Here is a 144,179-nt window from a genome sequence, read left to right on the forward strand (position 1 = left end):
GCATTTGGTCATACAGCCTTTAAAGCAAACTCACTCTCTCGTACAAGCCCAATGCTCTGGTCCAGTGGTTTGGTTTGAAATGAAATTTTCCCTTTTTTTTCTTCTTTTTTTCGTCTTTTCTGCAGCTGTTTTCATTTGTTATGGCACAAAGCTCAAAAGTTCACTTCTCACATTCACTCCTCACCAGCTGAAAAAAATCTTTGCCAGAGGCACAAAACTTCTGTTAAACAGAATGAAAGTTAAATGATTTTTCCAATACACCTTTTGAAGTTTGTACAATACCTCGAGGGCAAAATAGAGTGAGGCATACTAGTAATACAGTCAGTAATAATCCTGTGCAGGCAAACAGTTGGAAAGAAAAGGGAAAATGGACAAAATGTAATAAGTGAATACAGCTAAAGATCGTGAATAAGTGACCTTGTCAGGATTTTTTTTCCCTGCTTTGCTCTGCTTGGAATTCAAGAGAATAATTCTTTGTGTTACTGTGAAAGCACACATTTATTCAAAAACTAATACAACATTAAGGACAAATAATATAAAAGAAAGACACATTTTTGAAAAAAGGTTGGCAGTTTGTTCTTAATGTTCAAATGAAGGACCTTTTTACAAAATTTAATAAATATTCATTCTTAGAGTTTTATAGACATTTTTCAGAAGTAAATAACCAACAACTGATGGCTGATGGATATGTCATTAAATAATATCAATCAATCAAGAAAGGACTGCATTCTGGCTGTTGCGGCTCCACCAGCCATCTTTCAGTGTGAGTAATTCTTTAGATTAGTTAGGAACCTTTAACATATCCAGATAATAACAGGGCATGTAGTTTTTGTATTACTATGCATTCCTATATTACATATGTTTGCTAATATGGGCACACATTTTTAGTAAACAATTATGTCTTGTGTTTCTCTCATTTACTAGTAAATGGTTGTGTGCTTAGTATAAACTGAATTTAATATAAACTGAATATATGTAGTAGATAAGTTGTTCTTACTTATTAAAAAGTATTTGTTGTGTAATATGATTTTTTTTTTCAGGTGTCATCATTATTGTTTATGCAGGAATTACCCCTTTTTTGTTAGTGGTGACCTTAAAACAATTAACGGAAAACTTTGGAAACACATCACACCTCAGAGGAATGAAAGGATGCCACATTGTTTGATGGAAAATAATATGATCAACCTACAGAGGGCTGAATTCAAAGACATCCTGAAAATTAAAGTGAAAAAATGATGCCTCAGGCTAGTCTAGTTTGCTGAAATTTCATTGCATTAGCTCAAAAAGACACTCAGTGGTTTGAATGCCTCCCAGATCTGGGCTAGGGAATCACCGAGCTCCCGGACAGTCTGAGGTGCAACCTGATGATGTTGGATGGACCAACACATAATGTCCCAGAGATATTCTATTGGATTTCGGTCAGGCGAGCGTGGGGGCCAGTTCCAGGAACTGCCCTCGTATTTTCGCTGCATAAGGCCAAGCACTGGCGTGCACCAGGAGGAACGCAGGACCCACTGCACCAGTGTAAGTTTGACAGTAGATCCAAGGATTTAATCCTGATACCTAATGGCAGTCAGGGCGTTGTTGCCTAGGCTAGAGATCTGTGCGTCCCTCCATGGATATGCATCCACAGACCATCACTCACCCTGATCTATGTTATAGACCTGTGAGAAGCACAGGGTGCCAGTGGTGGCCCTGCTAATCCTGGTATTCTATGGTAAATCCCAATCAGTCTCCACAGTGTTGTGCAATGACTACAGGGCAGACTAGAGGATGCTGGGTCCTCAAGCCACCCTCATGAAGTCTATTTCTATTGTTTGGTCAGAGACATTCACACCTGTGTGGCCTGCTTGAGGTCATTTTGTACCTCTGGCAGTGCTCATCCTGTTCTTCCTTGCACAAAGAAGCAGCTCCTGCTAAGGGGTTACAGACCTTCTTATCCAGCTCTCCACAAGTAACTGCAGGAATATGCTTTTGCACTTTAGACTGTGCTGGGAGACAGCACAGTCTAAAGTCTAAACCTTCTGACAACACACATTGATTTGCCATCCTGAAGGAGAACTACTGTACTTGTGCAATGCCTGTAGGACCAGGTATCACCACATGCTATCACTAATGGCACTGACCCTAGCCAAATGCAACACTAGTGAAAAAACAGTCAGAAAAGATGAGGGGAAAGTGTCAGTGGCCCCCACCTATAAAACCATTCCTGTTTTGAGGATTGCCTCATTGTTGTTCCTCTGTTGTTAATTTTATTAAAACCAAAGCAGGTCAGACTGATTAGCACCCTCTTCTACTCAGATGTTTGACTGACACTATGCTACACTCTCAGTGTTTTTTTTTCCCTTTTTGTGGAACTGGAGTGTATACATGATATACATGATTTAGAGGAACAGCAGTGTTGCATGAACATAAATCTAAGTAGGGATGCTTGTTATTTAAAAAGTTCTGAATATACAGGGGGCACAGGTTGCTCATCCCAAGAGGTTTAGGTCAGCGTGTGCAGTTTCCTCTAAATCCACTTTAAAGATTCATGACAAATCATGCCTTTATGTGCATGCTATAAACTCCCATACAGTAGTGAGCTAGCTGGAGGCAAAGTGAGCTTCTGTGTACATCTGTACGCTTTGCAGCCTGCGTGGATGAGTGTGCCTGTGCATTTCCTGTACACATGTAGGATTCCCACCTACACTTTTGACTGAAATCCCAGGACTCCCTGAAACCCTAAAACAGACGAAGCGAGGCATAAATTTAGGAAAATAAACAGCAGAGCAAAAGAAATGAAGGGAGGTTGCACATTTGTGTGCAATCCGTCATTCCTTTCAGACCCTGGAACAGCAGATGAAGCCATCTAGATCAAACTGAGACAGATTAACACCTGATAAAGTCCCCTTTCATCACTGCACATGAAGCCAGAAATAAATTGTACTTCAGTCCAAATAAGAATCGAACCTTCGCTTTCCACAAAGCGCTATGATTGTGCAAATCAGCTCTTGTCAGCTGCATCCATTACCTCTCCACCCCTTTGTGGAACATTATTGCAAATCTAGACAAGGAGAGAGATGCTGTTTACCCTGGCAGCTAGCCTGCTATTCATCATATATTGTAGCAGATTGGTTAATAACTGCAAAAAGCATTTACTTATAGAAATAAACTGAAGTCATCTGACATGCTGATATACAGTATATTCCACACTGGCTGTAATAACTCTGTAAATCAAGCTTGTGATAATGTTACCATGTACTGTAATTATGCACATGGCCTACTATATTAACATGCAAAGTCATGCACACATTTGATTAAAGGTTTGTTTACTGATATGACTAAGCCCCAGTTTCACGGGATAGTAATTGGCCGACTTAAATGAGATTGTGAGTTATTATTTAAGATGCCGACTTTGAGTATTTGTGTAAACAGTATGTTTGAGCTGCTCTTTTTCACACTAAGGATCTCACATGGCTATTGACAGAGCACTCTGGGTAAAAAACAGCTTTGCTTATAAGCCAGGGGAAAGTCAATAGCAAGAAATTAAGACAGTCAACAAAAACAACAAACACTGGACCGCCGGGATGGATGAACCTGAGAACACGAGGCAGGGATGGATTTCAGGACTGTGCCACTAACCTTATACAACAAGTGGACAATGTAATAACATCAATATTTATAGCCGGGTGTGATGACATTGTTTGTGATGTGCACCCGGCCCCCGGGATGATTCCCAGTCCTTTATTGCTTTGCAACAGATTGTGCTGACAATGAGAGGGCAGACACGTGACAGCAGGCCAGGTGATGACCCTGCACTGATGGATGTGGCAGCCATGACGATGGGAACCAGCTTGCCGTGACATCCAGCATCATAGCAGACAATGTCAGAGCTATCCCAAGACTTGTCAAGAGAACAGCATTTTATTAGCTGTCAACACGGGAATGAAACGTTTACTTTGGTCTGAAACATGATCTACTGAGGGTGACATAATACAGGCATCACACACAATAGTAGCTACACCAGTACATCAGGCCAGGGGTACATTTTGGAGGAAACTCCATCTTAGCCCTGTTTATTAAATACTAAGGTTTACAGTGAAAATTAGACATTTATTAACAATTAAAGCATTACTTCAGTCACTTCTTTAAAAGGTCAAAACAGCAATTTTGAAAGTATTCCCAAGGTGGTCTTCAAATAAGTGAGCAAATTCAAAAGATTTAATTTTGCAAGACACTATTGTCAGATTCTCCACGTTGAATGATTAATTCTTCCTGCTCATTCATAACAGAGAACATTTGTCTCCTCTTTCTGTAATAAATTTCTGTCTGCATTCAGAAATTGTTTTCAGGCAGTCAGATGTGGAAAATATTAAATTGGTTCATACATAGAATTCGTGTAAATTGTCTTTCTTTCATTATGTGAAAAACGGATGAAAAGAAACTTTCTTTATTTTTCTTTCAATGTCTTAGAAAGTCCATCTGTAAACCAGTCTCGCCGTCTTCGCCCATCTCAGCATTGCCTTTGGAACTGATTTGAATGAATAGGAAGCGGGCTGTATTTTTAATTAAAAACCTTAATGTTTTAAATCAGCACTCAGTTCTGAAAAAGATCATTTAAAAAAGGTTGGTGAGCCACAGTTTAATCCAAACATCCCTCTACACCAGACAATTACAGTGGTTATCTAACGGAATTTTACTTGACATGCACCCTTTGCATAGCAAGTTTAATTTTATTCCTTTTGAACAAAGGTTTATAGTCTCAAAATGCAGAAGAAGGTAGAAAAATAGTTCAGGCAGCTTTTCTGTCCCACAAGCAGGTTTTACAGGAGCTGCTTCTCAGCCTCTAGCCAGTATAAAGCTAATATAAAAGGCAATTTGGCAGCTGAAATTAACAGTATCACCAGAAGGACATTATCAAATGAAGAATTAAAAGTGACAGCGGACACCACCTTCCACCACTGCCCACCACTCTGGCATAGTCCTTTACTGTGTGCTTTACCACAGTACATTGTGTTATACGATACTAAACCAGTTTAGACGCAACTATTTTCATACAACCATTAAATAACACAAATTCAAGTTAGTTAAATCTGTTTTTAAACACATTTAAAATCTCGAAATAGCCAAATAACCTAAGCAACTCATCCTGTGCAGATCCACTGACTGATTTGAAATAAAAAAAATACATTACAGGCTTTGAATTTCCATTTTATCAAATGCTCCATCTCTGAGAGTGACGTTATCACACATTAAACCACTTTTTCCCCCTTGAAAATACAACCATTGTACCTTTAGCTGGCAGACTGCAATCCAGACTCCACGAAAACAGCTGTGTGTTTGGTGATGTTTGTTGAGCTGTTTGAAATGCTGCATTTTAAATTATCCTCCTTTAAAAAAAACAGAAAGGATTTCTATTTATGTTTGCTTCACTTCAGTAGAAAAGCTGATGAAAAGAACCACGACAACAGCTTTATTGATATGCGCATGCACGAATGACAGGAATGATGGTACGTGTGCGGGCTGACGGAAGAGAGATGGCATTATTTTCTTGAAATGTTGATCAAATATTTCCACTGCATCAGATGGAAGCAATGCCAAGCTATAGAAACAAACAGAAATATCGACTCACTTGATATTTTTATGTATTAAACTGTCGTCAGATTTGAATACTCATCAACTGAAGGTGCCAAAGCACGTTTCCAGGTTGTAGCTGCCAACTTTAACCCCCTGGATACAACTAATGTAGTCTGAGTCTGAAAAGGAAACTACATAGCAACTATGTCCAGTGTTGGGAAGGTTACTTTTAAACTTTTAAAATGTATTCCACTACAGATTACAGAATACATGCCCCAAAATGTATTTTGTAACGTATTCCATTATGTTACTTAATGAGAGTAACGTATTCTGAATACTTGGGATTACTTAATATGTTATCATGGTTTTTACAACTACATGAATGTACTATTGCTGTGTGATTTATTACTATTACTTAAGGTTACTCGCCATACCAATTATTCCGCACGTATATAAAACAGGTCCGCGGCTCCAAACCATAGTAAACCGACCTCTGGCTAATGCGTCGGGCTCCGTGTCGGGCTCGTAGCCGAAAACTAACTTTACTTTGTTGTCTGGGTCAACTTTGCTAGTGAGAGACAGAGAGAGGCGTTGAAAGGCTTTGAAGAAAAACAAGAACACAGTGTACAGTCGAGTCTTAATAGCTTATTTACAACTGGGCTCATCAGGCACTCTTTTTGGCTGCAGTGGTTATTATTATATTTACGTGCTTCCATCTCAGGTTTCTGGTCGGTTACAGCTTGTACTTTTCGACTCTCCATTTTCTCCCTCCTTCACGCTCACAGACACATAACGTTATGACAGTCCATTCTCCCTGCAGCACGGACTACACTGCCCATGAGGCTACATTCTGTAGGGCTAAGCCTATAACACTGCCAATTGCATTCATATTAAATCATTTTTTGAAAATTTCTTCACGTCATTATGCGGGCCACAAGTAGAGGTGACATGGGGAGCGAGATTGAGACACAGGCATTAGAGCCTCTTAATGTGTGTTTTGTTTGGGTTTCCACCGGCGTGGAATTACCAAAAATAGAGAGGGCATAGCCTAACATATGAAATAGGAAAAGACCGCTGTGTAATCCATTTATGTCAACATAGTAACTGTATTCTGAATACCACCTTTTTAAACGGTAACTATAACAGAATACAGTTACTCATATTTTGTATTTTAAATACGTAACGCCGGTACATGTATTCTGTTACTCCCCAACACTGAACATGTCTGACTCAGTGAACTAAAACAATTAAACAAACGCTAACAGATTTGCACTGTGTAAACAGAAAACAAAAAAAAAAAGTTCTGTACTTACTTATTTCTTTACTATACAAGTACATCTGTCTACTGCCACAAGGTTGAGACTGTTGTGAACCTCAGTTTGTGTAAAGCAACAAGAAAATTGTCTCATATGTTAGGCTGGTTAGGCTTTTGATTGGCTCCTTGAAGACAAAGTCGGGGCAAACAACATCATCATGCTTTAGTGGAATATTCTGTAGGTTTTTATTCAGGATTTCATCAGTGCCAAGTATTTATCGTTACACCCTAAAAAATCCTGGGTTATTTTCACATCTCAACTTCTGGGTAAAAGCCGTAGGTTCGTAAGCTGGGTTAGTATGACCAAATATTGGTTCAAAAGTCATGACTCAGGAGTTGGATTGGTAATGTGCAAGGTTCTTTAATTCACTCCACAGCTTGACTAATTCTGTTGGGTCATAAGTTGGGCGTAGGTTGATAAAATATTGAGTCAAAATTTTACCCAATTCTTAGGGCTAAAGATAAGCCTCAGAAGAAGCCACATCAGTCTTCACAAACTGCCATGTGCTGACCCCCTTTTTTCCCTCGTTCACTACACCGCGCAAAGGGCACGCACATGTCTGCGCTTAGCTCGCTTGCTACTGATGAAAACGTGATGGCAACAGCAACATACGTGAGTGTTTATACTGCCACCACCAATATTTAGCCACCATCTTTGATCCTCACTCTGAGATCTCGGTAGCTTAAAGGTCCGCCACTCCGAAGTTTACGTGTGATCAAAGTAATATAAAAAACACTAATTTACGTCCTTCTAAATATTGTTTGTATTAAGCCTTTTGGTTCTTAGTCAACACACAAGGCTAAGCTGTTAAAGGGTTAACCTGGCGGGGCTGAGAATGTTGGCTGCACTCGGACCCTGCTCAGTATACAGCTAATCTCCTCTTCACTTAGATGGAGGCACTGCTAGCTACTCTACAACACTGAGTGAAAGCAGTCTGTCATTGCTTCACAGACAAAAGTCACCAACTTAATTGTCCGAATGATCGGTCCAGGGTACTGTGCAATCAAACTTGCTTATATATATTTTTTTAACTTATATCTATGTACATTCACTTTAATAAAAAATTAAAAATGAGAAATGTTATGCTTGCTAACTTTTGAGTATTGTGATGGACCGAGCAGTAAAGGAGCATCAGACACAGGTTAAAGTGCAAAAAGTATTTTTTTTATTTGACCCTAAAACATACTTGGTTAAATTATACAGAAAATTCAAAATCTTGGGCCTATAAAAGAGGTCAAAGTCACAGAACTCTTCTCAAAAGCTGGCAACTAACAATACTACTAACTCGAACCGAACTACCTAAACGAGACAAAGGGGAAACTTTAACAGTGACTGAACAGCCAACAAAAACACAGAAAGGCGCCTAACACACAAAACCCAACTAAAACTAACATAACAAATTCCATTTCCCCCCATGATCCAGAATTGTGGTATAACCCAATTTGCAGGCTTGCTTCTCCCCTTTTCCAATGGACTGGGAGCAGCTGCCACTGAGGTAACTCAGAAAACAAAGAAGAATTAAATCATACATACATAACAGTGTAAACTAAAATGTGCGCACTTATTTTAGAGTACAGTATTATGTGATTGTATAAGTAAATTAATTCTAAACCCAAACCAATTCTTTATTACCCTGTAAATTAAATCCTATATTTAAAGAAAGAAAAATGTAAGTGTAGTGTTGTGTGTAAGCCTCTATTGTAACACTGATGTTTGGTAGATATTACCACTGTGTGGCTGTAACTTCAGCTGTCGCAAGTATATTCAATTATTCTAAAATTGACATTAAAAATGTTGAAACTTTAATTATTTAACTTCAGAACATCCGTGAGGTTCACCTGAGGGGGATATCTCTGGTTGCCAGTCTTGAAGAACACCAGCCCATATATATACATGAAATATGGAGGGTCCAGATACTTATTTTACACTTAATGGAGCGCTATAGAGAAAAGTGAGTATTTCTTGTACATAAACTAAATCACTTGTAAGGTGGGGTTTTTTTGTTGGTGTGTGTGTGTGTGTGTCATTTTCTCTGTGGCTACATTTGGGCTTCTTGGTCAGCACATCAGTGACACTGCCCAAGTAAAATGACTCCAGTGGCGACTCCTGGGTGATGTAAACAAAGAGGATCAGTCAAAAATGTTTGATTTCTTTTTTTTTCAAAGCTTCTGCTCTTTGTATTTGTTTATTTTACAAGAAATCTACAGAAAGGTAAAGTTTTTGTTTATGAAATTTTATTAAATGCAACTGTTTTTGCTTGCAGCCCAACTTCAGGAATAAAGTCAATTTTGGCATCATCAATAGTAGATCAGTTTCCATGTTTAAAGGACTGCCGTGGCACAGGATATGTAAGTGTCTACACTTCAATGGATACACACAACAACAATTAAAAAACCTGAATACTGATCAGTTTTTCAATCAGTATAGTATAATCAGTTTCAATGTGATTATAAAAATAAATATACAATTTGTATGTACTCAATTTCCATATCTTTAAAAGATGTGTGCACATTATATGTCACTCATCCAAGTGACATCTTTAGTCATATGCACATTATAGATGCATAAATAATAACATTTGTTGTAAATCTATTACAAAGTTGGCAAAAGGGTTTGTAAAAACCTTGTGACAGTATAGAGTGTGTGAAACACAATACTTGATCTTGGCTTAGTCCATCCCCTAACAATTAATTTCAAGCACTGACAACCACAGACTGGTCTGCTTCATTGTTGTTTTGTCCTCTCTGAGCAAATGTCAAGCATAGTGTTGGAGCTCACCGCTCCAGGATTACAGACAACTTGACATTAACCAAACAACTGCAAATAATCTTTTAAATCTTACTTTATTGACCCTTTTCTTTTGTTTAAAAATTTCAGGATGTGTGGTTCAGCCCTTGCAGAACTCATAGGCCAGCAACTGGATTTCTGAAGGAGTTTCTACGCAATGTCAGGAAAAGGCTTCGTTCTATCAGGAAGAAGAATTCAGAACCAAAGAAACCCCGAGAAAATGTTCACCTTGCCTGGTACTAGAAGATAGATTTGTTTCTGCTTTTTGCAGCAATCTAAGGTCTGTTGATGGCTGCTTCAAAGCATTTTTTGTTTTTGATGCAGGTTACCCAAAGTCATGCGTCCAGGTTTGGGAATTCCTTCACACTGCCATCTATCCCAGGAATAGATGAATCCCAGGACATGAATCAAATATATAGTCAAATGAATGAGGGCTCATTTAGCTATGATGGAAGTGTAAAATGTTGCTCATAAAGCTGCATGAAGTGGTCTGACAGGGAGATTCCCTCTTGTCACTTTTCCAAAGTGTTGATGTATGTTAAGTACTGAAAAAATCATGAATTCATCAGTTTTTTTAAAGTTAAAAGTTTTTACATATAATTTGCTCTAAAACAGAGATGGCTTTACATAGCATGTCTTCATGTGTATTAACATGGACATGTGCTGTAACCAAAGACTGATTTGAAGTAATGTATATACAGGGAGTGCAGAATTATTAGGCAAATGAGTATTTTGTCCACATCATCCTCTTCATGCATGTTGTCTTACTCCAAGCTGTATAGGCTCGAAAGCCTACTACCAATTAAGCATATTAGGTGATGTGCATCTCTGTAATGAGAAGGGGTGTGGTCTAATGACATCAACACCCTATATCAGGTGTGCATAATTATTAGGCAACTTCCTTTCCTTTGGCAAAATGGGTCAAAAGAAGGACTTGACAGGCTCAGAAAAGTCAAAAATAGTGAGATATCTTGCAGAGGGATGCAGCAGTCTTAAAATTGCAAAGCTTCTGAAGCGTGATCATCGAACAATCAAGCGTTTCATTCAAAATAGTCAACAGGGTCGCAAGAAGCGTGTGGAAAACCAAGGCGCAAAATAACTGCCCATGAACTGAGAAAAGTCAAGCGTGCAGCTGCCAAGATGCCACTTGCCACCAGTTTGGCCATATTTCAGAGCTGCAACATCACTGGAGTGCCCAAAAGCACAAGGTGTGCAATACTCAGAGACATGGCCAAGGTAAGAAAGGCTGAAAGACGACCACCACTGAACAAGACACACAAGCTGAAACGTCAAGACTGGGCCAAGAAATATCTCAAGACTGATTTTTCTAAGGTTTTATGGACTGATGAAATGAGAGTGAGTCTTGATGGGCCAGATGGATGGGCCCGTGGCTGGATTGGTAAAGGGCAGAGAGCTCCAGTCCGACTCAGACGCCAGCAAGGTGGAGGTGGAGTACTGGTTTGGGCTGGTATCATCAAAGATGAGCTTGTGGGGCCTTTTCGGGTTGAGGATGGAGTCAAGCTCAACTCCCAGTCCTACTGCCAGTTTCTGGAAGACACCTTCTTCAAGCAGTGGTACAGGAAGAAGTCTGCATCTTTCAAGAAAAACATGATTTTCATGCAGGACAATGCTCCATCACACGCGTCCAAGTACTCCACAGCGTGGCTGGCAAGAAAGGGTATAAAGAAGAAAAACTAATGACATGGCCTCCTTGTTCACCTGATCTGAACCCCATTGAGAACCTGTGGTCCATCATCAAATGTGAGATTTACAAGGAGGAAAACAGTACACCTCTCTGAACAGTGTCTGGGAGGCTGTGGTTGCTGCTGCACGCAATGTTGATGGTGAACAGATCAAAACACTGACAGAATCCATGGATGGCAGGCTTTTGAGTGTCCTTGCAAAGAAAGGTGGCTATATTGGTCGCTGATTTGTTTTTGTTTTGTTTTTGAATGTCAGAAATGTATATTTGTGAATGTGGAGATGTTATATTGGTTTCACTGGTAAAAATAAATAATTGAAATGGGTATATATTTGTTTTTTGTTAAGTTGCCTAATAATTATGCACAGTAATAGTCACCTGCACACACAGATATCCCCTAAAATAGCTAAAACTAAAACAAACTAAAACTACTTCCAAAAACATTCAGCTTTGATATTAATGAGTTTTTTGGGTTCATTGAGAACATGGTTGTTGTTCAGTAATAAAATTATTCCTCAAAAATACAACTTGCCTAATAATTCTGCACTCCCTGTAATACAATGAATTATATACTTTTTTTATACTTGCATTTTACTTTCATTGATATATTTTGTATGAATTTTGCTGTCTATGTTCTATGTATCATATGGCAATAAAAAGATTTTTTGAGAAAATCTGTTTTGAATTTAGTTTTTACATGCTGAATTTTATAGTAAGTAGAAATCTTAACCCAAGCGTTAATGGTAATATAACCCTTGTGATGGGTTCTGAGTTTCAACCCAATTTTTGGCAACCTCAACTTTAAACATTGGTCAATTTAACCTAATTTTTATTAACCTCAACTTTAGGTGTTGGTCAGTTTAACCCAATTTTTGGTAACCTCAACTTTAAACGCTGGTCAATTTAACCCAATTTTTGGTAACCTCAACTTTAAATGTTGGTCAATTTAACCCAATTTTTGGATAGTTCTCCTAACCCAGTGTGCTGGGTCAAACCAGTAACCAAACACTGTTAAGTTGAAACAACCCAGCATTGGGTTACAAATTGGGTCATTTTTAACCCAGCACTTTTTAGGGTGTATAATGTCACTTATTCTAGAATCTGACTTTGTTTATATTAATTTTATCTTTTCTTTTAAATAACGCCAATATATTTTTATGTTGGTGTATGTAAACAGTGTGATAATAATAACTTCAGCAAGTAAAAATTGATTTAACTTTTTAACCCACTAGGAAAAAACAATTTATGTCATGCATGTTTAAATTGCCGTACTGCTGATAAAAATGAATAATGGATTTTTGAAAAAGTTTATATTTTTTCCATTTATGGTTATAATTTGTTTTCTTTCCTATATTTGAAAAACAAAGTAACATCAGCACCCCCATGTTCCAATTTTCCTTGTTTCCTAAGTTAATAAATAATAATATGTATTTGAAAAAAGACTACACACTGATTTGTACCATGCTATTAGAGTGTGAACTGATTCGCAACAGGAAATAAAGTGGAGGAAATGTCATTTGCATTTGTATCTTAACAAAACATGACTTATTAACTATATGGAGAGAGGTATAGGGCTGTAGCAGGTTATCAACAGTAGTTGTTTCTCTGTGTGAGAAGAAACAGGAGAAGCACTGCCAGAGTCTGACAAAATGACCCCAAGAGGGCGGGTTTCTGACCAAACTGTGAGAAACATACTGCATAAGAGTGGCATGAGGGCCCAAAAGCCTTTAGTGCAACCTGTGCCCACAGCCCAAGATTGTGCGGTTTGTCTGACATTTGTCAGAGACCACCAGAACTGACAGATATAAAAGTGTATGAAGAAGCTGTGGTGAACACGCAGATCTGGGGAGGCATATCCTTTATACATACCCATTACACAGACTTCCACATCTTAGCTCAGTGGTTCCCAAACTTTTTTTGCCAGGCCCCCCTTTTTTACAAGAAAAATGTTTCCCCCCCCCCCCCCCCCCCCCGCAAACTCCATTGCGGTTTATTTCACACCTCAAACATTTAGTAAACAATTAAGCAAATACAAGTAAATGGCAATAAATTACAGGTAGTAATAAAATACTAACTCTTTTACGCTACGTCCACACCTACACGGGTATTTTTGAAAACTCAGCTGTTTCTATGCGTTTGGGCTTTTCGTCAACACGTAAACGGCGTTGCGATTCACCGAAAACGGAGATTATTTAAAACTCCTTTTTTGCGTTTACGTGTGGACGAGGATTACAGAGTTCGTCACAACGTCAAAGGTATGTGCCTCTTTTCACGTCACGCTGTGCGCCACGTTATTGTTTACATGAGATGAATTGCAGAATGGCAGATAGAGACAAAATACTGTATCTGCAGTTTTTACACGCTTACATATACACACGCAGTTACTGTCCCTCCATTTAGAAAGGCAGAGGCGTCACGGTGTAATTATTTTACGTGTAGTTGTTTTTTTTTTCCTGTGTAATAATATTCAACATTGCTATCAATACATTTTTCAAAAAATGCCTCTCTGTGCAAAATGGGTTTAAACACATAAACAGCTGTGGGATACTGTTTGTCCGTGATTTGAACAGGGGGAACAAATTACGGCAGGATCAGCCTGATATTATTTGTATCCCGCAGTAACTTTACTGCATAAAGAGCTAACATGTCCAAAATGTCAGGAGTAGTTAGTTATTACAATAAGTGTTTGTGAACTAAAAATCAAGAATGTGGGATACTGTTTGTCCGTGATTTGGAGAGCCCAGCGTGTGCTCCCGACGCAGGGAAACTAATTTTGCAGGGGAGACCTACCTCGGCACTTGTGCAGGTGGAGCCAAAGGGAAGATATGCTTCACCATATTTTCCAGTCTTTGGCTTGGAAGGAAGTTGGTTTGGAAACATATTTAGCGATGCTTCATCTCCTGCTTTGCGTTTGTGTGGGAGCCCCGTCAAAAACCTGTCCACAGTGTCCAAGCGCTCTTTTTTTTTTTTTTCATACCGCCCCCCCCTGCAATGGCTCTGCGCCCCCCCTAGGGGCGGGCCCCACACTTTGGCAACCTTAGCTAAAGATACCCTGACTAATGTTATTTATGGGGATAAAATCCTCAGAATCCCAGTACAAACATATGCTGGTGCAGTGTCTTGGTGCAGGACAATTCCTGAACTCATGTGAACACAGTATTTAGGCAGTTTCTGGATGTCAAAGGCATTGACTGGCCCTCGGGCTTAGCCAGCCTGAATCCCACTGCGAATCTCAGGGGAGTATATCACTTTATCGACATCATCAAATAACGCTGAGGACTGTCAAGGACCCAAATGTGGGATTAGATCCTCCAGGACACATCCGCTGTCTCATCAGGAGCATGCCCAGATGTTATCTCATGCTTTTTGCATGTCCAGATGTTATCTCGTGCTTTTTTGCTGAAGTTCTTGTCACGAGAACTCCAGTGAAAAGCAAAACTAGAAAAAAAATCATTCAGGAGGGATAGGAAGAGAGCAATGGTCTGTGGACACCACCTGCAAAACCATTCCCTTTTTGGAGGTTGAGTTATAGTTGCCTATCCAGTGCACCTGTTGTCACTGATTTATGCTTCCTAAGTAGACAGACTGAGATCCCGGAAGTTTACTAAGTAGCTTGGTTAAATAATTAGAAAAGCCAAATTACTGTAAGTACACATTTAAGGAATGAAAGAAACACTGAAAGAACACTCATGCTTAATTGTTGAGTTGAATGAAAATGACTGCGGTATTGTGAGGACACTGTGAACACGGTGTGTGTGTGTGTGTGTGTGTGTGTGTGTGTGTGTGTGTGTGTGTGTGTGTGCCCCTGCTACCAACTGCCATGCTTTTGCTTTAATGAGGAACAGAACTACAAAGGTAGCCAACTAAGCCCTTCTTTACATGTAATGTGTACTCTTTTTTTCCAACAAAGACTGTGCATATCAGAGCGAAAATGTGTGTAACCTCTCTATGCAGCAGTGAGAGTTTGGGTTTTTAAATTTTATTTAATGCATCAGAACAATACAGGACAAATAAAAGAGTAGCAAATGGCAAATAAGTCAAGGTATTGCAGGCAAGCAAACACATAACAGATAACCTAGTGTGGAGGTTGCAGTATGTTTTAGCTCAGGTTTCTGCCCTTTGATAACTTTCATATGACACTGAAACCTATGAAACTGATATTCATCTTCCAAATTAACAGCCGTCATAAATTAATGAATTAAACATCCTTCAAAATGCAGAACCCAGTTTGTAGTATTAATCAGTGAAAAGGTTGCAGCAATACTGCATAGGGATGGCTGAACCATCTGCTCTCATTAAGTCTGCTCCTTCTCTCTCTCTCTGTCTCAGTCTCAGTATTTCCTTAGCAATGATATGTTTGTGACAAATGCTGAAAAATGAAGATAGCTTATCAAACAATACTTTTTTACTCCAATGAAGCCCGCAAGGACACGCACTCACACGCTGAAGTTAATTTAATCCCCAGATCACTATCTCTCCATACTTTCAAATAAAGAAAGTGATATCTGCTGCCTTACCTACACGTGGATTTTTTTTTAATAACTGACTCTGAAACAGTGTCAATCACACATGCTAAACGACGTGAGCAGCATAACCATCCTTACCCATTATATCTCCACTTTAGTTAATGTATGCCGTTCTGAGAGGAATGGGTTCCTTCACATTTGAAATCCCATGATAACTGAAAAACCGCAAATCGATGTCGTTGTCTGTCTGTGGATGAGACAGCATAGTGTGAAACGTTTTTCTCCCTGTGATGAAAGATCTCAAAGGCAAATATAGCCTAAACAATCTAATTCTAGACACTCATATTTTCATGATATTTTATATATTCTTCTTTTATATTTTTCTTTCTTTCTTTCTGTTTTATACCTAATGGATCATTATGGGGTAAAAAAAACAACCTGAGGTCGCTTCGGATACAATTGAACTACATTTCCCATACACATTAGAGTCTTTTCTATTTCCCACAATTCTTTGCGCCGCTCTACGGCTCACCGCTGAAACAAGAAGGTCGCACTCTTTAACGGTGTATTGAATCAGAGGAGAGACTTCCACAATGCTCGGACAAGCTGTGAGGCGATTCGCAACGTCTGCTGTTCGTTCTTCACACTATGCTGAAGGACCAGGAAAGGTGAGACCACCTCCTGACAGCAGCAGTTTTACCATAATGGTGGTATTTTGTGATGAGGCCTTGTGTGTACGTACAGCCTTGATGTTAGCTAGCGGTACTTGGAGGTCATGCCTGTCAGTTGACGAGAGTGTGATTGTATATCGAGCCAAAATAGCCAGACTTTGGTTATTTTATATTCTACATCTACGTTATCTCCAGTTTCTGGTAACAGATTATGTAAACTTGTGGCAGCAAGGACAGAATTGATGACAGGGACTACGAACTGTTGGCTAGTATTAGCCATGCTAGTCGGTTTGTGGCGACACCGGTGAAGGCTTTTAGCTTGCTATGTAACCACTTTGGAAAATTTGAATAACTTTGAAACCATTCTAAAATGTATATTGAAAGGCTTAAGTCTCGTAAACACTAAATTGCGGATCTATTTGCATAGCAGAAATCTTAATTCCTGTGCAAGCTGCGCTTCCGCCTCCTGCTAAGGTCAGAGCTGTAAGGGAGGAAGAGAGGTGCGCTTAACTAAGAGTTCACCTTCTATACTAGTAAGCATTTATCAAAATTTCTGGTGATTTTTAAAAAGGGCAAATGACCAAAAAATTCCAGTTTTCCAAGTGTACGTATACGTATTTATTGTAAGGAATATATATTGTAATGCATGGTAGTCTTGGCTACTAAAGAAAACATTGCTCTGGGAGCTTTATTGCATTTTTTTTTTTTTTTTTTTAAATTTACACACAGACTTATTACAGATCAGGGTCAACTGTAGCTTCTTTCTAATATTAAGGTGCACTATGGCGCTCTATTTGTCTTGTCTATAATTCTGATCATTCATAGGTGTAGTAATTGTGTTCTACTTTTCTAAGCAGTTGCCTACATTGTAATGGTCTCGTCTTTTTACAGAACCTGCCATTTTCTGTGGACAACAAGTGGCGTCTGCTGGGCATGATGGTGCTTTTCTTCGGCAGTGGCTTTGCATTCCCCTTTATTGTCGTCAGACATCAGATCCTGAAGAAGTAAAATGGCCCAGTGTTGTAACTCAGCCTTCAAGGTAATTACACCTGCCGTTTTTATCAAGCCCCATCTGCTTTTCGTTAAAATGTCAGCATGATGGGTGGCATTTTCCTCGACATCGGTTTGTATAGTGACCTCAGATGATCGCAGTCCTTCACTGCGCCTCTTTAGCCTTTTTCCACTGTGGCATATCTTAAATAAATTACCTGTATGTCTGAGAGTGACAGTAACAAATGTCATGTGGGTTCATATTGCTGCTATGTTGTGCAGATAAGCTCGCACTTCAGCGAGTTAATGTGACAGTTTATTGCAGACATCGATGTGTATCAGGTGGGAGCGGGTCAGAATTGTTGTTGTCACATTTTCTCGTCACTGGTGTTTACTCAGAAATTGCTTTTCTGACAACCTGGCGTATGCAAGTCATCTTATTGCTTTCTTCCCCCATTTTCTTGTTCTTTCCCGCAGGTTGGCAGCTGGAACATATTTATCCATCAGAGTTCTATCGATGCTGAAGAATGGGAATCACCTAATTTTCTTTGTAAATAAAGTCTCCTAAAATGAGATTATCCTTGTCCATGTTTCTTACACAGCTTCCATTCATATATGCACATTGTTTAAAGTATCAACAGGGATTCCAGTTGGCTAATAAATTATAAATCTTGAAACAGGTTATTTCCTGGCAATAATGGGCTTCCACTGAAAAACCAAGCACCTTTTTTAATAATGGGGAAAATATTTGGTGTTTAACCTCCAGCATTAATTGTGATTTTTGGTTGTGTACTGTTGTTCACAGCCAGATTAAAATGCTCCAGAATAATTGGTTTTAATGCAGCCTTGTGTAAGCATAGTTTGTTTAGACTCACCTCATGTTGAGTCTACAGACAATGCATGAAAGTAGGTGGTAAATTTAAATCCTTTGTCATAAGCTCCTCAAAGGAATGAATAAAGTGGGAAATTAAAAATCGGTGTGAGGGGGTTTGCAGAAAAGAATCCAGTCCTCCTGGTCTTACAACTCTGATACGTTATTGTTCCAGCCCCCGTCCACCACTCTGTAGCTCGGCTCTTCAGTTAAACTCAACTGAATAACCTTTTCAGTTCAATTAACCCTGTGCTGCTGGCCATAATTATCCAAGGACAAAGTATTAAAAAGGGTGGTGTGGCTGCTCAGTTGGTATGGAGGGGTAATGTAAAAGTTAAGAGGCTTTCTGTGTATATCCATTCAGATCTCCCTTGTGCCGGCAGTCATCTTTAGAAATTGGCTATGGTTCCTTTTTCATTTGCTCGTGCTGTGCAGCAAAGAGGTACCTAAGTCGGCCTAAAAACATAAGGAAAGAGACGCCGGGACAAGCTGTAAGCACAAGAAACAATCTGTCCTATATCTTTTGCCCCCTCCCTCCCCACATATCCTTTTGTGCTCGCGCAACTCGAAGGAACTTGTAAACCTGTCATGCTGTTATGTATTCCCTTGCATTGGTAATGTTATGCTGCTGTTATACCTTTCCGCTGGAGCAGCATTCAGGTCATGCGGCTCTTGCGAGGTAGCGATAAACTTATTGGACATTTAATGGGGTCAACAAGTGGAGGGTTATATTTCATAGGTGTGTTGTATTTTTTGGCACATACAGGTTGACCTTTCTTAGTAGCTCAAGGCTTTTCTGGTCAAAAGCACTTCTCAACATATAAATAAGAAACACAGCATTATCACAATGCCACACTGTGCATGCAGGCACACAATTTATGAATCTCCAAATGCTTGTTAGTACACATTTAACACCCACATTCGCACAAGCACAGCATACTAATGTAGAAGTCTGATCACCGCATGTCCCGATTAAATGCAGCAAAGACGGGAGGTCTTGAGCTGCATTGTCATTCTGCTCAATGATGTCTCAATAGGTTCTCTGTTTACCAATTAAAATGCTCCATCCATCTCAGCCATAAACAATCATCCTTGCTCAGAATGGTCCTTATCAGTACATAATGAACCATCACGGTTAAGTGTGCGAGCCAGCAAATTGATGTCCTTAAGCTTCTGACATGAGGCATACTTCACGTTGGCTCTTTTAAAGTGCATCTCAAAGATCACTCTCTTCTGCACAGAGAAAAAGAATGAGCTTTCAAGTGTCATTAGGGGAGGGGCGCTCATTGAAGTGATCCTCCATACAAAGTCTGCTTTTGAGTATCAAACACATGTCCCCAGCTTAAAACAGTGACTGTTAAAAAGTCAGCTTCCTCATTCGTCCGCATTCCTCCACAACCAGCAAGTTATATAATAAAAAGAATGCAGCAAATTATGCGCATTTATTCTTTGGACTTAAAAAGCAGAGCATTTTGTCTAGTGAGTTACTTTAATTCCATTTTGATACAGCAAAATGTAAAAGCTTCACTTTTGGACTGTGAACTCTTGACAGTATGCCACTAATTGAATAGAACTGCTCGCAGCTACTTTAAATTTTGCAAATGGTTCACTTCAGTGCCACAGCACTCAGAGTGCTAATTTGGGAATGTCCCCAACATTTGGACCCTCTTTCAGAAAAAAAAAAAAAAAACCAGGGGGACGAGGACTATAAAGACATGAATTTGCTCCCACCGAGGGTGCAAAATTTAGATTGGCGCCGACACTTACCAACAGCTACCAGCCTGAGAGGAGTGTCATGATATCTGGGCATCCGAGGGTGAAAAACAAGCACTAAGAAGGGAGTTCTTTCTCTTTCTAGTCATAAATGATCTATTCTCTGCCATTATGCACTCTAACTGGAGCTTTTAAGAATTCTAGTTGATGCCAGGCTCCAACAGCGAGGACCAATTAGATACAATGCTGTTATTTGGACAAGGACCAAGCTGCAGTGCAGTACCAGCGACTTATGAAAAGTACATGAGGGTGTGCTGGCACAGGTCATATTATAGGAGGGGTACTACAGTGCCCACAGAAGTCTGCATCACCCATTTATTATTATGATTGTATTTTTTTTTAAGATGGGCATGCTATCCACACCAGTAACACCATTATAAAATTTGCTGATGACACCACTGTCATAGGACTGATCGACAACAACAATGATTCAGCCTACAGAGAGGAGGTTCAGCATCTGAAGCAATGGTGTGACGACAACAACCTGCATCTGAACACAGCCAAGACCAAGGAGATGGTAATCGACTTCAGAAGAACAAAGCGATCTGAGCACTCTACCCTCTACATTGATGGGGAGGAGGTAGAAAGGGTAGAAAGCTTCAAGTTTCTCGGAGTCCACATCTCGGCCGACCTTACCTGGTCCACAAACATCTCCCACCAGGTAGGGAAAGCACAACAAAGGCTGTACTTCCTCAGGAAACTACGTCAGGCTCAATTATCCCAAAAACTGCTAGTAAACTTCTACCGCTCCACCATTGAGAGCCTTCTGACTTACTGCTGCACACTCTGGTTCAACTGCTGCACTGCAGAGGACAAGAGGAAACTGCAGCGGGTGGTGAGGGCAGCAGAGCGGGCAATCGGCACTTCACTAACTCCCCTCAGAGACATCTATACTGGCAGACTTCAGCAGAAAGCCAGCATCATCATTAAAGACCCCTCGCACCCTGGACACTCACTTTTTTCCCCCCTTCCCTCTGGTAAACGCTACAGGTCCATCAGGTCGAAGACAAACAGACTCAACAGAAGTTTTTACCCACAGGCTGTCAAACATGCCCTACCTCCACCCTGATTGGAGGATAACTGCACTGCCAACACTCATGGACATTACACCTTATTTATAAATCGTATTTCTGTTTATACTTCAATGCAAACAACACCCCTACCTCTTTAAACTGTATTTATTATAACATTATTTAGTATAGTTCCAACAGCACCGCCCACCCCCACCCTCACTCAATGTGCAATATCACTGATCACACTGCACCTCTCAATGCACCTGCTAGTTAGATGGCATGTATGTGTATGTATATAGATGTAAGCGTGTATGTGGAAATATGTGTGTGTATGCATGTACGGATGCAAATATGTATATATACATATATGTATGTATGTGCGTGTATGTTTGCAGGTGTATGTATAACTTGTACATATCTTTCTTGTGAAAATGTAAATTTGTCATTGTGTAAATACTTACGCTATTGTGTACTTCACACACATGGAGAGATGCCAAACTGCCTTTCACTGTTCTTGTAACAGTGACAATAAAAAGCTATTCTATTCTATTCTATTCTGTATCTCCTCTGCATGGCACTTTGAGTGTTTGCAGGAAGGAAGCAGAAAAAGAATGAATTACACTATGATTGTGCACCCAGCATGCCAAGTCTCCTGCAAGAGTTTGTCATGCTGCATTTAGTATGTAAGTGTGAGGGTGGGGGAAAGAGAAAGGCAGGGACTGCTACTGTGTGAGTTTGCACCTTCACCGTAGCGATATCTGCTAAATTCATTACTCTAGTTGCCTTTAAATGCTTTAAATCCCCCCGTGTACACACACTAATTAAAGCAAAGCGCAGTCATTAAAGTCCATACCAGCTCACCATTAAGTGATTGTTTAAAGTCATGCAGATGACTGTGGATAAAACAAAAAGGCTACCTGCAACCGCCGGAACTGCAGCTGCAAAGGCTGACAGCCTTCACTGTATACACTGCATCCTCCCTCCTTTAACTTATTTGTTCTTGCAGTTATGTAAATTATCTTATTTGCAGTATTTGTGGCTATTCATTGCAGTCTCTGTAGTGCTCTGCATCTCACGTGTGGAATCTAATTATAGACTCATTTGCACTTCAGAGGAGAAGATAGTGGGCTCAGCCTGGTGTAGAGCATGCACAGAAGTCTAATAAAAAAACAGACTCTACGTTTTATTGAATCCCCCCAGTAAGAGTCACATTTCACATCCAGCCACAGCATTATAGTCAATTATGTTTGTAACTGTTAGCTGGTGAAAGCTGACTCAACAGTGATTGACAGTTTTATAAACATTTACTTACTCTGAATGAGAGAGTGGGTGCCTGACAAATTCTCTCCAGACTAAATTACCCCTCTGGGGGGGGATTGTTGGGTAACTTGGATGAGCTCTAATCAGCACTCCTGCACAGCCTCGTTCCACTGTGCCACCAATCGCTGTATTACATTGCAATACCGGGGAGTTCTCTGGATTCGGCCTGTACCCATCATATCAGCACGACGACAATGCGAGGTGAAAGCTGCTGTCTCCAGTCGCTGAGCAACACCTCAACTCTGCACTGTCAGTCAATAAAGTTACAAGGACACGATGAACTCCCAAGTTTTCTGCCAAGCTCGTCCTCCCCCCCCCCCACACACACCCTCTACCTTCTCTGTTTACTACACTTTAGCTCAAAGATGCTGACGTGTGGAGAAGCACGGAACTGTCAGTGCAGGAAGATGAAGTGAACATGCGCCTCCCACTTTGTCGGGAGTGGGGCTCCACTGCCTCAGCCGGGAACTCTACACAATTAGTTCAGAGCCTCGAGGGGGATGGCTGCTCATAGGAGATGAATGCTCGCAAGATACGGAGTCAGTTGTCTATGTGAGCCTCTTTGGATGTCACAGGAAAAAAGTAGCAATAATATATTTTTTAAAAATTGCAAGTAATACTTTAATTTTTTATGGAAATTAAAAGTCTGATTAGGGTAAGGCAGAAGAGTCTTGGTAATCCTAGCAAGACTGAACATGTCTAAAAGCATTTTGTCAGACGCACACGCTTACATCTCTGTACAGACTTCATTCCACTCTGCAGCCCTTATGTTCATTAATGTTGCAATACCAATGCATGCACTCAGCTATCTTAAAGAGACCTGCCCCCCTCCCCCTTTCATCCCTCCCTACTTCCTTTCTTTAACAGTGGCAAATCATAAAGAGGCTGTAAAGCCAAAGGAGAAAAATATGTCATGTGTCACATCAGGCTTTTCTCACATTCAGTTTGATATGAGCAAGCAGAGACTTGGCGGGGATCCCGTCCGAGATTCTGAACCCAGCATAATCTCCAAATCCTCTCCAGCCCACTTCAGATCCCAGACCAGCCTTGAGTTCAATAATGTAACGCTACACACTGCCGCAGTTAATAGTAGCAAGTTTCAGGGTGAAAAAGTTTCCATTTTAAATAATCATGCCCACTTCAGTCCACGCTCTCCCACTCCGAGCCTTATGTTAATGCCTCGGATGACTCCAGTGTGAATGGATGTGCAATTTTCCCTCTTCCTTCATACAATATACAGTGAATTTTGAACTTAGCTCTGTGCCCTCTGAATGAAAATCATTTCTTTTTATCTTTCATCTTACCAACCGCGTGTTATCAAATCCTTCCTGACGTGTAAAAAAAATGATATCTTGTGAATAAATAAAACGAGCAAGTGGATTTCATTTTTTGTCCCTCAATTTTCTTTTCTCCTGAAAGTTATTATGTCGTGTTTTAGTTTATTTAGCAGGAACAAGAACCTACTAATTTAAGCCTATTTGACGTTACCAAACACCTTATTTCTTTCACTGATACTTCACAGAACATAATCTATGCTGTTTACCTTGTCAGACCTCCAAAGAATGTTATTATGGCTGTAAAGCAGTATGTGGCATCTGCATGAATATATATAATAGTCTGTTTGCTTATTGACTTTAACAAACCCCTCTCATATATGCCAGGGCTGGGTTGGTTGGGGTCCATGTGATCTACACAGAGAGGAAAAACTAACAGCGAAAGATATCTTTTGCTCGAATGAAGCCTCTCTGGAGATTTCTGCTGCGATGGAACTGCGTAAATGTAGTGCGGGAATAAGGCCTGACAATGTGAGACTAGTGGAAACAGAGAGCGAGATGGATGGCGGGGAAAAAAGGCGGGTTCTGTTGATCACTTGTTGTTGTTTTCGCTGCTATGACTCTCTTTTCTCCCGCTGACAGAGAGAAAATATTTGAACCTTTCTTCTTTTTCTTTTTTTTTTCTTCCTCAGCCAGAAACTGCGTCTGTTGCTCTCCAGTGGTCTCCTTCCCTTTTTTACTCTCACTGGAAACATTCAACCCAAGGCATTTTCACACAGCGAGAGGCATCTGCCACCACCAACCTACATATTCGCACGCACATTTGCTCACATACAAACCTCTGAAACAGATGAACAAACATAGTTCGAGTGCATCCACAAAAAACGCAGCCAAAAATATGTAAACATTATTTGCATAATCACACACAAGCCTCCGTGAATCCAAACACACTTTGGGACTGAAGTCTGGGATATTCGTACTTAGCGTGCAATTAAACTCAATTTTTTCAAGACTCTTTTTTTATGCTCCATATATTTATGCTACTTACAGCTGCATTAAATAACTAGACTAAATGGAGCTGCTATACATCCAGCAGGTCTCTACCTGAAATGGTGCCACATATGCAGACTATAGCAATGCCTGTATTATTGCTCCAAAGCAGCAATAGATAAAATAGCTGAAAGTACAGACAGATTGACCAAAGAAGGCAGAGAAATTCTAATGAACGTAGAGAGCAGAACTGAGCAAAGAATCAGCACAAGTATAGGAAGCATACAGTATATTTAGGATTGTTTCCCACAGGGAACAAATACCAGCCTGAAGTCTGAGAGTCAGCACTTTTTTTTCCCAGTTTTTTTTGCAGCTCTGTTTACCATATTTGCAAGATTTCTCAGGTAGCTCTGCAGTGGTCTCCCAGGATAGAGATACAGAGGTGTGGAGTTAAGAGAAGAAGTACAGCTGCGCACTACTGTAGTGCTCCTGGGTAGCCTTACAGCTCCCCCACATGGAGAAAAACAAACTACTGAGCTGTGACACATAATAAATAACGGGAGATGTAAAATACTTGTCAGTGCCAAGGTTAGGGTATGCTGCATGGTGAGGAACTTGCTTGACTGTCATCGACATATAATCTAAACAACTTCTGTGCCTCTGTCCAACAATTGCTACTCGTTCATAATAACGCCGATTGACTCTAGGCAAGTTAAACTTTGAGGTAACTCGTTACGTGAAGCACTGAGCTGCACAGTCCATACAAACACAATTCGATCACACCACATAGTTCTTGCGAGTGCATTCGTTCAGAGGGCAGGATGCAACTATAATTGTTGCCTTTGAACGCAGGAACAGAGCACAAACAGAGACACAATACAACTGACTAAGCCAAGACTGTGCTGTGCAGGGGGAAATCTGAATGAAAGGGGTTTGTGTCTCCCAGAGGCACGGAGCGAGGACTGGGGCAGAGGAAGGCACGGGGCGCACAGAATGGTTTATTTTTCTGCAGACCAGTCTCCTCCAGGATGTTCTTTGGACACCACCACAGATGTTTTGGATGTAACGAAAAGGCACAATTGGGGCTGGCCTGAGTTCAGTTTTGGTCTGTGAATGGCGCCTTTCAAAGGTTCTGCTGAACCACATGGTGCCCAGGACCTCGGCCACAAAGCCTCATTAGAGTTACTCGATATTGCAACCATAAAGAGGCTCAAATAAGTCCGTTATTTATTTATTAAGTTTGTTTACTTTTCTCTTGATCCTGAAGAGGCATGAATATTTGTAGTACAAATTAGATGATGGTTTGAACGTGCCTCTGCATGACATCTAATCCCTCCAGTACTCTGAGCGTGAAATACCTCGGCAGACAGAAATGTTTCTGCACATCCTTCAGAGCTGCTGTCAGTGACGAGGCGTTTAAAGTTTAAAGGTGGTGAAGTGCTAACTTTATTTTTACAGCAATTACTCGGAGTTATACAACTTTAATTACCTTTCACTTTTCTGCTGGATACGGACCGCTCAGAGTTTTGTAGGCTCTTCCTCTCGTTAGATATCACAGTTTTTACCCGTGCAGGCTTTATAATGTGAGTGACATTGCCGCTTTCTCTTTGCAATTATGAATGCACAATTGGAACCTGATGTAATCGTTACCTGCTGAATTTAGATTTAGCATGTGCACGTGGAGGTCAACACAAATAAAAAGCTTTCCCTAGGCGCCGCGGCCCCTTTGCACCGACAGAAGAGGCCACGATATCCAATTAATAAAGGAGGTTAAAGTTGACTTTCCACTGGCTGGTCCAATCTCAGCAGGTGCCCTGGTTAATTTGGTGAACAAAGTCATGGCGGGGGTGGGTGGCCACTTAGGAAAAAGCGAGTCGAAGGAGAATGGATGGATGAGAGGAAGCAGGATAAAGACTGAGGGAAAGATTGCGGCCCCCTGACAGCTCAGCACGCATTGCAAATGAGGAAGCTGACGGAACAAAAAAAAACACCTGCTGAATGTGTAATGGGAGCGATCAGACCGGTTCAGGAGAAAACTGCGTGCTACATCAAACGCCAAAACAAAACTTTTGCGACAACCAGAACTAGATAAGTCCACTGAAGTTTTTTTTTTTACTGCCTCAGTGGAATGACTCTTTGTGTATCAAGTCTGCATGTAAATGTCACATTTCATAGACTGGCCTGGTGTTTGTTACACAGCAAAATACTGTTAGGAGCTTTTTGGGGGTTTTTTTTTTACATCTCTGCTTAGTCCAGAGTCGTAGTACATGATCAGAAAGGTTTTTCTGATGTGACATGCAGCTGTTTCTTTTTCAGAGGCCTCCCCTCCTCAGTTCCCACATGGATATGCAATCAGAAGCATCGTTCACTTGACTCTACCGGGGAGGCCAGTGACTCTTCTCTCTGCAAAAGGAATCCTGCGAGCTCAAAAACAAAAAGATGGACAGCTGTTGCCACAATACACACACCCCCTGTGACAAGCCGCCACGGACGAAGCTTATGAGTATATCCACTTTTTCCCTAAATTCACATACAAGCACTGTTGGCAGCTTTTCCTCAGCAGGCTGAGAAGCATTCCTGTCTGCCGTCTTTGTTTTTCTCCTCCCCCTCCATCTCTCACCCCTGCACCTCCCCGTCTCCGTCACATCTTCCACGCTTTGGTTTATGAATCCAAACTGACGGCAGGCAGACTTCTTTTCAAACTTTGAGAACAGTGACTCTGAATAGAACATGTAGCCCTTCGGCTCCTGGGGGCTCCAACACTCCTGAGCTTTCTTGAGTGGTGCATTTCAGAAGTGGAAGAAAAAAACACATATTCAAAATAAAGAAAGTGACAAAGCAAAATATATATATATGAATTTCTTTTCTCCAAAGAATTCAAGAAAAGGTAATCCTAGAAAGCGCAGGTAATAAAGGGATTCATGAAACTTGGGGGTAGTATTTGTTTAATGAAAAAAGAAAGAAATCTCAGAGAACTTTGGCCACACATTACTAGGATTTCACAGCTGTTTCATCATTTCCAATGGAGATCTAGCTTATCATTACAAGCTCTTGAAGAAGGCACTCTCAGCAGTATTATCTTGATGCAATGTCATCAAATCATAGAGTGCCCTTATTCTGAATAAATGTTTTCATCTAGCCTTGAAAAGCTTCCCCTATGGCTACAGCATAATATTTCATTACTTTGGTGTAATTTTCACCGGAATAAATTGAACAAAGTAATTTGATGCAGCTATGGTCTTTTAAAGTTTGAGATTGAATTTCACCTACCTTCAAAGTCTGCTAACACAATTAAGCTTAGTTCTTTGACTTTAAATGTGATTCTGTTCCAGAGTCTCTTTGTTCTGAACGTCTTTTCTTAGAAGTTAATTGCATTTTTTGGGGGGGTGTTGTTCAGCAGTATAAAATGGCCATTTATGACGCCTCACTTATATCTCTTAAACCAGGCTACCCTGTTGTTGAGTACAACACTTAAGGTAAAATTTCTATATACTGTTTTTTGTTTTGTTTATATTTTATACTTTTGATCTGTAGAATTTGGGTTTTGTATATCTATCTATGTGTCTGTGTGTGAGAGAGGGAGTTTGAGGTTCTGTTCTCAATAAATGTCCTTTTTTGAGAGGATTTGGGAAATACTTGGTTGAGCTGATCAATGAAGAAAATGTGATAGAGAATAGGAAGAGGTGAATGAGGAAGCACTAAGAAAGGGCAGCTATGAAGCGGATGAATAGTGGAATGGCAGCTGATCCAGATGACACACCTGAGGAAGTATGGAGAGGAGAAAGGGCAGTAGACTTATTAACTAGATTGTTTAACACAATCGTGGAGAGTGAGTTGATTCTGAGGAATGGAGAAATGTTCTGATCCAGCTTTTCAAGAACAAGGGTGATGTTGGTGTAAAGTTGATGAGCCATGTCATGAAGCCATGGAGTTGTTGAAGCTAGGTTAAAAAGAGAGGTGATGATCAGCAAGCAGCAGTATGGCTTCATGCTAAGAAAGAGCACTACAGATGTAATCTTTGCTTTGAGAGTGTTATGGTGTGTTGAAAGAGTTGCACTGTGGCTCTAGAGAAAGCATATGACAGGGTGCCAAGAGAAGAACTTTACAGGAAGAGTGAGACAGTGGTGAGGTGTGCAGTAGGAGTGACAGATAAATTCAAGGTGTGGGTGGGATTACGTCTGCCCTGAGTCTGTTCTTGTTTGTGATGGTGATGGACAGGTTGGGAGATCAGGTCAGGCAGGAGTCTCTGTGGACGATGATGTTTGCAGATGACATTGTGGTCTGTAGTGGTGGTTGGGAGCAGGTGGAAGAGAGCCTGGAGAGCTGGAGATTTGCTCTAGAGAGAACAGGAATGAAGGTCAGTAGAAGCAAGACAGAATACGTGTGGACAGGTGTAACAGTAAGGATGCAAGGAGCAGAGGTAGCGAAGGGGGGTAAGGTTAAATATCTGGATTCAGCCACCCAAAGCAATGGACATCGCACAAGAAGTTGAAGAAGAGAATGCAAGCAGGGTGGAGTAGATGGAGAGGAATGTCGTGGGTGATTTGTGACAGAAGGATAGCAGCAAGAGTGAAAGGGAAGGTAGTGAGACCTGCTATCATGTATGGAGTTTGAGGAGGTGGAAATGAAGATGTTAAGATAGTAGATAGATAAGAAAAAAACAGGAACCTTTCTGTCATTTCCTTGTTTATCTAGTACTCAGCTACTTTGGTATGATATGAGTGGCATTGTGGGCGGAGTCTTTAACAATAGAAAAAGCTGTAAAACATTTGAAAATACAGTTAAAAGTTCAAAAATCTATGTACTGCTTCACATTTTCCAAAGCCTTCTAGCAGGCCAGATTGGAGTCTTTGCCGGGCCGATTCTGGCCCCTGGACATTATGTTTGACATCCCTGGTTTAGACATACAGAGGAGTGATAGTGGATATATTGGACAAAGGATGCCAGACAGGAAGAAAAGAGGAAGACCTGAGGTGGTTCATGGATGTATGGATAGGGTGAGATGGAAGCAAATAGTCTGCAATGGTGACCCTTAAAGGGAGCAGCTGAGTGAACACAAAGAAGAAGTTCTCGCTAAATTTCAAATGAACCCCACTTTTAATGGCTGAAAACTTCAGTGGTTCATTAACTTGCTTTCCTTTAAGATCCCGGGAAGGTCTGTTAAAGCTAAGTGAATGACCTGCCTTACAGAACAAAAAAATGGTCCAATTAAACTCTGCCCTCCATCACTGTATTTAACCTCAGTAATGACTTACTTATGCAGAAGAGGTTTGATTCTTATTCCATTTTTTCATGGGCACATTAATGGGAAAACCACAGGTTCGCTCTCCACAAAAGGCTTGGTCTTAACCTGAGGTCATCACATTAAGACAATTGCAGTCTGCAAACATCAAGAGTTAAATATTTGTTAAACACATTATAATCACTGTCACTGTCAAGTGGCCAACTATAGCCCAGCAGGTAGAGTGGGTGGTTTGATCTCCGCTTCCTTCAGTCAACGCGTTGAAATGTCATTGCCCTTAATACATTATTTGTGGGTGTCTGTGATAGAAAATAGTGCGGCATCACAGGGAGTAGGTGAATGAATTTGAGCCCCTTCTTAATGTATTCATAACATAATTGTGTATCCTTTTAAGTCGTGCTCAGAAGCATAATCATGGATAAAGGTCCATGCACAGCTTGTGACAGCAAGTGACTCTTTAGCTCAGGGTGATGAAGAGGATGAACACAGGAACGAAAAAAAAGAAAACAATGGGTAGTCAGTTACATGTTGTAGCTAAGTGTCCAGCCAATTGGCTCTTGCAAGCCCAGCGTCCCTGTAGCCTCCTCTGCAGCCATCTGTGAGTAATGCTCTGAGAATAAGCAACGGGGAGCTGGGGAACTCTGAAAATGCTGAATCAAATCAGCACGACCAGCTGTAAGAGAAGAAAAGTAAGATGTAGAGCCCTGGGAGTAAAAGAAATAGAAAAGTAAGTAAAAGAGAAGACTTGCCTTTTTTTACAAAGTGAGAAAGTAATGCTTAAATATCAATATTGCAAGTAGAAACATGACACTAGTCACAACTGTTGTAATTTTATAGCAAATATTTTCACAATTCAGATTTCTCCCTCCCCCCTCCACAATACAATGTAAATGCCAGTGGATTTGCAAATCTAGAGACTTGCAAAAGAAGGTTTTAATATTTGTTTAACTTTTTTTCCCCCGCTTTCCATCACAAGGCTAAGCAGATTTATAAAACATGCATGAGCGTAGCTGGGACGGGATTATCACGAGAGAAATGCAATAAACTTCGTGAAATGGCACTACACATTGCTTTCAGCCTCCAAAACCCTCGTCTCCTGGATAAGGGATTTCAAAACAAAATGTGTATTCTTGCATTCGTTTGCATGTAATTGGGGGACTGCGGAAGGGAATGACCAATCGAGGGCGAAGGGAAGGAGGGGTCGGTCAGGGAGTTTGGGAGGGTTGGAATGGGCTGCTCTATCATCTCCACCCAGACGCCGCTGGGATTTAGAGTGAGAGACAGTGCAGAGCTGTGGAGAGACAAATCACTTCTCTTGACCTTTGAGAGAACAGCTACATACAGTAATAATCAACTGAACTGGGGGGGGGGCACTGGCTATAATATTGAGCTTTTGCCACAGAGAAGTGCTCCTCCAACATACTGCTGGAGGAGATAAGACCGGAAGGGATGGAGGCCTAAGCGCTCCTCGATTCCTTACATGGGCTTATGATCTCCTCATCTTAAAACTCTGGTGATGATGTGAGAACTTGTTTATCTCTCAGTTTAAAAACAAACCACGATGCAACAGTGCACCACGAGCGCTCAAGTCAGTTTAAAGATTTCTCGCAGCCGGATCAAAGTCTTTCCATCAGCGCTCCAGACTGCATTCTTCCTCCAGGGTAGCACTTCACTGAGGTCTTGAACACTGAGATTTCCACTTTATGTGCCTTCATTAAATACTAACTAGTGCCATTTTTCGCCTCCCTGTGATTCACAAGCTCTTCTCTGCACTTTGTGCCGTACAAGACTTGTGCCTTCGGTGATATGCAAGCAATGTTGCAGCTTTATGGCCCCCTAACTTGCTCACCTGCCACGGTATAGAGGTTAGTATGATGGACTAGTTACTTGTGGTGCCTGTCACTGTAGTGTGCATTGCACTCTGATCTACATCGTTCTGGGCTTTAAGTACTACTTCATGCCCTGAGCAATTATGGGCTGCTTCACTATAGTCAGCCAGAGAGAAAGCTGAAGATGTATTGGTGGGAATAGCACCGTTTCTCCTAGTGAATTATTCATCTGTTACATTACTGTAGAAATGATTTAGATCTTTCTTTGGATTGCCTGATTCACTTTCTCCTATAATTTCTAACAGCCTACTCTCTGTGCTTTTAACATGAGAGAGAGCTAGGCCAAACTTCAAGCACAACATCCATCCATCCACCAATCCAGCAATCTGCCAAGCCATCCACCGTCATCCATCCATTTAATTCAATTCAGTTCAGTTCACTTGTATTTATATAGCACCAAACCACAACAGCAGTCATCTTGTAAGGTAGAGATCCTACAATAATACAGAGAAAACCCCAACAATCAAACAACCTCCTCTGAGCAAGCACTTGGAGATAGTGGGAAGGAAAACCTCCTTTTTAACAGGAAGAAACCTCCAGCAGAACCAGGTTGGGGGAGGGGCGGCCATCTGCCATGACCAGCTGAGTCTGGGACAAAGACAGGACATCCATCATCCATCCATCATCCATCCATCCATCCATCCATCCATAATGCTTATTCACATCCCTTTTCATGTTTCCCCACCCCTCTGAGTTACCCACTGACTCTAGAGCTATTAGGATCCTTATAGTTCAACCATGTCTAACTGCAGTCCGGTGTGCACAACAGGAGCAGGCCCAGGGGATTCTCCCACACCTCATCACTTAGACAAATTAATAACTGCCATAAAAACTCAAGTGACTTATGAGGCTGTGAAAAAGCATCATCTTCCACGAACAGTGAGCTGTATCCCGTAATAAATTTTAGGGGGAAGCACGCATACGTGCCACTTTATTATTACAAATAATAAATGAACATTAGGCAACTGGTAATACAACCAATTTGTCTTTCTGAGGCTTGCTAATGACGCAAAGTACTGTGGGTGAACTTATGAGAGAGAACTCTGGATATTCTGGCACTTTCCATTAAAAATTGAAATGCAATCAGTGTTGTAATCTTCAGCTGCAACTCTCGCTGAAGTCAATGGCGCTGAAACAACAGCGAGCCAGTTCAATCTAATATCAATCAATCATAAAAGATTGTATTTGCCGGATGAAACTGCTGAGACCGAGAGCTGTACGCACAGCCACCGCATTCTGCAAGCCAGACGGACGTGACTAAAGGTCCACCTTTGCGTTATATTTTCACAGCAAATGTGAGCAGACAGGTCTGAACTCTGCTTGACTTTCCATAAATGCGTTTACTTGATTTTTAAACAGGGGACACCCTTGTTTGTATGCTCCATCCTTTGCCTCCGCTTGTTAAATATCCGGCCATCAGGTCACAGGATCATGGGCACTGGGCTGATCTGTCTGAGCCGTCTGCGGTGTAGAATAACAGAGAATCCCATCCTGATTGCCAGTCAGACAGCACAGCATATACCCAACTCTAATTAAGTTAATGAATAAGATGAATCATTGTTCCAGTTTCCCAGAAAGCCACTTCAGCGAGAGCCACAGTAAAGTTGTGCTTCATATTGACACGCAGAACAGAAGGGGGAGGATTTTAGGCTGGGTGTACCCCATAGTGTTTGTGTGTGTGTCTAAAAAACAAAGGGAAAGCACGTGGAAGAGTGTGGGTAGGATGGTGTGAGTGAAAAATAAGCGTACACACAAACTGCATCCTCCCTTCCTATGATTCAGTGGCTCAGTAAAGCCCAGATGTCGTAAACAGGATTTATGTGGTTTAATTAAGTTTTTGTACAATTACCTTTATTTACAGCTGCGAGAAGCAGGCACCGGGGAATTCATGGGATTGTGAGCCAAACAGAGAGGTTGTAACTTCTGTCCTTTACTTCTTATTGTTGCCAAGATAGACGAATGACACGTCTGGGCACGCCAGCGACAAGTTTTCTTTGGTGGAGCTTAATATTTAAATGTATTCCAGATCAGAGATTCTTGTGTTGAAATAATGACTATTGTTGATTCGCCTGTCTGCTTTATAGCTTCGGATGATGGACAGCCAGGCCGGTATGTTTGATATTTGAAGAATATCCTACTATTCTCAAACATTTCTTGTCTAAATGTATGTAAATATAGCCTGCCAGAAATGTATTCTAAAAAATGTACATTCCCTCTGGTTATCATCTGCTCCCAACACGCATATTTCATTCCCACCAAAGTGTTCCCCAATTTCAGAGGCAAGATGAGGCTGATGTGTCTCATAATGGTGATGTATTTTCTTCCTTCTATCTATATAGATGGCAATTTAAGGACACCTGTTTCATACTTGATGTTACATTGCCATCTATTGGCCAGAAGATAAAAGAAAGAAAAGAAAAACAAGTGTCTCGGCTGGTTGCAGATATAGGAAATCAATCAAAACACGTGATTCCGTGTACCGCGTCTGTTTGTTTTGACAACAACAACAGAAGCCCTCTCGGAAAACTGTTCCCATCTCTGTGTCAAACCGTCAGAGCACATGGCAGTGTCTGTGTGCTGGCTCGCTGCCATGTGGCACACAGAAATGTCTGTGACTGCTGGCATTGTCGCCCTTTCAGGAGTCTCGTCAACACAGGCATTGTGCAGTGACAGTCACGCAACTTTATCACTTGCAGATGTTTCGCTTAAAAATGCATCGCGTCAAGAAGAATGCAGCAAGAAAAGAGGAGCTTTTAGTGCATTATCTGTGATACCAATTACCTTTTCAATGTTGTTTTCACCAGGGTGACTGCAGATGAATGGTACAATGTGTGCTCTTTTTCTCAGCCCTGTCAAAACAAGGAGCTGCAATCTCACCACAAGAGGGGGCTTCATCCACACCTTTTATCTCACTGGGATTAGGCCTTGCCTGGCAGCATGGAGAGTCACTGCCGTTCTGCCCACTTTCTTGCAATCGGTAAATGTCAGATTGTTTGTTTAAAATGTGACTTAAATGACTGATTATTGATGATTTTGAAAAGTGTCTCTTTGTGTTCAAAGTTGTTCATCTTCTTATAGCTGTACACTCTTCTAACATGTACTGATGGTGAACAGCAAAATCAATACCACAGGCTGAACCCAAGTTTTCTAAGAACAGCTTTTTTTTTTCTTTCTTTTTTTTTGGCGTGGGCGGGGGGGCGGGGGTGTTTGGTTTGTACGCGATGGCCTTTCGTCAACCCTTTTGAATGGGATGGGACATGAAACTAAGCTCAGACATGCAACATGCCTCAGAGGCATCCAGTCTGAATTCAAAGCTTTACTTCTCATTATGGTCTTCATAAAGAGGCTTTTCGATGTCATTGGCTGGAGGAAGTCTATAGAGAAGAAGCAAGAGAAAGAAAAATAAAAAAAGCAAGAAAGAACAGAGAGTGAAACAAGAGTAGTAAGGCTGGATTTGCCTTTGATTAGACAAGCATGCCAGTGCAATATAGTGAAATCTATCTATCTATCTATCTATCTATCTATCTATCTATCTATCTATCTATCTATCTATCTATCTATCTATCTATCTATCTATCTATCTATCTATCTATCTATCTATCTATCTATCTATCTATCTATCTATCTATCTATCTATCTATCTATCTATCTATCTATCTATCTATCTATCTATCTATCTATCTATCTATCTACCTATCTGTTACAAACTGGCCTGGATTATGAATTCAAATGCTTCATTGTTATTGAAAGAGTGAACGGATGAATAGCAAAAGCACCTTCATTCATCTCAGGCACATTTTTACCATGCTTTGGAAGACAGTAAAGGAAGGGAGCGGTAAAAATAGTTCCTGTCTAGCCAGTAATGATAAAACCATACCTCATCATGCAAACGCTAGCCTTCATGTATTCTGAATAAAGCCAAGAGCAACATCAGGAACTATTGACCTGTTCAGTCATGCACAGCACACACAACAGAAGTCTTCAGGAAGTGTTTCTTTGAATTGTCTCAAACACTTTCTTTATTTTCCAAATCCCAAGGCATGCCAGAAAGACAGGTATACTTTCAGTGCTCAGCCTTGAATCAAAGGTGCTAGGACAAATTCTATTTTCTGATTACAGTTGCTAAGAAAGTAGTACTCGTGGAGCTGGAGGGCAAAGAGTGTCAGTGTGGGTTTCTGTGTGCCTTTGTGAGGAGTGGTATAAAACATTAGCTAATAAAAGCAGGGGATAGAGTACCCTTTAATTAACTGCAGAACAAGTTTTGCCCCTAAGCAAAAAGAGGAAGCAGAAAAAAAAAGAGAGAGAAGATTTTAGAAGATTGCCCCTGGTGAAAATACAAGCTCTTTGCTGCAGGCTTGTTCAAGCTGACATCAGTTTATATATTAGTATCGACATCATTACAGCGAGGAGCAGAAGGGCCACAGGTCCCGGGCTCAGTTAATAAAAACAACTACATATATATTTGCAAGTGGTAAAGGCAAGAAAAAAGCTTCCTTAGAATAAACAAATAAAAATTAAGTAAAGATCCTTCCAATCATATATTTTCATAACCGTTTAACCAGTTCAGGGTTGCAGTGAGGGCTTGAGCCTATCTTAGCTGTCTTGGGGCATGAGGCGTTCCAGAGCTACAGAAAACCACTCACCCTCACATTTACACTGAAATGATCTCACATGTGTTTCTGCTGGAATGAATGGGTTAAGCACAAAAGATAAACATGCTTTCTCTTTTAATGGCTTGTTCTAGATTTCCACACCTGCAGTGCCCTTATTTTTTTTTAGTGTGGTGTCTAATCCCCCCATTTCTGCGCCACTTAATCCAAAACAAAGCCTCAGCAGCCCATGGGAGCTGCTATGTTGGGACCCAAGTTCATCACATTGTAAGTAACACACTTTTTATGACATCCATTCAGGGAGAGGATTATGCACACAAAGATAGCAGACACTCACCTCTTGCCTCCAGGCACTCGGCTGATTTATAACACAATCTATTCCGTAATCTAAATTTGTTTTGCATTATTCAGGCTGGGAAATGTTTTGTTTTTTTTCTTCAGAGAGATTATTTGCTTTTTTCCAAGCAACTGAATCATATAAAGAGCTTTCCAATGGGAATAATCCAACATGTAGCCATGTTTCTTTATATATATATATATATATATGTATATATATATATATATATATATATATATATCTCTAGGCCACCACAGCTGAAGTGATCAAACAAAATGCTGATGCCAGTGTGGAGGGTTTTTTTTAACTACCACTAACAGCTGTGCAAACTCTCTCTTTAGCAGATCCTTTGATCTTACAGTGCTAACTTCTATTGTGTTGGTGCTGCTGATATTAGTAAATGTAGGGCACCAATGCAAGATATTACCTATATTTCAAGTGGGAAATTACTTTTGGGTATACCAACTATTATCCTTGTTGCTATGCATTTTTAAAGGGAAATCAATGATATACTAGCATATTTTTAGTCCCTTACTTTTGACTTGTCTAGTGTTATCTTGACAAATTTGGACAGAAGGCACGGCACTGTTATGTTGATTGGAAAAATAAGTCATGCAAAGTAAATAATGATATTCTCACCCAGTGGAGTTGAACAGGGCAAGCAAGGTTAGTGATATCTAAAAATTAAAATGTACAGTAAAGTGATTTCTCTCCTTTCATCTCAGAAAGCACTTGTTAATCAAGCTTTACATGCATATTTGTATCAGTTCTTTACATCACTGCCATCTTGTGGCTGCAGTTGCCTATTGTCTCTGGAAGCAAAACTAACACAGCACTTCAGCCACTGTTGGCTGGAGCTTGTCGAGCTGAGAGGCCATCAGCTTGCAGCTGTTTGTTTGTGCATGCGCATTGTGGAGAAGTATGGGCTTTGATGGAAGGCTGATGAGAGATTAGCGTGCTACACAAGCTATCGCTGGATTTGCTTTCACTGCTCTGAGATCAGTTACCATCTGTCCTTTGTGTAGAAACAGATCTTGCATTAGCAAGTATACCAGTATACCAGATGAATTTTCTCTCAGTAACCACCTCATCAAACATGATGTAAGAAGTTTTTTGATAACTCATTTACTTGTTATTTATAAAAGCTATGATGATGGAGAGCGGAACTTCTGCCATGTCCAGTTTAATAAAACACACAAGTTGAACAGGTGCAGGTTCCACTGACACTTTCAGATCTCTAGGAACTTACTTACTCGACCAAATGTAGAGTTTAACCAGCTGTTTTGCTAATACTCCTACTTAATATTTCATTAATATTTAATCCCTCTCTAGATACATACAGTTCTTTTATAGAAGATCATTTCTGCTGCAGAAATGTTTCTTCTATTCAGAACTTGGCAGAAACAACATGAAAGCATGGATTCATCCTGCATTGTACCAACAGTTCCAGCTGCTGCTGGCATCATGGTGTGAGGGATATTTTTTGGTAGACTTCGGAACCCTTAATACCAAATGAGCATCATTTAAATGCCACAACCTACCTGTTGGTCAGCATTCCCATCCCTTTATGACCAGTGTGTACCCATCTTCTGATGACTTCTGATTTCCACAGTCACCAGATCCCTAAGAGAGCACCTTTGGGATCTAGTGGAACAGATTCACATCATGGATGTGCAACCAAAAAATCTGCAGCAACCGTATGATGAACTATATGATGCTATCATGTGAAACATGGACCATAATTTTGGATGAGTGTTCCCAGTATGTTGTTGAATTCATGTCATGAAGAATCAAAGCATTTCTGAAAGACATTTTACAGGTGAAAGTCACATGTAATTCAAGCCCATGGGCTCACAGCCCTGCATTGAATAAATAGAAGAGAATGAATGAATGGATGGATATTAGTATGGCAGGTGGAGGTTCAGTTAGTGATGCACTTTTACTTAAGTAAAAAGTGACACAGACGAGTCCACATCTCCTCCACACTCTGACCTTGTGATCCAACTGCCGTAGGCAGACTCTGGAGTCATTGCTGAATTCAATATTCCTCAGGTTCCAGTGCACATGTTGCTGATAACATCGTAAATGGGCCTGAGGCTGAAGAGCAGTCATGGCAGGCCACCTGGCAGCCCTATGAGACCCAAGAGTGCCTGTGTGCAGTCTGCTCTGGGTGGTCTGGGTAGAGAACCAGAGGCCAGAGGAGAAACTACCTTCATGTGGTGTGGTTTTCTTGCGACACCACTTTTTGGCCTGTCTCTGACATCTGTGATTATGGAACTTGGCTTTCAAATTGGTACTAGGGCTAACTCCAAATAATGCTGCAACTTGGTGTTGCAGACTTCTACTGTTTATTAAACCAAGACAAAACAAGCATGTTCACTCCCTGTAATGCTTCGGCAGGATTTGTTCAAACGTTTTTATTTAGTTTATTCACTTGAATTATAATTAAATCTCATGCAAGTCCACTTTTTTATTAAATCCACTAATCTTCTCAGTTGCTGAGCAACCGTTTCAGATAATTGTGACATAAACATCAACAAAGCAGTCCTGGCTGTCCTTACTTGCACATTGTCACGATTTGGCTATTTATCTGTAAAGACCAGGAGCTCATATTGAACATATAATGTGAAAGGGTCTTGCAGTCTGATTGGTGAGCCACCAGACAGTTGATTATATACTTAACCTTGCATCCTTGCATCCTTGCATCCGTTCCATTCTGTATATGGCAAAGGCGCTCAACTTAAAGCCAAGGGGAGGCAGATCAAGCAGAATTAAAAAGAATACACCACAGAGTTGAACAGTAGGGGGTTACACATATGATTGGAAAGTGGAGTCTAGTGATTTCCTGAACATGGCACAGATCAATAAGCACATGGTGTGTTTCCAGGTTCTTAGCCCCAAGAGACTGCCCATGTTGATTTGATCAAACTGTGGTTCATTTAGCTCTCTAACTGCCTCGCTCTCTCTTTCTCTTCCTGACATACATGTGCCAACAAAAACATGACACCCCACTTTGATATGTACTCTCTTCAGTTCGGTGGGGAGAAGGTACTCTAGAGAAGCTTCCATTGTATTCCATTGCACTGAGTCTCAATGAATTGTGTGAGTGAGATAGCAAAAATAGCTCTTAGTGGTATTAGATTAAATGTTTAATTGCATTGCTAACCCAACTTCTATCTGTGCCTGATGTCACTCTGTCCTTAATTCATGACATTAAATCCCTGCCTTGTTTTCCCAAAATATAAAATCTTTAACAAATCAAACGTGAATCATCAAGAATGAGAATTCTATACCAAATCATTTGGGTTTGGGGTGAACACTGACTGTATCCGGTGCTGTTGGCCAAAACGTCTGAATCAAGTTGGATGAAGTGACAGAGTGTTTCTATGGTGGGAGAATCATGATTGGAATTTCCATGAATATGAAGACAAAGGGATCAGAGGTAATGAGGAGATGCTAGGCAGGTGTGGTGTTAAGGAGAGAAATTCCAAAGGGCCAATGGAAATGTATTTTATGAAAAGAATAGAAACGGTTGTGGTGAGCATGTACTTTGAGAAGAAGGAGGAACATGAGGTGACAAATAAGGATGGAGGAAGGTGCACACAGGTGGACTCTATGCACGGTTGTGTCAAGGGACAATCTAACTGGGTAGCATCAACTAGCAGTGTGCAGCATGATTTTAGAAGTCAAGACGAGGAAGCGGGTGAAAGCAGAGGCAAGGATTAAGTGGTGGAAGAATGGTGCATCGAGTTCAGGGAAGCATTGAGACAAGCTCTGGGTGGTAGGGAAGAGTTACCAGGTGACTAGGAAAGTACAGCTTAAGATAAAGAAAGTAAATAGTGCAGAGGATTAGTAAGGAGGAAGTGAGGGCAGCTAGTAAGAAGCTGAAGAGTGGAAAGACCGCTGGTTCAGGCGACATGTCTGTGGAAGACAGTGGACTTTTTAACCAATACACCAATTTCCAAATGCAAAGGGTGATGTGTAGAGCTGTAGTGAGATAAAGGAAATAGTTGTTGAAGCTGGTTAAAAAGAGAGGTGACAATCAGAAAGCAGCAGTACGGCTTAATGGGGAGAAAGAGCACTTTACTTTGAGAGTGTTGAAAGAGAAGCATAGAAAAGATCAGAATGAGTTGCACTGTGGTTTTGTGGATCTAGAGAAAGCATATGATAGGGTGTCAAGAGAGGAACTGTGGTATTGTATGAGGAAGTCAGGAGCGGCAGAAAAGTATGTGAGGGTGGTGCAGGACATCTATGAGCACAGCCAGCCAAAGCAATGGACAGTGCACAGAGAGATGAAGAGCAGAGTGCAAGCAGAGTAGAGTGGCTTGAGACAATTATCACAGCTCATTTTTGAATTAAGAACACAAATGAAAGAGAAGATCTGCAAATTGGTAGTGAGACCTGCTATGATACATGGTTTGGAGACAGTGACAATGAAAAAAACACATTAGGCCAAACTAGAGGTGGAGGTGGAAGAGCTTAAGATGCTAAGATTTCATTGACATCAAGAGATCAGGAGGTATAGGATTAGAAAGGCGTATATCAGAGGGACGTCTCAGGTTGAGCAATTTGGAGACAAACTTAGAGATGGTTTGGGCATGTGCAGAGGAGGGTGAGTGGATATATTGTAAAAAGGATGTTAAATTTGGAGTTGCCAAGCAGAAGGAAAAGAGGAAGACCTCAGATGAGGTTCATGGATGCAGTGAAGGAGGACTTACAGAGGGTTGGTGTGATACGTTAGTGTATAGTATAATAGTGAGATGGAGGCAAATGGTCCACTGTGACAACCCTTAACAAGATTGATGCAAAACAAGATCCTTAAGCTTGAGGTTTGAGTGGTACAAAGTGATCTTTGTTCCATTTCATGAATTTATCTGCTACATTTAACAAGATGTATCTACCTATAAAGACAACCCTATGATAGTGAAGTGAGGCCCTTGCATCTTTCCACAGGCCTGATTTCTCATTTGCTTCACAACAATATTGATCAGTTCGATCTGTTATGGGGTTTAAGGAAGGATTCCACAGGAGCTCCCTAAAGGGGTATTGCTCCAGTACCACCTCAGCTGTGAATAATGCTAATAAAACCTTGGAGAGATGATCAATGCTGAGGATTCTAACGGCGTGAGAATGTTACGCTCGTTTGATAAATGAGCCTCAGCTTGTTTTCATGTTGGATATAGTTTCTGGCACCGTGTAGTCAATTGAAATAAAACAAGAGTTTCATGACAGAGTACAAAACAATGTTAATGGTATACATTCCAGTAATTATATTCACTCTATGCATAGCATATGTCTAGAAATAATTTACATGGCATGTGTTCAAAAGGGCACCAAAATAAAAATTAAAAAATTAAAAAGCACACACACAGTTGTCCTGTCCCCTCCATGGAAGCGCAAGGCACACTGCTGTGGCAGTAAGCATTGAACATGTCTTTGGGGATGCTCCATTATTTACACCATGCCTTCCTGTGGGCCCGATGAGACATGACAGGAGCCACAGGAAGCTTATGAATTATACAGAAGGGCCTAAAAGCACGAGGGGAGAGTACAGGGTGATGGGAAGGCCTGAGGACACAGCAGAGTATACTGGGGCTGCAGACTGCAATGCACATGTCACTGCAGCCTGAGGGGCTGGAGGGATCTGAAGCAGGCAGAGAGGAAGGGACATACTTTGACACAGGAAGATGTGAGAGTAGAGAGGGGGAAAATATGCTGCAGAAGAAGAAGAAGAGGAAGTGTAAAGATACAATAGAAAAATAAAGATGGCAGTTGAAAACGGCAGACATGACTGATAGAAACGCTACAAAGGCTTTAACGGGACACAGAGGAGAGAAATAGCTAAAAGAGCAGCAGCAGTCTTAATTTAGGGAGAGACATTAATCCCTTATGGGTGCATATAAAATAGAGGAATGACAATGATGTCATGCGTGCATGTGTGCATTGGACAGTGGGGCGTGTGATGTCTCAGCTGTTGCTCAAATAGGCTGCGCAGTGAGTAGCTTCTAGTGTCAGCCTGCATGTCCTAATGGAGAGGATAACCTCATTTAGGCTGTGACTCATCACCTTATGCAGCAAAACAACACACAGTGATAAAAGATTCCGGTAATACCCTTCCTGTCTTAGTAAAGTGATAAGATTTAACCAATAGTACCAACAGGCATTTTGAAGATTCATTTCTGGCACATATTTAGTATTAGTATGGCTTCTTTCTCTACATGTCTACTTGTCATACGTGTGTAATATTACTGAGGACAACCATCTGCAGCAGGATTAACCCCTGATGCAGATTAGTGCAAGTCCGTAAGCGTATGGTCTAGATTACAATGGCTATTTGCTAGATAGAACCACTCTTTTATTGCTCTCTCTCTTATACACACACACACACACACACACACACACACTAATGTGTTTTATGAGTCTGATATTTGTAAGTAACTTTTTACAGGAAGTGCCTCTAATGACAACCCCTTTCATTGGTCCTCAGGGAGCTGCTGTCCATCTCTCACAGCATCCCCAGACGGGAAAGGGAACCGCCCAGACTGCTGGTGCCAGGGTGATATCATCTGATAATCAACCTCAAACATGGGCTCCGAGCCACACAGTGCATTTTCATATAGTGAAAGGTCTTCATCCTTCACTCTCGCTTTTATATCGAGGGTTTTTTTCTGCAAATATTGATCCCGGAGATTGAGTGAAATTGGTGTGTCATATAAAAAGGGAACTTGTTAGCGCTATATATATCTGAATGGGTGCCAAGTAAAGGCTTATTAACTAGAATCCCTGTTTCTTTAACCGTAAACCAGAATGTTATTAATTTAATTTAATTATTTATTTATTTTTAATTGAGGCAGCCCATTAGTTGTAGCATGTATTATGAATATCAGCTGTCATTCTACATGTGCTTGAGCGCTCTCAAGTACATGTAGAATGATATGAGGAGCACTGGCATCGCTCCAGAGCTCCTCTAGACAGCAAACATCAACATGAGAGACAAGCTGGACTTGTACTTAATCATTTCAATTATCATAATAATTATTTAAAGTGTTGTAACTTAAAAATTGGCTTTTTGTGAATGATTGTTACTATCTATGTCGGTGTGAAAAGGTAAAACCCCACAAAAGTAGACATCATAACTTTTAGAAGCCATTGATGGTACATGGTGCTATAAATGAAAGTGAAAAAAAAAACTGTCTCATTTGTCAAAGTTTGCTTCATAAATGAAAAAGTGGCTGAGTTGTACAGAGCCGCCTACTTTCCACAGCCATTCATCGCTAAAAGTGTGACTGAGGGGGCCATGTGCTCTGTCCCCCACCCCCAGTTCTCACTGCCACTCAGCCCATATGTGCATTCGAGTGGCAGCTGCAAACTCCTTCCTCCCTTCTCACTTGCCCTCTGATAAAAAAAAAAGAAAGAAAGAAAGTGAAAAACAGCTCTGCGTGCACATAGGAGAGCTTCTCTGGTCAGCATGTGTCTGACAGCTACTGTGAGCATCAGGAAGACACACAAAGCTCGAGAAAAGGCCTTTTCCTATCCAAAAACAACAAACCTATTATTTACAAGGCCTCTACCATCACTGTAACAAGCTCTTTGTCTTCTTTTGGGATTCTTTGCACTTATTTTCTCATCAAGTAGGGGCATTAATTACATGCATGTGTGCACACACCACACATCACAGTGGCCTTCCCATCTGCCTTGTCCTGCTCCTCCGGGGACAGGACGCGTAGCGCAGCAGGCATATATGGCTTATTTAGGCAGCAGGAGAGGAAGTTTCCTCCAGCGCCACTTAAAATATTACAAGACATGTGGGCCATTCAGAGAAACAAACATATACCGCACACAGAGACACGAATATGCAGAAGGCCTCACGATCCTGCCTCTTTCACAGTGTCTATTTTAGACATGATAACACTCTGAGAAATGTCACCTCACTCTTACCCACACACACATCATATCTGTTCAGTGTGGCAAAGTGCTGTCACCTTCTTCAGCTAATGTATCTGGGTTAAAAGAGGTAATAAAGTCACGTGGATTCCTACTATAGTTAAAAGAGCACATAGAGTGTAACTGAAAACACTAGAAATGTCTTAAAATCCAGGCCAATTTTAAATCTTACAGATCCTGCAATGAAAACTTCAATCTGGTCGTACAGTGATTCTAAAAACCATGAAACTTAATGCTCGTGGATCAATTATACAACAAATATTCTCAAACATAAGTTAGAATATCTGCAGATTCTTTTGCACGTTTGCCCGAGGAATTCCAAGCACATTTATTACACACAATAACATTTTAATATGAGCTAAAATGTGCAGTGAACACTTGAAATACAACCTACCACAACCTACCCATATTCCAAATGTAGTCACTGAAGTTTTTTTTTTTAAGATGACCACTTAAAGTTTCATGTCACCACCGCCACCCCGGAATTCACATTGTTAATTCACACGTGACATTAAACTTTAAGGATCTGGTTAACATCAGACATGGTGGGGCGGAAGGTTTCATAAATCCCATGAAAGTAATGTTAGAAAGCCAGCCTCCAACTCCAGAGGAAAGTGACTCATGTTATTCATCCATGTGTCACTCAGTTCCTTTTTAAAACTTTTATGTTAATCCAGTAAATAATTCAAAAAAGTCCTGATGTGCCTACAAGTATCATGCAAGCATGCAAGTGTTAATGCGAGTACTTCGCTTGAAGGAGTCAGTTGGGTGGCACACATTAGATTTTATTTTAATCTTTTTAAAGGTGTTTGGCTTATATGAGAGGAGGTTGACTGAGAGAGAAACTCAGAAAGGGAAGTCCAGTACATCTAAAACCTGTCACGTTCAGTGCTCAGTTACATTTCAAATCTAATGTATGACTATTTCAGACACTCTAACCACACAGGAAGAAAAGCAATGAACACCCAAACTGGGGTTTGTGCTACAGTTTGGCCACTCTACCATAAATAGCAATGAGAATACAAAAAAAAATTGATAATCAAACCAAGACATTCAATACATTTTTGTAATGCATAGCTCATTTGCAATTACTAATACAGAGCATTTGTTACTATTGCTACATTTTTTTTAACTAAATTAAAAGCCATCCTGCTGCCTTCTGACATCTCAAGCTGCATGTCAGTAGATAAAAAACCCAAAGCAAAACAAAACCAAACAAAAAAACATAGATGTCTTCAAAGGCACTGGAGGGTGGAGATCTTCCAATGTGCTGTCTCTGAGGGCAGTGGAGTGTTATTATAATATGATAATGAATATGGATGAGAGCTCTCAGCTGACACCAAGTCAGGCTCCCATGGTACTCATATCAGTGCCCATCCTCATATCTGACAATGCAGTTATGGTGAAACAGAGCAGAACAACTGGGCTGCCCTGCCACTCTCCCTCACGCACTTCTTCCTCACCCTTGGCAGTTTGTCAGTGCCGGCCCCCACCTCATTCCCTGTCGTGCAGCCCACACCCAGAGATACAGAGATGAAGACAAAAACACAAATGGTTGCACAGGAATGGATGCACACAAAAATGCACACACACACAAAAGTCACTGTGTGCAAATTCACACATGGGTGAAGTCCTGGAAATTATATTTTGGACTATCTATCTCGCCTCTACATGTGTAAAAAAAAAAATAATAATAATAATAAAAATCAGTTTTCACACCCCATTACATACATGCACAGAGACAGAGTTGAATTCAGACATGGCCGAGAGTGGTTGAACCGCCATTCAGCAGGTATGAGGTTGGTCCTCTTGTATCACGTCTACTAAGGGAAGACAATTAGCTATATCCTGTCTGCAATCTTATTATGCTCCGTGTGGGAGGATCTGCAGGACACGTCATCTGCCACTGGGACACATGAGATGATCCCAGTCCTCCAGATTACATCACCATACAAGGTCAAATGATGACTAGCAAGTAAAGGACTGAGCCATGAGGATGCTTAAAATACATAATTATATTTTAACATTTATAATTCTATGAAATTAAAAGCAGGGGCATTGATGATTTAATAAAAAAACAAAGCAAAAAGCTGTTCTGACACTTGAACAGACCACTCACACTGAAGTGCCTTGATTAATGAGCATGTTTAAATGTCTGACTATCCTAGTGGGGAATGTTTGTTTTGCCTGCTTACAACTGAGTATGCATGTCTTTCAACTCGAGTGCCTCTGATGATCATACGTCAAGTCAATGTCAGCTTCTGGATTTCACAGCTCGCTGACCTTCTGTGTCACGGGACTTAAGGGATCTCTGCACTTTAGAGGAGAACACAGGCATCAGCTCCCTGAGTGACCAACACGGGTCCAGGGTGTGCTTCCTCCCTTGTTACACAATCCAGATAATACTGTGAATAGTTATGTGAAATACTAAGTAGGCTACATCCCATGGAAATTGCTTTTTTTTAAATAAATAAAGCATTTAATATTTTTTGAAACAGTGTTTACAGATGAGAGAAAAACAAACAAAACTAAAACACCTCAAGGAATAGTTTGGGGTTCAGTTGTTTTATCTACAAAACATGAGTATATGTTCTTTTGTGAGGAAAAAGTAAGCATCGCCCCTTCATAGTGCATGAAGGTGCACCCCTCACTGATAACAGCTTACTGACTATCATGATTGACCATTATGTAAAACCTACATTACTTATAGACAGCTTTTGAACTGGTAGAATGATTGCTTTTCAGCAACTGGGAGATCTTTATGAAGATTTTACCAGACTCATAGTCATCTACATTTTTTCCGTGAATGCCTTGAAGACCTCTTTAGATACTGGCTTGAAGCCACCAAGCAAAGAGATGGGAAGCAAAGTGAAGATAACAGGAGATCCTGGATGTCAGAGTTAGGAGAAGATAGGTTCCAGTAACTATCTAATACAGGTCTAATCACTGGTTTCCAATCTGAAACTCACGATCCTGATTTTGGATCGGAAGGTGTGATACTTTTTTTCATATCTTTTTCATGTGACCCTTTTATTTTAAATAAACAAAATTACAAAAAATACTATTTTAATTGTCATCTAGCTTCAACTGGGTATCTGATCAGCCTGAGAACTACTAGTACAAAAGCAAAATGATCAGAGAGCTGTTGGCTCAAAAACTGAGAAAATAGGTTAGAAAGGCCAGGAAGCAGAGAGAGAGGAAAGACGAGACCTCCAGATATTCTTTTCACAGTGCCAGCTGCTCTGAAATGGATTTATGTGGAGGTAGAACAGTAATGGCAGCTGCCCTCTGGGCATGACTGTAGATGGTGGGTGGACAACAACGGTGGCCTGCTGCTTAAGCTGCTCAATATATGGCATGCATGCGCTCTTATCTTAAAGTTAGCCAGTGGCTGATTTACTGGAACTTATGAAAAGTTCCAGTAAGCTGGCTAAATTGACTAAAAAGTCAATTTAATTCATAATCAGCTTCACTGCTTCTGCTGTAGGTGAGACAGGACTGTTTTATATCTGATGAATTCAGAAAATTCACCTTCCCTTCTGCATGTTTAAAGGGTGTGTGCTGAGAGTATGTATAGAGTAAATATAAGTTTGTATCAGTCGTTTATCTGTATTCAAAATATGATGCATTCAGAAAAAAAACAAACATAAAAAGCCAAAACATGTGTTTTTGTAGGTCGTAAGTAAGGTGTCACTTGGCCAGCTAATTAAACTTTATGATTATCATTGTTTTCCATTGTCCTTAAGTGTATGCTTGTCTGCACCAACTTGTGCATAAGTCTAGTAAAGATTAATATACAAACAAATGTCAGCTAAATGTCTTAACAGTGGTGAGTTCACATTTAGCTGACATTTGTCAAACCATATTCATCCATATTAATAAATAGACTGTCCATATATATATATATATATATATATATATATATATATATATATATATATATATATATATATATATGGACAGAGAGATCAGAGGAGCAGTGTGCCTCTAAGTGACACTAGAATGAGGAAGAGACCTTCAGAAAGTTTTTGCTACATGACTTGCAGAAATAGTTGCCTGCCGCTGTGGCAGCTACGCTTCTGACGTTTACCCACTAAGTGGAAAATGGACCCTTGGTACAAGTGAGCCAGTTTAAAAGCAGGTAAATAAGTGACAAGTTTACCACCTGCCAGATTAAAATATAAAATGCTGTGATCTAGTTATTGTGTAATTATGCAATATAAAGGCCCTGCTCGCTGAGAACAGGCTTTTTCAGAAATGATGGGAAGAACTTTTAAATTGTTTGACTAGTGCTGAAGCATGCATAATAAACCTTGCTGCTCTCAGTGTGAAAATGTCTGTGTAAATGGTTAACAGCATAGACAAAAGAAAGTGAAATGACTTACCTTGAAAAAATCACCACAAAACTCATCCACAGGCTCAACTGTGAGTTTTTCTTCCAAGAGCTTTTTGTGTTAGTGTGGTGCTCCACCAGCCACTCTTCAGTGTTAGTATTTTCCTTTATTAGCTTAGCTACTTACTTTTTTTACACAAATATTTACATAAAAGTGGCACATAATCTTGCTTTGATATTTTTAGTGCACACATTCTGTGTGTATATATCTATAGCTACACACACACACATATATATATATATATATATATATATATATATATATATATATATATATATGTGTGTGTAGAGAGAGAGAGAGAGACAGAGACAGATATAGATATAGATTTATTAGAGTAGCACCCCCCCCCCATGTGTATGGTGGCCTAGCCTCTCTATATATACACCCCTGTGTGTTAATTGGTGAGCTGGTCAGTTATGTTAAATTAGTCTTGGTTGGGTTCTTGTTCTTGTACTTCTTTACACAGCTTTGAGTTTTATTTATTGAGTTTTATTGACACTGTAAATCATTGTCCATTCAGTTAAAGGACTAAAACAAAACCTTTGTCCTCGTGTCTTACACCTTGGTGTTGTTCTATAATAGTGCTTCACTGCAGTTTAGCACAACATGCAGATTATTCTCTTCAGCTAAAGGAAAGAGGGTGAAACAGCAAACGCATTCAACTTTGCAACAATTGGGCTAAAATTGTATTTATGCATCTAGAAAAAAGAAAGAAAGAAAGACTTGGGTCCGTGCGTTGCACAAATCTGAACCTGGCTGCTATTTTAACGCTGTTAGCAATGACGTCTGCAGCATTAAAAAGGACCATGCCAGAATTAAAAATGCAAGCCTATTTCACTAGGAGCCAGCAATGAGATGGAACATCTGTGCGTGCTTTTTTTAAGCGTTTTGCCTTCACATTGGTATTTTAGTAGTATTATCATGGTATTTATGACTTTGCAAGTAAAGCATTTTCCTGTTTTGTGTAAACGTAACTGACAGGTTGAAAATTGGTTTAAGCTGTATTCTTGCTGCCCTGTAGTGCTTTTGCTAATATGTTAAGGTAACCGCGTCGAACATCTTAAACAACTGAATAGCATTGTAGCATATCTACCCAGTATCTGTTTCTAACAGGATGCAGTGGTGAAATGAGTTAAAATTAGCAGCCACAGCCTTTAACTCCCCCTTTTCTTTTCTTTTTTTACCAAAAGACTTTTATTTAATATAAACTAGAGGACATGGAACTATACATGGTGTCATTTACCTAGACTTTCATTACCTATCTGAAGGGAAAATAGGAACACACACACAAATCACAATGTGAAGTTGGGGCTTGAAAGGGAAACGCTCAGGTTTAACTGATAACATCACGTGAGATTTTGAATCACTGTGTTCTTGTATGGAAGCAAGAATAAGAGGTACAATAAAAAAAAAAACAAATCTTTTTGCAGTTGTAGATTAAAATGGGAGCTGTAAATAAATCCTGCCATTAAGTGTTTTTTTAATTACTCTTTTCTGTTTATTGTACAGAGCCGCTTATCTGATAACTAGTGAAACTTGTTCAGTGTTGCTGACGTGTTAAAAAACAGCAGATCAAAGGTGTAAACATTTCCTGCCACAGTATAGTAGTTCAGCAAGAGATTATTTGCAGAAAAATATCTAGAGGACTGATTTTACTCTGCTACTTGTCTTGTTTTCTGCGGCCACTGAGACCCTCTGACCCCTCTGGTAAGAAAAAACAAACCATTATGAGATTCTATATTTTATTTACGTAACAAGGACAATATCACATTTTATTCAACTTAATAAGATTTAACGTGATTGAAGATGCCATGGATTAAATTTGGGGGAAAAAAAGTTCCGCTCTGTGTTCACTTAGCTGTGTCTGATCTTTAACTGGAGAGGAGTGGGAGAGGGAGGGGAGACAAGAGCAGCGCAGCAGCGGGCAAGCCACCAGCCCCGAAACCCAGAAATAAAGCTTGTACGCAGATAATAAATGTTGGTAAACGACATGGCAGTACGCGGAGAACAACATGCCGCTCCGGGGATATAGGCGATAAGGCTGAAGTCGTCTGGGAACGCTACTGGAGACGGTTTAAAACTGAAGAAAACAACACTGGGAAAAAAGAAGGGGATTACACACAACAGTGACAATAAAACAACACTCATCGACAAGTGGTCTGCTTTGGTGCCGAGGGTGAAGTCCGAACATCCCCCCAGTCTCAAAAATACCAACAGGAAATATAGGTGAAGTGATATTCTGTTGGAAGTATTGTAACGGTTAATCTCAAGTAGTGTTTCTGCGTGAACTCTAAACTCAGGAAACAATGAAGACATAGCGAGCAAGAACTCATCAAGTGTCTCGAAGCTGCTAGCTGTCCCGCTAGCGTTAGCTCGGTGATTTTTGCAGGGAGCGAATGCGAGGCGAAGCTAACGCCCGCTAGTGCAGCCAAGTAAGCTAAGTTAGCTGTTGGCTAACATTAGCCGGCTACCTGAACGCGTTTTTGAGAAACTTTTGGTGTTGTTTCCCAGGAGCCCAAACACCGAGGGATTATTGTGAAAACAGAGGGGAAGGGCAGGTTCCCTTCTGGACTTTCTCCCCTCTACGTATTTTTCTACTATGATGGCAGCGGAGGTCAGCAGTGAGGATACGGGCTCGGTCGCGACAGGGACAGGGGTGGCAGGCGGAGGAGGCCCGGAGACGGCGGCCCCTTTCCCATACTATCCCAAGCCGAGCAGAGTCCGAACCACTGATTTGGGGCAAGTGCCGGCACCAGCCACCCGACAGCATTCAAACACATCTCCGGACTCCCTTTCAGAGATTAATATGATCTATTCCTCCATGCCTAGTGGGGATATGACCGGAGCAGGGAGTGGCGTAGCAGGAGGTGGATATTCAGTTTTTCAAGGAACAAGCTCAGGGACAGTGGGCGGCATGTGCTGCTCTCCAACTATGGAGGGTCCAGCTAGTCGGATCTCACCCACATCAACAGGCCCGGATGGGCCCACTGTCTTCCCACCACTTCCACCACCACCTCCTCCGCCTCCTAGCTGTGGGGGGCTCGGTGGCACTATGGATGAAAGCGACATGCAAGATGGGATGGAAATCGACGAAGAAGAGGTGACGTTCCCACTCTCTGCACCTCCCACTAACCAGTAAGTAAACCACAAGTTAAGTGACGTCTATGACTGCTAGAAAATAGAAACACTTAAGCAATTTATTTATTGTATTGCGTTTTCATAGCCTTCCTGTTTTGCACTTGAGGTATATTTGGTAGATGTGGCTTTGAAATAATGCCAGTTTCCCAAGATACATTACCTAAAATACATCTGTTGTGCGTTTGCACACCTGTTATTCTAGAAAGCACTGAAATAACTGAGATCAAATTGAATTGACAGGAGATTCAATATGAAATAGAAACCCTAGCAACACAGTAGTAATGCCTGTTCATTATTTTTACAGAGAGCTGATTCACTTATAGTAAATGCCCTTATAAACATTCTCACAATGGACTACTACATATCAATAATTGACTTGGACAGCTGTTGTCAGCATAGCCTCATTTCACAGGATCACCCAAGCAGAACAAGTATTATGTATATACACAGTAAACACAGTAATCAACACTGAGTAATACAGTGTAACAGTAACAAAATTGCTGTCAAAAACATGTGGGACAACTGGTAGTGCGGGCGCTTTTGTTCACGTTCATGCTGTTGTTGGTCCTTCAGCTTTGCCCATTCTGCAGAGAAGTCATGGTATACAAAGAACTTCTTTGTGATGCAGTGAAACTGAGCGATTAAGAACATTCAAAATTGTCCACTGCAGCAGTTGTCCAGGCTTATTTGAGCTTTGTTGTTGTTTTTAGATTTCTTTCAAGTGAACTCGGTAGGTTTTTCGTTTCCTGTTCCATGTAATCTTTCAGCTTAACATTCAGCCTCTATGTAGTGTGATTAACTCTGGGCACTGTTCCATTTTTTTGTAGTTTTTATGTTTTTGGAAGAAGATGAGAAATCATTAAGTTTGGATAAAGTCAGTATATACATATCGAGACACTTTCTTTGAATAGTTCTTTCAGAATTGAAGACACTTCTCAGATAAGAGGTGAAATGTCTTTAAGAAACTTAAAGAACTCCAGTTGCTTTTTAATCCAAGCTCCTTAGCCTCTCTTTCTTTTTCTGTTGTATCAAAAACCTAAATCAACAATTGTATGGAGACCAACTTCATTCCAGGTGCCGTTGGTGACAATTGTGACAATTTGAACTCAGGGGATGCACAAATACTTCCAAAGCAACTTTTTTTCTTTGATTAAACATAGCGTTTTTCTTGTTTTAGGCTTAAGTTTTAGGCTGGCAAGAACCCTTGGCACTATTGGCCCAGATACATTAAAATCAATGCCTGTGCATTTGACACAAAGCTATACACTTTACTATAAATAGTAGATAACAGAAAAGTGCATAGTTCTCTGTAATGCTACATGGGAAGTAGAAAATCTTGTTTCTGCTTTGCTGCACAACTGTCTACTTACAACCAATTTACAATGCTCTGAGAGAATGGTCATCGTGTCTAAATATTTTGCCTGTGATTGAAGTGAACTAAAACTTAAAACAAAGCATTTGCAAACCTTTTTTCTTTTCTTGTCTGTAGCACAGTAAATTCCGCCTAAGCACTGTACTTTAGAAAGCATCTGACTAATTGTGGGTACTGTCATGACTTTATCAGGCATGCACAGAAACCCATGTTCAAACCTGCGTGTGCGCTGCTGATGTTGTAATAACCTAAATATAGGCCTTCCATTTATTATAGTCTCATTAGAAAACTGCTGAGCTTTGTCATTTCTAGCCCTCATACTGTGAGATATGGAAGTGACTAGGCTTGGAGTGTGGATTCAGCTCTTATTTTAGAAGCCATTCTATATCTCGCTGTCAGATTACAGAGGAAGGGGAAGGGCAGCGTTTTACACTGTTGCCTGTTTTGGTAATGAATAACCTTAAGTGGAATGAACATCACTTATATCTTGGCTCCTACATGTGCTGCTGCTTTGGAAGTTGTAGTTTTGCCCTGGAAATGCAGACTTCTTCACAGGTTTACACTCACACTCCAGTTTATCAGCTTGAAGGATTTTCACTGAGGCATTGAAACAATTACTACATGTTATTGGGGGGGGGGGGGTTGGCTTTCTGTGGTTTTACTTGCTTCATCATGCGTAACTTGAATTCAAATATTTATCTGCTACATTCACTAAACCTCTCACCAGTGCATAACTTTGGACCAGAGTAGAATACCCTGAATCATTTTGACTCTCACCATCACAATCTCCAGTGTCTTTCTTAGTCGAGTTGTGCAAGAAATGTTCACAACACAAGCTTTTCCGCTGTATTGGCTTTGTGGTTTGGTGAATTGTTTGTAGTGGTTGTGATTGCACCAGAAAGCTGGACCACATTTTTGGGTATTATTAGTATATAAGAATTGTGTGGCAGTTTATTAGAATGAGGTTTACTATTTTTGATTTTATTTCCAAATTCAAAGTGAATGGATTTTCTTTGTTTTTTAAGAAAATTGTATTCTGTAAACATCTGATTAAAATACTACAGTCATACACTTAATATACCGCGTGTGTGTCTTTTACATGAGAACACTTGCGATTGGCAGTAAAAGCACCTTCAGAGAAATGACATCCTGAGAGCACTTATTTTATCACCTTTTCTGTCACTGGATGCTGCTCAGAAACGGGCAAGTTATGAGGTGCTGACTTTGTCTTGTAAAGTTGGCCCAGTAAAGGCTGGGATCTCTCTCTCCTTCTGATTGTGCCACTGATTCACTGTTGATAGAAGGAGCTGATGTGACGTCAGAGGTGCTGCGCAGTGCATCATGCCAAATCTGTTAGGTGAGTAACAGCTCTGAAACAGATAGTATCTGAGATAGAAGCGTCCAAGGTCTCAAATTACAATTAGACGTGTCGCGCCCTGTTTTGTCCTTGGGTCCAGTCATGATTGAGTAATCGTGCCTGCAGTCAAAAATAACTTTTTTAAAACATTATTATTCACCCTCCACTCCCAACCCCAACAAATATTGCACCTCAAAACAAATCAAAAAAAGGACGCAGACTACTTAAACTGTGGCTTAAAAGTAAAGCTGAGGGACATTGACAGCTTACTGCCTTAATCACAGTGATTCTGTATGTGTTGTTCATTTGATTATGTAGCCAGTAAACTGTAACAGTATAAAAACATTCATTGCTCAGCATGAACCTTGGTTGTTAACATCCATCTTGCTAAGCAGAAGGTAAAATTCTGAATAATCTCAACAAGAAAAAGCAATAAGTATGAAACAACTTACTATAACAGTTACTTAAAATCACCTAATTTCTTTAATCACTTAAATAATCCAATCAGGTCTGTAGTGTAATTTTAGCTTTAAAAATAATGCTGAATTTCTCCTTTTTATTTCCCACAGTGTCGGCCCAGCTTGTCTGTGACAGCTGATTATTTTCCCTGCCTGTAATAAATTAATTTCCTCTGTGACAGTAAAACACATTAGCAGAGCTTTCACATTCCCCTGCCAGTGCTGACGAGGGCTAAAGCCAGCTAACCTGGATACATTAGGGCTACAAATAAGACTTGCGGGCTATAGTCAAAAATATTATCTAAACAGGGTATTGTCTAGTTTCCTGTGTGTATTTGTGTGCGTGTATGTAGGTAAAAAGTGGAAGAGGGCTGCATTTTTTTGCTACAGATAGCCATATTATAGGCAATGTATTTGAAAATTTTATTGCAAAATGATGGACATGGTGTAGAGATGTATTAAACTCAATGATTTTGATATTATTTCAAAACAGGCTATTTGCCAGCGTGGAGTGCTTGAGCTGCTGTTTCATAAACTAAGAAACTGCCTCACTGAATGAAGAAAAGATTAAACAGTTTCTATTTATGTACAAACCCACTGGCTTATACATTCTTATATTAATAATGAACAATTTGCGATGGCCACAACAGTCTTAAAAGTGGCACCTTCGGTTGGAATCAGGTTAAGTCAGTCCTTCAGCTTCATTAACATAGTGCTGCCTTTTTTATTTTCATTTTAGGGATTATTTTGCTTTTGATTTTTAGGATTTTTGCACACAGTTTTTGTCCAGACCCTGGGTCAGATTTAGCTCTCAGGCCCTGTTTTGACCATGTGTGGTTAAAAGCACTGTATGAATGTTTGAAAGGATGTTTGATAAGAAGCTGATGATTAACAAAGATGCGGGAGTGAAGATGTCAGGTGGCCCCAGTAGTGTGTGTTCCTGCTACCTTTAGAAACCACTGGCCGTGAGCCTGAGCTTAAACAAACAGCACATTGGGAAATGAGTCGTTGATTTTGAGTTTCCACGAAGATTAGAGGGGATTTTAAGTCATAAAGGGTTTCCCACAGGAGGTTGTGGTAGGCGGAAGGAAGGGGAAAAAAAATTGGAAACAAAACTTGGATTTGAAAATCTGTGGTTGTGTGAATGAGTTTACCAGATTTACCAGTTGGCTGTGGAAACATGTCTGTAAGTTTACTGCTAATTTTGCAGCAACACTACCTAATTGGCCTTTGTGATGAAGGCAACGGAATTCTGATAAGCCACAAGGATTGATTGCATAGTTTAATTAGATTATTCCCTGATGGAAGCTGTTCCCAGTGGTCAATATATTACAGCACTTTTATTACAAAGCAGTATTTGATTAATAACACTGTGACAATCATTACACTTTTGAGCATGCCATTTCCTGTCCTTCATTTTTTAAATTATTGCAGCTCTCCTATTTTGTGTGTGTGTGTGTGTGTGTGTGTGTGTGTGTGTGTGTGTGTGTGTAAATAATATATAGTAGTATTAGGCTGTGATTGCTCGTTGCTCAACAAATATCCCCTCAGTCTCCTGAACCATTATAACCAAGAATGATCATGCTTAGGGCTGGTTTGACTGATTTGCCGATTGATCCCGCTCCAACTTTTATTAGTATAATATCTGTCTTGTGCATTCATAAGACAGTCTATAGTTTCCATATATTTCCAGCTTGCTATACATTCTCGTGCTATACTCTTCCATCGCCCACATTGCCCTGCCTTTTCTCACCCAGCATCCTGTTTTCAAGACTTCTGAACCATTCATTGTGGCCCTAACAGGATCCTCTGAAGCATTTGAGTTGTGTTTGACAATGTGCAGGATTTCTGATTTGAATGACTTTTCTTTTTAACTAGGTTTGCTGATTGATGGATTGGGGAGTGAATGGAAAGTATTACAGTGCCAGGTTAGGCTTTGGTATTATAGTACTACTGTCATGACTTCCTGTGATTTGAAAAAATTCTTTTTGCGGCAGTGATGCCGTTGCAGTGAATGCTGAAGGAATAGCCACATAACTGAAAACTGCTGTTGCATGTTTCCATTTTATTGTGAGATACAGTATCTTGTTGTTTTTTAACAGTTGGACATGGACGTGGTTTTAGTTCTTTTCATAGATGGTGTTCCTAACTGTATGCTTGAACTTGTAGTAATCAAATGCTCAGAGGAAGATTGTTGGCATATGTGGGAGTGAAGCTTGTTATTATTACTGATGTAATCCTGTTATTTCAAGGAAGCTGATTCACAGAAGGACAGCTGAGGTATTGGCTTGAGTGACTGGGGATTAAAGTGTTGGCTGGTTATCATTTAGACTGAGCAAAGCTGAGGATCCGAAGATTGACTTTCCCATATCTTCATCTGTACAATTTCAGGTGTGCTGTCACCCTCCTTCTTGAGTGAGGTTGCCAGCAGATGTTGTTTGTCATGTGACAAGCACAGTATTTTACAGCATCATTATATTTTTTCCTCTTGCTAACTCCTGTTCTGCAGAGAAAGGCAAGATGGGGGGGATAAAAGAATCAAACATTTGATAAGGGACTTGTTGACCATGGAACTTAATCTTGTTTATTAGAAGCATATGCATAATGAAATTAGAACTTGCTCCAACTCACAACTGTTGTCTGTCATCGTCAGCTCTACAACTTCCTTTCTATTCGTTGTGGAAACATGAAAAAACAAATGTAAGTAAATGATTAAAGGATCACATTTTGCATGGGAGTTGTTTGAATGGCTACGCACTTGTGAGTATGCACTTGTTTTTTGCGTAGGGTAATAAGTGTTTACGCACATATTAGTAAAAGAAGGCTGTTGGCCGTGAACTCCTGAAAAGAAAATTCTATAATTTGGGGTACTCCTTGAATTTCATGGCTGTACAAAAGTTCTTGTCCATCAGCAATACCATGCTAGCATGTTAGGTTTTACTTTGCTTCCACAAACATTTTTTTTTTTTTTTTATGCAGGTCACAAAGCTTTGTTTATGCTCGCTGTTGTTAAATTCGTGGTTAAGCTTTGGTGCAATGTTTTCTGGTTGCCATGTGCATATGCAAAATGGATGAGCTGGAGGTATGGGTCTGTGTGCACATTCAGCTCTTCAGGTATAATGGTGCATATTTTCAATTAGCACAGGATGCACTGGTTCTGCTTCCCATTTGGCACAGAACTCAGAAGTATTACTTCAGCAGTTTGAAAAAAAAAAAGAGACCTTTTGCATAGGGGTGGGCGATATAAACGATATACGATAGAAACGATATAGATTTGGCCAACGATAGAGATTTTGACTATATCGCGATATCGCGATAGCGCATGTTGATGATGTCATCAAGCTGCGCCTGTTTTGGTAGAAAGTATCACAGCGGCTACAACCATTATCATCAGTAGATTATGTTCTCCTGACTGAAGTTTGGCCCGTGTATAGCATCCTGCTAGGCAATTGCATTTGTCCCTGACCACCAGAATCCCTCACGTTAACTTTTATTGAGTGGAAAAAAAGTTGACGTTCATCCTCCAGCTTCACTGTGCTAATGTTATGCTAACATAGCTGTGTCGCTAGCAATCACGTAGCACAACATTATATACCAGGTAGTCCAACTTCGGTAACCCTGCAAACGCCACTGCTGTTTAGTTTTCTGTCTTCACTTATGTTGGAAGTGGTAGCAGAGCTGTACGTTTTAATTAGTTTCAAAAATCTCTGTCAGAACATGGTATGAAATGTTTAGGTATAAACTAGCGAGCTAACTTCCTGTTAACTTCTAACTCCGTTAAATTTAATAAATTCTGTTTTCATGGATGCATGTAGGGCTGTGCGATATGACCAAAATCTCATATCCCGATATTAAGACATCTATCGTCCAATAACAATATAAATCACAAAAATGTAACATTTTCTGTAAATTCTGTGAATGTCGGGCAGCTCGACTTGCGTGAAGTGTTTCCAGCTGGGCATCGCGTACCTGGAGTCGAGTGTTTTAACTGATGCATGAAACGATACATTTTTAGACATAGGTTGTAACGGCCGCCGTTTTCTTTGTGAGTATTTATTACACGGCGTGCTGCGGGGAAAAGCCTGTTCTAACGTTTGAGTCTAAGGTTTATTTTTTAGCACCTGACGGCTCATTTTTGCTTCTCATCCGTAAATACTCTGCATCTTTCACGTGATTCAGTTTATTTTGAAAAGTCTCAACAGGATCTTGAGCTTTATTGTGAAAGGTTTATGTGGAAAATAAACAAGCGGACATGAGGTGGTTTTACCGTCGTTGTTGCTAACGACAACGCATAAAAACAAGCGCTTGTCTGTCTGTAGTGTGGTTATATTAAATATAAGAGAAAGAGAGAACTTTAGGAAATTAATATAGCCACTACAGTGACCATCAAAATAATGAAAAATATTGCCGTAAACAGTTTATTTTGCGACACCACAAAACAAACGATAGCGTAAAATGAAACGATAGACGTTTTTATATCGTCATCCGATATATATCGTTATATCGAACAGCCCTAGATGCATGGATGTTAAACTTAATTGTTACACCCGATAAAGCAGCAACGCTGATGATTTAATTAAAGATGAAAGAATTTAGACTGTTTTTAACTCTCAGTGTTCGTTTGACTTTGGGACCTGAAGGGGATGGAGTTTTGGACCCAGATTACTCCTCACTACGGCAGCCGTAATGCTCTGACAATCCATCAAGCAGTCCATCAGCAGGCTTACCAAAGTTGTACTAAAACATTTTTAACAGATTTCTGCTGCGCCAAAATCGGTTCAAGGTCAGTGAGCACAACCAGAATTCATACATAAGGCACACTCTCGATTTTTGAGAAAATTAAAGGATTTTAAGTGTGCCTTATAGTTTGGAAAATACGTTATACAGAAGAAAAGAATATATCGTGATATATATCGTTATCGCACATGCTTCAAATTATATCGCGATATGAATTTTAGGCCATATCGCCCAGCCCTACTTTTGCAGATAATTTTGGCAAAAGTACACAATTCGGTTTGTGCTCGAACACCTATATTTTAAAGATGATTGAGGCACGCTTGACTTGCTGCAGTCTTGAGTGTGAAATTTTATGGTGGTGTAGATTTTTCTTGTTTGTTTGTTTGTTTGTTTTTAGTTTATTTTTTGCGCAGTGAACAAAGTAACAAGCATAATCACGGTTTCAGCCCGATAAAATGTGTTAGCCCAAATTAAAGTGAGATAGTCATGCATTACGGGAATCAACAGTGCTGTGTTTATATAAATGGCCTCAATGTCGCCAAACTAGCAGCTGTTCTTCACAATTAATCATCACTATTATTTGATCAATCCAGTTTAACCTGGAGATGATTTTTAAAGGCTTAAGTTTGACTTTCATGGAAATAATTAATCAACCATGTTAAGTGAAAAGTTAGAAAATTCCCTGCCACATAAAAAAAGCCCTGGTAGTGATGGGAAAATTAAGCTAAGGCAGTGTTACTTTATGCCATTTCTAAAGCTGGCATTGCACTGTGATGCAATGTTTAATTTAAGCTTTTAACAACTTAAGAAATAGATTATTCAGGATAGGGCTGAAGGATTTGGGCAAAAAACTATTTTTTTTATTAAACGGATACTACAATTTCAAAATTTCACATTCTAAAGTCAGCCTTGGTTTCAGTACTTGTAAAGTAATAGATTTTAAATGTGAAACTTAATGAGAAGTTATGATATGTTATGATAACATATCTTCATATCTATTACTTTAATTTCTAAAGCAAGGACACAGTCAATTAACAAAGCACTAATAGTAAAAGAAAAATATGCTGATTTGCTTTACTTGGATTCACAATACTGTATACCTTGTTATGGCTAAAGCCAGATTTTTTTAAACTACTTTATAAGGGCAGTTCAGGTGACAAGGTTGGCCTATTTTTTTTTTTTCTTTCTAATGGATGTGTGTTTTTTAGTGTTTGTGGGCAGCATGCAAATGTGTGTTCATACGGTCGGCTGTATATGTGCAGATATGCCACTCCCTACCCCTGCTTTTCCCCTGCTTGGAACACCAATCGCCAGCATGCTCATGATACGTGATTTTAAGGGAGAGAGGGAGAGAGAGACTAAGGGAGAGTAAGAGAATGAGAAAGTCAGAGGATGAAGTGGGAGCAAAGAGAACAGCTTGACAGCAGCTGAAAGATCAAGTCGTGTTATTCTTCAGAATAGCTTCTAGAGAACCAAAGAAGCAGACAAAACCATCCAGCTGTCACCAAAATAGGTTGTTGGTTGCATGTATCCAAGTCCATCTGCATCTTTGTGTACTCCTGTTTATCTTTCTTCCATGGATATCACTCATTAACCCTTGCTACAGGAGATGGACGTAATAAGGCACCAAAAGGGTCACATCACCATGCTTGGTACGGATTTAAAGCTGCCGTTGGTCCGCTCTACACGTCAGAGCTTACAGTTTTTGCCTGGCCAGCAGCGCTGTCGGTGGAGTGGGTGCACCTTGTGAGAACACGGGACACAGGAGGGAGATGCAGCAGAGGGTAAACTCGGTGTAAGTGGGAGATCAAATCAGCCAGTAAATCTCACAGCTTCTTTTTTTTTTTTTGCTTTTAATTCTTTGCTGTTGTAGGAACCCCTTTGGAGCTTTTTTAAAATTTATACAGGTTTAAAAAAAGATTAATGTGAACTGGATTCCAACAAGATATATTAAGTATTAATTGTTACAATTTTTCAGACATGGCGTAACATATGTCTGCAAAACATCTTAAAAATACATTAAGAAAATTGCCTGATGCTTAGCCCTGGTTGGGTCAGCTTAGGGCTGGCGTGCCACTGGTCTGGCAACACTGGCAGAAACCCTGGAGTTATGCATTTTTTACATCATAAACACTCTGGCTGTGTACAGACAGCAGTGTTCCTGCAGCCTGTTTTCACACCAATCTGCTGTCTAAAAGTGGGAAGCTGCTGCCAGAAAGTCTTGTGCACTTAGCTTTGCTAACAACAGTGCAAGAACTCGAAGTGTAAGAGTCACTTACAATGTTGCACCTCCATAATTTGTCAGTTTTACAAGCAGTATGCTCACACTATAGAGCCTGCAGAGATAACATTTTTTCCCCAACCACCATTTCAGACTCCACTAACCTGTTTATTTCCAAAAAGAGTCAATAGCCGAATGATCATGTCTCTGTATGGTGTGTTGAATGAATGGATTACACATGAAAAAAAAAAAGAGTTGTTTAACTGTTGTGCACATGTGATATGTTTTCGTATTTTTACCTAAATTGCAGCCTGTTGTTATCTAGCAATTGCACTTACTTCATGATAGCAGTTGTAATTGAATTCACCACACTAATATACTGCAGAAACAGTAATTTATTAACTGATTTGCTTGGAGAAGGGTTTACTAGTTTATTAAATAGTCCATATGTAAGTATAATTGGTCAATCCTGTTGTCATTGTTAATCCAATTCTCAGACCTAATGCACAGAAAGCTGCTAAAGGTTATTATGTGTAATTGTATGGCTATATGTGATATGCAAAAAAGCTAATGGAGTGCATTAGCTCTATTTAAGAATATTGGAATCTTAAATATGTGTGTAAAAAGTATGCTGTTCAAGATACCAACTACACAAAGTCTGTAGCTACAATGAGGTGCATTGCTAATGTACAGCCATGCACTATTTCTTTTCTTGATCCTGATGATGGCTGACAGTATGTCTGTGGAGATATTTGAGTCCAACTGTCAAGACGAAGGAAGATGAAGAATTGAGGCATAAGCTAGAAAGAACAAGCTCCCAAAACGGCTTAATGAGAGACAGACAGGCACACAGAGAGACGATGTCTAACCCACTCAAGTCACAGTAATCTGTGCCTGTCCTGTTAGTCTTATTGCCCCTAGAGACTAGGCTCCAGCAGACAGGAATAAATATATATGTCAACAAAAAAGCATTTTGTCTGATTTTCTCATGTGTGGTAACGACAAAACTAACCATTAAGTGGATGAGCACAGATACTAGAATTGTTGCTTGCGATCATCATTGAAACTCAGATTTAAATTCTCTGTATAGCATTTTTGACAAAAAAAAGGTTACTGTGTAAATTCAGCCATCTGGTGAAGCTTGTTAAATTCTTAAATCTTATCCTGTAGTTCCTGTCTTTGCTCTTTAAAAAAAATGCTTGAATGATTTTGGTCAGAGTTTTTGGTGACCCCGTTTTGAGCTCAAGTTTTTTAGAGGCTGTATTTTCAAATAGTAGCATGTCATGACTGGACTGTTTTATTTTTGGGGTGGGAGGTTAGAAACAATTCACTCTCTGGATGATACACTTTGCCTTCATGATATTGACTGATTAAATTTGCTCAGATCAGTCCGTTGATGTGATTGTCAGTCATTTTCTTTATCCATTTTCATGTCTGAATGAATGATTCCCTCTGTGGGTAGGATACAATATGGTTATGCTGTTATGGCGATCCTGTTGTCTAATACCCTGATCATGAGTTGAGTGGACAGGAATGACCCAAACAATGCAAACACAATTTGTTATTTATCCTCAGCTTTGTTTATATTATTATTTAAAACGGCTGTATGGAACAACTGTTCCCCTTTTAATTAGACATGTAGGTTTTATGCATGCATGCTCATAATTTTTGTTCTGAAAGCTTGAATATTAAAATATGATTAAGTGTTAATTTTGTGCTCTTTTTTTTTTTCTAAAGATATCCATTAATAAACAAGTATTTTATCCATTCAAGTACTTCTTTGAATTTGGATGAGTGCTTCTCTCTCTCTCTAAGAGTCTGTTGGCTGTCTTTGTGTAAAGAACCTCTCATTGTAGTTAGATTAAAAAAAAAAAAAAGTTTGCTTTGTACTCTTTGTGGCTTGTGGTGCAGGCTGTCGTTTCTAGAACTAAAGCTATAAACAGCACATAACCCCTGTGTCTAGTGATAGAATATTTTTAAGGCTTTCGGCCATCAGCCCTGTATTGTGTCATCCTGCCCAACTCACTAGACTTAACATGTGCAGCAGTGCACAGTGATATTCTTCTTAAGTGCATTACACGGTTAGCTAAACTATCCATGTAACCTACCCAAGTAAATCACTTGTTTACAAGCTTAGCTGGAAGGTTTATTTTGGCCTCTTGTATCGTGATGGAGTGATTAAACAGGTCTCTGGTGTGAAGATACCATTCAAAATGCGGGCATTGGCTTGGTGACACTGTGGGAACATGGGTATTTGTGACCTAGTGTGGACACCACACTATGTTGTCATTACTGTAACGTGTGGGAGTTGCTGGGCTACTGTGCAGTATAATGAAAATGCTAATGTTTTTAACATTAGTCTTTAGACACACGCGCACACACACACACACACACACACACACACACACACACACACACACACACACACACACACACACACACACACACACACACACACACACACACACGGAGCTGTAGTTGAAAAAGTAAATTCCTTATCTTGTGTTGAGCTAAACCAAAACGTCATGGTGTTGCTTGATGTTCGTGTTCTGACATGAAAGAGCATTCCTGAAGCTGATAGTAGCACTGTCTCATATCACCATTGCCGCGGCTTATTTATCTCAACACTTCTCCTTTTGTTTAACTATTTGCATCCCATGTCATCATGGAGGATATATAGCCTACACACAGAGCTGCAGGAAACTTCATCCAAATAAATTGTTTTACTAAATGTAGATGCAAAAGAGCTTAAAGTTTCACAAAAAAATCACATACTTTGATTATATTTTATCATGATGTCACATGTGATGTTACAGCTTTCCTTTACCACCATTTAGTGGTATCCACAATTGTCTCTCTGTTATATGGAGTGTAGCTATCGAGTCCTCAATGGAGTCATTCGATTACATTTAGATCACACATTTTCCTTTTTGTATTTTGTTGTTGTTCATGGTGGGATGGACCTTTGAAATCGCTGCATCATTAACCATTAAAAAAGAATTAAAAAGTACAGCTGCTTGAAATGTCTCAATAAGTGCAATTTCAACAATTTATGGGTTGCTATTTAAAGATCGCAGAGGCTCGTTAAAGGCAGAATGGCTTCACATGGAGTATTATGAACAAAGGAAAACAAACAAAAAATGACAGTATTTGGAGTGTTGAGACAAGAAAATACTTCTTGCTTTCCATGTTCACTCATGTTTACAAGTGCTGGCATCAGAAAGGCAGAAATGGCAGTTCATGTTATTGAAACATCAGAATCATTAATTTGTTCTCTGAGATTGTCATACTTTGCTAGTTCATGTAGTTGGCTACCCTTTGGTGAGCTGGTTCTGGCTCACCGCGTCTTTGTTTGCCACACCCGATTAAAAGAGTATAGTGTGTGTGTGTGTGTGTGTGTTGGAGGAGTCGTAAACAACTTAAATAACCTCATTCCATAATAAGTGGAGCTTAACTAGCCAGTAGGATGTGGTGGAAAGTTCTTTTTGTCTTGATGTTATTGTTTTCAGAGTCATCTGTCTTTGCCTCTCTGTGTTATTTTCCCATATTTCCTCAACCTCTTAAGGGCTCCTGGCCCTGCTCTCTCCAGCTGCTCTCAATTGCCATCTTCAATTCTCTTATCACCAAAAATCCCCCCCAAACCTCCCTCATGGACACACTCCATCTCCTCTTCAGCAAGCTTTCTCTAGCTTCCTGCATGATAGCAGAGTTGATGGCATTTTTCTTTACAAATGGAGACCTGTACTTCCCTAAACCAGATGGGAGCCATTAAGGTCTCCTGTGAAAAGAGCTACTGCAGCACCTCATTCATCCTCTCACCTCTGCATGTTTTTCCAGTCACTGCCCTCTGTTCTGAGAAGCACCACTGGCCTAAATTTGGAAAAACATGTTAATTTTTTACCGCAGCTGGCAGGGCCCTTTCAAATTCAGCCCCACCTGCTGAAATTTTAACCAATGTTGTTCTTAGGTCTTCTGTTTAATTCAGAAAGCAAGACTTAAATAGAGTTACTAAAAACTGAAAAAGCCAAACATTTGCTTTTATGAACCTAAACGTTGTCTTTTGAACTAATGGACATACAGTGCTAAAGTTTTAGTTTAATCTCTAGATTCAGTAGAGATTGTAAAGCCTTGATTAAACTTTGTTCATCCGTGAGTCTGTTAGGTTCTGCTCAGGTTAGAGTAACATAAATTTCATCATCAGATAAGTGAGCAGGATGGTCAATGCGGACTGGTTTTTGTGACTGTGAAAACTTTGCTGCAGAGAAATATAACTACAGTATGTCACTATGCATGAAGCCAAATGGACTTCAAAGAGGTATAGCAGGAATAAATACTCGGCCATTGAGTTTGTGGCCTCTGTGTCCAAAACTAGGTATATTCAAGGTTGTTTGCTGTGTGTAATGGCTTTATTGTTTTTATATAGCTTCTTTTAGTTGTAGTTAAATGTAGCTTGACTTGTCAACATATTATTTCATGGTTAAAACTTTAGAAATTCTGTGTATACACACCTTATGCTACATGTTTCTCCTTTGGGCAATTTCCTTACTGTTTGTTTTCTCTCAGGTGGTACCATGGCAAGCTAGACCGAACCATTGCAGAGGAGCGCCTGCGCCAGGCCCGAAATCCTGGCAGCTACCTCATCAGGGAGAGCGACCGCCGGCCCGGTTCCTTTGTCCTGTCTTTCCTCAGTATGACCAATGTGGTCAACCACTTCAGGTATGATTTTTATACACCATTCAAACAGAATATAACTCTCTGTGACTGCTCGCAGAACTCCGGAAAGAGAAGTTAATTTGAACCTACTTAGCCTACAGGGTGTTTCTATAATTTACAGATAAATAAGAGTGGTTCAGGCCTGAGGTTTACATAAAATGGGAATCTCATCAATGTCTTATTTGTGTTTAGCCTAATATCTATGTAGACTTTGAACGCCTGTCTAGCATGGTGTTGCTAACATCTGAGACCAGAGAGAAATGTTTGGTTGGAATAGTTAGAGTAGCATGGTGCAAAATGAAGTGTTTCATTTTTTTTTCGATGGCATCTCACAATAAGCAGGATCCAGGTTGTAGGTAGTCGCCTTCGGGTAAGATAAAATCTCTTAAGTACTGAAGTTATTTATTACCTGTTAACCAAAAGGGCAGAAAGCTAGAGACTACAACAGAAGGGCAAGTTCAGAGATTAGCCCTTACTTCAAGACTGTTAAGGTTTAAGAAAGTAGATTCTGGGGTAGTTCAGCCTTTTTGTCCCACAGATTCAAAGATTATGCAGAGCTTGAGAACAGTGTTTTGTCATGGCAGCTTGTACACTTAAATGTTTGCTGCGACTGGTGACGCTGTGTGTGTTTGCGTGTAAGGTGGACAAGATGGGGGTTTTTTTTATGCAATGTGTGTGGGCGGACTTGATCCAGAAGAAAAATGACACCACACTTGTTTAACAACAGTACCCTGGAGCATTTTACAACCTTACAGTCAATAAAAAAGACGAGAAGAAGATAAGACATTACAGTCTGTCCTTTCCTTCATGGTTATGGTATGTTAATATTAACTCTGCAGCTCACCAAGATTCAGGGCAAACATCATCTAATTAAGTGAAAACGACATGATCTCCTGTGGACGTATTGCCATGATGTCATCAGTGATGGGAGAAAGGAGCTGCTCTGTATATGATTTATTCATGTTATTTTAGTGAGTTAGTGTTTGTTAGAGATTTGTGGTTCCGTAACTGGTTGCAGTTTAGAATCTGCTTGTTAAGTGATAATGGCCAACCCTGCTTCCAGGTCCAAGCTCCTGCTGTGTTCATTAAGGCTGTTGTCTTAACTTGTAATCTTAACTAAATTTTTTATATATTTCATTACTTAATACAAACAATCCCCTAAAAATAATCTGTGATCATCGTAGGCCTCTCTGCCTTTTTATTAGCACTAATCATGTGCATCATGCCTTTAAGCTCAGCTTTAAAACCTTACACACAGCCTATGGACTTACAGTTTGCCAGACACCACATATTTGAATGCTTCAGATAAGAATCTCTCTGAAGCGAACTAAAATTTCAATGGGAACATGAAGCTTAGGATCAAGAATTTTTCATGGTGAGTAATCCAAACCACGCAGGAGAATATGCATGACTAACCTTGAGCTGTGAATGGATCATCTCCAGTATTCTCTGGTTGTTTGGTCAATTTTCAGATTCGTTTCCTGCCTTTTGATTGCATTTCTCATGTCTTGCACCATCACATTAACTTCATTTGGGAGCCATCAGAAAGTTGATATCAGGGTGTTTATTGTTATCCTAACCATAGATCTGTAGCTAGCCATCAAGTAGCACACCATTATATGCCAGTTAACCAAATTCCAATAACCCTACAAACAATGCCGCTGTTTGGTTTCTGTTTTAATTTATGTCTGAAGTGAGAGCAGAGCTGCGCATTTGAGTTTTTAGACATCCATCGAGCTAGTTGACTTCCCGCTAACTTCTAACTCTGTTAAACTTTGTAATTCCTGTTTTGTTTTGTTTTTTTCCATTGGTGCCTGGATGCTAAACTTTAGTGTAACACCTGGAAGGGCACCCACACAGATCGTTGTAATTGAGATGAAACAATTTGGGCTGTTTTTAACTCTCAGCGACGCCACGGTATTTGAGTTCAGGAACCGAAGAAAAGTTTGACCTGCTAATAATGTCAGCAGATAGCAGTAATCATACCCGTACACTGCAGTGATTTTCAGGTTTTTAACCTGTGTTTCGATATGAGCTTACCTTTGCACATATGCATGTGATGAAGCAGTTTATATCCTCAGCTGTGTTTACACCAGAGCTGGATGATGTATCATAGGAACAGTGATGGAAGTAATCGATACAGATAATTTAACTGTCAAATAAATGAGAGTTGAACTCTTTTTGATTGTCTTTACTGCCCAGGGGTTTACCTGTACTTAAAGCTAACCATAGCACCTTCTTTATTGTTATGTTTTCTATTAACAGGATAATCGCCATGTGTGGGGACTATTACATTGGTGGGCGGCGGTTCTCATCCTTATCAGACCTGATTGGTTACTACAGCTATGTGTCTTGCCTTCTAAAAGGAGAGAAACTGCTATCACCAGTGGCCCCTCCAGAGGTGAGTGACTCCATGGCTGAAGGTATACAGTGTATTTCAAAGTACTGCGTTTAAGGTAAATGTAAAGTCTTGTAGTGTTTCTCTGTAATTTTATTTGACCCCCGATTTGTTTTGTCACACCATCCCCAATGTTTCTGAACTCAAAGTAGGCCAAGGTTGTGCTATATTAAAAATGAACTCCTCGTCAGTGTTTAAAAGACTTAACATAACGTGAGAAGTTTCTTGTCTGCTTTTTTTTTTTGTGCTGATATGAATGAACTATGACTTTCAGATGGCATATCATTAATGATTTCCTTTTAAAAACTGAAATTGTGATGGTTGGATAGCTGTGTTTAATGTAGCTAATAAAATGTGTGACTGGCAGCTTGTTGAATTAACGGTCTCCTATGCTGTTTTGCAAATGAGTAGAAAAGAACTTTCCCCAGGGCTCTATCAAAATTTCAGACCCTTTTTATATATACTTAACAGCGTGCAAAATGGGACAAGAGTAAAGTGTGCATAATGAAACCTAATCTCCTGAAATGTCCCGTAAGAGTTCTGATCTGATAAAACGTGTGAGGGTTGAAAGCTGAGTGGAAATGTGTACCTTTTGAGATAACTCGAAGCCAACCTTCACTCCTTTATTATTTATTTCTTTTTTTAAGCCACTTGTTCATTACAAGAGGAAGTATTTTACGGTCTTCCTTTTCCTTTTTTTTTCCTTTTGCCTTCTGGCAGATTTCAGAACTGTTTAAGGCAAAGCCTGGGCTAATGTTAATTATGCTTTTTAGGGTAGTGGGATTTACCCCTGGGAGCTGTAGTAGAATACTTGATTTTCAAAAATAATTGGAAGATTTTACATGAATATAATTCTGAAAGGTCAGGGCTAAGAATGAGGCTTTTATTCTTTTTATTCCTGTTTCCACAGCCTGTAGAAGACAGGAGGAGAGTCAGGGCCATACTTCCATACACCAAAGTGCCAGATACTGATGAGATCAGGTAAGTGTCATGTGTGCACAAAATCTGCTTTTCTTGTCTTGTCAGGTAAAATCTTCATGTCCCAACCATCACTTTTCTAAAAGTATTTTTATGAATGTGAACCATAATCTTTCAGTTGCACACGAGCCACAGTGGCATCCTAGACCTAAAAAAATACCTATTCTTAGCACAAAGAACAGCCTAGTCTTCCTTTCATTTTTGTGGCATGACACAGCAGGCTGGAAAGCACATTATCTGACTTGTGACTGAAAAACGGCCTTGTCCCTGTCATTAAGCTGCAGTAGGCACACTTACTGATGATCCCAGCTATTCCCGATTTCCTAAATCTGATAAACATCTGTCTGAAGTCAACCTCAACGCTGAGCCTGCCAGTGAGCCAGGCTTAACTGAGCACACAGGCATGCAACATATACTTCAGATTAGGGGTAGGTGACATGGTTCAAAATTATATCATGACAATTCAAGAATATTTCCAGTATCAAATTTATAAAATAGTTAACAAAACGCTATTGATGCTTGCAGGCAGCAGTTTAAAAAGTAAGTATATGGAGGGCATTTTTTTCAACAAGTTACTGATGCTGATGACACACTTCCTAATTTTAAGTGTGACACGAGGCGCGACCAGCAGCAGCATTCTAGTCTAATAGTAGTGACACAGCAAAAGTCAGATTTAAGCACAAAAGTAGCCTACTAAACATTTTAGTTAACATACCTAAAGTAACTTAACCTCGTAAGACCTGAACTCTTTCATGGCTTGCATTTTTAATTTCTCTTTGCTATTTGGGCTGATTGGACCTGATGAATGTAAAAACAAAGAATTACCTGATTATTTTTTTTTTTTATTTTTTTTTTTTCTGAGGAAAATGAGATCCACATAAGAAGACATTTGTTTTAAATTTCGATAGAACAGTGGCAGTGTTCTTGTAAGTGGATATCAGGCCCTTGTAGAGCAAAATTTAGTATTTTGGTCTACACAACCCAAAATGCGATGTCCACATATGTGGACACCAGGTCCTAGGAGGTTAACTTTAACTCTACAGGAGCCTGCGCAATATTGTGGCTTAATAAAACTGAAACTAATTTGGTATGTTGTATCAAAACATACCAAATGATGATGCTCGGTAGAGTCTAAATCGTCATTGGAGCCTGATACAAGGCTTTTGCTTTCAGACATGCCCGGGCTTGTCTCGTTGGGTGTACTGTGAATACATGATGTTGCTATAGCAATGATATTGAGATATGACATTTTTATATTGTGTAAAAAATTATGCTGGTATTATCATGACCGAAATGATATGGCACACCGCTACTTCAGATTCTAGTAACGCTTTATTTCCACACTAAGTTATTATTGTCTGTATATCTGTTCACTTTACTGATCCCAAGTTGACATTAAATCACAGTCGAGATGATAGTTCCCCTACAGAGCGACAATGTGATGCAGATAGTGTTGGATAAAGTCTTTCTTAGTTACTTGATTTTGACTTGATCTATTTTCAGCTTCCTTAAAGGGGACATGTTTATTGTTCACAATGAACTGGAAGATGGCTGGATGTGGGTGACCAATGTTCGCACAGAGGAGCAGGGACTCATTGTGGAGGATTTGGTGGAGGAGGTGGTAAGTACGGCCTGATATTGAGAAGCTCATATCACCTTATTTTTCAAAATATCTTTATCAAACAATAAAAGTAAATTCTATGGAAAAAACAAAACAAACAAAATTAATAGTGGCATCTGCACAGCAGTGTGCATCAAAAACAAGCACTGCACTAGCACTGTGAGGTGACTGCAACATAGCACACTAAAGCAGGCAAAAGCATAGCACCCACAGTTGGGATGGGATATATGAATACACAAAATAATTGCATGATATTGTAAAAACTACAGTCATTTCTGTTTCTGATCATTTTCAGGGCCGGGAGGAGGATCCACATGAGGGAAAAGTGTAAGCTGCATGGCACTGAACTGACTTACTTAGTGTCTCATATCTGTTCTCTTCCATAAAAATCTCTCCTGTCTGTTACAATAATTTATCACACATAATTGTATTATTGTATTTTATTATTGCAGAAAATGCATCCATACGCAGAGCCTAGTTTGCTTTGTCTTTTAGACATGTGGGCACTACTGAGCATTTGGTTGATTGCATTAATTCGGTCTGTTTTCCTTCTGTTGCTCTCCTACAGCTGGTATCACGGAAAGATCACCAAGCAAGAGGCCTACAACCTTCTGATGACAGGTACACTTTCACTCAGCACTGCAGACATTAGTTTCTTTTTGTCCCAAATATGTTGTGAACATTATCTAAACATGTCGCTTTTTCCGTCACTCCGCTTCTTTTGCTCCTTTTAATTTCATAGTTGGTCAAGTGTCCGGTTTTCTAGTCCGGCCTTCAGACAACACACCTGGCGACTACTCCCTCTTTTTTCGCACCAATGAAAGCATCCAAAGGTTTAAGATCTCCCCCACACCTAACAATCAATACGTGATGGGGGGGAGGTACTATAACAGGTATGTCTGCCTTCAGTGTGGCGATGCAACACACTTATATATAGAAAGTTGCAGTATAATTGTAGCATTTCTTTAATGCAGCATCAGCACATATTGAGGATGTCGACTAGTTGCTGATGAGCTGAGTGTCTTTTCTCTCTGGCAGTGTTGATGACATCATCGACCATTACAAGAAAGAACAGATTGTTGAGGGTTACAACTTAAAAGAACCTGTTTCAGTGCAGGTAAGTACAGTTATATGCTAACGTCATATAATGAACCTCACTGTATTTTTGACATTCGACAATGTGGTTTGTGTGTGTGTGTGTTTGTGTGTTTGTGTGTGTCTCTGAAGATGTCGGGGCTTAGCATTTGTGCAACCTTGGAAAGGCAGTGTACAAAATTTTTTTCTAAGATGTCATTTTGTTGATATTTGAGGTGAAGTTTTAGAGCTTAAATGAATGCAAGGTGGAGGACTTAACCTTAAATATGCTAAAGTACTAAATTTTAATATGATTGGACTCTCAGTGAATAGTAAATGTAAATTTTTAATAAAAATCATCCACACTTCTCTTAATCAATAGACATAACAGACAGAGAAAAGCGATGTAAGCTGGTCTTTTGAATGATCTCGTTTTACCTTTGTCCTTATATGATGTTTGTTTTTGTATTTACTGTAGCACCAGGAACAGGTTCTGACTGACGTAGTGGATGGGAGAGAAATTTATAACACTATCAGACGGAAAACAAAAGATGCTTTTTACAAAAACATTGTCAAAAAAGGCTACCTCCTGATCAATAAAGGTTTGTGTAACGTCGGCTCGTTTTGTCTGGGCTTCTATTATCTTCTTGTAACATCGTGAGTAACTATTATCTCATTCAGAGTCTAAACGTTGATTTCTCCCACAGGCAAAGGCAAACGGTGGAAGAACCTTTACTTTATCCTGGAGGGTAATGACGCACAGCTCATCTATTTTGAAAACGAGAAAAGAGCCACGAAACCCAAAGGGCTGATCGACTTAAGCGTGTGCTCCGTCTACGGCGTGCACGACAGTCTGTTTGGCAGGTTGGGCTTTGAAACCTAATCAGTGGTTTCATTTTTTTACACTTTAAAATCTGAATGCTTAATGATAGCAGTTGTGTAGACAGTGTATAGATGGAAATTAGTTTAATCTTTAAAGCATGTTGTCTTCTGTTTTACTTTTTCAGGCCAAACTGTTTCCAGATTGTTGTCCAGCACTTTAGCGAGGAACAGTACATATTCTACTTTGCAGGAGAGGCTTCAGAGCAGGCACAGGTAAACGGAGAGTCAGCACTTTACTGTCACAGAAAATGGTCAAACAAGGCAGAAACACATACACATTCATATAAATATTTTTATACACATTTATTTTTCTGAGAGCGGAAGGGTGCTTCTCTAAAAGAACAAGTATTTCAACATCGTTATCTACTTTCGTAGAACTCAGCCGACTGGTATTCTTTCCATTTGTCTTCTGCTAGATCAGAGTTCAAATTTATTCCATTATTTATTTTATCTTTCATGTATCATTGTCTAAAGTGGAAGTTAGAATGCGGGGAAGAGAAAAGTAGGAAGGAAGGAAAGAGCTCATGAACATACTGCATTGTTTATCAAACCCCTTGAATTAGAGGTGAAACACTGCACTTTAATCTCGCCTCAGTTCTTTGATTTAAAATCTTTATACAATGTCATAAAAATGCTTGAAAATGAAAGAATTATTGCTGTAGCTTCGGTTTGACCTGACGGTGGCAGTGTTGTTTCACTGTAGAATTACACATGTACACTGTAGCAGCGGTGGAACAGGTTTGCTTTAGGACAACAGTTTTCTCTTGTTTTATATTGTAATATATTCATTATAGTATATTTTGTCTTAGATACATTTGGGGCCACAAAACATTTTCAGTTTCCAGACACAAGAGGCCACCAGTTAGAAATGTCACAATGAGTGAAATTTTATTCCTTTTGTGGAATAAATGAGTACACACAGTGTAAATACAGTATAGTGTGGGTTTTTTAATATTTTGGCCATTTTCTTTCTTTCCATTTTTCTGCAGGATTGGATGAAATGCCTTCAAACCTTCTGTAATAACCTAAGGAAAACCACTCAGCCCACCTCCAACAAGAGGCTTAGACAGGTTTGTATAGCAGGAGCCAGTGTGTGGTCATGATGGCAAAGCAACCCAGCAGATGATTAAATCCAGTGAATAAAGAGGCAGCTCTCATTCAGGTGTACGGGCAAGAGAAGGCTGCAATTGTGACATCAACATTTTAAAGTTTAAAATGTATCAAAACATAATAATATTGTGAAAGATTAAACACTGATTATTAAAATGGCTTGTATATTAATTCTTCTGTGATGAGGCAGTTGTTATTATTTTTTAATTAAAGATTAATTCAGTAGTTTGATGAGGTTCTCCTCAAATGTCATGGCATATCAGGAAATCTAATTATTGCAAACTATCAGTGCATATGTTTTAATCTTTATTGCTGTCTTTCAGGTGAGCAGCCTGGTGCTGTACGTGGAGGAGGCGCACAAGTTGCCGGCGAAGTATTTCACCAACCCCTACTGTAACATCTACCTGAACAGTGTCCAGGTTGCTAAGACGCACCCACGGGAGGGGCAGAACCCCGTCTTTACTGAGGAATTCATCTTTGAGTAAGTCTGTTGTACTTGTTTATTTCTCTCCTTTGGATTTTGCTGTTATGTTTCTCCCTTCATGTTTTATCCTCCTAATGTTTCCAGCTATTTTTATTGCTTAGAATCATACTTTATGGCATATTAGCACCATGCTATGTAGCCAGTGTAGTGCCAATGTTTACCACTGTTTGAGAGAGCGCAGATAAGGGTGAGGTTGATGTTGCTAAAAGCCTGCAAAGCGACTCTACCCCAGAATCATATAGGAGTGATGTAAGTAAGGAGATTCACATATTCTGTCTAAGAAAACCCATACCTTTATGGCTGTGCACACTAACGTCATTGAGTAAACAAGCTGCACAGATGGCATTAAACATGTTTTTTTTTTTTTACATTTTTGGAATTTGGATATTTGCTCAGGCGACTGACATCCCTCTCACTCGCAGAGTAAATGTCATGCTTAAATTCACCTCATTGTTGCTTAAACAGCTTCCAGCCTGATTTAGCAACTTTTCATGTCACTCTAGTGACAAAGAGCCTTGGACTGTGGCCAGCACCGCTGTTTGAGCAGGGGTCTTGCTCTCCTGCCAAAGATGCACATCTTTTTGTGTCTGCTCTGTTCAGTGAGTGGCAGAGAGCAGCTGAACCCTTGAGTCAGTGGTTTACATACATGCTGTGTTTTTCATCTGGTTTGTTAATGCAGGCAGAGGCCTTACACTCTGGAAAACACACACACGTTTTTGTTTGAATAATTTGACGTGTAAATGTAGCTTAAATTACAATTCAGCTTTTGTCCTTAACTTGTATGTTTGGTGGACTCTTTAATAAAATGCTTTTTCTTGTTTCTCAAGTGTAACATGCAAAAAATACACATCTAACATCTGTGATGTTTATCTGAATAGATCCTTGAAGATGTATATCTCTTATCTGTATGGCACTGTAGTTGTAGTTGCTATTTTTGGTCTTTTGATTCTTCTGAGCTCTCAGTCTGCAGTAATATAAATGACCTGGCATTTATATAAATACAAGAGCACGCACAGGAGGAACACAGACTGAAAGCAAGTGAATGATTTGTTCACAGACTACAATTTCTTTCTCATTTTTTTTAGTATTATACTCCATGTAAATGTAGTCATTGTTTTACAATTGGAGCTTAAATGCTGTGCATGTGATGTTAGTGAAGTTGAAGTGTGTGCGCTACTCTACATAGCAATCCAAAACATTAATGTGGCAACATAACAACATACACAAACAGATTAAAGTATATTCACATTTATATGTACATATGTTAACAGATGAATTTGAAAACAATGCACTTGAATACCAGTACTGTACATTTGAAATGAGCAGTGTGTGTGGTTCCCGGTTTAGAGAATGATAATGTTTAACTCTGTTGTTTCAGTGACTTGTCCAGTGAAATTAACAGATTTGAAATCAGCTTGAGCAACAAAACAAAAAAGAGTAAAGAAAATGACATCTGTAAGTAACAGCTTCAAGTTTTAAAACAGATTCAAATCTGCAATTACTTTGTTTACATCATCTACCCTTTTCTCTCCTTGTTCATCGATGCCTCAATGTCTTTTCCCTTCTCAGTGTTCATGCGCTGCCAGCTAAGCCGGCTGCAAAAAGGCCAGATGATTGACGAGTGGTTCCCTCTCAGCTCCCACGTTCCTCTGAAGGGCATTGAGCCTGGCTCCTTACGCGTACGTGCCCGCTACTCTGTGGAGAAGATCATGCCCGAAGAGGAGTACAACGAATTCAAGGAGGTCTGAACCACTGAAAAGTGGCTTTGATTGCAATGTCTATTAACTGTCTACTCGGTTGTTGACTTTATATTATGTCCTTGTTGTGCGTCCTTTGCAGATAATCTTGCAGAAGGAGTTTTATGTCGTCTATGCTTTGGCACATGTGTGCGGTCAGGACCGCTCCTTACTGGCAAGTCTCCTCCTGCGGATCTTCAGGCACGAGAAGATTGAAGCCCCACTACTCAGGACACTCAATGACAGAGAGATTAGCATGGAGGGTAGGAGTCACAGCTATTGTGATCCAAGGACACAGAAAGCTTAGGCATCTAAACAGATTGGACTTAAAGAATTATGAAAGAATCATTTCATTGAAAGCTAAAAGTGACAATCATGTTGCTTAGTAACTGGGAAGTCGTCGTGTCCACGCATTTTAAAAACCCTTCTCTGCTTATGCACTACTACCAGATGAGGCCACAACATTGTTCAGAGCGACTACACTGGCCAGCACTCTGATGGAGCAGTACATGAAGGCCACCGCAACACCCTTCGTCCACCACGCGCTCAAAGACAGCATCCTCAAAATCATGGAGAGCAAACAGTCCTGCGAGGTAAACGCCTGATAAAATGTTGCATTAGGTGTTGATACTGTACATTATGGTGAAATATTTATCTTGTTTAATTTATTTGTCTATTTCCCCTCCAAATCTCGGCCTAAATCTACCTTTTTTTTAAATTGTTTTTAAGTTGAACCCTTCAAAACTGGAAAAGAATGAAGATGTGAATATGAATCTGGGGCATCTCCTCAACATACTGTCTGAGCTGGTGGAGAAGATCTTCATGGCTGCTGAGATCCTTCCACCGTAAGCTCATTTACCCTCACACAGCAGAAAATCAAACCACATGTCCAAGAAACCCAAAAAATCAATTCAAGCATCTCTGTAATTACTTTTTCAGCACTTTGAGGTACATCTACGGCTGTCTGCAGAAGTCTGTGCAACAGAAGTGGCCCACCAACACCACCATGCGAACGAGAGTTGTAAGGTAGACAAACAGCCAAAAAACACTGATTTTCTTTAAGAGTATAAATGTTTGTTTATTAGGTTTCAATATGTTATTATGCTTATCGATTCCTTTTCTAGTGGCTTTGTCTTTCTAAGACTGATCTGCCCCGCCATCCTCAATCCCAGAATGTTCAACATCATTTCTGGTGAGCATCTGCTGAAAAGCGCACACGCCATATCGTCTTTGCTCACTCTGACTCGCCACTGTGTGCATTTGACACTACTGTTCCCTTTTGCAGATCCTCCATCTTCAACAGCAGGCAGGACCCTCACACTGGTGGCAAAGTCTGTCCAGAACCTGGCTAACCTGGTTGAATTTGGTGCTAAGGTATGAATTCTTTCATTCAGCTTTTCTAGGAAGGCGTGTGTCGAGATTTGACAGTTGTCTCTGCTCATGAACAGGAACCCTACATGGAGGGTGTAAACCCTTTCATCAAAAACAACAAACACAGGATGATCATGTTTCTGGACGAGTTGGGGGTGAGTCATATTTGTTGCTGAAAGCATAAAAGATTGGTGGATTTAAATGCTTTTTAGTTTTATAAGGTAAAAGTAAAGTACTATTAAGATATCTCAGCAATTCAGTGTGTAGTTACATCTCTTGACATAAGCTCTAAATTGAGTGGGCTTTATGTCATCACTGCTTTTTGACTGTTGGTCAAATTAAGAAAGTAGCTTGAATACTACATTGGCCTTAGGGAAATTATTAAAGGATACCTTTCATGTTTTCTTACATTTTGTAGAGCCAATAACCCTTTCATAAGCTTTGAAAAACTTTAAGAAACTCTTAACTGTGTTTCTAGAATGTGCCTGACCTCCCCGAAGCCACGGAGCACTTTAGGACGGACCTGTCCCGGGACCTGGCTGCGCTGCACGAGATCTGTGCCACACACTCAGACGAGCTCCGGACGCTGAGCAACGAGAGGGGCTCAGGACAGGTTAGAGACCGCTGCCACGTTCTCGCACAGACATCGATTAATGCCGTCCTGTTTCAAGAGGCTCATTTATCTCCCCGTTTGATCTCCGCAGCATGTATTGAAAAAGATGCTGGCCATCACAGAGCTCCTCCAGCAGAAGCAGGCTCAGTATGCCATGTCCAACAGCAACAGGTAGTACTGCACTCTTCCTCTCCTCCCATCCTCCCCATCCTTGCGTCAAGTCTCCGAGTGCAGCCCGGTGGAGACATGGCATGCTCTACCCTCATCACCATGGCAACCCATCCACCGTTCTCCATCATGTCTTCCTCTGATAGTCCCGCCCATCCCACCCACCTGCCATCTTGTCTCGTTCACCACAAGAGAGCTATGCAACAACAGCAGCTGAGTACAACAGGCGACGGCGTACTTTAAAAAATAAATTAAAAAAAAAAAAAACCCAAGAACTTGCACCAGTAACTGACAGCTGTATGCACAATGCAAATATTTGTTCCCCTCCTCCATTAACTGTGATTTGGGTACATTTATTCCTTTCATCACTGAGGCCAAATGCTGAGAGGGGCTTTTTGTACCCAGTATGTGTTTTCAATAGCACAGGTTGCCAAAGTGCCCCCCACCCCTCCTACTCAATATGAGGAAACTGACAAGGAGATGCTAGTTTTCCTCAGACCCCTTTACTGGAAACTGGATTACAAGCAATGATGCTTTTTTTTTTGTAATTAGTGACTTAATTTGAAGGTGGTGACAATATCTGCAAAGTACTGAAACAAGCATCTCTGTATGTCTGTGGTTTGTTTTTTTTTTCTAGATTGGAACAAAGTCTTTCAAAAAAGAAAAGTATGGTTATTTTATATTAATAAATTCTCTTGCTGGAATCATGAGTATATACATGAGAAGAGCTGCATTTTTCCCAATAATTGTATCAGCTATTTTTTGATTATCTGGTTGAGGCTTTTTTTTTTTTTTTTGAAACTTCAAGACACATAATCAGAGAAACCAAGTAAAACAAAAGTGTTTACAGCAGTAAAAAGAAAAAAAAAATTGGGATAGTACAGACTGTATCAGACATGCATGCACTCATTAAACTGTTTTTGTAAAGTAGATTACAGAGTGGGTTTTTCTTTTGGTCTCCTGATTTGAAGGAGGAGAAATGTGTGCACATGGTGTCACGTGACATCGAAATATGTAGAAAACTCTTTATTAAAAAAGCAGAAGAGAGAGCAAACAAACAGCTGACTGCAATTATGACATGAACACCTGCATTTATGTCATATCCCTTTACAGTAAAACACTGGAATTAATGTGTATATATAATAACTTTAAACTCTGCTCAGTTCCACAAGTCTAGAGGAGGTCTTCATCAGTCCATTCCTGAAATAAAAAGTGTAGATTTAGAAAGAATTGCATTAAAACAAAACAGTTAAACTGAGAACAATGTTGCCCCACCTCACCTCTTCTACCAACCGTGGTTCTTTTGCTACATGGCCATCTTCTTCATATCCTCTCTTTCGTTTGCTGCGATGGGAAAAAAATTAAAATTTTAGCATGTAGGCGTAAAACTAGTTTTGCAAACACTTCTGCAAATCTCAAGTGTTGTTTTGCGAGAAATAACCGTCCCACATCTTTGCTGTTAACTGGAACTTGTCAACTCTATCGTCTACTCATTTCGGTAGTGTGAGACCTCTAGTGTGTAGTGCCCCTCCATAATCACTCTTAGTTGCATTTTGTGTTTCTCTTCATTATTTTAGTTTCTGTGACTTCATTTAGACTCTCTTCACACCATGTTTAGAAGCCACACACAGACACGACTGGTGAGGCCATCTGTCTGGAACATTTTAATGCACAGCAAACAAAGTCCCTTTCACAAACGTGTTCGCTTTATCTTACAGGACAGAGTGCACCATCATGTCACTCGCTGCTGCCATCCAGGTAATGTGAGTTTTCGTACGATTTTTCACCTGAGAATCAAAAGTGTGGCGGTTGGGCCGCACAGCCAGCCAAAGCGAGGCCTCATCATCCCGTGAGGTGTAGAACCGAAGACTGGAGCGAGTTTGTACTTTCCAAGCATGTGGCCTAGATTCCTGGTGGTATAAATGCAATACGGCTGTTCTCCATGGGAAACCCACTTGCTGCGTTTCTGAATGCTGTCCTTCCAAAGCCCTTCTCGAAATGCTTCAAACGATGACGCCGTGTTTAAAGATGGGCAAAAAGCCTCGAAAAGATTTCTGTGAAGATCTGAGAGACTTTACTGCAGTTTTTTTTTTTTTTTTAAATCCTTGCTATTCCTGCCACTCCCTCAAAAAAAAAAAAAAAAAAAAAAAAAAAACCTGAGCAGTTACGGTTGGTGACTGACATAGAACCAGACAAATAGGGGGTTTGGTGGGGAGGCACCCTGATGGGCCAACTTCTGTCTCGTGATGACACAGGAGAAAGGAAATCCAAAGCATTGAAGTAGCGTTTTTTTTTTTTCTGCCATCATCAGGGAATTCAAACATAGCACCTCTTGCCAAGACAACACGAGCCTTAACACCCTTTCTACTCACTGTCCTCTCACCCACGTCGCCTGATTTTTACGATAAGCTCTTCCTTTAAACCATTGACGACTTCCACAGTCTGTGTGTGAACTTCGACGCAGCACGGGAGTCGCTTGTTACTTCTTTTTTTTGGCTGTTTTTTTTTTTTAAATATGCTGCTTTGTTTATTGATGTTATATACTTAGGCTTGTATAGAGGAACTGTGTTTGTGTACGATTACAGCTGAAAGGTAGTCATAGGAGTTTGTAGGAGATGCCTGTAACCCATCCTGTGCATGTGTTAATCCTGACGGATCCCTTATTGTGTGTGGGCCTACATATATGCTGCTCTAACAACGATCACCGGAACTCCCCTTTATGCCTTTTTGGACGTTTTAAAAAAAAAAAAAAAAAAAAGCTTTCACGCATTGCAGTCTCTCTCTCTCTCTCGCTTTTCCCTCCACCAACAGGTGGCGTTTCAGTACATAGATCCACCCGGAGAAGTCATGCCACGCACAGATTTACCAACTTCAACGTCATAACGGTTGGCCCCGTGTGCCTCGTCGTGATTCGAGCAGCTGCAAAAGTCTGAATCTGTGCCTGTCATAGCGCAAAAGTTTACCACACTGTTTACTGTAGTTGCACTTAAGATACCACGGACCTCACCGAGTGTTAGCAGACATCTGGCGACAGATAAGTGACAATGTCTCCTAACATCGCCCAGAAATTAAAAAAACAAAACAAAACAAAAAAAAAACCTCTCCTCATCAGCTATACCAATATCAGCTGTGCTACATGGTATAGATGATGTAGGCAGAAATGTGGCGTCCTGTTGTACTTTCTGTATTTCATACAGCTGATGATGATGATGTGTTCCTTTTTATTTTTCTACCTGATTACTGAACCTTGAACCTTTTGCATCTTAGATACGACAACCTGGCTAAAATAAAACAATATATACCTGGACTTAGTCGCTTGTTTGTGTGTGGTGCCAGAGTGCTACATGACAGTTTTACAGTGACAGTAAAGGTATTATTTTTCTTTCTATATACATATGTACACACTTATCAGCTTTATATATTGTGATTTTAATATCACAATGTTTAACTGTTGGAAAGTATCACAAAAAAAAAAAAAAAAAAAAAAACACGGGGTGTTAATGTCGTCTCCTTACTTGCTTGAACTGGCAAATTCGGCATGAATCCTCTCCAGCCTCTGTTTGGAAATATTCACCTCCTCTAGTTTAGGAGGCTCATATTTCTTCAGGAGGGTTTTCATTCCTGAATAAACAGAAAGCAACAAGTTTGAAAGTGCCTTCACCAAGGCCAATGCCCTGTTTTGTAGCTTTAAGGCACGTGAGTTGGATTGGCATTTAAAATGTATTCAGCTCTTCCTTATAATAGTAATAGTTTCTGTATCTTGCAGTCAATCGGACAAAACCGCAAGAAAAAAAAAAACTTGCTCTGGAGAAGCTAAAACAGCTCAATATCACCATCTTGTGGTGTCAACTTGAAGGTGCGGTTTACTCACGTCTCATGGAGTCGTACATCCTTGACAGCGTCTCCTTGTCCTCTTTCAGTCCTAAGCACTCGTTCAGGTAACTGGGCATGAGAAATAATACATAGAAGGGATTGGTTTTGATTAACATACACAGAGACAAACTTCTTCAGAGAAATTACATTTTTTACGTTTTTTTTCCCTGATTCAATCTTTGCTTTTGTAATGTATTTACTGTACATATAAATTAAATAAGCCAGCCAGTCGTCACTCTGGACTTTATGATGAAATTTTAAATTCTAAACATTAGCTAACTTTTTTTTCTTTTCTTTTTTTAAACAGCGAGGAAGATTAGATTTATAATTAACAGACATAATATTTCAAATCCGTGTCTGAAATTCAAACTGACCACTGTCACCTGGTTACTGATTTAAGAACTTTGTGTACTACCTCTCCATGTTAAGACCGGCTCTCGAGGCGCTGTTCAGAATAGCTGTCAGAGCGATCTGGGAGGGAGAAAAAAGTAGTCCTGCATCTGTCATGGCTGCCTGTGTCAGAAAGTCATCAGCAGTCTTCCTCAGTGACTCTGGGCTTTCCAGTGTAGGGTACCGGGTCTGGAAAAAGCGACAAGTTCGAATGAAAACTTAAGTAAGCGAGATTAGGGCAGCAGTAGTTTCCGTCTTCGTGTTTATAGTGTGAAGCAGTCATAGGACCACACCCACCTTGAGGTCGATGAGCAGACCCTCCATGGGTCTGTAGGGGTTGTGGACCACCAAATGAAAGTTGAGCTGCTGGATTAGCAGCAGCTCATACTCCAGGATCTGCTCCAGAATCCTTTCTTGTCCTGCTGGGGTCTCCTGTACAAGATTGCCCACAAACTGGGTGCTGGACACATTGAATTCATCTACTTTGCAGGCCAGGTATGTACACGTCAGCCTGAAACAACAGGTTGCTTAGAACAACGCTGAAAAAAACCCTGAATGCTACAATTAACTCATTATTCAACACGGCATGAAGGTTAAGCGGTTTTACTGTTAGTTAAATAAAGCATTTTTATACACAGCAAATCATACAGTGACCCTCCCCCTATGCCCTATGGATGCTGCACTTTTATCTTGGAAGGAAACATTCCCATTAGGAGGAAAGTGTCATAGCAGGAAGTAGGAGATCACTGAGAACAACTTCGGTTAAGATCGAAGAAAAAAAAACACCCAAAAAAACAACAACAATTGAATTCATTATGAGTTCGGGTAAAATTGTGATGTCAAAGAAAAAGAACCACAGTGTTCAGAGAATCTGTCTGCACTTAGTCTCTGTGACTTAATAATGTGACAGTGGGTGATGATCACGTGGGTCACCCCGTTAACACTGAGCACAGACTGAACACCTGAGATGCTTTGCCGCCACATACTCTTAGGCGTTTCTCATTCTGACATCTGCCCACATCATCTCTCTCCGCTGAAGATCAACTTTGACTCTTGAATTGAGGCTTTCAACGCATCTAAAGTCACATTAAGAGACCACCACAACGCAAACTGAGTTACACTACAACCGTCACATCACTTTGATCATTTTAATAAAACAGTTCAAAGTTTGCCTGTGAGTTTAACAAACTGTGAATTTCTAAAACACACCAAGAGATGTATGCTTCTGTGTACAATCTTCACTGTAAGGATGTCACCTCGTAGCCACAAACCCCTCTAAAACCCTACAACGTAACCTATGCAGTAACCTGATGTCCACATCTGCAAAGCTACACATCGTATTGACTCAGCATGCAACTGTTGTAATTGGCCTGCTCAGCACTGTTGAGTCTCTTTTACTACTGTCAACTACTTTTTTTCACCTCACTGTTTGAATTTATTAGAGAAAGAAAAAAAAACTAAACCTCAATATAAGGACTCACATATGTCAACAAATTCTTAGAGGGAAACTGCCAAACCTATCAGAAACTTTCCTTAACATACATTTCCTTTAATGTGTCACTTGTCTGTATCCCTCAGTGGACCCCGCGTTTTTTGCCCACCCCCAACAATACTGTTGGTTTTCCTTTCACCGACCAGCAGCACTTACATGATAATCCTGGGGTGGTACTCCATGACGGAGTTGCTCAGGTAGAATCTCCTGAAGTACATGACGGCTGTACCCTGCAAAACGAGAGAAAGACACGTGGTTCACGGATGTCCGCGAGGTCACATGGCTCTGTTCAAAGAAACCACATACATACATACCACCACAGACTTTGGCATTGTGGGCTTAAAAGCATTGCAGAATTCCAGCAGCCTCCTCTCATAGTGCCGAAATAGGACGTCTTCCTCATGACGCTGCAAGAACATGGACTCACTCCCCCCGGGCTTGTTCAAAGAGGAGGGAGTGAAGGTAACTGTCACACAGACGTTCATGGACTACATCTTTGGTTCAAATGTGCTTAATGACATGTTTAATCGCAGCTTACCTTCCTACTTTCTAGCGCCTTGTTGCGGAATTTCTGATTGGCCTTGCACCTCATATGCTCGATTTCATCTTCACTTTTAAAAATCCAGTATTTCTTCTGGGAGCTGTTGTGAAACATGTCGCCTGCTGTGGGGAACACCGCAACAAACCTGCCTGATAACGGGGACACACCGAAAAAAACGTCAACGTTAGCCTGCCGTCCAAACTTTGATACATCTGAAATAAAATAAAATAACTTACAGTTGTTGAGTGTATTTAAAGGTCAATCCATCCGCGACACCGATGCTGTGCGAAAATAATTTTTCTATGTACAAATGAGCGCGTTTAATGCCTCAAGACAGTTCAAAACTAACGTCTTATCAAGCGGACTCCAGCAATAACAAATCCCACGCGCGTCGCCATTGGATTACGTCGACCTCGTCGGTTATTGATGACGCACACAAACACACATACACATATACACACACACACACCATCTGAAATAAGTCGTATTTAGCGACGTTTTTGGTAGTTTTAGACGGAAATGCTGCTTGAAATGCGCTGAATGGCTTCAATTTATATCTAATTGGGGTAGTTTTGGTCCCCAGAGGCAAAAGCGTCCCCAATGAACGGGTGTGTCAGCTGATATAAGTCCCCAATTTTGACACAAGTAAACACACAGACGCACACACAGATAAGCAAACACTGAAAACGCCCCCCAAAAAACAGGAGGTTGGAAAGAAAACGACTGAAGCGCCGTGAAGACGTTTCACCTCTCACCCAAGAGACTTCTTCAGGTGATATCCCACCTTTGCGTGGTCACGTGTGATATAGCTGCCACTTTTGACAGTCTGTAGCATTGAAAGAGGTGTCTGACCTTATGCGTCCTCTACACTCGGGTTAGCACACGCTAAATAACCCAGAATAAATAAGCATGTAAACCTTGAATAAAGGCCCGCATTAACAGCAGCCCCCCTCCCCCCCCCTTTCCCCCTTCTTCTTTAAATGAGCCAGGACTACATAAAGTTCACACTGCTAAAGCTGGTTTGTGACTATATGTTAGTTAAAATCAAGGATTTGGATAATCTTTTAGTGGGGGGTGGGGGGCAGAAATGCGCAACAGAAACGAAATCACACGGTATGTTTAGACAGAGCCACTCAACCCCCCACCCGTGTTTCCGCACGCCCTCATTTGCATAAACATGAGTAATTTATGAATAATAAATGCCCTTGCATTCAGCGGGAGCCGTTAATTTGCATATCACCACAGCTACAGTTTTATTTCCTTAGTGCGGCGTTATCATGAAGCCCTTCGAGCCTGCATAAAACCAGGCTCAAAGAAATGACGCTTTAACAGGTATGTGCGCACTCGGGACTATTTTATATAATCTTAACCTTTTTCTCTACAGGCGCTTTCCGTGTGAACGCTCGCGTCTGAGCTCTGTCTGTGATAGGCTTGTGCACAAGGCTACGCCGGGCTTCTACACTAGCCATCGCTCGGTCTTGCCCTGTAAATTGCATAAACATGAAGTGCCGATGCATTATTGATGAGACCATTGCAACGTTTACTGTATGTGCGCATATGTGTGCGTGCGCGGGGCTGACTGTGCATGCACGCTTGTGTTGTCAGCCTAACACCTCTCCCTCTGCTATTTCGCATAATTCTGCAGTGTGATGACTTATTTTTGTCTTTCTGTGTTGTGTTGGGCTATCTTGAAGGTTTTTGTTTGTTTGTTGTTGTTGTTGTTGTTGTTGTTGTTTTTACATTTCTTGTGTTTAATTTGTCATTTATATATGTATGTGTAGGGGTTTTTTTTTTCTGTTTTGAGACTTCATCACTTCATCCTGTGCCTTCACTATTTACAAAAGAAATGCTGGCTTGATGGTGAGGCAGCAAGTGAAATCTGCCTCCCCGTGAGTGTGTATGTTCATGTGATGGGTGATTTGAAGGGAGAGACGGCACAGTTTTAGGTCAGGTGTGTGTGTGTGTGTGTGTGTCCCTGTGAGTAAAGGTTGCTCCTATGCAATCTGACAGGCAGTGTTTTATGGGAAATCAAACTTGGGTGATTTTGTGGCATTGCCAGATCAACTGAATGATCTTTGAGCCTCCCTGATCGAGTTAGACTCATCCTCCCAGAGTCGAGCCCACACTCCTGCCTGTTATATTTCAGCCGCATATGAAAACCTTTTCAGGCGTGCTGAAATAATTGCAATTCACGGACACAAAGTCAGCTAAAATTCAGCCGCCGATGCTGTGTGAACCATCACCTCGCCTGTACGCAGCTTTGTAAACTATTCATGGCGGTGATAATGCTGAGGAGGGAGGCGAGGAGAAGCTGGAGGAGGATAATCCCCACCCCGTGGCCCACCTTCCTCATCTCATCTATGAAGTTACTTTCTAGCACGAGAGGAAATAATCTGGATATAACCTTGACAATGATGCAGATGATTTACCAGAATGAGCCTGCCTAATCCATTTTTTTGCCCGCCCTTGCCCTGATATTCCTCGTGTTTGCTGCAGCTTTCAATCCATTTCAGCTTCACACGCCAACAATTAAATCCCGATTCCGACTCGCCGCATGTGCATATTAATTTTCTACTCTCCATCCTGCAGCATCCAACGACACCCCCACCCCACCCCATCCAAATTGGTACCCAGGTTGCTATGGCAACCATAAGTGGCAGTGCTGATGTCAGAAACTCCTCCAAGGACAGTCATGCAGGCATTGGGTCAGGTGATATGCAACGCTGCTGGGCATCCAGGAACAAAATGGCGGCCACTCCCCCCCACCACCGCCTCAGTTTTCTTTTCTTTTTCTTCTTTTTTTCTTAACCACATGTGAGACTCTCTCTTTGAGCTTAAACAAAAGCGAGGAGTGCACCTGTGCTTCCCCCCCCCTCTCTCTCGCTCTCTTTTTGTTTTGAAATGTGTGATATGGATGATGTGGGATATTCTCTGTGTGATTGGTGTGAGCGAAAGGCATCACAGAGCTGAGCTGTCTGAGCCCCTCAGAGATCGGCTGCCTGTCTGAAGAATTTAGAAATCTGTCTGGCTATTTAAGCGCATTCACATCTGTGTGTCCCTTTGTGTTTGAATGTGTCCGTACACTGGTTTTCTCAGGTTGGCATTAAGCAGTCAAAGGTCCCCCCCCCCTCCTCCCCTTCAGACACTCAGCGCTCCCCCACTGCCTCTTTCTCTTCTCTGTCTCTAATTGAGCTTTGTGTCTACCTCCATCTCCATTCAAATCCAGCCTCATTTGCATACTGCCGCTGCGTGCTGGACAGCTCCCCAGCTGTACTGTACAGAACTAAATGAGGAACACAGACCCACTTTGCGTGACGTGAATACTAAGCAGGCGCGATAGTCATTTTCCTGTTTCCTGAAAATACTACCTGAGAGATCAGGGGTAAATAGGAAGGAGTGCGGTTGTATCAAATCAGTTGCTTCAGAGACAGACGGGCATTACCAGACTGGGAAGGGGATGCTGATATAGAGGCAGAATTAATTAATTTTTTAAACGAAACAAGGCACTGTAAAAAGCATCATATACTCTAATTTGACTTAAAAGTTACCAGACGTGTTGTGATGTAGGCTACGAAGGAATCTGTTGACAGTTTAACATTTAAAACACAAGCGTTTTGGTGCTCCAGTTTCAACCTGACATCATTTATTTTTGTATTTAAATTTAAATCCTGGAAATTCTGGAGGAAAACAGGTTTCACCCACTTTTTCTTTTCCTTTTTTTTTTTTCTTTTGCCAGTTACATGACAATTTGGCCTCCTATTGGCAGGTTTAATTTGAACCCTACTGCCCTTTGGCTTCACTCTCACATCATTCCCGTTGAGGCCCGATTTTAAGGTCCCTTGCATTTTAGCAGAGGCAGTTGCTCAGCATTGAGGAATTTTTAGGGACATTTTGCTTGAGTGCACAGAGACACGTAATTATGCTGTATTTTTGATGCACTCCAGTCACATTTAACAGAATGTTAAGCACGCTCTTAATGGGAAGCTTAAAACCCCCCCAAGGCCAATTTTCATTTCGAGCATACTGGTAGAGATTTGTGACATTTCAACTCATTTCAGTATTCAATCAAAGACATAGCTCTAGGGAGAGCACAACTAGCATGCTCTTTACGGTAAATCCAACTGTCCTTGGCTTTCCTATGCAGCCGCTTCCTCCATAGTCACACCTTTGAGAATTGGAGCAAATTAAATGACCCATTTTAGCTTTACCTTGAAGACAAATGCAAACACTGTGAAAATGTTTCAGTTTTTTCTTTTCTTTGTTTCTTCAGTGAGTTTGGATATAAGGGCTTTATTTAGAAAACAAAATCACATGTGCTCATTTTTAAATGTCTGCCAGTGTTTAAATCAGCAGGGAATGAAAAACACATTGTGCTCCATCATTCTGAGCATCTTAGGCTTTGAGGAGAATGTAGAGGAGGACAGACAGAGTGATGTTAAGGTGCAGTCATTCTGGTGAAAATCCAATCCCTTACTGTACAATGCTCCAACAAGTCCTCCAAATGACCCTTTATATCAATGTACAATGTCCTCACCTCTCCAAATAGCCGGGCCATTTGAGTAAAATGCTGTACAGGTAGAATATTGTGTGACCAATCTCTGGGCACTGTTCTCTGTGCCCTACTCTATTTGAACATAAAAAAAATATATATTAGGGTATAGTTTGGATTGTTATTATTACTAGATTTTTGTTTGTTTTCTTTTATTTTAAAAAAATCTATTATCTCTCTTCTATAACTTCTTCAGTTTTTAGGGTAAAATAATTGCAAAGAAACTAAATGAATCCCCAGTGTCTCAAGTAATACATCAGTACGTTCTGGTTATTACTTGTTGTTAAATTTAAGAAAAAGAAAGTATTTTTCATTCATTCTAAATTTTCTATTTTAAAAAATCAACACTTTTCTTCGATAGCCACATTTTTAATGGGTTTGTACCATCACAAAAGCGTTGTGCCCGCGTGTGTGTGTGTGTGTGTGTGTGTGTGTGTACGCGTACATGAGGGCTGTACATCAGTGTGAATTAGCTTTCAGAGGGGGGTTATGCATCTTAATCTAATTAAGAACGAGGTGCCTGAATATAGATGAAGAATTATGAGCTTCAAATTGGGGGAGGGGGAGCTGCGTTTCATCAAGTCAAGTTGCCCAGCAACCAAAACCATTTATTTCAGACAAAAAAGAAGAAGAAGAAGAAGCCCTCTAAGATTTAATAATCGGGTTGTCTGCATTAAAATGCAAAGGACGTTGGCAGACTGCACCTGAAGGACGGCAAAAATTAGTCAGGGTAAATTCTCAACTTACAGGTGAATTGCTGACCTTCTGCAGTAAGGGCCTGTCAAAATAAACCCTTAAACCCTGCAAATCAGCCTAAATAAGCTTTCAGATGCAGCTTGTAAAATGGAAGTGAATAAAACCAAAGCGCATTTGCATACACTGTGTTTTTCTTCCCTCTGTTTGAGCATGCTCAAGCGTGTTTAAACACAGTTGTTATTAATTAAACTCAGTGTTGATTTGTACTGAATTTTACACTCAGATTTACTTGTTTAAATGAGTCACTTTAAAATTAAACTCAGTTTAATTACAGACTAATAAAAAAACAAAAAAGCATGTTGTGTAAAAACTACACCTATTTTGGCACAATCGTCATGAAAAAAAAAACAATATTTAAAATAAATAGTTTTTTGATGTATTATTTTTGTGAAATAATCATAATCTTTTTTTATTTCTTCAGAAAATCCATATATTAAACAAACATTAACTTATAGAAGTACTCTTTTTGGCTCCTCTAATCAAGACGCGAAAGCTGGGCATTGAAGTGCTCCTGCTGTAATCTCTGGCACCCTCCCCTCTTTTGTTTTCCTAATTGCCACCACCCTTTTTTTGTTAGAGGGCATTCTTATAAGTGCATCAATCTGAGCTGGAGAGGACTGAAGGCTTCCTGTGGACTTCCTGTGGACTTCGACAAAAAGCCCTGTCAGGTAGATCAGCCATTAGTCACCAGTCTACATTGTCTCTGACAAATCTGACGTTTAAAGTACACGCATAATTCCAAAGCACTCTCTGTGCAGAACAAATTGCAAACGCTTTATTCCGGAAACATCATAAATGTTGGCTGGAACAGAAAACATATTGATGGAAAAATAATTATTTAGATCTTTACCCAGTTAAATTTGATTACAACAAACAAATAGTAATTGACATTATAGCATTTTCTTTTTAAGTTAAAGGTAATTACCTCCATTTTTTAAATTTTGTTCTGCTTTGATTTAAAGAAGATTTTTTGGTATTTCATCTTGTGACATAAAGTCACCTTCATTTTTGATCCGGGCATGCAACAAGAGCAACAACAACAACAACAACAACAATAATAATGCTAATAATAATAATATTAATAATAAAGAATAAATAAATTGGAAAAAATATTTATAGATACACATCCTCATTCTTGTCTTTTTAACTGTGTATCTGAACAGGATTGTAACTGTACATATTCATACGACTTCAGTGTAATGTGTAGTAAACAGTGCCACAGCGGCCTGATTAAATAATGCCCTCTTGTGGTCTTTGTATGAGGACTACTGAGGGGAAGTAAAATTAGAAATAAATATAATCAGCACTAGAAATAATACACTTTTATGCGTTTGTTCATTTGCTTTAATTTCCACACACACCCAGTACTTGCATCACATTTCCACTTATGTTGTTACATCCACGTCCCATTTTAATTGTGTTTCTTGCGAGTGTCATTTAAAAGAAACCCCCAAACACACAAGCGCTCACACACATAAACTCGCTCACTCTTTTTTTCTCTAATGATTTGAGTTACTCTTTCTTTTCACTAGATGGGGTAAGAGCATCATTTAATAGACCGTTAAGCCTAGCAAACGTTGCCCCACTACACCTTTGCAAACAACGATTTCATGATAAAACTCTTCTTTAATGATTTTTTATAGAAATCCAAAGTCTAAAATGGTGTCACCTTTGCAAGTTTTGCTTAAAGTACTGAACTTTCTTCCCTTTGGGCCATAAGCAGCACTTACCAAAGTGCCTCAGATGCAAAGAAAAATCTGAATATCACAAAATGTACAAAATATTGGAATACTGGTTCATATTGAAATATCAGTTCTGCTTTGCTTCTCCAAAGCATTTTGCAAACTGGATATAGAGATGATTTGCAAAGCTTCTGCTGCAGTCTGGGCAGAGCTACTCTGAATATTTGCAGTGTTTGTTTTTAACAGAATAACTCTCAGAAAAACACATCTTCCTGCTGTACAATATTTTTGAATCTATTTTAGATTTCATTTCATTCTTTTTCTCATATATTCAGTCTCTCAAAATTGTGTTCCTCCGCAACTCATAAAGTTTTCTCTCTGTCCTCCTTCTTTATCAGCACCCTCCCACCCTCGCTTCATACATTCATTTCAGAGTACCATTAGCTCATGCTTGTGTTAGGGCCGCTGTTGTTCATCCCAGCCCAGCTCCTCAGTGTGTTTGAATTGGCATACGAAAGAGAAGGGGCGAGCTTAACCGCCAGAACTGTGAGACTCTGTGGAGATGACAAGTAGCTCCTTGATTAACCCATAGGCTGGTTCAGCAGACCCACACTTTGCCTGTGTTCTTTATTCATTTCCCTTGTCCCTTTCTTTCAGAAAGAGACCCAATAGGGCCCAGCAGGTGAATGTAAAGAAACGTGAGAGGACTCCCCTCTGATCAGCCTTTCAGACCCAGACAATGGGCCAGCCCACCTCTTGTACTGCTGCATTAAAACCCTGATTAAAGCTCTTCCTGTTAGCGATTGATTGAGGATGCAAAACTAAAACCAACAAAAACCCGCGCTGCTGAGGCCTGATAATGACTGGGCCCCACCTACAAAGCACAGGCTTCAAATGATTAGTGGGGTTTTGTTTTCTTAGTAGGTGTGAGAGTGTGTGTGCGTGTGAGTGAGTGTGTGTGTTAGAGAAAAAGAGAGAAGGGTTAGGGAGGAGAGGTTGTCTAACCATACCAGGAGGTCTTCAGGCTGATAGTTGTAATTAATCAACGGGCTTTCTAAGAAAAGACAACAAAACTTTCTTTCTTTCTTTCTGTAATGTCTGTAGACGTGCACACTGGGAATGTGTATGCATATCCGTTAATGTGTATGTCAACACAGTAAAAGGAGATGATTAAAAAAAAACGTTTCTTTGGCTTCAAATCTATTAAATAGAAATATAGGATTGCATACACCTTTAATGTGTTTTCAATATATATATATTATAAAGTGCAGTGGTGTTTTTTTTAAATGCTTAACATTACTTCAAGTGATGGGTGTGTGTTAAATTAGGGTTGTTTTCCTTTAATAAAAGAATAAAACTGTATCCCAAATATGCCTTTAGCCTGTGCAAACTTTCACACACTTATCATAATCAGGCTTTCGACTGAAGATTTTTAAACGCTCACGCTCGTCATTGTTATGTAAACAGCCTTTTTTGCATGTTAATCCTTTTACGAGAGAACATTAGCGCGGCGCATGACGACATGGGAAATGATTTGTGGAGAAGACGCTGAGAAGGCTTTAACAATATGCGTGTGTGTGCATCTAGAGAAAAAAAAAAGGGGGGGGGGGGGTCTTCAAGAACCCATAAATATTGCATTTCTTTGTTTGACGGATGTTTGACACATTTTCATGCTTCCTTAACAAATTCCACTGTCATATTTTTCCTTTTGTCAGTCATCTTCCAAACAGCAGATCCTGACAATTATCCCAGAGAAACTCCTGATCAAAACCACCTTATTCTCTCTGCTGCTCAGCTCCGTCACACACTGATTCCGCATCACTCTTTCCCTTCCCTCACACAGTCTTTATTTGATTCCAGATATGTGTACTCCACCACTCATCTGCTCAAATGCAAAAAATTGCATTTATAAAGCATCCGTGTCATGTATATTTCACAGATTTTGTAATGTCTATTTGTCGATGCATCTGAGTTATTATAGTGTTGCAGCGCAGTGATTGTCATAAAGGCTTCGTTCTTAGTACTGTAGCAAAGCAGCTCATTCACAGATCCAACACTGAAGGGCATTTCATGAAATTAAGGCTTTTGTTAACGATGGACGTGGCGGCAAAATAATGGTAGCGATGGCTGGAAGAGGTGAATCTTTTTTTCTTTTTTTTTTGCTGGTTATTTTAGCTTTTGAGCTTTTTCCCAACAACAGTTACAGATGTGTGAATTAAGCGAACGATACTGCTGAAGATGTCGAATTAATCAAATAGGAGCGATGCGTAATGAATCAAATTCCAAGCTAATATTTATTCATTAATATTTTCAGTCTGTGCAGTTTTTTTTTTTCAAATAACTGCATGTTAATTTGCGATATTTCATTTAAAAATGCGTTCAAAGAGTTGAAGCTACCAGAAAAAAAATCACACATATATTCTTGGAGTCTCTGAGTAGCAGGAAGGCAAAAAATAGAGACAGACAGGTAGAGGGAGGCACTGAGGAGGCCCTCAGGCTGCCGTGAGGGTCCTGGACAGATTGGCTTTGGGGCTCCACAACGATCCTCACATCCCACACATTTATCAGTGCAGGGTTACTGTACCACATGGTGCCTGCACTTACACTGTATGCTCATGCAAACACACACACCTAGACCCAGACGTACGCCTACGCCTGCTGTAAGCCTTATAGCCTTTTTAACTTCTTATGTACACCTCTTCCTCCCACTCTACTGTTATTAGCCTCACGCAATCACAATACCTGACTCCACCTCCCGGCATGTATATGAGTCAGAACAACATGCAACTCAGTTATTTTCACGAGCCGTTGTTAGGCCATGCGTACAGTTTCGCCACTGCAAAATCAAAGGAATCGAACTGGAAAAAGACATTAGTACGAATTAAGGAATTAGCATCTCCTAGCATGGTGAAGAAGCACATGGTGTGCTATGTTTTTAAACACAGTTGTAGGAGTTTTGCTTTTATTCTTGCAAGTTAAAACCTCATCCCAGGTCCTGAGACTTTATGAGTAGACTATGCTTTTTTAGTTTTACATGAGACATATGTGGCCTCAGGCATGTGAAATGAAATTTAAACTTCTAACTGGGAGTCTGTATTTCTTTCACCTGGTGCACCACTTTGTGCTTCAGAAACTTTTTTCTTTTGGGCGTTAGTCGTCCTTGCAGGCAGTGGGACAAGCAGGGGTTTGTTGATATCTGTGCGAAGCTATGAAATACAGGTCCTGTGTTCCACTTCTGTTCTGCATTCACCCTGGTGATTTATTATAGAGAGAACATGACATTAATCTCTCCCTAGAAGGCTACTTTTCATGAGAATTTGTTGCCAGTCACAAACGAAAGTCCATATAATGAGTAACATATGGATTAAAAATGAAAGGATTGTGCTGTGAAAAGGGAAAAAAAGTAATTTTGATATACAGATACATTATTTAATTGCTCTTAGTTATTTGTTTTTCTGGATAAATCTGATAATCAGTGTTATGACAAACTCTTACGATGACTGTATTTCCAGGTCGTACGGTAAGCACAAGACTGGCAGTCTCGACACAACCCCTGTCCTCAGCCACAACCCCCACCCTTGTCCTTGCCCCCACCAACCCACCCTTAACAAACTGTAGTCCTCCACAGCACAAACAGAAGCACGTTGTCACACACTCGACCCCCCGTGACAGCACTGGGTCACGGAAGCCGATGATGGGCTGTGTGTACCATCAAACACACATGTCATTGTGAATGGCTGCCAGATTGTCAGTAACTCTTTTCATCCAACCCTAAAATATCTCGTAGTCCACACACACACACACACATGCACACAGATTGGCTCGGTATCCCAGCCTGTCTGACCCTGGTGGATGTGGATCAGTGCAGAGGCACTGACAACTCTGTCTCTGGCATGCCAACACGCCTGGTGTCGATGAAGTGATGCTTTGAATTAGAAGTGCGTTTGATGCTAAAGAGGAGCTAACCTGATTTGACTGGCTAACGTGATTTGTGTGAGCTCAGACAAAGATAAAGAGCTACGGTGTGTGGAGAAAAATGGATCCCTGCCAGCCCGATCTGCTTATTCAGTCGATAATGGACACAAATGCAGCCAAATGAACCCAAAGGTTCAGCGCAGAGCTAATCTAAAATGCTAACAGTTGGCCTTGCATTGCACACTATTGCAGGTTTTATCACTATGGTTATCTAATAGCCTCTGCTAACTGCTCTTGAGCATTACAAGCATTTAATGTGGCTATCATTGACAGGGTCATTAAGTGTTATCTGATGTGATTGTTATTCACTAAAAGGAGGCATTAAAATGTGAACACATGCAGTTATGTCTGCGTGTTTCCTAGCGATGATTGGAATTTTATATTTTTTGTGTCGATGTGCGTCCAATGTCCATCCCTCTTACTGTATTTGTTTAGCTTTGAATACATTCACAGTTAAAATGTTTTTTTCTCGCCGGCGCTGTGGTTAATTTTGTCGTGAGAAGAGCTTTTGATGAGCAAGTCCAGGCTTCTGGGGGTGTTCTCAGAGGTGTCAGAGTGCCAGAAATGGTGAGACACAAAGTGCAGAAGCGTTGATTGGGCTGAGGTGGGTGCATTTGGAGATCTAGGGGGAAAAGATTTGACTATTAGGATGCCCATTTGGACCTGTGATTTTTTTCTTACAGAGACTTTCTCTGTAGCATCGTAGGAAAAAGCAGACTTTTTTGCTTTATATGTAAAGAAGGTACAGTCCCCCACCCCAACCCCACTCCATAAGGAATATAGAATGATTGTACAGAACAAAGCTTCCCCTCACATTTAAGGTAAAATCCTTGCTTTCTGTCTAATGAAAAAAGCAAGCAAACAAACAAACCCTCATATAGAGATAACTGTAAAACGAAGAATAGTTTTGCCACAATAAAACCTTTTGCATATTATCAGCTGTAACATCTCCGGTATACTCACTGCTGTCACACTTGTCAGCATTCGTTGTGGATCTCTGTGGGGTCAGAGGTCACAGGTGGTCTCAGCAGGGAGGGCAAACCAAAGCTGGGCCTTCTTCTGCTTTTCACAGAAATGCCTTCATGATCTCCGAACGAGGGGCCTTGCTCCTGAAGGCCAACCCCTGTTGGCCCTCTAATCCTGTCTAAATGAACCAGGAAGATGGCTTCTCTGCTCTCTCTCTCTGACCTTTGGGTCCTTCAACACCTCCCAGTATGTGAGGGGATTAGTAAAGCAGGCCTCTAGCATCCCTGCTGTCTCAGTGTAGAGCTGACCCACAACCCTGTGTCCAGGTGGAGCTGTGCAGTGGGTGGATACCCAGGACTGAATTAGCCTCTCTCTTCCTCCCTAAATGAGGTGTCTTGAGGGGCGCCAGGTAAGACAAGTCGCAAGGGGTCGGCAAACCCCTGTGGTCTTACACAAAAAAGAGGCAGAAGATCACCTGCCGCTTTCCAGATCAAATGAGGGCTTAAATAGGGGGTTCTTCTCTTGTCAAATCTCTCTCCATGAATACTCAGGAAGACCAGAGACTACTGTATAGCCTCCCCCAGTCTTGGCCTCCTGTAGACCCAAGACCCTGTTGACTGCTAACACCCCTGTACTTCACCCAGGTCCCCTCACAGTAGCCATCAAGCTCTTAATTCCTACTCTCAGCCCATCACTAAGTACTTTGTGCATAATGGACCTATAATCAACCCCTGTCCAATGGAGCCTTTTCTCTCAGCATGTCTGCACTCATGTTGAGCTTGCATGTCGAGTTGCAATGAGATGCTAATTAGACTTCATATCTACAGGGCTAATCTGTGTGTTCACATTCAGGTGCTTTTAATCCACTCCATAGCCGAGCAGCTTGCTAATTTGCAGGTAGTATTACCATATATTGGTCAAGGGAAAAGGGTAAAATTATTTTATTTTATGAAATATGATGTAGACATGTTTGAAGGTAGCTGTTGGGATCCATATAAGGGAGTAATTTCAAAGCCTATGCACAATATGTTCTATGACTTTATGGTAAATGGTTAGATCCTGCTCCTGCTACCAAATAACCTCATCAACCTGCACTGTATGACAGGGTAAGTGAGAGGTGGGGCGATCTAGGTGCCTAACACAATGCCCCTTGTCAGTCAGCCTCATTCCTGGGGGTGAAGAGGGGAGAGGGAGGGTGCAACAGAGGCAGCCACAGGCCCTTTGGTCTCTGCGATTGGCCTTAATCCGCCAGCTAATAAGTTCAGAGAGGAGCCATATGCTGCGGTGCAATGTGTGGGGAGGGGAGTGTTGCCTCATGTTACTTACACCAGGCCGGCGCTTTCCTAGGTACCGCCCTCCCACGGTCTGTGCCTTTGTACTGGGGGATCAGCCCTCTCCACGCTGTGAATGGTCCGAATTGATTAAACCCCACCGTATAATTGTCAGCAAATCCTAGCGAATCATTTCCCATCCATTTGAAAAGTACAATGTGCATTTCTCTTTTTCTCCTCGCCTCTTTTTCTTCCTCACCATCCCCACCCCTCAATGTCCTTCCCCTCCTGTTTTTCTTCTTCTTCTTTTTTTTTGTAAGGTCTCCAGTTTGTCCCTGCATGCCACTCTTGGTCCCCCACTCATGAGAGGGAAAGCAGAAGCTGTTGGAGAAAGAGGATAAGAGAAAGCAGGGTGAGGAGGCATAGGGTATGCTTGGTTGGACAGCTGGCCATAGATGAAAGTGGGCAAAGGGGACACGAGTTTTAATCTGTGGCCTAGGCCAAAGAGCAGGGTGCTTATCTGAAACCTTACCTGCCTAGGCACAGCCAGGGAAGAGCAAGGTCACAGTAGGTCAAAGTCAGGCAGTCAAGATTTTAAGGAAGCAAAAGAAACGGAGCAACTTACCTGTGGCCATATTTTGCTGCTAAATTCAAAACGACTTTTAGATGAGTTCAGTGTAGAATGACCTTTTATGTGAGTGTGGCTTTTAGCACAGATTAAAAAGCAAATGGTTTATTTTGTATACCTTTATGAGACCTTTATAATATTCCATGTATTTACAGTTTTTCTTCTTTAATTTGGTTGCAGTTGCATTATTAATCTCTAAAGCAGAGACAATCAGCCTGTGATACTTGTCTCCATTAATTCATCCATGTCTTCAACAGCCTTTTATTGATCTAAGAAATCTCTAGACAGTGAGTCATGACCGTCTGACCCCACCATTTAACCTTTAACCTCAGCTATGGGCCAAGGCATTTCCCAGTTCACGGAAACTGGTAATCATTTCTTTCTTTGCCTGTTTTACAGCTGGCCGCACTGAAGCTTTCAAAACATTTTTTATTTCTAATCACCCTGTGTCAATGTGCTGTGATATAAACATTCTGGTATAAACAAGATCTCTTGGAGATCCTCATCACATATGGGATCATATGCATGAAAACAGTCCCTGTCACGAATCCTGTAACCTGACATTGATCTTCAGCTTTGATGCTTGGCTTTCATTACTAGCTGAAGGGCGTTGTTTGTGAGAGCGATCTTCATGTAAAGTGCTCATAAACGATCACAGGCCATGCAGGCAGATTTATGATCATGGGGGTTAAAAGGAGATGTGGGACAATGCAGTATCTCATCTATGCTCATAAGCTGCGTAGGTTCTGGGTTTGCATGCTGCCACGGTGGTGGTGCGGACACTGATGGCTGAGATGACAAGAAGGCAGGAATGAGCTGGAAAGTGCCAGCGGCGGGAAGTGCAGGAAGTTTTCGTAGATGCGTTTGATGGATAACACAACCGACTCATTGCTAATTCAAATAAAAAGTACAGTGGAAAATGTGCATATGAATAAAAAACACATATTAAGATGCTAATTCTAAATGTAGCTAGTGGTCAGGAAATGTTGGCCTCTTATTTTCATGCATAACTGTTAGCCTTGCTATCATCGATGGAAGAAGATAATCCTCAAAGGTTGTCCCTCTAAAGACCCTATCACGGGAGTTAATTATTGTTTCCCACTCATAGTTCTGCAGTGCAAATGACTGCCCTCCTGCCAAATTGCTGCCACACTGCTTTCCATCATAGTCCTTTGAGTTAACTGGTGCTGGACTGGGGATTCCTTGGTTTAACTGCTTTACTTGCTACAAAACCCAGTGTATTTGTTTGTACTGTAACATCACAGTCCACCAAGGTCGCTTGTACATCTGACTGTTATTAAGCATGGACATGTGCAACTGCTGTTGTGATACAGGTGCGCAGAGCACTAATGCATATAAGTGCATCTGTGGCTACAACCACTTGACCATTTGATATCATTTCTTTTGCTTTTTTGGTCCTAATTATTGACTGAAAATTACCAATTCATTGTGCCCAGGGTCATTAATCCTTCACTTGTCTGGCCTAAGTTTTCAATGATGTCCATTAACTAGCCTGGGAGTTCATCAGCAGGCGTCTCCTGGGAATGAGGTTATAGTGTCTGGTTTGCGAACTCTGACCTCTAGTGACCAGTGACCACCCGCACATGTGCTCCTGCACCAATGCGGTCACCAATACAACCACGTCAAGGGTCTTGAGCAAACAGATTAGGCCCATTGTCTGTAAATAGGATGACCAGCTGCCTCACTGCCCATCACGATAATTACGTGACCCGTGAAAAAGAAAACACAAGTACTAGTTTATTGGGGACTGAAGAGGTACTGTCATTTAAAGGAATTACTTGGTAAGATGTTAATGTAAGGTGGGGGTTGTCTTTGATGATTATTGTGTGTTCGCAATGTTGTTAAAAAAATCGAGAGCGCAAGTCTAAAATTTTTAATAAGCCCAACACAATTTTTACAATTTTTAAAGCCCAACAATTGAAGCACTATGAAATATTTTATGCAAACCAATAACAGTGGCGCTTAAAAGAATTTAAATGGTGTGAGCTTTGTGGCACGACAACAAAGAAACACCATTCTCACCGGCAACACTTTGCAAGGGGGTCTGGGTTTTTCATTTTCTCCTTAACCCCCACTGCACAGCAATTTGTCCCCTACCATTACACAGTAACCACCCTGCCTGTGTCCACCCAGTAACTCCGGCCCTTTCAAACCAAAATCTTAGAGGGCAAGTGCGGCTGACCATACCCTCACTTGACCTTCTTTGACCATATGGAGAGAGGCAGTGGCTAGATTGAGAAGACACTGTTGAAAGGTCAGAGGTTAAATGACCAGGACTGTTTACAAGGCGATGGGGAGTTTAAACATCAGGCTCTTGTAAATTTTTTTGTCCTCAGCCTGTTAATGACTCCAGTGACCCCAGTAAAAGAATACAGTGTATTTCCAGTGTTATATCTAAACAATACTGAACCAGTGATTGCAGTAAAGTATAAACTTATTCAGCAGCAGTTTGTAAATTTAAACGTGATGCAAGAAAAGAATATACTCTAGTAAATAAGCAGCCACCAGTTAAGACTTAAGTCCATCACACCTTGGCTTCTATACATTTTCTCACACGGGTTATGAATCTGATTAGCGTAGGGTTTTCTTTTCTTTGGAGACCCTCTGTTTACATAAAGAGGCCCAGTGGGACCAGCCCCTGAGGTCAGGGGGTCGAACCTCGGTTGTCAGAGAGCCTTGTGACATTTCTTTCCCACGTTTCCTGGCAGCCATTGTCCACGGAGCAGCCCTCCTCCCCCCCACGCCATTAACGTTTGGCCCTGGGAGGTAGTGTGGCGTGAGAGGGAGGCCTAGGGGCGTTGGACCCTCAGCGGGTCCCTGGGAAACGGGCGTAACCAGGCGGGGCTGAGACGAGCGGGGACAGCATGGGGTCATTTTCCGGCTTGCTGCCCCTCTAAAGGGCTTTGGAGCACAGTATTGCAGTATTGGCCCCAAGAGGAGTGTTGGTGTGGAAGACTGTATAAAGGGCTTTGTTTGTGCGTGTGTGTATGTGTGTGTGTGAGAGAGAGAGAGAAAGAGGGAGAAAATGTGTGGGTGACTCCACACCTCAGCAGGTATATATGAATATCACAATGAATATTTTACATGACGGCAATAAATTCTGGCCTTCTGATTATATTAACGGCTAATTATATTATTGGGTAAGGAAGATCAATAATGTCACAGGGCTTTTACGTAGCTTTGGCCAGTGCAGGAAAAAAGTGTGTAAAAATTTGAAAATGATGATTCAGCAATGGCAGAAACCAGCATTGAAGGTTCAGGATTGTCTAAAAATATTACATTATCTTAATATTCTTTATGTGAGAATTTCAGAGCTCGCCAGCTTTGAGAAATTAATAAGAAAAGATCGCCTTACATAACAGGAATGCACACATGACTAGCGCTGAGAGCAAAGGTAGGAGCAGCTGAGGATCTTGAGGGAGAGTCACTCGGATGGTGTCACTTCTCTTCCTCCTTTTTTCCTCTTGAATGCGTGGTTAAGAATGGCGGCCATTTTGTTTTTATAAACAAAAACTAAACTAAAATTTAAAAAATATATCTTACAGTTTTTTAGAGGTCATCGCCAGAGAATATTATGAATGTGAAAAAAATTCTGTTCTATTATTTCTTCTCATTTCTGTAAAGTTTGCTTGTTACGTTCATCACAGCTCCATTTAGTCCATTTAATTCGTGATTGGTTTCTTCCTAACAAAGACTAATGGTGCACATACATATTGCTCAAGGTTGACGGAGGAGAGGAAGAGAACAGGTAAAGATTGGAAATTTTACACATGGAGAAAAAGCGAATAGCACAGTTTGTTTGTCTCCAGCAGACCATGCCGGTTCCTGAATGCTATGTATGAAAGTTTCAATAAAATGTCCATTCATCCCATTGTGAGTTTACCTGGGCTGAACGTATTACCAGTAGCATATCAGCCACAAGAACTGTCCTGATAGAATCTCTCCACTCTTCCAAATCGGAGACAAAACATTGCAATCTAGTGGCTGATTGCAGCTATTTTCTTGCTGCTCTCTTTAGCAGAATTGTTTCCTGGCCCCTTTCGAATTGAGTTTATCAGGTGTTGAACAATGGAATCGCGCTGGTTTATCAGGTGTTAAACAACTGAATAGAACATCGCAGAAAAGGTCACAACTTCTCGCAAACTCAAAACCAAACTTTGTTTCATTTTCATTGCGGGATGAGGCCACAAAACCTTTAGATATGAAAAAAAAAAGAAGTCCTGGCTGCTTTGGATGCACTACAGTATTTCTTGTTGAGCAGTCCTGATGCGTGGGAGGGTGCCATTTTATTTTCAGATGTATTTATTCATGGATCTGACATTTTAAACAACCTCTGTGTGCCTGCAGAGTTACAAACCAAGCTAATTTTCTATCATATTCCATACGTTTAAAGCTCTATCACATCCCATAGGCTGTGAGATCTGAAGACTATTCACTTGCCGTCTTTCTCGCTTCGCCTCCTGCGCTCCCAAAGCCTGAACCTGAACTTGGGAGTACAGGCAGAGATTTATATGCATGCCCCTCCTTTGATGGCAGGGTAAATATTCACACAGACAGCCAAGGTGCCCCCTTCATTACCCATGTGCTGTGTGTTTGCCCACCAGTTAAATTCTTAAGGGGATTGTTTGGGGAGATGAATGGGGCCAAAGTGCTGAAGGACGTATCGGAGTTCAGCAAACAAAACATCCTCCGATTGGCTCAGCAGCAGCAGCTCGGTCCAGTGGGCAAAGTTGGCTGCGCGGGGGGTGGAGGTGGGGTGAGGGGGTGGGGTTAAGGTGAAGGGGAGGGTGGGTGGGGGGAACGAGCCGTTGTACAGTTTCGTCTGTCAATTAAGGCTGCTGTGAATGGCTAGGAGGTGGAGAGCTCCAGGCTGCGCTTGCCATCTCCCTGGTCCTGTTGGATCTGGGTAGATAGCTGAGGTGCCGTTCACCTCAAATAGGAAAAACACTGTCAATATTCATCTATTTAATAACCCTGCATGTGCTCACGGTGCCTTTTGAAGACTGTGGGGTCTGCATTTCCCTTTGATGTACCTTCATTGTCAGACCCTCTATCTCAAATCTTCGAAGATGGAATTGGTGACATTTTCTCTTTTTTCATTCATTCAATCCAACCTCAAAGGTTTCCTGCAGTATTTCTCTTGTCCAAGATGCTTTGTTGTATAGGGGGAGGGCATTCAAGTTGGCTGTAGTTCCTCAGTAGGATTTCTATCCCTGGGTAATGGAAGACCAGGAGATTTAGACAAGGATGTCGCTGACTAAAATATACAGGGCTATATATACACACACACATATATATACACATATATATATACATCTGCTATGGCTGAAGCACAGATTGCACTATATTGCTATAATTTTGAGTTTTTTTCCTCTGAAGTGAGAAACACAAAGATGCACTGGTGCACGTATCTGTATACACACATGCATCCACTCAGACACACAACTCAGTGTCACAATAACACCAATATAGCATTGTAGCCCAGGTGAGGCAGCACTGTCAGTAGAAAATAATTAATATTACACATTTTAGGCCCCTAGTCCAGGAACTCCACTGAGTGTTAGGGCTCACTAATTAATCTGTTTGGTTTCATTATTTTCATTATTTGATATTATTTTTTATGCACAGTAGTAGCTGTCAGGGCTTGACAAAGGTACTGACTTTTCCCAGAGGTCTTCAGCATCCTGATCCTCTAGTCCAGGAATTCTACTGAGTGTGATTGCTAAATGATGAGTTTGCTAAGTCATCTGTTTGGTTTTATTACAACGTGAAAATCAATCCAAAGGCACTGCAATTCAGTCCAATCCAGTTTTTTCCCTCATAACACCAATTCATGAAAACCAGTGTGCTTCTTTAAAAAACAAAACAGCTGAAAACACATCTATGTAGACAGGCATTTGGATAATGTTCTTGTGAATTATGGTGTTTCTGTGTGATGTATTTTTAATATCCTTGTAAAACACTTTGTAATAGATTCTTGTCTTAAAAAGTTTTAGTTACCTACGTACTTACTTACCTTATACTGTAAGGTAAAGACTACACAATATTAAAGGATAACCCCAACAATCAGATAAGGCACGTAATTATATACATATATTGATTTGAGAGCCTATCATAGAGAAACAGCCAGACTTTTGTTTGCTGGCAAATGTTTCATTTCAATATATGGCGCTTTCACTATAAAAAACAGCATAAATGTATTTATGTATAAAATATATGGTATAGAGGTTTAATATGAAGCACTGAAATGTTTTAACGATAACCACATCACACTAGGATGAACCGGATGAATTAAAAGAACAAAGCTTGGTTATGCTTTATCGATTTCTCTGTTTTAGTAGCAAAATGTGTGTAAGTGTAGTGGAGACACAATTTTCATTACTTATGTAATGTATATTTTTGTTCTTTAAAATTTAGTAGATATCACACTTGGTTTGTGGTGATGGCTGCTACACTGCAGTAATGCAAACACACCATGTTTACTGGGATACTAAGAACCCTCAAATGATTATGATATATGATATACAGGTGCATCAAACTTACTTTTAAATTAATGCATAGTCACTTACTTTTCTTTTAATTTAATGAAATAAAAATAGACATTCAAATTTAATGAACCACATGTAAAATAGGCTGAAATATTTTTTTTTAAAAATTCAATATTATGTCTTATTACATGTTCATAACAGAGCATAGTGGCTCTACACAAAGTATAAAACCTTCAACCTTCAACTAAACAAGTATATTATATTGTTGTTGTTGTTTGTTTTTTATGTAAACCTTTCATCAAGATCTACAAATGTGTTTAACTTTACATATGTTTTGGTACATATGTAGTGAAGCTATATTCATCTCACAGTGAATATCTTGTATCTTATTGAAAAATCGTAACTATTAATAGCCTCACTGCAATTTTCACACTTACAAAGCCAGGCGGTAGGCCAGTTCTGGCCACTGGGTCACATGTTTGACACCCCTAATGTAAAGTCTATGTATAGAGTCCCAGTGAAATGAATATCATAGCTGTTTCCTCACGACAGAATATCTTTCAAGGTTTGTCTGGAGAAGGACATAACTGTGGAGCCGGCGCTCCTGAGCATGCAGCTGTAATGTCTAACAACTTCCTCCGTTTCTCATATTCAGCTAATTTGAGTTTTCCCATCTCTCCGTGGTGCTGTGTGCTCTATACATCTTCACCCACCATCCCCTCACATTTTCACTCCGTGCACTCTCACTCTGGAGGACCTATACACTCTCAGATAAGAGGAAATGAAGTCTCGTCTGCACAATTTGAAGCGCTGCTTTGTAGCTGAAAGTGAAATGGCAGCACCGCTCCTCTCTGCTCCTCTCCGTCTGGTAAAATAAGGGCCCTCTCGTTAAAAGCACTTTACCTGTGCTCCCTCTATGGATCATTATTCTCATTAAACAGATTTGGGGTTACATTCAAATCACAATTACTCCGAGCACTAACTGTTAATGGGCACAAGGGTTGAAAGAGTAAGAGAAATGTTTCTGACATTTCTTTTTATATCTCTCTTTGAGCGTGGATGAGAACACATCAAAAGGTGCAAGGTGAGGCATAAACTCACCTAAACCAGGATGAGGATTCATTTCAAAGATGTGCAATGTTGAACTGTACCTGAAATCACAGCCAAGGAATTTAATCTTTACGCTGGATTTTAATCTTTCCCTCTGCTGGGGACAGTTTCTTACATAATGAGTATATGTTTAAAATGTAGAAATGAGTTTTCTCTCCTGGCTCGAGTTACTAACTAGTGCACATTTTTTGACCCGATTTGACCTTTCGGTACTTAGTGAAAGTTTTTTTTTCTTTTTACAATATATAGCCCACACTACTCTGCTTCTGCGCAGTTGTGTGTGTTTGTTTGAGGAGTGTTGTATATGTACCAGATAGTTGAGAACACCCCCCTGGGCCCTCCTGCACAATGCCAAGAAAAGTGCAGGCAAGATACTTTCATCTGTTCACCACCAAACTCCTGCTGGGTGTGTGTGTGAATGTATGTGTGTGTTTGTGGTGTGTCTCTGAGCTGTAAAGGAGGCAGATATGTCACCTTGGGCACTGCAACACAGGGAGGAAACTACTTTTTTTCTCTTCTTGCATTACAGATACAGTAACTAGTCCTAATTTGGCACTTGATATACAGCTTTCACAATATTTAAGTAAGTCTCTGAACTTTGTATCAAGTGTTCCTCAAATAAAAAATAAACCCTTTTAAAAGTCGCAGACTCACTTCTTCCTGTGAGAATTCCTTTTTTTATTTAGTAACCTGCAGACTGCCTCAGGAAAAGAGTCTCATATGAAGTGTCATTGATGACCAAAAGAAATCAAAATGTGGATGCTCTTTACGATAGATGTGTGCGTGCGCCTGTGTGTGTGTTTAAGAAAATTAGAATATGCAGTAAGTACACAATTTAGCAATTTGTGCACATTGGTGAGCATTTATGTGGCTTCACCTCACTGCTACTATGTTGCATGCGTTTGTGTGTGTGTTTGTGTGTGCGCGCGCGCTTTTGCAGTATGTGTGAGGGCCTCTCCTGGTGACTGCCTAGGGCAATAGCACAGGATGTAATCCCGTGTATGCCTCCAGTCTCTTAGCTGCCTGCGTAGATGTGGAGGAACGTTTTAGCCCCTGCAGTGTGCCGTAGGGCAAAAGTGCTCACCCTCCCGTACTGCTAACAGACAGCAGCTGTTGCAGCACCGACACACTTTCTTCTTCTCTCTCTCTCTCTCTCTATTTCTGTCTGTGTGGCACAGTTCGATTTGCAGCAATGAGAGATGGCTTAAGGAGGGAGAAATTGACTTTTGACAGCCATTATATTAAAGTATGCACACTTTCACAAATTTGTATCAGTATCCGGAGGTGAAGAGCACTCTTCTGCCTGAAAATCAAATCATCTACTTAATGTATAGCCTTATCTTGATTGGCAGTCGGTTGTGCAAAAGCGGAGAAATACAGTGGGTAAAACATACTGATAGAGAAGCCAAATGTCACGCAGACGTCCTCAGCGCTCAATCCAGGCCCCGCAAGTGACAAATGACTTCGGCCCGACATGAAAAGCTTTGTTCCATATGTGCATGAAAATGTATCACTTAAAATAATCAGCAAGGGAGATTGTCCAAAGTTCCGCCGTATTCTTAACAAAGCAGAAACAGATTTTTGATGTGCGTCCGGCTGCTGGGTACTAGTGTGTCTCCAACTTTTAAAAGTAACAAAAAGCAGTTAGAGCTGTAAATGTTAGAACATGGGCAAAAGCTGGTCTTGATCTGTAACACATTATTATTATTTTTAATATATATTACGTATTATTATTCCTGAATTATGTAATTTATTATGTAATCATCCAGCACTCCCACGGTGTAGCTGATGGTGTAGACCTGGGATGTCAAACATAAAGCCCACTTTGATCTAAGTGGGTCAAATGAGTGAAACTCCACTTTCTGTCAGTATAAAGACATTTACAGCACATGTCAGTTTTTCTACATGATAAATGTGTAAAATTACAGAAAATATTTTGGTGCACAGATTGTCCCATATAGCATAAAGCATAAAGTTTTTTTTCCCTTTGTTAAAACTGAAATTTCTATAGTAGACTGTAAAAAATGTTTTTTTAAAGTATGTAGTATGAATAGATCTTTATCAGCAGGAAAAGCTGTTAAACTTATAACAGTAGAGTTAAAAAATTTAGGCCCTCCTTCATATTTTCCAAATCTTTTCAACAGGCTGGACAGGAATCTTTGCCAGGCTCATTCTGGGCCCCGGGCCTTATATTTGACACCCCTGGTGCAGACAGAAGAACTTCCTCTGTTTACAATGTCAAAATAGCTTTTAGTGTTTGCTCTGAAACCTGTTAAAGGCTAAATCTAAAGTCCCCGTGTCATTACCCTTAACTAACAGGTTCAGCTTTATCACGGCCTGACCTCCTGTGGCGCTTGACAGTGATGACGTTCACGGAGGAAGGCTGGAGGAGTGACAGGTGGTCCTCGTGATAACTATCCATCCGCCACCTTCTATCTCACTATGGTGTGACCCTGTGTCACTGATCTCATCTCTGATGTCTGCAGTTGCATCAGAACACGGTGAAAAGACAGATCAAGAGGTGTCATGATCGATAGGTCAGAATGAGAAAGTGCTGAAAGGTCAGCGCTAATTGATTCCCACATTATTGCGCTGCACCCTCTGTGCTGCTGCGTCTTGTTGAGTGTTGCGGGATATCAGAACCCCTGTGTATTTTTAATAACATCAACCGATCCTAATTATTCGCTCTGCTCTGGCAGAAGGGGCCGGCCGTGACATTTTCTTCATCTGCGCGCGATGTGTTATCTTATCTGCACGGCCCTCACAAACTCTGACCTGTCTCTCTCTGTGACTGTTCCTTGTTAGGAGGAAAGTCTGCTTGCCCCCCTGCTGCATGTAACCTCTGCCATGCAACCATCATTAGTGACTGAGAGTGGGTGTACGCGGTTGCTGCGCCGCGCTCTGACCAGCCTTCTTGAACTCCAGGGGGCTATCGTGGAGCTTTGTGGGGTTCAAATCTTGAATCTTAGACTGCTCGGCCGAGAGCAATCCTGGCAAGACGTTCACTTGTGCTCTCGGCTCTTCATGGGAAGAGGATAGGGCCAAATCTGATTTTCACCTCTGTCTAGGCTGGTGTGAAGCTCTGATGGAGTTTTGACTGGTCTCAGAAGTGTAGTGACATGAGCGGATGAAATGGATGTTAGTGGTAAGCTTAAATAGAGTACCGTGTCTTATTTAACACAGTCATTGTGTATTTAGGACATGAGTGATACGGGAGTGCTGTCTCCCCTGGCAAACTTTTCCTTTTAATCTGGCAAAGGCCAAAAAAAGAAAAAACCCAGACTATAAATTAGTCAGAGTGGACCTTTAAAAAACAAACAAACAAAAAAACCCACACACAATACAAGCTGAACGAACTGAAAACCAGGTACAGGCATGCAACTACACTACTACTCCTTTTGACCCTCTAAACCCGTTTTGTCCAGCACTACTTCTCTGAAATAGCATTAGCATAAATCTCCAGCCCATAGAGGTAATGATGGCGTGAAATTATGGCTGCCTCAGCAGACCTTATTCCCCTCTCTGCACTCCCTCCCTCTGGGTCCAAGGCCTCAGCCTTCGACTGAGACTGTCTCCCAAGCCTTCTTTCTCTCCATCCCCTCTCCCTCTCTTCTTCTTTGCCTTCCAGTTCCATTCAAAGGGAATGTGTAACTGAATTTGAAATTGAGTGCCCTTCTTTCAAGGACCACGGCTAATGAGACGTTTTGCCTTGAAATCCAGGCTGGATGGGGGAGACCCTGATGGGCAAGGCCTGGAGATGATAGCCACCCTGTATGTCAGGTGTAAGGCTGTCCGGATCTCTCACCACTGTGAAGGGGAAAGGTGGTTCTATAGGAGTGAGAAATAAGGATAAGCCTTCCTAGAATGAGCACTCTTCTCTGGGTCACCTGGGGGCTGCCATTGTGAATCCAAGATCCAACCTGAAATAATATGCCCCTGTGATCTGCATCAATGTGCAAAGAGAAGACTGACACCAGCCAGGCCTCCCCCTTTTGCATACATATATTAGAAGCCCATAAGGGTCTGTAGAGACATAGGAGGTGAGGTGACAATTAGTCCAAGATGGAAGAAAGTACACTGTAGTGGGTCTGAGTGAGTGAGCTGAGGAACGATGCAGGACGGAAAGATGTAGGAGAAAGAGATGGAAAAGGGGGTCGGACCCATAGAAACAGGTACACTTGACAGTTTGCGGTCTCGGGATCATCCAAGAGACTCTGCATGGGTGCGATGATGAAAGGAATCGGGAGCTTTGCGTCCTAGGAGTTCACCCTTTAATCAGGGGCCCAGAGGAGAGAACCTTGCAGCCTGGGGGCCCCTGGACGCTGCTAGCAACTGTCATGCTAATGAAAGAGGCTCAGGGTGTGAATGGAGAGGCTAGCTTGTTACCAGCGTGCTAATTAATGCATGTGTCAGGGCTGTGTGTGTGTGCATGTACGGGTTTTATGCATTTTAATGAGGTGTCTGTGTACGTGTGAGAGTGTGCATGCTTGTTGGGATGAGTGGGATTTGAATCGTGGAGTGAGACGGATGTGCGACCAGGTTTAAAAATAGGGGCTCGAAAGTGCAGAATACAGCAGATGCATCTAGAAACAGGATGGAGATAATTTGTTGGGTATTATGTGAAATCAAGACGCGAGTCTGCCAGCAACATCATCTTACTGCTCTGTAAAAAGATCGTTTTCAGTTTCAAATTTTAATTGAAAGCACACACAATGGAATCAGATAAAAGCCTGTAATTAATACATTAGAGTAGTTTTATCTATTAAACTACAGATTCTTCTTCAGCTGCCGTCTGCTCTGTCTCCATCACTACCGTGGAAACAATCCTGTCTGATTTACTTTCTCGTGGCTGGCTACATCACACTGGCTTCTGTTGATCGGCGCTTTTGTGTCTGCCAAGTCTCAGACTATATGACTAATAATTATCTTTGGAGATGTGTGAAGGGTCTCATTCCAGACAACCCTTTCTGTCTATACCCCACGTTCCCACGGATGAATAGCTGGGGCTGGGTGGGTGGGTGGGGGAACTTGTGGATGGCCACAGGCAAAGCATATGGCCTTAGGCCACAGCATTGTCTGAGCTTGTTTGGGAACGACTAAAAAAAACTGCATTGTTGCACGTGTCACCCAGACAAGACGCAGGGGCGTGTGTCAAGGACAAAGAGAAAGCCATCGAAGTCTGTGACCTTTTAATTTGCTGGTGGCCTCTCCCACAGACCGTGGTATCGGCCATACATGCTCCCATTCTGTGATTGGGGACTCGATCAATGTCGCCGGTATCGACAAGGGACGCGTTTGTTTCATTCAGTTTGATGCAAACTGATGCAACCCAGGTGGTAAATGCACGTGCTGAGTTTTCTTGTAAAATTTTTTATTCAACACGTATGAACTATATTATTTCCACAATCAGAGCACAGACGAATTAGGTTCAGTCTTAAACGTTTCGAGGTTAGGGCCTCTGAGAGACTTGCTTATTTTGCCTGAAATGTGAAATTCTCATCTGTGAAGAATTAGAATTATTTTCCAGGGCATCAAAACTAATATCTCTGGAGATGTAACCCAGTGCGGAGGTGATACACTAACGAATTATGAGCTACTTTTCCTTCATCAGTCAGCTTGCGCGCAATTTTAAACAGCCTGTTTCTACATGCTCAGCAGAAAGAAAAAGAAAAAAGTTATTCTTTGGATTAAACAGTAAAACTAAAACGTGAAATTCGCTATCATTTAAAAAATACCCTTTATGTATTTTTTTTTTTTTTTTTTTTTGTTCTCGCCATTTTCAAGTGAGACGTACCGTTCTGATTAACAAAACGTTCACACGTTCCATAGGTCACTGTCCAGCTTCAGGAGTGCCAGTTACACTCGAGGTGCCTATATTTTGTTCCACTAGTGCTGCCTCTCATATTCCACCCTACCCCCAACCTTGTCTGCCCTGTAAAGTGCCATTATAAAAATGTCAAGGGGTCCCTCTTTCTCGTCCTGCCTGTCAAAATCATGTGCTATTATGCAAATCACTGTGTGAACATACATTCTCTGAGATTTACACAGGCTATATGGGCTACGGGCAAGAGTGAATTCAGATGATTGCAGACTTAATCATAGAAATACAAAATGCACGTGTACATTTATGAACATGTGAACATTTTACACTGCCCCTTGGAAACATTATCATTGTGTTACATGTATTATTTAAGCAGCACCCCATGTTTTTCCCTTTCTCTTCATATAAAAGGTGATTAATGTAACATTCATGATTTCTAAGCAGAAAATGAAAGCGGATTCAGAAAAATAACATGTGGATCAAAGAGGCTCATAGAAATCTAAAACTTTTTAATATCAGTATTTGAAGCAAAAAACTTCATGGAAAAATAAAAAAATAATTAAAAAATCGGTTTAGTTTTAATTCCTATTGAACTCGGATAAATTCCCAAATTCCACTATATTCTTCATGTCGAGAGGATTTTCATTCACTGATACATTTTATTGAAATTGTTCAATGGCGGTAGGCCCTTACATTGGGTTTAAAGCAATTTTTCTCAGTGGCTGTTAGAAGCGCACATGAGATTTTTATCCTTTCACATTTCTTAACTCTTTCCCTTTTTAAATGCCTGTGTTTGAATTGCAGTGTCAGGGGTAGTTTTGTGGTTCTGCAGAAATGGAAGTAGTGTATGTGTGAGAAAAGAGGAGGAAGGGGATATAAAAAGATAGAAATATGTAATTTATTTTTTTTTTTTTGTGGAAAGCGTCAATGTACCTAAGATAGAGGTCAACCCTATAATGTACCCAGTTGGAGGTTGGATCATTAAAGCCATTTACTATGGCTTTCATTGCATTGCTTCTTAAGTAATGACAGAGGTCTTCCTATTGAGAGCGAGTGAAAAGAGCTATGTGTATCCTTCTGCTGCACCTGCCCTATATGGAGTGTTATATTAAAGAAAATCAAGAAAGGACAGATAACTTCACTGCTCTGTGACACATCAGGGTATCCATTAGCTGCAGGAGAGCACGGGAGAGAAAAGGAGAGCGAAACAGAGAGCGGGCCTTCTGTTTTGACAGCCATAGACCGGAATATCGCTCCATTGTTTGTTTCTCAGAGACAAGGAGTCATGGATGTGGTTTGAGTGACAGTGAGTGTGATGTACGCTGACGCGCAGAGCTGATTCACATTTCCTCTAATTGCTCCACATTGCCCGATCTTGGCACACATGTAGAGCATGGTAAGAGGCGCCTCTTTTTAGGTTGAAACAGGGAATGCTGTGATTTGGCATACAAAGAGAAAAGGAGGCACAGGGGGTAAGAAGAAGAGCAGGAGGAGGAGGTGGAGAAGGGCTGGAAGAGGAGAGCGCTCTATTATTCCTGATAGACTACTCTGAAGGACAGAAAGGTGATGGCCCTGTTTGTACAACTCTGTGGCATAATAATGTCCTGCGTTAAATCTCTGGCCAGTTAAGGCGTAGATGTGGTGCGGGTGCGTTAGATGTATGACATGAGGCACATTCAACCAATCGAGTGTCACCGAAGCAAGCCAGTTCTGTGGAAATACACCAAATGGAGAAACAAAGAAGGGGACGTGAAGGGTACAAAATAGTGGCAGACATGGCGTCACTTTTGATTCATGGTGTGCTGAAGAGCATTGAGATTGGAGGAAATCCTTGCAGGGGGGGAAGCCTCTATCCTTGCTGATGCTATTTTAATTAAATAGTTGCTAGGTTACACATTGCAGAACGACAGAGGTGGGTGGTGTGGCACAGGCGCCTGGGCAAGGGTGTGTGCACGCGTGAATATTCGTGTGTGATGGAACATGTCCCTCAACAAAGAAAGCACATCCCTTTTTTTTTTCCACACCCAATCTATAATAAGGATTTCAAATGTGAGACATATTGACATGAAATACAGTGAGAGCGATTTTACGCTCTCTAAAACTCTCTCCAGCTCTCTCGCTCGCTCTCCCCATATTCGTCTGTCTTTTTCATTTTTTTTCCTCTCGCAGATCAGAGGACGGGGGGAAGCCCCCTTTCATCTCTGTGACAGCGCTTTTCACTTCCACTGGTGACTGGTGCTCCTATTGCACACCGGGATGCCAGACAGAGCAGAATGCCACAGGCCCGTGCGCCCTGGCAACCGCTCCTGCTTTAGATGCCCCCTCGCTCCACAGCGTACTCTGGGAATACGCGCACCCTTCTCCAGCCTCCTTTAGCCGTCCACTCCGAGCCTTCGTCCACAACCTCCAGACAGGTCACTGATGGATGGAGCAGGAGAGCGCAGAGAACCCCTTGATGTTGGAAATAAATCTGACAGGCCCGGATGGATAAGGCCAAGCATTATATTTCTCATTGGCCTCACGCTGAAGTGTGTACGTGAGGAGCGGTTTGTCCTATTTTACTACACCATTTTCTTTACTTTTAACACCCTCCCTCATCTGCGCCCCAGCCCTTCCTTTCTTCTCCTTTCCTCCTCTATGGCAGCAGAGATAATGCCATAATTTACAGCTATGCATTGTAGAAGATGAATGATAGTTGCTTTTCTTGCTTAATATGCATTCACCACTACCAGATAATAGTCTTTTTGTAGAAATAATAAAAGAAATACCCTCAAAAAGAAATTGAGCATTTTTATGTTATATCCCTTCTCCATAATGTGCTAAAAGTGATGTATAATTTTCGATCTTTCATTAGAAACAAAATTGATAATGATGAAAGTGTGCTACATTTTTCTATAGCTTTTCTTCGTTTTTCATGTTCTTAAGTGAAATATTGCACGAGGGGGGAAAAAGTTAGCTTTTCTTTTCCTCCCATAGGTAGTCTCTTGAGTGTATATGCAGCCTGCTTAAGAACAGGGGGAAAAAAACACACAGACACACACACACATGCATGCATGCAAACACACACACACCCACAAATAATTTTGCAGACGTCTTTTTGCAAAAACATCTAGTCTTGATGCATATACAGCATAAATATGTATTCCATGTCTCCGTCACAAACAGCAATTTCTCTTGTAAATTCACACTTCCATGTCTTCTCAGCAGACTGTGTGGTAAAGGAGGCTGGAGCTTCGGTGTGTGTGTGTGTGTGTGTGTGTGTCTGCGTGAAAAGAGGCTGGGGTCCAGTGTCCAGGGCCCGGTTTCCCTTGGGAGCACTCTAAAATACTCCACTGACCTTCCTATCTCCTTCAAATGCAGGTCATGGCGAGGGGTCAGAGGTCACTTGAAGCAACAGGATGTCAGCGTGTGATCTCCGTGCAAACAGGTTCAAATTGGCTCCCCGAACACGGCGGTGCTTTGATTTTCCTTTTTTGGGCAGGGGGGTTAAAAATGTATGAAAATGACCTCGTTTGTGGTTATTCGGTCAGTGAGTTTTGCAGAAAATAGGTGACACGGTAGTAAATATACAAAACCTTTCTCCTTTTTATATTAGAGACGTACAGCGACAGCCAAGATATTACTGTTGAAATGTCCTTTCAATATTAGACAATATACCACCAAGTCAACACGACACAGTATTCTCTGATTGTGAATAGTTTTGACACCCCTCACCCCCCCACCTCGACGACTACACGTCGACTGCATGTTTATGAATCTTAACAGATCCGTGAGGAAACCTGCAGAAGCCACTCATTGCATTTCTGCTAATTGACCGGCTTAAAATAAATTTCTCGCTTTTACCCGGAGCAATGTTCAGAATTCGCAGCCTTCATTCAAATCAGTCTCAGTTCCTGAAAACAGCGCACAGCCACATTGTCTTAATTAGGAACATAGGCTGGCTTTACAGCAATGTGTGGGAGGACCTGGAGGTTGAAGTGCTCCGTGAATGCAATGCGCATCATCATCCTAATAAAATATAACTCCGAAAATTAACTCTGTTCGACCTGAGGCACGCAAAACAACAGGGTCCACTGAGCTAAAGTGATGCAGGTTTTAGTGGCGTGTGCGAGTCTACGCGTGCGGACGTGTGTATGTGTGTGTGTGTTTATATAAATGCATTTGTGAATGCTCAACCACAAAGGGAGCAATTATGTAAAAAAAAATGTTTGTTACTATATTACTTCCTTTATTGGAGTAGAAGAAGTAGAAGGGAGAAAATCCCCAAGAAGAAAGTGCGATGCATACTTGCAGCTGCTTTGTCCTAGTTCGAATGCCACATTTGCCAAAGTGCATCAGAGTGTCAGCAACTCAAAGATGAAAAATGGATGAAGACAATAGTGCATTTCTCACAATTTCCCTAATAAAGTGTCAATCAAAAAACTGCATGAATGACACTAATATCATATGATGCAGCATTCCATATCAAAGATATCACCAATGCTCATCCCTCCCCCTGCACCCCACCCTCCTTCCCCAGCCTCCCTTTTGCTCAATCTAAGGCCTGTCCTCCCCTCGTATTATCACCATCATCATTCGGACATGAAAGGAGAGAAACAAGTGCTGCACCGCTGCCAAGGAGAAACCTTGATCTCGGAGCATTTGCATTCCCCACCTTGTTCCTGTGGATGTGTGAACGAGTTACCCAGGTGCTCTCTCATTGGATGGCACTGAAAAACAGGCACTCTGCTAATGCTCCAAACAAGCAGGCTCTCCCACTTCCACTCTCCACTCTCTCCCCCCAGCTCCACATACTGTCACACTCAGCTGGTGGCACTAGAGGGCAGTCCACTCTGTTGGTTTGTATTGTTAAGGCATCTACATACAGTAGAATTTGCCCTGAGGAAAAAACGGGACACAGAAAGAATTTTTTTAAATATATAAGTCATTGATTTATTCATGTGAATCCCTTTAGAAAAAAAAATCTATTACATTTCTGCTTAATGCGCTGCTTTTTTTTTCACCACGAGACATTAAGCTTTTGCTAATTAATTCGGAATGCACCGTTAATCTTTGACTAAGCATAGTTTGTCTCGCAAAGAGTGGATTACATATGCAAGACACAGAGTATGAAATTCACTCACTTTTGGTGGGTTAAGATGCCATAGTGTCTCGGATTCATGAACATACTGACATATCTGTTAGCTCACCTTAGAAAAGATGATGCAAAACTGTACAGTGAACAGACAGAAGATTCATAATTGCATATTTTGCCCATGTGTTACACTTAAAAGACCAGTACTACAACTCAGTAGTGTTCAGTTTACACAACAGTATTAAATATGGCAATGTGTCCATCTGTCCATACATCTTCTTCCACTATAGGAATATTAAATGATTAAAAAAAGGGGGTGAAACATTCCTGTTATTTTACATTAATATTCAAGAGATGAAATTCCATTAAACCCATGATATGTCGACACACACACACAGATTTACAGGAGCTATACTGTGGCAGTGTGTCTGTGGTCTAGTGTCTATCAGGAGGCTGCTAATTAAAGGCCTACAACAATGAAGCATGGAAACCTCAGAGGAACAGTGCTCATCTGAGATGAATTAATGTAAGAGCAGTGGTGATTACCACGGGGGCAGTCAGCCGTTTCATATTTCTAGCACAAGGCAGTGGACCTCAAATTTTTAACCATGACGAGATTTAAATGTAGTTTACACAGACAGGATTTTCATCGTTCCAGTCCCCCCTCTCGCGTTTTATTGCGTTGCATTGGTAACCAGTGGAATTTTAACTAAATTATGTCATGGTACATGGAAAGCTTATCAAAGAATACTAATTATGTGCGGGGACGTGAACAATGATGACATCAGTGAAAAACTGCACAAAGTTATCTGCAGCGTTACGCCTGCATGTTGGGTTTCTGTGTGTTGCGTTATTCGCCTCGTCAGTGACTCAGAGATTAAAAATTCTGAATGTTGTGCTTTATGATTTCCTGAAATCTCACTAATGTTCTGTTTATGTTCTTTTATCTTATGTGTCAATAAAAATGTTTGAATCGTTATGTGGTTTTCAAGAGTCTCTTATAAAATACCTGACTTTGTGAAATTTAAGGACAAGTTTGGTTTTATGTTAAATGACCTCCCTTTTCCCTGAAATGTCTGGGTTTTTAATTTATTTTTTTCCAGTTGTTGTCATGCTAATAAAAAGACAATAATTGCACTTAAGATGTTTATTTCATGCTGATATCAGTCAATCAAGCTGTAATCAGCATTCAGTTCTGCAGGGAACCTCTGTTTTTCTTATCTCGCTTATGATTTGGAGGTATCGCTATAAAGAAGAAAAAAACAACAAAGTAAAAATAGGTCGGGAGAGTTCAAGACATGTGGAGTGCTCTCTTTTAGGCCATTCATGGCACAAGGTCAGGTCGATCATGCAAGTATGGCGGCCGCGTCTCACAATCAGTGTGAGGATGGGATCACTCTTCTGTGCGGGACAGAAAGCTCACTATTATAGCTTCGCCCCTTCAGAAGCTTCACAGTTCATCTGGCTGTGTTAGGGATGGAGGGGTGTGGCGGGGGGAGTCTCTGCTCCCTTTCCTGAATCGGAGCTCCACGCCGCTCTATGGAGAAGGGACGTCTGTGAATAGGACCCACTCAAGAGGAATAAAGGAACCTCTCCACTGGTTTGTTTTGGAAGCTGTCTTATTGATCTGTCTACCTATGAATGAATGCCATGGCCCAGTTTTCCCGCTCATGCGGACAATGGCACTCAAGGCCTGTATTAACTGGCCTGATGTTGTTCCCAGAGAAAAGAGAGTTTGGGAGCGTTTGTCATTTCATCCCTCCATCTACTCCGATAACGATTCCCACAAGAATGGAGACCCCCAAACTAAGAAAAGCAAATCGATGGCCATTGACTGCCTTAATCAATGCCTGCTTGCACGAGGACATATTTTATAATTAGAGAGATGCTTAAACACAATTACAGTATGAGTAAACACTCATACGTAGCCCATTTAAGCTAGAAATAAAAAAGAATTATTTTTAACTTAGTCTTGCCGAAGACCTTGAAGATCCAAAACTGAGACTGTAAATGCAGAGGAAAGCTTTTAATTCCAAAGCAATTGTAGCACTGATTTGGACCGAGGACCTTATGTGCTTACAGTCTTCAAGTGCAGATGAAGCAGCGATGCTTTAGAAATGGGCCTCTGTATCCCCCGCCTCCCCCCATGCAATCATGAAGGCCACACCACAAAAACAGCTCTGCAGTAAAAGCCAAGGCGTATAAAAACATCAGCAATTTATTAATTTAGCAGTTTACCAGAAACCACACCTTTTTCCATCACCAAAAAAAGTGATTTGTCTGTGAGAACTAATTAAACTGGGAGTGAAACACATAATACAATGCTTATTGTTCTTTCTAGGGTTCCTGCTGGCATCCTTTGGAAGAGAGAGTCCACAAAAGTACAGTCTCTGTTGATCACGTTCCACAACTACAGTATGGGATATCACCAGAAATGTCCTGTAAAAAATGAGTTTCCATCTTTATTCATCTGGAAACAAGTTACAGAAGGTGGCATGGCTAGAAAAATCAGATAAAACAAAATGCACAAGGTCTTCTTTTAACTTTTCGGAGCTTGGTCTGACCTTAATGAGCCAATTGCATTTTAAGTTTTGATAATTAACCTACGTCCCAGGTGTGTTACTGCTAAAGTTGTGTATGAAGCTACAGGGCGGGCAGACTACAAGGACATTAAAAAGGACAAATTAAAGAACATAATTTATTTAAGACTAAACTCTAAAGCAGAAATAAATACATGAAAGAACAACAGTGTGTTTAATTTGCTTTGTGAACCCAGCAATGAATAACAAACACTTTCAATGGTAACAAACTGAAGAAGCGATGCCCGATAAGGCATCCGAAAGAACTCTTTCACAACCGATCAGAACCACGCCGTCAAGCACAGGTTCAAAACTGATTTTAGCCCACCACACACTCCGACAACGAAAGAAAAGGGTTTGCCATTAAAATGAGAAATGTTTACAGGCCTCAATATGTGTAATAAATAGAAAAAAACAACAAAAAAATGCAGATCAATCAATTAAACTGGTCATTAGGACAAATTACATTTTGTTTGAGAGGCAGATTTAGACAGATTAGACAGGAGTTTAAGTACAAGGAGTGAGGGGTGTTAAATCAAGTCATCAAACAAATAATTTCCATAAAAAACAAAGAAACAAAAAAAAAAAAAATCTCGAAATTAGGCAGGATTGATACATTCATTATGTGCATATTCTCCATCCTTTAAAAACACACAACTAAAGCTAAGACTTTTGACATCAGGAGCTTAGAAACATTGATATGGTGGTTCTGTACAAAACTGAGCTGGAATTTTGAAATTACAGCTCGATTGTATATTAAAAGCAAAATGAAATGACCGGCCAGAGAACCACAGCACTGTGCGATTAATCTGGCGCCACGTACCCAACATTCCTGAATAAACTGGACAATCGCATTGGCCAGTGTGTCATCTGCACAATGACTGCTTGTGCGTTTGTTTAAAATCACCCACCCCCGAGAATTACAGCATACAAAGAAACGGTAAATACCTCAATATCGTTACGTGAAGCAGAACTAGTGATTCCCTCTTTTTTTATCCTTTTTCCTGTGGAAGGAAAAAGCAGGAGGAGTGGTGGGGGGGGGGGGTTAGACTCACTTGGCACGCTTTTTTAAAATTAAAAAAACAAAACATTTGTTCTGCTGGAAAAAAAAGAAAACAAATCAACGATTGTTCTCACGAGGTTAAAACCAATGAATGGATAGAAGTAAAAACAAAACAAACAATTTAAAGGCAGTAGCTTATCAACAGTTGCTGACATCATCTCCTCACCTGACCTTCAGCACAGAGCCTTGTGCTGTAGATGCAGACACAAGCGTGAACCCTGACCCCGTCCCTCCCATTGAATCATCTTTGCATCTCCCACATCTTCTATAAATGGCTCAGTTAAAACCAGGAAGGTTCCAATGCAAGTATGATATCAAAACTACGCCTTTCTTTAAAAGAGTCTCTCCTCTATCTCAGTTTAGACACATTTAAAGAAATCAGCTTTGAGTCAGCGAGATGTCACCCTTTGAGTTGAACACTGCTTCTCGCTGCTTTTATTACGGACGCCACAACCCTGGTTAGACTACGGCGCTTCCCGAGCAGCTATTCTGGGAACATCCCAGCCTGTTCCTCCCTCCTCTAACACAGACGCTCACCGGTCAGCAAGAAATAGTAAGACTCTTCTCTGAGACATTGCAGGAAAAAACAAAACAAACCAACAAATTATATTAAGTTTGAAAAATATGTTAAAAGTTTCGATCAAGAGACAAATCTGGGCCCAAGTGTGGCAATCATCAGTTTCCCAAAAATGTAAAACCACACATGCACACACATAAACAGCTGAGGTGATTGTAGATCTAGATTCAGTGACATCCTTTGGTTTAAATGCAGCTTCTTTAAGGTGCATCAGGTTTAGGACCTTGAATATGCCCGAAGGACTCTTAGCATCCAGGCCCCTAGCAGCATGTATGCACTCTGTGGTTTAAATAAGCCAGACTCTTCCTGATGTGCACAAAGCTGCAAAGAACCTGCATTTTCTAAGCAGAAGATGTCAAAAATCTGAAGATGCTGATGAATTAAACTCATTGCATGTGCTCTGTTGTGAACAGTTACCATGGATTCAACTCCCCTCACAGAAAAATGGTGTAACTGATCAGAACTGCCACACCAATTTTCACCTAGTAAAATTAATTAATTCTACTGTATTTATTTATTTTTTTTACAGCTCTTCCGACACACTGCTGATACCGATTACTCTTACAGTCTTGTTAAGGTTTATAAATGTTCTTGACCAGATCAAAAGTTGTGGTCACAAGTAAAAACAATGTCAGAGTTCATGGTCTATGGAGGAAGCACTGGAAGTTGAACCAGGAGCTCTGAGGATATGACTGAAGTTATTGTACTGGTGGTCAGAGAGAAGGAGGAAGGGAAAGGGGGGTGTTGAGCAGTAAGTAGGCCTCCACTTGCCCCCCCCCACTCAGTCCTTTTTGATCAGGCTGTACACATTGGTTGCACTGTGGTTGTGTGTGTGCGGCCGGAGGGGGGGGGTGTGCCACCGGTGGCCTGGTGATGCTATGCCGCCATGAGATACTGATGGTAGAAGAGGCCAAAGAGGGAGGTGGAGAAAAGGCAGGCAGCAATCCACCAAGTGAAGAAGGAGAAGAGGCCCCGGAAAAGCAAGGGGCTGAAAACAGTCCGCAGGCCTCCCAGGGCCACTGAGAGCTGAGCTACTGATGCTCGGGCTCCTGTTTCTATCACCGTAGCTGCTGTTGGAGCTGCTGTTGGTGCTTCACCCATTATAGAGTCCGAGTTCATTTCATGGGTGCAAGGCAGGTCTTCTTCATGATAAACCCACCAGGAGTGACCACCTGTAATAAGTGAGGAAAATGGGAGGGGGAAAAAGGAAATGTAACCTGAAGTTGGAGGAAAATGTGATATTTTAAACATGAAAAAATATATATTTATCAAGCAGTAGATGACTCACCTAAGGTTTTTAGCAGCAAGGTTGTGTGTAGCAACATCACCAGGGGTGCCACATATTGTAGTGCAATAACACACAAATAGTAAAAAACACGTGCAACCTAGGTGAAAATTAGACAAGAAAAGCACAGTTACAATAATAATCAACCAAAATCAGCAATAAAACATGTTCTTCACATTTTAAGAGCATTTCTGTCATAAATAAAAATATTAATTAATTACAGTGATCAGTTTTTCTGTCTTTTGTAGACTTGAATCTAAAAAACGTAACGGAATCTTAACGCTTTTTGTTCTATTTGTAGTTGTAATAACACATTATATTATTCAGGCTGACGTGCGTTAACATTTAATCAGCTTGTCTGCAATTACTAAACTATCAGTGCTTTTTGTTATAAAGAGCACATCTTTTTGCGTAACCCAAGTGTTCAGCTGACTGAACCTACATTTATCCGTAAATTATTTTTCTTAATTGCTTCACCTCTGCAAAACCAGCATCTTAGATCAACCTTAACAACACAGTCGCACCTAGGAGAACAGTGATTGCAAACCTTGGCACAACCAGAATTAACAGGATCGTGTGCAGTGAACCTGCTGCCTTCACAATGGCTGCTTTGAAGACGAGGACCAGGTCTGCAACTATTCGCAGTCTGTGCGATCTTCAAAGTTACTTTGGTGCATCAAGGCAGCAATTTAACAGCAATAAGACAATCAGTCTGCTATCAGTCTGCAGCTGAACGGAGTCAAGTTGGAAATTGCGATAACTTTGATAAACTGGTGAAAATCACCTGTTGCACATCTGTTGCGTAAACAAGAAATTCATACTGACTACATGCATTAAGACTCCAGCCAGAACCAGGATGAGAAAATCCTCCATAAATAATGATGTTATTGCCGCAGGAAGGCAACTTAACTACAAACTGACACAGGCGTTCACCAGCATTGATTTTACACACTCATAACCACAACAGAACCAGTTGAGTCGAATCCCATGTTACAAAGAGACACATTGCAGAGGAGTTGCGCTCATCAGCAAAGACTGATTCCTATTGATTGCAATGTGTTGACGATCTCTCTGCGTTTATAAGTTTGACAGCAATTATTTACAGACCTTCACCAATCTGTCTGAGAGTGACTGCAGTTTGAGACCGCACCCAATGAGAAAAAAATTCAAAGCAATGACTGGGCAACTACTCATGTCATTAGGTGATGTAATCTAAACACTGCTCTGAGTTTCAGTGCTCAACATAAGTTGAAAAGGGTACTTTCATTTTCTTACATTAAAAAACAGAGTGGTAATTGATTAATAATGATCAATAATTATGACTAATATCATGGGAAAAACAAAAATTGCCCACCATCTTCTGCAGGTCCACAGTACTTATCCGTCCTGCTTCCTTCTTCATCTGATCCACACCCTTCTGGGCCAAGTTGAGGTAAGCCTGCAAGTGATGTCTCATCATAGCAAGCCGCAGCACACACATCAGTACGATCGCCCATAACCGCAAAGTATCATACGTCTGCTCAGTCATCCTGACAGTAACAGAAAGACAGGAGTGAGAAGAGGAGGGATGAAAGGATGGCAGCTTTTTTTCCCCCGGCACACAAACTCAATACATCATGTATCTGCTGCGTCATTTGGATGGTAGGTAAGAATGCTGAGACAGAAAGGAAAGATTGTAAGAGCAAAAAGAGTAATAAACAACTAAAAAAGAAAAGTAAGAGAGGGTGAAATTGAGAAATTATGAAAAGGGGGAAGAGTAACATGAAATATGACTTAATCAGGTTTGAGTCGCTGTCAACAGTATCAGAAAGTTCAAGATATGACAGAATTCAAACTTGTGCCACAACTGAAATACGCAAACTCAAAATAAACAAAGAGAAGGTGGGAAAAAAATGGCCTTCTTTCAGGTATGACTAAATTTGTTTAAAGTCCAAACAGAAAATGTGTGTACTTGTTGTCACTTTATCTTTGCACTGAATACAATCTTTATCTCATTTTTGTACATTCCTTTCTCACAAATGGCGTTGCTTTGTTTACATCTGTTTCACACTACAAAAGGACACAATTGCTTTTATTTTTTAACAGCTTGACAACGACGTCCCATCCCTCATCTCTGAGTGCCAGGTAATTAGCTTTCTAGATATCAAGGCAGTTGAACTGACTTCCCTTCCCGAGTACAGATCCGTCAACATGATGTGTAGTACTATAGACTTCCGGGAGAATCATGATGAATTGTTTACACAGACTAAAATGTGGGCAACAAACTAGTTTACATCTGAGTTTTGCTCATATTCAGCCTCACAGGGTTTTATTTACAAAGTTAACTTTGGACTATGATGATGTTCAAACCGTCCTAATTACTAAACTACTTATTTGATGTTTTAGTAAAAAGAGAATTCCTCAAATTCATCCAGTTACAACACAAAGCTTAAACTGTATTTACGAGCAAGGAAAATGTTACTACACAACGTGTCCCAGATCTTTACTTACAAAGGCACACTCTCCTTTCCCAGAGTGGGGTTCATTATGTAGTCCTTGGTAATAGGCTTCACCCACAGCAGGACCATGATGAGAGGGGACAGGAAGTTGATATGAAGCAGAGTCCTACAGAAATAAACGCAGCACTTAAAAACAAGGAAACTCTTTCCCCCCCCCTTCAGAATCATCTATGAATTCATACATTATAGAAAACTGAAGACATCAATGAAATAATCAATTTTTAAATGTTAAGAACGTAACTTTCCCCGCGAGTGGTGAGAAGATAACCAAGACACACATTTGGAAGGAATGGAGATAATCCCTGCTGGCGACAGGGTCTGAAGATGTAAGCTCATGACACTTAAGTAGGGGAATGGAAGAGGAAGCCATTTTGGGGAGTCTGCTATGCCAAAGTGGATTATCTGAATGCGATGTGCTCCCTGCTCTGTACCCCCTATCATGGTCAGAGGCATCCCACCCAGTGAGTTCTGAAATGGAAATCTGCCTCAACTGAGCAAGCCTTCATCTGACTTGCAGGGTGCTCTCTTAAATTTGACACACTCTGAATAGTAGGAGACAAGTATTACCGGGCTGCACTTGCCCTCTTGATAGTCCAAGATAGGATAGTTTGATAGTTAAGCATTGTTTTTGTGGCCAATTTGAGCACATCCCATATGAAACAGGTCTAACATAACAAATACATTACACAAGGTTAGAGCAAATCAAAAACACTGTCTTACAACCTCAAGGCAACAAGAGTAACTACATCTGGAGGGTTCATTCTTTCATTTATAAATATATTTTGTAGGTCTAATGACACCAGACTGGCAAAAAAAAAAATCTGTATAGAGACATTCGGCCATTGTTTACAGGCTAATCTATCTGTTCTTTACTGGAGGGATTCTGCACGACACAGCCACAAGTGTTCCTTTCAAGGTCCACGCTAAACACGACAGGCCCCATCTGATCCAAACAAATTCATTTTGGTTTAATCTGCCCAAAGAATAGGCTGCCAATATGAAGCAGGCTTCTTTTCATGACTGTTTGCAAAGTTTAATCTTGCAAATAATACTAGGTAATCAAAAACTCTAATGCAACTTCTGCTCCAACATTTGCTCAGTATCATCTACGGAGTAAAGAACTGAGTAGCTCAGGGCTTACAGATTAATGAAAGCAGACTAAACAAGGTCAAAAATGAGAACAGAAGGTTCTTTATAACCATATAACCTTAATTGTAAACTACCTTGTTCCAGCAGCCACTTTTTTTCAGTACTGAATTTGTACATCTATCCTTGAAGAGCCACCTCGTCAGGCCAGGACTCCACTGTCTATTTACACCTACAGGCCAGTGGACACTCTTTCAATGATGTACACATCCTGGACAGGGAGGAACGCTGGTTTGAGCGCAGAGTCAAGGAGGCCATTTACGTGAAAAAGGAAAGACCATCTCTGAATCGAGGAGGGGGCCTAAGGGTACATCTTTTGCCATCTTACAATGCTGTGATTGCAGCCATTCCCCAACTCTCTGTGAATGATACTCAGGCCCATTGATCAGTGGTCTTTGATCAGTGTTCATAAGAATTTGCTTAATCATGATGAAGGAACTGACCTCACAGCCCATTGTTCCTTTAGTGGTGCTAGTTTCAGTGAATATGCAAATGTACTGTTTATAAGTTTGGGGAAACCTGCAGTCAGCTGAGACTGAAGAAGTCACTTGGATGAGTGACGAAACGTTTCTCCCACTGAAAACGCTACGTCCAGATGAACAGAATCAACTTCTGGAGGTGTATCCTTTTTGTTTGTAACTCTACACGAGATTAAAATATGCTACGTTACAGCTCCAAATAGCACAGTTGTCTTACCAGGTGAAGCACAGAGGCATATTTTTAATTGATATTTGTCTGCCAGCAATAATACATAAAAACTAAAAGGAAAAATTTTATAAACTCTAGTGATGCTTTTTTTAAAACTGTAGAACAGAGCATGGCTCTTTGTATTTCTAGTTTTAAGATAAAACATTTAATATCTAAGGGGTATACATATTATTGCCGTCTATAAAAAGAGCTACTGAAGTATCTGCAGAGCACAGAAGACTCACTGTGTAAATTTGGTTGTAGTTAGGTTGAGTGCATCTAGGTGCATTTGGGCCAATCGTAGACCAGGGAAAGTTAGAAACGCTCCAATCAGAGAGCAAAGCAGGGCCAGGATCAACTTGAAGGTGAGCTTAGATATGGGACCCCTATGAAAGAGAAAATCCACGTTACTTATAACGGTCATTTTACAAGTCGTAAAGAATTTATGACAGCGGAGGAAAGAAACAACAACACTGATGTTACACTTACTGGGAGTCGAGGCCTTGGTGTTCCAGAAACTGTTGAGCGCTGTCAGAAAAGTTTGCAAAACCTAGAAAGGAAGACGTGTTTAATGGTGAGTAATGTTTTTATTCTCAAAACAAACAAACAAAAAGAAAGCTATGGTGCAGAACTGACCTGTCTCCAGACCAAACTCCAAGTAGTTTTCAGTGACAATGAGAATGGCCATGGCTTTAACAAAAAAGAAGAAAGCAAAAGTAATGCAGAGTGAGCGCTCGCCGCTTTCTTCCAGCTTGAAGTAATGGGCAGTTAGAGAGAAAAGCGTCTTACTGTACAGTGCACAGTTAAGGAAAACATCTCAAGAAGCACAACGACATAATCAGCTAACACAAACTACTTTGCCTAAACTTTAACCTTTTGTCAAATTCAAAAGAAATACACAACAGTATGCGATGACCAGAACAACATGGATATTCACCATGCAAACTATTTTTCCTCTTTACAGAAGAACTGTGGATACTGAAAGACCCCGTGTGAACCCTCACTCATTTAAAGTCACACAAACCCTGCTACCTGGTATGTGTGGAGAGTGGATCTCTGGTGCTTTGGCACCGCTGCATATCACTGAAGTGATGAAAATATTTATACTATTTTGCAGTGACTTTGCTCTGATGTTCACAGAGATGAAATCCTCAGATTCTGGAACATATAAGGTTACAGTGTGGCATTCAATTTCTTTCACTCAAAATCAAGAATAGCATTCAAACAAGTGGGTTTTCGTTTTACCTCTCCAACCTTCATTCGTACTATAATGCTCACTAGATAAAAGTTAGCATGAGGCTCTAAGAGGAACAACGTTTGAGCTATGATGTAGTGCTTTACAATCAAAGGTGGCTTGCTAACACTGGGAGGATAAAAGGGAGGTTTTTAAGCAGGAATTTACATTTTAGTACATAGATTTAAAAGGTAAATACCATCAAATGCACATACTTGCAGAATTCCAGTAATTCCATTACTTTCAGTAAATAATTGAGAGAGCGGTGCAGCTGACCTCCAAGGCAAGAGTCTTAAGGACTCTATCAGAAAAAAATTAAAGGCATGCTGTCATTCAAACATAGGTCACTTTAACTTTGAACATAACGTGAACTCCACAGCGTTCACAGCATGTGCGCACATTTGCTATATGTATAAGTGACATTAAGTGACATTATGCATGAGATCAGTTCCGTTCTACAGTATGGCAGCCACATGTAGTTTGGCCAACTTAATTAATTAGAGGCCATGCATTCTCTGACAGCTGTGATGGAGCTCCGGACTACAGACGGCCACTTTGAAACAAATTATTTAACTGTAGCTTCTAAACTGTGACAGCTAACCTGTCTAATGTGCAGAAAAACACGCAAGGTGATCTGCTATTAGAGATAGAACAGATTTACTGATCTACTGCTACATGTGTAAATATATGCAGCACTTTTGCTTTGGAAACCCTCACAGATGGCTCCTACTGCTGTTTGAAGCTGTAGAAATGTCATAAACTCAGAAAAAAATACTTAAATTTTACCAACATCATACTTGAAAGGCATTCTGTGATTCTGGAGTTGTCCGTGTATACCTCTGGCAGCTGAAAGCATGCAACTGTGTCTTTCGCTCTGTGTAAGATGAGCAACTCACAGGGATGCAACAGAGAAATGCACAGACAGCAGGAATCGTAATCATGAGCTTGCCTGTAAAATTGAATGCATGCAGTTTAACCCTGTGTTGAAAGTGATATGTAAATTTTACTAGGTCCCCCCTCATAAGACTGCTGACCCGGTCCTCATTCAGACATGAAGCTGACGTGTGCGGATGCTGTCAGATGAAAAGGAGCGGTTATGAGAGTATTTAAACATGTCACCAGGGCTGAAATGGGGAAAAACTGAAATCATGTGTCGAATTAACACATATCCCCTCATCTTCAGCTTTCATCAGTTTCCCACTCTGTCCTTTTCCCCAGGCATATCAGTATGTTGGGCTGTGAAAATTGGGCCTCCAATTGCCAGTGCGGGCAGGAAATGACACACCGTCTGACCGCAGTGAGCCACATCTGACCCGGAGAACTGGAAAGATTGATCCCCTTGGTCGGTGGCAAGGATAATGTATATTATTCAGCACAGCAAATAGCAGGAGGATGATAAAGGCAATGGGAATTCGAACAAGGAGAATCTTTACCTCTCATTTCAGTGCCATTAGTCTCCTCTGTTGCATTTACATAACACATTGAATCGCTGTTATAGACATGTTAACCTATGTTGACCTACATATTTCTTGAGTGTCCACTTATGAGCGGATCTGAGCTGCCCAATCTACATCCAAATAAACACATACATCAGATCCACAAAAAAAAAACATACGCTTGCTGTTTTTAGCTGGCTGGAGGAAGTAAAACACTGACAGAAGCTACAAAAGAAGAAGAAACCTTTAAAAAAACAAAACAAAAAAAAAACAAAACTGTTTCTTCACGTTTTTTGCCCAAGATAGCACACTTATAACAATACTGCTAATGTTGAACTGACCATCATTTGATGTGGTGTCAGACTATCAAAGTCTTGACAACACTGTATAATCATAACACTGTTTAACGAGTTCTAATGAATATCTAATGACAAAGCAGCCACTATCAAGTGTTAGGTTTGATCTTCTTACATGTTTACATTCTGTGGTCTAATGTCACAGTTAACAGGAAATAATAATGCAATCCAAACTCTTTATCTTTAACAAAAATCTAAGTAAAGGCAACACAATGTGTGTACACAATTATCAAACCTCAGATGTGCAACACACTGTCAGCATATTATCAAATAAAAAGCTAGTTCACACAACAACACTGAAAAGAAAAAAAAGACTTAATAATATGTAAAGACTGACTGATGTAAGGATACACAACAAAGGCGAGTACTAGCAGGCACCAGACCACACTGATGTTCATCTCTCCCGAGGGCTGAGCCACACTGTAGTACAGCTCTGTTATCAGATAAACCACAGTTGCTGCTACTGTGAAATCCACAAGCCACTGGAACTCTGGGAAGTAGTGCAATGCTGCGGACATAAAGTACATAATTAAATCAACACTTTCAATTACAAAACAGATTGTATTGCACAGTATTTACAGGCTGTGGGAACAAACAGTCAAGTTACCTAATGTGTCCACTTCTGTGATGCATTTCGTCTCCAGCTGTAAGTCTATGTCCTTGGGGACTGTTAGGGGCTTACTGTCTATGTGACCATTGTACTTCCTTGAAAAGGAGTGACAGAACAACAACTTGGGTGAGAAAGGGAGAAAAAGAAAGAAAAAAGCTGGAACAGAGTCAAGATTTATGGTAAAACATGGTTAAAGAAAAGAAACCAGAATAACAGTAGTCTGAACTGAAAACTCTCATCTGAACTCTCTTTTAGGCAAGAAGAGAATCCATGACAGCTAAAAGATAAGATAAGATAAGATAAGATAACCTTTATTCCTTTATTAAGATAACCTTAGTCCCACACGTGGGAAATTTGTTTTGTCACAGCAGGAAGTGGACAGTGCAAAAGTTATATAGCAAAATTAGAATACAATAAGAATAAAATACTGTACACAACTGTACAGAATAGAATAAAATAAAATACTATATACAGTAGAATAAATAGAATAAAATATACAATAGGATAAAAATAGAATGCAAATGCTTTATAGAACTGAGTAAAAATACAACTATGTCAGAAAAAGAATATTGCACTTAGTGTTATTGCACATGTGTGAATGTGTGTGTTTGATCAGTTGAAGTCTTTGTTGTGGAGTCTGACAGCAGTGGGGAGGAAAGACCTGCGAAATCTCTCCGTCCCACACCGTGGGTGCCGCAGCCTGCCACTGAAGGAGCTGCTCAGTGCTGAAAAGCCTTACTTATGAGATCCAATGCAGTTCTAGCATTCAAAATTTCATTACCAACACTACTGTACTCTCCCACGACCCAGTGTGGCAAAACGTAGGCAACTCTAAATTGCTAATAACAAGTGAATGGAGAGCTGTTCTTTAATGTTGAAAAACTGTCTGAGGGCCTCCTTAGTTTTGGTAGGCTGGCTGAACAATGCCACTCTAAGACTCAAAGACCAAACATGCCCTGGATAGATTTAATTTCTGAGGCACCTGACAGGAAAAAAGGGGCTCAGCTACACCCCTGACTGAGGGAGTTGGACGCTTAACAAAGAGAATTGAGCTGCATGGCACGAGCTGGCCAAAGGACAGTGGTCCATCTTTTTCTTCTAGAGATTACTGAGCATGTGGTGATGATAGCCTTGACCTGCCTCATACAGGGTCAAAGAAAGGACTGTGCTACAAAAACCGCCTTAAGTTGAGAGATGGACACCATGTGGAACAGTAAGGATTAACCATCACTGCTGGTTTTAAATTCACATTTAAAATGAAGAGTACAAAGCCAATTCATTTATATGGCCCAACATACACCTGCAGCCCTAGAAAAATGAATAGCATGCTTTTGTTTTGTTTTTTTTAATGAAAAGTAGTCTCAAAGCAAAATTTGACACTTCTAGTATCAAGGCTTGACATCTGACCCCTTCGAATTGATAATGCCTTTTAGATTTCAGAGATGATGCAATTCTTTTCCCATAAAAACAGTCCAAATAGTAACACCTGCCCCCCCCCCAAAGGTCCAACTTTCCTCATATCCACTGGACAGGACCACCTACATGAGCTGTTCTTAAACCCAATGAAAAGCCATGGAGGAACAAACCAGAAGGAAATCTGTCTATTTTATCTTCTTACTTTAAAAAAGCCTCAAATGAACCACATTAACACATCTTTTGGTCAACAAACCTGTGGTTTCCGCATGCTTCTTATCTTTTTCCTCTCTCTCTTGGGGGGGGTTGCACCTCCTCTTTGCCTCTGCTATTCCCCGCTACCAAACAATAGCCTTCATTCGCACCCTTCCTTCCAACCTACCTGTCTTTCCTTTTCTGTCCTTTTTGTTTCCCAGCTAAGCTCCTCAACTCATCTTCCGTAGGGTGCTGGTACCATCGCAAACTGCGAACAAAGAAAAGAACAGCCATGTGACTTTCCACTCAGAGTAGTAGAGGGGGGGAAAAGACAGTTTTAAAGCATGTGCAAAGTACATTTGTGACAAAGACACAGCCACTCTAACACACTCTCTCTCAGAAGATTGTTGATTTATGTATCTATGTATTTTCTAATTTATGTGTTCCAGGTACAGTATGTTAGTTTTTTCTTACAGGAGCAACAGCTGTGATACATTGTGTATTTCTCTCTTAGACATCATCATACTATACCACATATAATTAATAACACAAACAGAAATAAATAAACAGATAAAAGATTCACATGAACAAGAGGAGTCTATAGAGATTCTATATAGCTGTTCTTGCAAAAGCAAAATGTGTTTGGCACCACAGAGCATTTAGATCACAATTCTGATAGTAAAAGCTGCCAGACAGGACAGGATTTAAAAAAAGAAAAAAAAAGAGGAAAAAAAAAAGCATGTACAAAGGAAAAAAAATGACTGACTGATGCTAGATTTGATGTACATTTGCTGAGACACCCAGCACAAAATAGCATACGTTGACCATGAAGTATGGAAGGCATAGGTAAGTAATTTGGGGTTAAAACATGTACCATAAGAAAACTGGGGAATATATAATCAATTGTTCATTCATTTCCCTTTCTCAACAATCAAAGACGATTCATCTACTGTTAAAACTTTAAATTGCCTTACATTACTCTTCAAAAATGCTCTTTTAAGTGGTGACATTAAGTCTAGATTGTATGAACATGACTCAAAGCCTCAATTTATAACATCTCTAAGCTTTATGATGAACTTTCGAACACAAAAGCCTGCACTAACCAGACATATCGCAAAGCTTCACTTTACATAAGCGACCCTAATACACATTTAAAATGCGTTTATAAGAGCTTTTACAACAGAAAGAGTATTTGTCCTTAAGGACTAAGCTTGAAATAAGACCTAATTCAGGAGCATCCCTTTAAAGACAAAGACCCTCCTTAACTTTGTTTAGAAACTCTCTTGTTAGTGCATCTTGAGAACGACTGTGAGTTGAAGGAGGATAGAAGGAGCAAAGCTTGTTTTTTTAACATTCTATATTTATTTATTTATTATGGAAAAAAGTAATTACAAAATATTCTGAGGGGACAACGCTCTGCTTAGGGCAAACAGTTCTGAAAATGTTGCAACGGTGCCCTAAAAAAAGCATATTAATTATTAAAGATGTTCCAAAAAGCAGTTTTCTCGAAAACATATGTGGCACTAGTTAGAGGAAATGAAGCGCACCCTATTTCTGTCCTTTCAGGTCACCCCAATATTTTGCCGACCTTTGGTCTTTGATCAAAATGCTTCAGAAAGCTTTAGAGTCTGAGTAAACATTTTGATCCCGATTGTTTGGAACCCTTTTTGAAATAAACTTCCCAGGAGGCAACTAAACTGCCTGCAGCATTTAAAGAAACAGCAAGTAAGAGAGTCTACATTACCTGCCACTGCAGAGTAGCCATCTTGCCAAGGAATAATGAGGTATGATTTTCTGAATTACACTGGCCATTACCATGGTAACCACAAGCTGCACACCGATCACACCCTGTGGAAAAAGGATTGGATTTAAATCACATTTAAAGAAAAAAATAATTACGCATGCCATACAGCCGCTACAAAACGAGCTCAGCATGACCTAGAGGTTCATCGCTTCAGTATTATTTAGACAAGCCCTGCTACACCTAAAGCTACAAAATGTGTAGAATGTGAAAATACATCATTTAAAAGGCCAACAGAAATTTACAACCAAAGGGGCGCTGTGGCAGTCTTTTACTGTTCATTAAAACCAGAATACTGACATCGTAAGTGCTTTAACATCATTGACACCTTGATTTATGTGTCTTTTTTGACACCCTGGTTAATGCTACTTCAACACTTGCTTGATTGGTAAAGCTACAACTTGCAGGCAGCAGTAGATGTGATGGAACAGTAAAGACTGACAGAGAAATCTTCATCTTACAGTTACTAAAAACCTTTTTTTGCTGTTTACCACCTAAGCAGTGGTCCTTTTATGCACAACTCTGGTCGTATTAGGCCATCACCAGCCAGTCAGTTGCATTATTTCATAGTACTGCTTGATGTTTAGTATTTGTTATTTATTTAATTCATTCGATTAGGAAATAAAGAGAAATGTGTTGCATTTATGCAAATTCAAAGGTTGTAAGAAAGCTTGTAAAACATTTTATAATGACCAGAAGGAGGGAACTGATTAGTCATATACTGTGCCTGTCTCTTCTTCTATATCACAATTAAACACAATCTTGTAGTGTCTTAAGTGAACATAGAAGCTAGAGTATAAAAAAATATGGGATGATGTGTAAAATTTAAATAAAGCAGACTCCAAATACAATTTTTCAGATACAATTTTAAAGACTATTTTTATTTGAAAGCAGCACACAGGCAACAATTCAACTGAAACTGCAAAGATTTCAAAGAAAATATGTATTTTCTTTGAAATCTTTGCTCATTTGTAATTTCATGGCATCAACACATTATGAAAGGTTCCCCGCCATTTACCTGAAATAAAAGTAAGTCACTGAAATTGTTTTATATAGAGTCACCAGCCCATAAAAACTTCAAGCACTCTCGTAACTTCAGCATACACCCCCAGCTGGCTGGCTAATTCAAATATCTGCTTATTTAAAAACAGAAATAATAATAATAATAATATTTTGTTTTACAGCATTTTAGCACAGTGTTTTACTCTGTAGGTAACCTAGGTTACCTCACTGTGATAAGGTAGAATTGTAAAATATTTGACAGAGATAAACTCATCCAGGTGCAGCAACACACAGTTTAAGGGTCCTTCTGATGTTGCAGATTATCACATGACCTTTTTGTGATGTGATTTTTAAAATAACTGACATAAAACTGCAGCACTTGTTGGAACATATAAAAAAATACATATTTTTACTTTTTAATTTGTTACTTAAACATGCAATCATAAAAAAAAAAAAAAAAAATCATCCATGCATCCACTTTCTTAACCACTGATTTGGGTCACATGCTACAGAATAGTGGGTACACCCTCAACAGTTCACCAGTCCAGTGCAGAACATAGTAAAATCAAAGCATGCACAGTTAAGCTTAAGATTTTGCAGTTTAGACTATTTTATTTTCCTAAAAGCAGAAATCTTTTTAATATTTCTTCTAGGTTTATTATAATAATATTAGTGTAAATGTAATTTTATGTTGACACAAAAACACAACAAGCTATTGGATTCTTGCTCTAATTTCCAGATGTTGAATTTTATTGCGTTTTGGTTCATTAGTGCTAGCTTACTCCAGACATTTGATTTTTTTATTAAAGGTATTTAATTGGAGATTAGTTTGCGTACTGGGTCATTGTGGTCAAGCGTGTGCAGGCACAGATATCAATGGTTCCTACTGATTGCCAAAGAGAAGCCAACCCACTGATCTAAGCCTACATTGAGAGGATAAAAGCGCAGCATGATGGGAACGATTCTGGCTCCTTAAGCCTAAGTGAATATTGATCCAAGTGTGCCAGGTTGCTATTAAGCTTCTTGCTGGATCTTTGGATACCTTACACAGAAGCAAAGGCTCATGGCGACACAGACATTATGAGAAATGGTGAAGAAAGTGTGGCAATTAATTTACTCTTATTGTATTCTTTAATGTTTACTTAAAGATAATTTATTATAACTTAAATTATAGATTATGAAGTAGTAACTCTGATAATCCGACCTGGAATGGGAATCTGTTTTGATTGTCTGCTTGTTGCAATAAAAATGTCAATATTTGTCACCACTGTACCAATATTCCTATTGATTTTTCTTCCAATATATATAGATCTTTTTTCACACTCCTAAAGAATATAGGTAATAAGAAATTTTATCACTTTATAAGTAAATTCACAACAAATGATTTGTGAATCATTTGGACTGATCACTGATGCAAGTCACAGTTATACAGATCAGCTGCATGTTTAATGGCCTAAGAATAATGTATATAAATACATACATGAATGTATGCACTACACAGCTGAGTAATCTTTGACAGTTTATATAGAGAAACGATGTGAACAACCACACCAACATCTTTCAACGATCTACACTCAAGAAGAAGATGAGAGGCTTGATGAGAATTTAGAGGAAGAGGAACCTTGACAACATCCAATCTCCACAATAAGATCTTCCTTTAAATAAAAGCATACAAAGCCTGGTTGCTGGTCACTAAGGAAAAAATATGTATTCCTTGACCAGCTGGCAAGTGGTTGCTGGTGGTTGCCAGGTGAAACTGGTCGAAAAGAGTGTCATTGGGTTGGTTACTGGCAGATTGCCGGGACTAAAAAGTAGTTTACACGGAAGACACTGACTTGTTTGCAAACACTTGCCAAGTTCTAATCGAGTGTCTCTGTTCACAGACAGGTGGGACTTTTGTTTGTTGTTTTTGTTTTTTTAGAAACAAAAACAAAAAACCCACAACATGATGCAGCATAAAGGGGGTTCCCCACCAAAATGTTTTTGTCTGGCTCATTATTGCAAGGATGCATTAAAATATTTTAACTAATAAAGTTTGTAATAAATGTACTTGGAATATTAGCAAGAAAGAAAAATGCATTATATACTTATAATGGCCTGTAGTTATCAAATACACCAAATCATAAATAAATATGAGCTCAAACTAAATTTGAAATAGGTTTCACTTACAAAACTGCATGCTGAAAAACTACTAGATATTAGTAGCTAGAGGGATACTAGCCAACTAGAGATTAAGAATGACAAAGAATTCACATTTGGGCTCACACTGTAATATATTTCAAAGTCATCTGAGTTTACATTATCAACAAATTAAGGCTAAACATAACTCCGTGCCCTGATTGGAATCTACTTAAAATTTACATAAAGCCGTAAAGATTATTTTAACATACTAATGGTCAAAGTGTTTTAGTAGCAACAATGACAACCAACTGATTCTCTTTATACTTTAACCTTAAACAAACTGTTCAAAACATGCAAACATGCAATTTCTGCAATGTTACAACTCAATGTAAGTATCTGAAAATAAATAGCTTTTGATGAGCTTTGTTTACAGCTAGCTAAAAGTGTTAAACAGACATCTGCTTCCAAGTTTGGACGACAAACATTTGTCACAATGACAAAAAGCAACACATATTACTAGTAAATGTATCGCCAAGCAGGACTGGACTAAATGGCAACACGCCTGTCTCTGAGTGATGGTTAAATCCATGTCAGGCTGAACTTGGTGTGTAAGGAGGAAATGAATAACACCTTGACAGGACAAGTGATACTGGCAGACATATACATTGGACCTAGATTTTATATTGGTCATGGGAATCCCTAGTGTCACCCAGCATGGGGTAAGCTTCAAAAGCTAAAGTCAATACCTCTTCTGGAGTCACATAGGGGAGAGTGGGTGCCATTTATTTGGCAATTATTCTCACTTAGATGTGACGCGTGACCAAACACAACCTCTCTCACTCGGGACATTTTTTTTCATGTGAGTAATGGTCATGCTATATAGGTCAAAAGCACACAGTCTTAGTTTGGTGGATGCTGACCACACTCTGTGGGAGACCTGCAAGGATCTCAGGCCTGAGGGAAATTGAGCCAGCATGGACTCCCTTATCTTGCCCAGTCCGCTTGACCCCCTCCACAGAACAACCAAATGAAATCTGTAGGGGGTGGGGAGTGGGAACTGCAGCGATAAACACTATCCGTAAGAGCTCAAAAACCTCACTACTATTTTACAGATGAAACTAACTTTGAAGCAGTGAAACCCTGTACTGACCAGCACTTCTCCAGTTTCATTCATCTTTACTATATACTGCTGGATGTATTTAAACTCTTCAGCTAGTGAGGGCTCCAGAGGTCCAAGAACAAAGTTTGTAATATAAACATTGCACCATATGATAGAGATGTTCCATATGTTTATTATAGAAACAAGTCTAATAGTAACACTGTAGTAAGATACTTGATGAATGAATCAGGGTGCGAATTACAGAACGCAATATACTGTACAATATACAATGACGGTACAATGCCTATTTATTGTGTTGACACAGCAAATCCACAATACTTGATGCACTACATGATGATTACCTATAATACACTGCAATATATTTGTGAATTTCAATATTTGCTGCCTTGTGTTGTCATTATATTCAATTTTAATTATCCGTCCAATTAATTAATTCCTGTATGCTGGTGTCCATCATTTTACTCATGCAAGTCAACTTCCATTTCCATCCGTTTACCTCCCCTTATCATTAAGCACCACCATGAAGAGACTGGAAGTTCTTGACTCTTGTAAGTCAAATTAGTGTGTTGAGGGGGCGTAAAAGTCAATTCAGCTCTTAACCTTGAGCTGACCTCTGAAAGTATTTTGAAGGTTACTACAACTTATCAACTAACCAAATATAGATAAACATAGTTATAGAACTGTTAACAAGTGTGTTACTACTTAATGAGTCAGTCACTTGTTAACGGTTAGTTCAAGAAGTTCAGACTCAGTTCTGTGTCTTAAGGCACATCACAGCAGATACAGTCAGCTACACTAACCAATGAAGATACAAATTGTACCTGCAGGAGGTTATGCTTTAGTATGCAGTTTTAACCTTTAGGAAATTCTCTCTATTATTTTTAAAACTTTTCCTTTACTCAATTTTTCTTAAAGAAAGGCAAATTCCTTTCAATAGGAAATACATTTTCATGTTTGACACTCCATCTTATTTTTACTTAGGTGATCTTGTGTTAGAACTTGAGCTACTTGTATAAATCCACGGCTACTGATCCAATAAGGACTGCCCAATCGCCTGATTTATATAGATATAAATGTAACTACAAATGTACGTACAGCGGAGGTTGAATTTAGATTAATGACGATGAATATGTTTTGGGGGTAGGTTTCATCTTCTTGCCAAAATTATCTTGCCAGCTGAATGGTAAGCTAACTGCTAATTATATGGTATATACGACCTACCTTCAAAGTCCGATATGCAAAACTAGTAAATGACAATAACTGTAAACACTGTATGTGAGTGGATCCTACTTAACAGCACAACATATATATAAACATATATACTACATAATATGTACTGCTCCATTCACTACTCTGCTGTCACCGTTTTAGCTTACAAGCTACACTGACCTGCCGACTACAAGCATTTGCTCTGGCTAGCAAGCTAAGCTAAAGTCCCACTGCACTCAAAATAGCAAACGGCACAAAAAGAAAAACGTTTCAGAGTCAAGGTAAACATTCACATTAAAGCTGATGTTAGAGGCTGGAGACCTATCAAAGAAGTGAGACAAAAAATACATGCGTTCAGGTGCTCGCTGTCATACTCACCATGTTGATGCAGTGCAGCTAAAACGAACTCTACCCCGGCAACACTGAGCTCTCCGACTCGGAAATCAAGCGGCGAGGAGCACATAAGCGCTTCCTACGATTCTAATACACAAAAAGAAGAGGTTTCTCATTCAATTTGTCACCGTATCTTTTCATACAGCCCTACATTGTCAAGAAAAATCAATGGATTCTGCCTCCGCTCCCAAGTATTTTCAACTGCAGTAGAGGTCACATTAAAACTCTAGGTAAGGAGGTGTCCACAGATGTGCCTGTGTGCCGAACGGAAAGTAGGAAAACCTAACTTATTCACATAATCACAAACTGAAATAAAAATGAAATTGTAAAAGTGTTAAGATATAATTGTGAATTAAAATTTTAGCTTCCGTTAAAGCACTACAAAAAGTCTGTACTTTTTTGTAGGATTCGACAAGGCGACTATACGTACCTATCAGGACCGCCCCAACCGGAAAAGCGCAAAGAATCAGTAGTAGTACACGGGACAGATGAAACTGAGGACAGCATGTTTGTGTTTAAGGTTAACAGAGGAATGTTTATAGCTTCGCAGACTATACCTATTACTTTTACATAAATATAAATATAAAGGAGTGAATGAAAGGAGAGGATAATAATGCAACAGATTATCAAACCGCACTTTTATTGTTAAACTACATCTGCAAATATTAATACGTTTGTCGTGTGTATGGGTGTAAATGCCAAAACAGGATTGGTTTTTCTTAATTTTCAGCGAGAAGCCCCCCCCCCCAGTGGTGTAATTTTGTTAGAGTTTATAGGTCACCACCACTATTTCTACAACTATTTCATTTCGGGGTTGCCACAGCAGATTATCTGCCTCCATCTCATCCCTAGCATCCTCCTCTGTCATACCAACATGTCTGCATGTCCTTCTTTACTACATCCATGTTCCTCCTTTTCTCCTGCCTGGCAGGAACAGTGCTCGACCTGAGCTGTCCCTCTGATGTACATATTTCAAATGTTGTCCAATCTGGTCACTCCCAGTAAAAACTTTAGCGTCTTCAGCTCTGACTCCAGTCTTTTTTTTAATCATTGCCATTGTTTCCAAACCATGTATCATAGCGGGTCTCACTACCGTCTTTTAAATCTTCCCTTTTACTCTTGCCGCTCTCCTTTTGTGACAAATCACCCCTGACACCCATCTCCACCCTGCCTGGACTATCTTCTTCACCTCTTTGGTACACTGATGGTTGACCCCAGGAGTTTAAACTCATCCACCTCTGCTCCTTGTGTGTTGACTCTCTCCCTCTCATTCACTCATACATATTCTGTCTTATTTCTACCATCTTTCATTCCTCTTCTCTCCAGTGCCTACCTCCACTTCTCCAGGCTGTCTTCCACCTGCTCCTTATTCTCACTACATATCACTTCATCATCTGCAAACTCCTGCTTGACCCCATCTGTGTATAAAGTTTGTTATAAATAATAAAACATTTAAAAAGGGACCATTTTCAGAAATTGTGCTTTTCATAACTTAAAAATAAAAAAGTACCGTCTTTAGGCAGTGAATATTGATCACATATTATTTAAAAAATTAACTTTACATAAGTTAATTTCTTAAGTTAAAACATGTCAGAGATTAATTATGTCACTCTTCACCTGTCTGCAGTTTGGGTAATCTTGTGCTTTAAGACCTCAAAAGCAAATTTTTAATGAGTTCTGTGAGTTGGCAGGCTCTGAAATTTGATTGAATAGTGGCTGCGTGATGAAATTAAATATAGGTAAGATTAAACACTAAAGAGTACTCATACATTTTGTACAATTATTCCACACTGCAAATGACGGCAAGCCCTCAGTAACGAAATATAGTTTATCATGAATTTTTAATCTATGAATTGCACCATTTTTCTACACAGCAACATATGTGTATTTATTGAAAAGTTTTCCAGGCCATTTTAGAGTTCTCAATTAGGTGGCTATATTAATGTAGGAAGGTGGGACTATCTCTACATCCATTCATCCATTTTCTTCCACTCCAAATTCAGTGTCCTGGCGAGGCTGAAGCCCATCCCACCTGTCACAGGGCAAAATGCGGGGTACAGCCTGGAGAAGTCACAGTCTCTTGTTGTGCAATACTTATAATGAGTCAAAAGAGAATTCTCTGGTCTCAAATGAAGCACAGCTGAATATTATACTTAACTTACTTAATTGTAATCAAGGTTTACCCTCAAAGTTTTATAGCTGCAAGTAGATGGCTCACTTTTTTTCTCCACAGGTCTCTTCTGCTGTGGTGTTTTTGTTGTCCTCCCATTACTTCACCTCCACAGATCACAATATGACTCTTAAATTGTAGCTCACGGCTGATAAACTTACATGGTCACCTGTAAATGCAGGACTTAGAGTATACTGCAGAGTTTTTTAAAGAGTGCTTTTTCCACATTAAATATATTTGGTCTCATAATTAATGCTGACAGTCCTCCAAGCTGGTAAATAGCACAGATCCAAATAAAAAAATAATAATATCAACAAAATAAATAAAAAACAATTGAATCAGGTGGAGCCTGTCAGTCCTGTCTAATCAAAGAAAAAGACCCTTTTTCTTTATTATTTTTAACATTTTTTTCCCTTCACATACAGTATTTAGGTAAAAGTAAGACATACCATGTGCAAAATGTAATTATGTTGCCCTAATCATTAAAAAGAACACACTTGGTGCTTTCCATTTACGGCACGAGTCGTAGCATGATCAGACATAACACAACTGTGCATTTGTGCACCTTTACATATGGAATGCCGTGTATGACAACATTTGGGTATATTAGAGCTAGGGTGTATTTGCACATGCGCATATATTGACTAAGCCCTCCTCTCTTATTGCAGGGATACATACCCCACCCCCTTGATGCATTGTGCTAGCCCCTCATGGCACGACACATGGATACACACAATCCAGTAGTGTACAGGCACACGGGCTCAGCCTACTCTGTGGCACGTTTTCCATTCAGCCAAGGCCCTGAAATGTCTCTCTGATAATTGCTGTTATAATTGCTGCTAAGCTAATAGTGATATAAATGAATACAATCACTTTAAAGCAATAGGAGGTCGTATGATGGCACATATATATGCCCATGAAACTCATCATCAGCATTTCACAAAAGCAGCTTTAAATAGGGTTTTTTTTTAGAATCTGGGTTATTCCATACATTTCACACTGATTTCCTTTTCATTTATAATTGTAGGGAGTCTCGTACTGTACATTCTCCCCGTTGTATTCCATATC

The 144,179-nt window shown here is 40.3% G+C and overlaps 4 protein-coding genes and 1 long non-coding RNA gene across 5 annotated transcripts; 3 read left to right on the forward strand and 2 right to left on the reverse strand.

Annotated features, from left to right (window-relative positions):
• Window positions 1–16,323: 16,323 nt before the first annotated feature.
• LOC116317449 (cytochrome c oxidase subunit 7C, mitochondrial) lies at window positions 16,324–18,066 on the forward strand. The gene is made up of 3 exons (XM_031736220.2): window positions 16,324–16,498; window positions 17,393–17,540; window positions 17,969–18,066. The coding sequence occupies exons 1-2, from the start codon at window positions 16,424–16,426 to the stop codon at window positions 17,507–17,509; spliced, it is 192 nt and encodes a 63-aa protein (XP_031592080.1). The 5' UTR covers window positions 16,324–16,423; the 3' UTR covers window positions 17,510–17,540; window positions 17,969–18,066.
• Window positions 18,067–50,960: 32,894 nt separating this feature from the next.
• On the forward strand, window positions 50,961–80,509 carry LOC116317445 (ras GTPase-activating protein 1). Its single transcript, XM_031736216.2, has 25 exons — window positions 50,961–52,283; window positions 66,995–67,147; window positions 69,410–69,545; window positions 70,453–70,523; window positions 72,024–72,141; window positions 72,437–72,468; window positions 72,710–72,762; window positions 72,884–73,034; window positions 73,180–73,258; window positions 73,694–73,817; window positions 73,923–74,079; window positions 74,223–74,310; window positions 75,087–75,167; window positions 75,531–75,688; window positions 77,070–77,146; window positions 77,261–77,433; window positions 77,531–77,690; window positions 77,878–78,020; window positions 78,157–78,272; window positions 78,367–78,453; window positions 78,552–78,619; window positions 78,713–78,801; window positions 78,876–78,953; window positions 79,277–79,411; window positions 79,503–80,509. The coding sequence occupies exons 1-25, from the start codon at window positions 51,748–51,750 to the stop codon at window positions 79,584–79,586; spliced, it is 3,147 nt and encodes a 1,048-aa protein (XP_031592076.1). The 5' UTR covers window positions 50,961–51,747; the 3' UTR covers window positions 79,587–80,509.
• Window positions 80,361–86,266, reverse strand: ccnh (cyclin H). Its single transcript, XM_031736217.2, has 10 exons — window positions 86,112–86,266; window positions 85,873–86,024; window positions 85,649–85,771; window positions 85,491–85,564; window positions 84,140–84,353; window positions 83,868–84,031; window positions 83,451–83,521; window positions 83,095–83,200; window positions 80,860–80,923; window positions 80,361–80,779 (listed from the first exon to the last, which is right to left on the reverse strand). Exons 2-10 carry the CDS (start codon window positions 85,987–85,989, stop codon window positions 80,753–80,755), a joined length of 960 nt encoding a protein of 319 aa, XP_031592077.1. The 5' UTR covers window positions 85,990–86,024; window positions 86,112–86,266; the 3' UTR covers window positions 80,361–80,752.
• Window positions 86,267–86,435: 169 nt separating this feature from the next.
• LOC120443017 lies at window positions 86,436–93,838 on the forward strand. The gene is made up of 4 exons (XR_005615068.1): window positions 86,436–86,647; window positions 87,141–87,207; window positions 91,758–91,848; window positions 93,520–93,838. It is a non-coding gene; the product is annotated as an uncharacterized LOC120443017 (long non-coding RNA).
• A 26,582-nt stretch (window positions 93,839–120,420) lies between these two features.
• On the reverse strand, window positions 120,421–141,278 carry tmem161b (transmembrane protein 161B). Its single transcript, XM_031736218.2, has 12 exons — window positions 140,927–141,278; window positions 135,040–135,143; window positions 133,483–133,563; window positions 131,685–131,782; window positions 131,429–131,585; window positions 128,688–128,839; window positions 128,541–128,601; window positions 128,297–128,437; window positions 126,211–126,324; window positions 125,075–125,249; window positions 123,724–123,820; window positions 120,421–123,607 (listed from the first exon to the last, which is right to left on the reverse strand). The coding sequence occupies exons 1-12, from the start codon at window positions 140,927–140,929 to the stop codon at window positions 123,312–123,314; spliced, it is 1,479 nt and encodes a 492-aa protein (XP_031592078.1). The 5' UTR covers window positions 140,930–141,278; the 3' UTR covers window positions 120,421–123,311.
• Window positions 141,279–144,179: the final 2,901 nt, after the last annotated feature.

Source organism: Oreochromis aureus, linkage group 12 (genome assembly GCF_013358895.1).
Source record: "Oreochromis aureus strain Israel breed Guangdong linkage group 12, ZZ_aureus, whole genome shotgun sequence".
Lineage (NCBI taxonomy): Eukaryota > Metazoa > Chordata > Actinopteri > Cichliformes > Cichlidae > Oreochromis > Oreochromis aureus.

Excerpts from the sequence above, each read along its gene's own strand:
- LOC116317449 (XM_031736220.2), top strand. The coding sequence starts at position 16,424 with ATGCTCGGACAAGCTGTGAGGCGATTCGCAACGTCTGCTGTTCGTTCT. Across the intron at positions 16,499-17,392 it reads ATGCTGAAGGACCAGGAAAG|AACCTGCCATTTTCTGTGGA; the intron begins GTGAGACCACCT and ends GTCTTTTTACAG.
- LOC116317445 (XM_031736216.2), top strand. The coding sequence starts at position 51,748 with ATGATGGCAGCGGAGGTCAGCAGTGAGGATACGGGCTCGGTCGCGACA. Across the intron at positions 77,434-77,530 it reads AGTACAACGAATTCAAGGAG|ATAATCTTGCAGAAGGAGTT; the intron begins GTCTGAACCACT and ends CGTCCTTTGCAG. Across the intron at positions 78,021-78,156 it reads AGAGCAAACAGTCCTGCGAG|TTGAACCCTTCAAAACTGGA; the intron begins GTAAACGCCTGA and ends ATTGTTTTTAAG.
- ccnh (XM_031736217.2), bottom strand. The coding sequence starts at position 85,989 with ATGTTTCACAACAGCTCCCAGAAGAAATACTGGATTTTTAAAAGTGAA. Across the intron at positions 83,522-83,867 it reads GCCGGTCTTAACATGGAGAG|TTACCTGAACGAGTGCTTAG; the intron begins GTAGTACACAAA and ends TCTCATGCCCAG. Across the intron at positions 83,201-83,450 it reads GATGTACGACTCCATGAGAC|GAATGAAAACCCTCCTGAAG; the intron begins GTGAGTAAACCG and ends CTGTTTATTCAG.
- tmem161b (XM_031736218.2), bottom strand. Across the intron at positions 131,586-131,684 it reads CACAGAAGTGGACACATTAG|CATTGCACTACTTCCCAGAG; the intron begins GTAACTTGACTG and ends TTATGTCCGCAG. Across the intron at positions 126,325-128,296 it reads ACTACAACCAAATTTACACA|GACTCTGCTTCATATCAACT; the intron begins GTGAGTCTTCTG and ends TTATTTCTGTAG.